Raw genomic sequence first — 144,179 nt, 5'->3', positions numbered from 1 at the left:
TTTTTAAAAGACCGCATTTTCACGGTATGTGTGGATTCTGCCTTGTCAGTCATCTTTATCCAGGAAAGTGGTGTGATTCAGGGTTCCGTCCTGAGCGTCGTCGTCTTTGCTGTCGGCATGCCTCCTGCCAGACACCTCCAGCTCTCTTTTTGTTGACGATTTTGCAATTCTCCATGGACCTGTCTCCTTGAGTGGCATCTTCAGCGATGTCTTGATCTTCTTTACTAATGGAGCATCGACAATGGCTTTCGCTTTTACACTGACAAAACCATTTGTATGAATTTCTGTCGGCACAATTGGTCACTTCCATCGTCTTTACATCATGAAGTTGTTACTCTTCCATTCATTGAACTATAAAATTCCTTGGACTCATGCTTCTTGATCCTCCCATGATTCTTACCTGCCAGTCGGCTGCTCGCAGTCCCTCAATGGCAATGTGTCCTCAGTGGTACTTCCTGGGGAGCAGATCAAATCACCCTCATCCATTTCCACCAGTGCCTTGTCCGTGTGTTACGTTTATGCATCTGCATGACCCTCTCCCCTACACCGTCTCAACACTATCCACCATCATGGCGTGCATTTGGTCACTGGCGCCATTTACACTAGCCCGGTTGAGAGTTTATGCAGAAGCTGCCAAACTTCTGCAGTCATCCTGCCGTGACTGTCTCCTCAGCAGATACGCATGCCATTTGTCTGTCGTGCCTGGTCACCCATCCTATGCCTGCTTCTTTGATAACTCCTTTGATCACCAGTATAGGGCATATCCCTTGTCTCTGTTACCTCCTGGATTTCACTTTCGGCTCTTGCTCCAACAGCTTAACTTCACGCTGCCTGCCACTTTCCCGATGGGCGCCAACTTGGCTTCATGCGGCAGTCCATGTTCACCTTGGCCTTCATTCGCTTCCTAAGAACACAACCCCAGGTTGCTCTATTGCCATAAGTTTCACTTCCCATTAGTACCTTTGTGCACACTGATTGCTCTTGGACTGACCGTGGTGTCAGGTGTGCCTTCATCATTGGCACCGACGTTTTTCGGTATCGGCTTCTGGAACACTGCTCAGTATTTACAGGAGAGCTCTTCGCCCTGCATCAGCCACAAAGCACATCTAGTGACACACACTTTTCAATTGTGTCATCTGCTCCTACTCTCTCAGTGCCCTTCAGAGCCTCTGTGTGCTGTGCACCGTCCATCCCTTACTGCAATGGGTCTAGGAAAGCTGTCACTTGCTCACTCTTGATCGAGCCACTGTGTTGTTTATGTGGGTTCCTGGTCAAGTCGGCCTGACAGGAATCTAGGCCGCTGACGCTGCTGCCTACGCTGCAGTCCTTGTACTCGGGTCTCTAGTTCTTCCACTTCCTCCGATGATCTCTGTGTTGCTGCTTGTCATCAAGTGGTGTCACTTTGGCATCACCACTGGTCTTCCTTCTCTGTGGAATTAAACGACTCACAGCAGCTTGGACGACCTCCTCTCGCCTTGAGGACATCATGTTAGCTACTTTGTATTTTGAACACCGTCGTTTTAGCCATCGCCATTTGCTAAGTGGTTCTTCCCCACCACTTTGTGCTCATTGCCCTCAGCCTTTGACGGTTCGCCGTTTCCTGATGGAATGGCCTTTTCTTTTAACAACTTACATTCTCATTTATATTTGCTGTCTGAGTTATCGGCCGTTTTAGCGAATGACTTGCGGGCTGTCGACCGCATCTTACTTTTAACCCGTCAGCAATATGGGGAAGGACATTTAATATTTAATTCAAGACCTCCGTTTCTCTATGGCCTATTTATGGAACTTTCTAAAACCCATGTTTTTAGCTGTCTTTCCTTCCGTCGATTGGGCTTCATGTTTAGTCGTTTTTAACTCCTTGTTTTGTCTTCGTGTCCTACAGTTCTAACATGGCGCGTATGACCATAGCTATTTTCCGCCCTAAAACAAAAACAAAAAAACATACATAAAGGACTCAGGATATTTTATTGAGAAGATGAAGAAACTAAAACTTGCACCAAACGACATCGTGGTCAGCTTTGATGTTGCTCTTTGTTTACAAAAGTGCCATTGAGTGACTCTCTGGAGCGCACAAGTTCCACCGAAAGACGTCACGAAGCTCTTTCATGCATCTCTCACCGTGAGCTATTTCACATGGGATGCTACTTCTATGAACACTTGGGAAGCGTCGCCATGGGTAGTCTTCTTAGTCCAGTGCTGGCCAACTTCTTCATCGAACATTTCGGAGCACAGGCACTGGACTTGGCACCTTGTAAACATAAGGTGTGGTACAGATACGTGTGTGGAGCCATGGTGAGGCACAGTTCGGTGATTTCATAAGACACTTGAACAGCCTCCATGCCAGTAGAAAAGGACAAACAGCTACCATATCTAGATGTGCTGGCCACAAGAAAAGGTAAAAACCCGTGACCTACAGATCGATGCCTGCACAAACTGTCGAATCGTCACTCGAGCCAGAAATGATTAATAAGCTCGTAACGTGAGCCAGACGAACATGTGAGGTGCAGCACCTCAGACGCGAAATGCAACACCTCGCAAGTGTTCTGAGGAGCAATGGGTACTCTACATGTTATATTAGAAGCATAACAGAGTCAAACAATCGGCAAAGTGACGCATCGGGAAAACATAGTCGCTTATGGCCTTTCTGCCACACATTTCCAGAGTGATGGATAGAATCGGCCGTATGTTCCACAAACAAGGCGTAAAGACTATTTACAAACAGACAAAGAAGATCAAAGAATGTCTCAGACTGGCAAAGGAGAAAAGAAACCCACTTGCAATGTCGAGAGTATACCGCATACCATGCACATGCGGAAAAGTTTATGTTGGAATGACTGGACGATCAATCAACAGCAGGAACACAGAACATAAACGGCGTTGCAGGTTGGATCAGGCGGAGAAGTCGGCCATGGCAGAGCACACGCTGTTGGAGGCCGACCACATAATAAAATTCGCCAACTTTGAAGTTACGGTTGTAAAGGCGAGCTATCATACCCGCTTGTTTGGAGAAGCTGTAGAAATACACAAACACAAGAACAGCTTCAACAAGAAAGAAGAAAGCCTGAAGGTAAATGGATCCTCGATTCCTGTGCTGCAGCGAATAACTGTTGCAGGTAGTAACAGGAAAACCTCACTGGAAATGGTCGCAGATGAGCCCTTGGACGTTGGCGCACCAGGTACATATAGTCTGTCACAGCAAGTTGGGATCCACTTCATCACCAGCAGTGGAGGTTGAAGCTTTAACAATGCCAGCCACTAGTGCTGGCGAAACATCAGAAAAGTCTTAAGTCAAACGTTGGCCAAAGAACGAAAGACGGAAGCCAACAGGAAATTTGTCAACAAGTCGCCACAAAAGCCATAACAACTTTAACTATCATATTAACTTTTTCATTTGCTCTCATTTTTCTTCATATCATTTGCCCTCCACTTGAAAGCCATCTTTATATGACTAAAATTACCTTTAATTTTCCTCCATGCTATTGCATTCATTATTTCTATTTCTCATTTCGCTTGAATTACTTTTTACTTACAATCCCATCTCTTGTTTAAATATTCACAAGTGGTATTTTGTCCATAGTGCAGTGGGAATTTGTATTTTAAATTTTGGTAATTGTTAATTTTGGAAATGTTTATAAGATGGTGATCATAAAAAATTGTTTGTTGTACAACAAAAGATACATTTTTGACACCAGTGCACAGACAATACAAATAGATGATTTTGTTTTTGTTTTTAACAGATATATTGGCAATTTCAAATGTTAAAAGATTATAATAGATAAATAAATATAGTTAAATTATTATTCACAAAAATTCCAAGTGGAAACATAATGATATAGAGAAAAAATGAGCAAAAATTAAGATGTTCATGTGATGAATAAAATGATGTGACAAGGGAACAAAAATAAATAATACATTTAAGGTATTTAACAGAATAAAAACAATGATCAAAATTATTTAAAATGATTAGAAACGTTTAAAAATAAGAACTGCTAAGCACCAAACGAAGTTTGAACTCACAACCTGCTGTATGTGTGGCCATCACTCTGCCCATTATGCTTGAGAGCCTGTCTATACATTTGCTTTTTTAAAGCTCATGAACAGCATCCAAAATTGAGAAACTTTTTTCCATCCGTTACTTGTGAATGAGGGCCTACCAGGTTGAGTGGCTGCAGGACATGATATCTGGATTCTTAACCTACATCACTGCACAATGCATTTCAAAAAGTCGATCCCACAGCTAGGGACCTCTCCTTGTCAGTTAATACTCTGTGTTAGGCATCATATGTCAAATATTGCTTTTCATACATAAGAACATATGCTGGGGTGTCTGCAGTAATTTTATCATTAAAAGTTATGCACTGTTGCATCATCATCTTCCTACTTGTAACAATATTTTTTCTATGAGTTGTATTAATGGTATAAATCAGATAATTTGCAATGAAATTATATGGATTTACACATACATCACCCTTCAGCAGTGTGACACATTTAAAATCAAGAAATTCGTCATAAGCTGTGAGAAAATTATTTGGTGGATTGCTATTCCACATCTCCTGTGAGTAAACTTCATATGTTCCATTTTCAAATAGATATTCTGTAGTTTAACATGACTATACAACAGTCTAATGTTATAGTCGCAACACTCACTGCTGTGAAAGTTGTTACTGTTTGACAGCTGGAGCGACACTAGCGCTCCAGAAGTTTGTGTAATATCAGAAGACATTGATATTTCTAAAAATGGTTCTAAAAATAGGGATAAAATTCATGAATCCAGTGGCAAGTTACTATACATCCATGTTGAAACACTTGTGATGTTGGATAGAACTGCAGCTTACCATGCATAGATTCACACATGAGAAAAACAGAAATGTACCTCTACATGCAGAAGGGATCAACGCCCCATTCCATAGTCCTGCTGTGTTTTAGCCATTGTTGACTGTTGTCGTATCATCTTTATATTATTCTAAGTGGGAAAAGCAACTGACAAATAGTGGGAGAAATATACTGTGAGTGTAAGCCCCAAGTCCTCAAGGCCAATAACACTGTCAGAAATGCTATCATATGTTAAATTTGCCATTAGAGATTTTTCATCCAATGACATTTGCACTAGTTTATGAGTATGGGAGAAATACTGTACCTTCTGCTTCAAAAGGTGGAACATATTGTCACTTATTCCACATTTTATTTGTATGTCTTCCACATACCTCTGTAATGTAAATGCTGATGGAAACATAAAACATTCTGACAAAACCTGTATTTCTGAGTGCTGTAACAGAGCAAACAGCTTATTGTTGTTTTTTCATCTTGCAGATGGCATGCTAATCTGGTTTAACAATCCAAGGGCATCATTTTTTAAATATTGGGATCCTATAGCCTTCAAAATTCGTTTGTCCCTATTTCACTTGATCCTTCTGATACAATTTCTGTTGCTGTCTGCACTTAAAATGATAGGCACATTCCTTGTCCCGTAACAGTTTAGCACAAAGTCTAGCGATCTGCACATTCTGATACTCCATATGCTTTTTGTAAACGTGAATAACTGCACTTAATTTTACCACTTCATTGTCGAAGCAGGTCTGTGTTGACGATTCAGATGAATCTGGCACTGATGTATGGAGAGTTGAACTGGCTGTTTCTGCGCTATAGAAGTGTTTTACAGCTTTAGACTGATTGCTGAACCTTTGTGGCTGCCTGCTCTTCATTGTCAGCTGAGGTGGCATATTTGGAATGTCAAACAATGTGATTAACTGCATTCTACACGCGTTTATTATTGTCTGCATTCGTGAACTGATTTTGTTCAGCGTGTAGTGGACAAAACGTTACATTGTTATAAAGCTAAATAGAATCTTTTTTCATATGATCTTCTCGTCTGCTATTCACTACAGTTTAGTAACATGATTGGATATACCTCTATGGGTCCATGGGAAACCTAAAGAAGAGACAGATGTGGTATCTTTTTCTTCTTGTTGCTGCAATTTATTGCACTACACTAAGTTCCCATTTATAAAAACCATTGTACAAACTAAAATAACTAACCACTATTCACTTCCGCTTTCACAGTTTAACTTACTGGCCACTTGGCGAGCTGCTGGCGCAGTAGGCAACAAAATCGAAGCGAAGTCTCTTGATTGTTATGTTAGACTGTGATTATACAGTGATGAATCAAGCAGTTGGTTATTTTTATAGTTAGTTTGAAACACAGCAAAAACAAAATATGGGATTTCAGATTCCGTTGAGTTATAGTAATATATAATATCAAGCTCAAAATTTTTCTTCCCACTTATCTCTCCACTCCTACAGTTTGCTGTTCATAGAAAGACAGGTTTCGTTTAGGGTTCCTCAATATATTTTCTCATTGCTCAAGCTCATAATTTGGCTAACAAACTTCCATAGATCCTACTTTTGTGAGAGTATCTTTATTTTCAAACCCAGAATAATTTTGATCGGACCATCTAAGAAAAGCATCTCCAGTTCTAGAACTCCAAGGAAAAATTAGGGTAAGATTATCTCCCCACATAATTTCTTTATAATCCTTACAAAATCTGTGAGATATTTCCGGTCGTTAAAGCACTTTCTTTTCTTCCTATGTACTTCACCACCGTTGATTATATGCCCTTCCACACTTATTGTTTCAGCAAGGGATGAAGTAAAAGGCAATGAAAGTTATGAGAAAATAAACAGATGTTGTATTTTGATAGAATATTGTTTCCTTTCTTTATGGTTATACAATCAGATAGCTTTGCCACATAATTATGGATTAATTTTTTATTGGATTTATGTTATATGTTGGGTAATCTATCTGATGCATCATCTCTTACTATCCTAAAGCTCATGTACAACTGAGCATGATTAGGATGAAGGCTTCCATCTCCTATTTATGTTGATTTCATTTTCCTTGGTAGGAACATTTAGGTTATATTTACTTCTCTAATTTTTGGGGAATGAGTAAAAGTGACAGCACTTTATCTTGTTCACTTAATAAGGATAAAATTTATATAGCATTAACTAAAGCAGACTTTAGTTTGTGAGTAAGCCATTTCTTAAACAACTACACATGGGTAGCATTGAAGTCAGTTAAATTATCATTTTCGTCAGTTATAGCTATTTCTAAATCCAGAATAGCACGAAAAATTGAAATACGAACCGGATAAAGTGGTCATAAATTATTAGTGAACCAAATTCAGCTTTAGGCATGAATGAAGCAATAATATTACTTTCTTTATGAGAATGGTCTCTATGCTTTACAAACATTTCATCACCCAAATTAAGATTTATATTGATTAATTGGATTGGAAAATTTTTTTGAATATCATTAGTAACAGTTTTTTATTAACTGCAATATTTTGATTACTAAACCCAAGCACACTTCCAATACTATCCTTTTTATCCATACATAATTCGCATTTGTGCTCAATAACTCTATTTAAAATTTCATCTGTTTTAAATGTGTATATATGAATAAATTTTTCCAGTCTCTTCAATCTATGTTGACCAACAGTAATTTATGTTTCTCCATAATGATGCAGTTAATTGTTGTTTGACATACGATTTAAAGTTAGAAATGTTATATAAAAACCAATCAATGCTGCATTACCATAGCTGTCTTGTATAGCTACAGTCATGCTTTTCATGAGAACAGATAAATTGCCACTAGATTGAAATAAGTAACTTGTTTACTATGAATGAAAATATTATTAACTAAATGAAAACTGATTGGGAAGAAAAAATATGAATTTTAGGGAAGAAATAAAAAAGTAAACACAGTAAACTTTTACCAAATTGCATTTGATGTGCAGTAACAGGACCAAATGATTCAGAAAAGCAACATTAATGATTGATAGTTATATTTTAGCGCAAGAGTGGTTGAACTGGAATGAAAGAAATCTTTTACACATTTACTCCAAAAGTTTAGATCAACTAAAATATCAAGAAGTTATAAAAATGTGCAAAAAAGTGGAAGATAAGCAAAATGAGAAAATTACTATCTTTATTGAAAATAATGATGAAATAATACAATTGGACCAATGTCAAGATAATTCCCTTCTGAAATTCGACGACGTCATTAGTGAAAATCAGAATGCCGTTAGAGAACATTTTACCAGAGATAGATATAAAGGAATAGATTGTTTTTATTTAGCCCTAACGTATTCAAAGATATTTAAATATTTTTAGACAATGTGATACAAATTTAGTTCATATTTATTCTGAGTTTTCTGGTAGTGATTTAAAGTTCGATAATTTTAAAGAAATGTGTAGTAGTCGTTGGAATGAGGATCAGTTTGGATTTTTCATGACAGACATGACTAGTTAGCCTAAAGATTGAAAATACAGAGTTAGAGTAAAAGATTTCTTAACAATCTAAACACTGCATTGGGGGACTGTCATCCTCTACTAAATTATAAAATACATTACAAATGTTTTTATCTTTAGCAAATGTTGGTGAGATATTGCCCAGAAGCGATTGAAAGAACTAAACAAAACAGAAGAATTATTGATGAATTGAAAGAAGGATTCAAGCCTAGGAAAAAACAAAAAATATGAAAAAGGTCAACCTGTTACAGAAGTAACAGAAAAAATAAAATAACATATCAAAGGTGATAATATTCTGAAAGCTTTTGAAGAAAACAGAGACATTGAAAAACAAATGATTCCATGTGCTCACCATGATACCACTCCTCTTTCAGAACAAGTTGGAGACATACCACAAATTAAACAATATGAAAGTCTATAGTTTGATTACTCATTAACTACATTAACTGAATCATAAATACAGGCTGCACTGAATAAATCTGAAGAAAAGAGAATAGAGTGAAGCGAATCACAGTGATGTTAAAGAAATAAATACAAGTGAAAGAATATTACAGTATATAACCATATCAAAGATAAAGTTTTTGGATTAAAGACTGTTGGTGCATTTAAATTTGTTGGTTCTTTGCCAGTTCCATTCAGAGAAGATAAATTAACTATTGGCTAAAAATAATATTAAGGTATAGAAGGAACAATGGAATGTAGAATTTTTTTAAATCATGAAAAAAGGAAATAATATTCTATCTGAATACAACATATGTTCATTTGCTCATAACTTTTGTTACCTTCAACTCAAATCTTACCAGAAAAAAGATTACTATGGATGTTGTAGGCCAAAAATTTGATGTGTTGATTTATCAAGTTATGCAGATATGTTGTACCATTCAAAATCATTATACTCTGGTAATAGTTCAACAAAAGATTCAAATAGGGGTAATAAATATGAAAGTCTGGAAATAGAAATTATTCTTAAGACAATTACAATCAATTTGACATTCTTCAGACGAAACAGATACAAAAAAGCCTCCAATATACTTGGATAAATGATGTTCAAAAATTAATCGATATATTAGCAGTAATTCACAGTGAAGAATTAGTTGGAAGTAAACATTAATTATCATATGGAAAGAGTAGGAATAACATAAATGTTAATGAACAAATTCAGTGATTTCAGTATTGATAATTTAGAATGAATAACATATGTGATTTCATTTTGCATAACTTGCCACACACATTTTGGAAAAATGTAAAATATGGAAGACGATTAGTTAGCACACTGATTAATGAAATACCTTTTGAATTTCATCTACCCACTATTGATATTTTGGTCATGGAATCAAAGTAGATGAGAAATTTGCTAGAGGACATCAAGGAATAAATTCATTACATGATGCATGTAAATGTCGTGATATTGCCTATAGAGATCATAAAAATCTGGAAAAAAGATGGCAAGCAGAAAAACAGCTTCAGTTGTCTGTGAAAGAAACAATGCATGCTTCTGATGCTTCATTACGAAAAAGAAATCACTGCTGCTGTGGTTAGAGCAATAATGTATGGAAAAAGAACTTGAGGTAAGGGTTAAGATGTTAAAAATGTATGGGTGTGTGAAAATTTCAATAGTACTATTTTAACATCTATTAAAATATCTATCATCATAAAATTTTTAGTTTATACAAATGAATAACTTCAGCATTGATTAAAAATTGCTAGCTAGTGGCAAAACTAAACCAATAGCAAATGCCCGCCAGCGTGGTTAAGCGTTTCTCAGCACTACAGTCTGGGGCCGCACGACTGCTATGGTCGCTGGTTCGAATCCTGCCTCGGGCATGGATGTGTGTGATGTCCTTTGGTTAGTTCGGTTTAAGTAGCTCTAAGTTCTTGGGGACTGATGACCTGAGCTGTTAAGTCCCGTAGTGCTCAGAACCATTTGAACCAAAAGCAAATAAAATTAAATTCAGTAATGAACAGTCACATAGTAGTGATAAAATTTAAACTGATACTCGAAAGAGAAAGAATTGAGAAAGCTGGTGGCAATTTAATCATAACATTAGGTATACCTGTAAAGAAAAAAAATTATTGAATATCTAACGTAAAAAGAGTAGATTTCTTCCATTACTTTTGGTGGCATTACTCTATTTAACTATGATTAGTTCACTAGCTGATGAAGTGGCTGCTGTTGCAAATACAGTCATAAACAAAGAAAAGGTGATGCAGAAATGGATAAACGAAAAACACATAATCAAGCATGGAGAAGAAAGGAACTGGATGTAGTGGAGTAAAAAATCCAAAAAAGATTCTGGAGCAAAAGAAAATCCAAAAAATACAAATTTATATCTAATTTTTATATAGAAAAACTTGTAAAACAACTAAAAATCAAGCATTTTTGAGATGCCTTCATTACTGATCAACCAAAAACTGCAGAACGTGTAATAATAAATTTAGATACATCTGATCACAATGACACTCACTGGATATGCTATTACAAAATTGGCAATAAGAAAGTAGTGTTCGAATCATATTGTGGCAATACACCAAAACAACTAGTTAAATATTAAGGTGAAATATAATGTACTATGATATTGGAAGAAGATAAATTTATGATGAAGATATATGTGGCCATTTGTATTCATGTCAAAACTATTGTCAGGTAATTATCAGTTTAATGATGTTCTGAGTTTAATAAATGGACATTTTGGTAATACGATAAATAAGATAAATGAACAGTGCACTGTAGAGTTAGAAGAAGTCAAAAATTAAATCGAAGATTTATAATAAAAAAATTGATCCAAAAACAAAAAATTTATATAAACAATTTCCTAAAGTGTTAGGTAACGTCCTTAAAGTAACTAAAGAGTATACTGACTTCAAAGGTAGAAGATTAAGACCATGTAAGTGGTTATGAATCAGTCACCAAATAATATTTAGAAAAAGTGCTTATGGACAATTGTGTTACCAAATATGAATACACAAGCATATAATTACGTCACTAAAAAACACCTTAAATCAGATGTGTAAATATAACTATAGAACTGCAACAAATCTCGATGAAAAGATGAAAAGCAAGCATCAGCTCTTAGATTTGCTTTAGATAGATGCAGTAGACTAGAAAATATGGTACAGGATAGACTATTAATTGAATTTTCCTTGAAGACTGGAGATAAACAAAAAATTCACAGTTTCAAATACGATTTTAGGTTTAAAGTAATTATTATTGTAGTTGGTAAAAATATAAACAAAGATTTGGCATTTGATGATTTTGATATAATAGTAAATATATCTGATAAGCTGTATGAACTAAATAATAATAATCTGTCAATAGTGGTACATAAAACAAATTTTCTAACTGTAACATCAAAATATACAGTTAAAATAATTATATTTGGTGAAATAAATTAGGTTAATTAAATTTTTATTCTGTGTAAATGGATAACCGCGTTTGGTGTTCGAAGTGGAGGAAATTTACTAACACTCATCATTCTCAAAAAGTAAGAAGCAAAAACGGAAGACAGGGAATTGAAGGTGTTTTCACAGTATGTAAAACTGAAAAGAGAAAAATATAAAAAAAATTGTGTGTGTGTTGGTTTACTGTCTAACATTTGTGAAAAAAATTATTAATGAGTTACATAATGAGAAAAAATTTTAAAAGATGAAGTGTTGTCTCACTTGCTGTAGATGATTTGGCAAGCTGGTCAACTGAAATGGATTCAGGGAACTTGAAAGATTTTTCAAAAATAAATAATGGATATAAATAGTTATTAACTGTTATTGATGCTTAGATTCAAACATTCAAGTTAAAGGTAAAACTAAAAACGAAGTAAATGATAAGGCAGCTACTACTTTATCTATCGATAAACCAAAATCTAAAACAGGATATAAAGTTAGAATCACCAAAGCAAAAGAATTTTCAAAAAGGATTCACAGTCAATTGGTAAACAGAAATTTTCGAAATTGAAAGTGTTATGGTTTCTAATCCAGACGTATACAAATTAAGAGCTTTAGATGGAGAGAAAGTGAAAGGAAACTTTTGTGTGGAAGAACTGCAAAATACCAATTATCCTGATGTATATATGGCTGAGAAGCTTTAGAGACAAAAAGGAGATAAAATGTATTTCAAACAGTTAGATTTTGATAACTCACATAACAGTTTGGTAAATTAAGGTATCGTTGTATTATAAGAAGTCAAATTGTTTTATAAAATTTTATATGTAAATGGAATTTGTTTCTGAAAACTATAAAGTTCTTTGGAATTAACTATAATATTAATTTTTCTAACTGTGCTGTTAAAGAAGGTAGAGCCTTGTCATATTATAATAAAAGCTAATAATAATGACATAAAGTTAAAATTATTTCTTAATTTTATGTTTGAGTTGACTGAGTCAGATGGATTTAACACAGCTAGTTTATTAGCTATGTATGAAGATTGTTATGAATGTTATATAAAATTTTACTGAAAAATAATCTAGTTTTTATAGTCACTCAATATTACCAAGATTGATTATATCGCAAATAAATAGTTCTCGTTTGTAGCTATTCAAAATACTGAAATAATTACGTCTGCAGACTATTTTCAAATTTTTTATCGTTCTCTTGAATAAATTTATTGTATTGGGATTGTAATTTAATCTCAAGATTTCTTCATAATTTGAATATCTATCTTGAATAATGAGCAAATGTTATTACAAATTTATTTGTTACATTCTAATGTTATCAGGAGAAAGAAAACTGGCGTTCTACAGATCGGAGCATGGAATGTCAGCTCCATTAATAGGGGCAGTTAGGTAAGAAAATTTAATAAGGGAAATGGATAGGTTAAAGATAGATATAATGGCAATTAGTGAAGGTCGGTGGCAGGAGGAACAAGACTACTGGTCAGGTGAATACAGGGTTATAAATAAAAAATCAAATAGGGGTAATTCTGGAGTAGGTTTAACAATGAATAAAAAAAATTGGAGTGCAGGTAAGCTACTACAAACAGCATAGTGAATGCCTTATTGAGGCCAAGATAGACAGGAAGCCCATGCCTATGACAGTAGTGCAAGTTTATATGTCAATTAGCTCCGCAGATGACGAAGAGTTTGATGCAATGTATGATAAGATAAAAGAAATTATTCAGATAGTGAAGGGAGACGAAAATTTAATAGTCATAGGTGAGTGGAATTCGATAGTAGGAAAAGGAAGAGAAGGAAACGTAGTAGGTGAATATGGAATGGGGGTAAGAAATGAAAGAGGAATCTGCCTGGTAGAATTGTGCACAGAGTATAACTTAATCATAGCTAACACTTAGTTCAGGAACTATGAAATAAGGTTGTATACATGGAAGTGGCGTTGAGATACTGGAAGGTTTCAGATTATTTAATGGTAAGACAGAGATTTAGGAACCAGGTTTTAAATTGTAAGACATTTCCAGGGGCAGATGTGGACTCTGAAAACAGCCTATTGGTTATGAACTCTAGATTAAAACTGACGAAATTGGAAAAAGGCAGGAATTTAACGAGACATGACTTGGATAAACTTACAGAACGAGAGGTTTTAGAGAATTTCAGGGAGAGCATTAGAAAGAGATTGACAGGAACTAGGGAAAGAAACACAGTTGATGAAAAATGGGTAGCTTTGAGGGATGAAATAGTGAGGGCAGCGGAGGATCAAGTAGGTAAAAAGATGAAGGCTAGTAGAAATCCTTGGGTAACAGAAGATATAGAAGTTCATATACAGAAGATGAATTGATGTAAAGAGAAAATATAAAAATGCAGTAAATGAAGCAGACAAAAAGGAATACAAATGTCTCAAAAATGAGATCGACAGGAAGTGCAAAACGGCAAAGCAGAGATGGCTAGAGGACAAATATCTCACTAGGGGTAAATTAGATACTACCTACAGGAAAATTAAAGAGACCTTTGGAGAAAAGAGAACCACTTTTATGAATATCAAGAGCTCAGATGGAAACCCAGTTCTAAGCAAAGAAGGGAAGGCAGAAAGGTGGAAGGAGTATATAGAGGGTTTATACAAGGGCGATGTACTTGAGGACAATATTATGGAAATGGAAGAGGATGTAGATGAAGATGAAATGGGAGATAAGATACTGCGTGAAGATTTTGACAGAGCATTGAAAGACCTGAGTCGAAACAAGGCCCCGGGAGTAGACAACATTCCATTAGAATGACTGATGGCCTTGGGAGAGCCAGCCCTGACAGAACTCTACCATTTGGTGAGCAAGATGTATGAGACAGGCGAAGTACCCTCAGACTTCAAGAAGATTTTAATAATTCCAATCCCAAAGAAAGCAGGTATTGACAGACATGAAAATTACCGAACTATCAGTTTAATAAGTCACGGCTGCAAAATAGTAAGGCGAATTATTTATAGATGAATGTAAGAACTGGTAGAAGCTGACCTCACGGAAGACCAGTTTGGATCCCATAGAAATGTCGGAACATGTGGGGCAATACCGACCCTACGACTTATCTTAGAAGAAAGATTAAGAAAAGGCAAACCTACGTTTCTAGCATTTGTAGACTTAGAGAAAGCTTTTGACAATGTTGACTGGAATACTCTCTTTCAAATTCTAAAGGTGGCAGGGGTAAAATACAGGGAGCAAAAGGCTATTTACAACTTGTACAGAAAGCAGATGGCAGTTATAAGAATCGAGGGGCATGAAAGGGAAGCAGTGGTCGGGAAGCGACTGAGACAGGGTTGTAGCCTATCCCCAAAGTTATTCAATCTGTATATTGGGCAAGCAGTAAAGGATACAAAAGAAAAATTCGAAATAAGAATAAAAATCCATGGAGAAGAAATAACAACTTTGAGGTTTACCAATGACATTATAATTCTGTCATAGACATCAAAGGCCATGGAAGAATAGTTGAACGGAATGGACTTCATCGTGAAAGGAGGATATAAGATAAACATCAACAAAAGCAAATCGAGGATAATGGAACGTAGTCGCATTAAATCAGGTGAGGAAACAAAAGGAAATGAGACACTTGAAGTAGTAGATGAGTTTTGCTATTTGGGGAGCAAAATAACTGATGATGGTCGAAATCGAGACGATATAAAATGTAAACTGGTAATGGTAAGGAAAGCGTCTCTGAAGAAGAGAAATTTGTTAACATCGAGTATAGATTTAAATGTTATGAATTCGTTTCTGAAAGTATTTGTATGGAGCGTTGCCATGTATGGAAGTGAAACGTGGACGATAAATTGTTTAGACACGAAGAGAATAGATGGTTTCGAAATGTGTTGCTGACAGAAGAATGCTGAAGATTAGATGGATAGATCACATAACTAATGAGAAGGTATTGAATAGAATTAGGGAGAAGAGGAGTTTGTGGCACAACTTGACTAGAAGAAGGGATCGGTCAGTAGAACATGTTCTGAGGCATCAAGGGATCACCAATTTGGTATTGAAGGGCAGCATAGAGGATAAAAATCGTAGAGTGAGACTAAGAGATGAATGAACTAAGCATATTCAGAAGCGTGTAGGTTGCAGTAGGTACTGGGAGATGAAGCAGCTTGCACAGGATACAGTAGCATAGAGAGCTGCACAAACCACCCACTGGACTGAAGGCCACAACAACAACAACAACTCTAATGATATGATAATCATACTTATAGTTATCATCAAATAATTTTAAAAGAACAAGCATGTCTCAAATAAATATCTTCATTTGGTGTAGAGACATTAGTCTGCATTTCTCTAATTATTTTACCTTCCTCATTAAGTTACTCTACATATACTTCCTCTCGTCTTTTCAAGTCTTTTTTATCAATTTGCCATTCTTCTATTTGTTCTTGTCGGTTTTCAATTCCTATTTATACTTTATATACACCACATTCTTCAAATGGATGGCAAAATTTCTCCCATAACCCATTTTATGATTTGTTTGTTTGTGTTTTGATAGTTAAAATTAATGAATACGAACCAGGCCTATTAATAAACATGGTGTTTCTAGAATGAAATTTTGAGTCTTCAGCGGAGTGTCTGCTGATATGAAACTTCCTGGCAGATTAAAACTGTGTGCCAGACCGAGACTCGAACTCGGGAAGTTTGGAAGGTAGGAGACGAGGTACTGGCGGAATTAAAGCTGTGAGGACGCAGTGTGAGTCGTGCTTGGGTGGCTCACCCGGTAGAGCACTTGCCCACGAAAGGCAAAGGTCCCGAGTCCGAGTCTTGGTCTGGCACACACTTTTAATCTGCCGGGAAGTTTCAACATGGTGTTTATTTCATTTCCTCTTAATGAGAACTACTAATCCCCCTTGATATTTTCTAATATATTAGTGTCATATGCATCTAAGTTTTTACTAATTTCCTTTTTAGTACCTTTATGCTCCAGTCTCTCTCCAACATCTTTAGCTGTAAACCAAGGATTACTCTCTTTATCAATGATTACAAGACTTCTTTACTATTATGAACAATCTTGTTGTTTTTTGAAGAAATTAAAAAACATTTATCATAGGTGCTACAGCATTACATGTTCTTGAAACAGGCTCCATTTATAAAAAATAAAATGTAATAGGAAAAATATTTTGTATTTTTAAATTTTATTATCGAATTTTTATATGTAATTTTAACTTTAATATATTCTAGGTTTCTTAATAACTGTAATGTGTGTCTGCATGTTTAAAGTTGGTAATGATTCATTATTTCTTTTATTTTCATAACTTCATCTATTAAATTTTAAAACTTTTTTATTTTTGTGAAAATAAGGGAATATAGACCTAGTTCTCTGATAAATAAAGTTTTTGATCAATATTTGGGTAGTCGCATCTTCCTATTACTGAAAAATTCATGTATTGCGATTAATAAAATGAAGGGTCTAATATCACAGACCTTGAAAGTATTAGAAAAAATATATGTTTCATTCATTATAGTATTGCAGTCTGGAAAACTGAAAAAAACTGTGTCACTTATGAAATTCTTGATGAAATGAAATGTCATGTGACGAGGGCCTCCCATCGGGTAGACTGTTCGCCTGGTGCAAGTCTTTCGATGTAACACCACTTCGGCGACTTGCACGTCGATGGGGATGAAATGATGATGATTAGGACAACACAACACCCAGTCCCTGAGCGGAGAAAATCTCCGACCCAGCCGGGAATCGAACCCGGGCCCTCTGGATTGACAGTCTGTCGCGCTGACCACTCAGCTACCAGGGGCAGACAAATTCTTGATATGAAATCTTTAGCTCTTGCAAATATTCAGTTATATTTTTTAATAATGTGTCTACAAACTCGACATTAAGAGGTAGATTTTGAGACATAAAATTATTATTAAATCAGAAAAAATCTAAGAAATTAAATAGCCTTTCAAAATTAGTGGAGACAGGGCAGTTGAAAGTAAAGAAAACTGATTTTTTACTGATATGAATGTTTCCCTCTTCTATTTCAATGATAGGAATCTCATTTTGTTTGAGAAATTCGAGGTAGTAGCCCTTAGATCTCCTTAAAATATTCATATCCAATTTTTTTTGTATCTGGAATGTCATGTAAAAAATATAAACATCATTCATGACAAGCACATTCCTTCTCTCAACCAATGGAGACCAAGTATCTTTGAACCAACGCCCAGATTTAGTTCATGTTTGTTATGATTAATAAATTCAAAAACATTCACTAAAGATGGTTTCTGAAGTACAAAGACTCTAGTGACAGCTGAGACAGATTCGCTCGAGATTGACGCCATTTTTAGATATATAATTGTTAAAAATAATTGTTTATGGTTATGAACATCTTTATTATTGTAGACACCCTGGAAATCTTTGTATTTGGTAATCTAAGCAATCCGTTTACCTTGAATTTTCATACTTACAGGGCCAAAACTTTTGGACTAGGAAATCATAAAATTTCAGGCAGTGTGCTCACACCACCTGGAATATCATGAAAAATATAAAATATCATTCGTGATCAATGCATGTTTTAAAAATTTAATGATGTGTTTTTCCATCCACTATATTTCCATAAAAGTAATAGTATTTTCACAGGAATAATTTGACTCATCTGCAATATTATCATAATTTTCAGGTGGGAAATTGTTCCTATCTGGAACATCAGAAGTTATCAATATAGTCGTTCAAAAATTGTTATATATTTGGAGAATGCACAAGCCTTAAAAGCTACAGCAATAAAATTAGGATTTTGAGGTAGTACCAATATGGGAAGACTGCATCTTATTGATTTTATCAACAATGGTTACACAACATCAACAGTGAACCAAACATTTCTGCTTTATAAGAGCTGAAAGATAATGCAAAGGAACTTGGAATTAGAGGATATTCCAGGCTAAGAAATTAATAACATCTTTACATTATTAACAATGAAATCAACTGATGCAGCAATGATGACATCATCAACAACAATAACAACAATATGGTGAATAAATTAAATGATAAATAACAACTTAATTCAAGTGAGTCATCTTATGTGTGAAAATTTAAATTTTAGACATTTATATCTAATGTACTTTACAAATGAAGCATATGGGTATGAAGTTGTTGATTACCTTAAAAGAAAAAATTCCATTTGTTCAGGTTGTCTGGAAACATTTAATATCAGGACGTTATATATCACCTGAAAACATTGTGAGAGAATTTCAAGATAATTTAGATTTTTAATATATATTTAGAATTCGTGAAAAATGTGAAAACTTTATAAGATCATTTCAACATTAGTTTGAATGGATGTATATTTCAATGTTTTAAAAAATCTGAAGCTTTTATTGGAGAGTTTCAGGATAAACTGAAGTGACATATATCAAGATGAGGATTTTACGAGATAATTTCAAGACAATATAAATTTGGTTGTTATATCACATAACCAAAAATTATCTGGAGACTTTATGAGAGAATTTCACAACAAAATAGATTGGATTGATATAACAAATAATCAAAAATTATCTGAAGATTTCATGAGGGAATTTCAAGACAAGTATGACTGAGATATTCTAGAATATGAACAAGAATTGTCTGAAGATCTTGTGAGAGAATTGAGGATGAATTAAATTGGGATGCTATATCACATACACAACTATGATCTGAAGATTTTATTGTTGAATTAAAGGTAAAGGTAATGGGAAAATGTTTTAAGTATCAGTATCTGTCATCATCTTTCTATTAGATATAATAACACTTAATGAAATTATAGCACAGCCTGAAGTAGATTGCTCTTAATGTTTAATTGGTCAAAGTCATCAATTTGTGAAATCAAAAGGTAATCATGTTTCATAAACAGTGTATTGATACATTGTTAACAGATCATTCTTCTCGTATACTGTGTAGAAATGTTATTAAAAGACATATTTAAAATTTGTAAGATAGAATACTTGTTCTTTGGATTCAAATCTAATATTAACTCAGTCTCATCAAGAATCATTGTGAATTATTTTTTGTTGTGTATAGTCCTCAAAAATATTGTAAAAATTATGTTAGAAGACAATATGTAAATTTTCTGTCATTCTCTGGTATAAGTTTACTGAATTGGGATTGTAACCAAATCTTAACAGTTCTTCAAAATCTTGGTGTATACTTTGAATATAACTTATTTCTTTTTTGTAGGCTTCTTCTTTGTGCTCTAATAACATAAAATTTTAATCATACCCTGCACAGGATAATCTTGAAAGAAGAAAAGATTGTCATAAACTTTCATTAACTGTTTGAGGTAGAATATGTAGTTACAGCATCTTTTTCTCTATTTCTTTCTTGTATTATTCCTAAAGCATTCTCAAATACTACATTTAAATTCTGTATGTGATCTTCTCCAATTTTATTTATATTTTCGAAGTGGGTTATCTGACCTTGGTACATTTCTTTTGCTTCATTTTTAATCTTGTACTCTCTATATTTTCGAGAATGGTAAAACTTCTTCATAAATCCAATATTGGAAATTTTCTGTAACAATCATATTCAAACTCAAAACTAAAGAATAAATACCAGGTTCAATGATAAATTTGGTCGATTTTTGTACGTATTTAGGTAGCAGTGGTTTACTGCTACTTAAACGTTCATACCTTATACAGTGTTTTTCTTTAACATGGACTGTTGTAGCATCATGGGGGCGTTCATATCCTAAAATATCAGCAACCTGATTTGTATAAAACCACAGCTTATTCTGTTGATCAATAATAAAATATGCTTGCTTCGTATTGTATGTAATATTATGGTTGATAAAGTTGAGGTAGCTCTATGCTGCACCAGGTCTGTGATCGACTTAATTTAATAGAAAATCATTTTACTAGAATTTATTTAGATTCACCAATAAAAATAATTAACTTTTCATGTTTTTCAATACAAGACTGGTGGTGTTTAAATTTTCAAATATGATCCAGATTTATTGGTAATATATACTCGATTTTCCATTAGCTTTTAACCCCAGTGTTTTGCTGGAGTTAAAATGTTTTTCAGATTTTCCTGAATCATCTGCATCTGCGTGTTTAGATTCTCCCTACTTTTAATAGCTTTGCTAATGTAGTGAGTCATCTTACCATATTTTAATTTACATAAATAAAGATACTTCTAGTATTATTGTTTGCAAAAATATTAGTTGCAGCGCCAGAGATGGCTACAGCAATCGCTGACTTAGTCCTGAGGTCCGATGATAAGAGTAAAACAATAATTTGAATAATTTTGGTTACTTGGATATACAAGACAATGAAAATACTCGACTGAGTGAAGTACTTAGACAAGCATTAATGTTATTTCTGTTAACACATAATATCGAGTAACATCGTGAGCTAAGTGAAAAGTCTTTAAATTTTATAAATAGGTCTAGATGTGTTGTAAAAGATATAAATACTTGTTTTAGAACTAGTATTTATATATGGATAAAAAGTATAATGTTGAACTATAAAGGAGGAAAAAAATTACAAATAACAGAGACAGCAATTCGTTTGAGGTAAAAATATGTCGATATTCAGTTTTGTCATGACAGCGTCAGTCCTGATATTTTGATTACATGTAAAGGACAAACACATAATCATGAAATATATGCTCATCAATGACCAAACAAACTACGTACAAAATATAATGTGGTAGGTCATGCATTTTTTACATTTATGAATAATGATGCAGTAGAGGTACATTTGAGTAACGATAAAAACATGTGGTAATTGGAAACTGATGGTAATACGCCAAAATTCTAGTTTAGTCTATTTGAAGTTTCAGTTCAAGGAAATATGCATTAGGTTTACAACATTCAGATGTTTATGAACCAAATGAACCAATCAAGTGCTCTTGGTATAATGGTTGAAATTTAGACTTATCTCAAGATCACATCAATACCATTCTGAGTTTGTATGGTAAGAAAATAATGGTACAAACAACACAGTTTGTGACCATTATTTTATAGACTTTAACAAAACTCGGTATGGATAGATGAGAAATAATGGTACAAACAACATAGTTTGTGAGTGGTATTTTATATACCTTTAACAAAACTGGGTATGCAAAAATGAGAAATCTCAGCCAATAACTAATTGGTTAACGTCTTACCATAAGATTTATAAAACATAGATGGAATATATCAAAGACATACTGGTGAAGTCGTCTTTTTGCAGCAACTTGATATGTATGGTAAATTTACAAATGTTGTCATTAATACTAGGACATCCAAAGCCACTACCTCTTACAAGATTAGGTTAACATACAGCATTAAATGCACATATTCAGCATTAAATGAACATATTCAGGGAGAACATTCTTACTCTTTAGCGATTTTTTTCTATGCAGGATTGCATTAATTTAATTTTAAATATAAAATATGTGGAATTACTAGCAGAAAATATTGAGCATTACCTGCTGGAATAAATTGTACATTTAGGTACAGTAATGAATTTTTTTCAAGGATCTACATCTACATCTACATTCATACTCCGCAAGCCACCTGAGGTGTGTGGCGGAGGGTATTGAGTACCTCTATCGGTTCTCCCTTCTATTCCAGTCTCATATTGTTCATGGAAAGAAAGATCGTCGGTATGCCTCTGTGTGGGCTCTAATCTCTCTGATATTATCCTCATGGTCTATTTGCGAGATATACATAGCAGGGAGCAATATACTGCCTGGCTCATCAGTGAAGGTATGCTCTCGAAACTTCAACAAAAGCCTGTACCGAGCTACTGAGCATCTCTCCTGCAAAGTCTTCCACTGGAGTTTATCTATCATCTCTGTAACACTTTTGCGATTACTAAATGATACTGTAACAAAGCACGCTGCTCTCTGTTGGATCTTCTCTATCTCTTCTATCAACCCTCTCTGGTACGAATCCCACACTGGTGAGCAATATTCAAGCAGTGGCCGAACATGTGTATTGTTACCTACTTCTTTTGTTTTCGGATTGCATTTCCTTGGGATTCTTCCAATGAATCTCAGTCTGGCACCTGCTTTACCGACGATCAACTTTATATGATCATTCCATTTTAAATCACTCCTAATGCCTAATCCCAGATAATTTATGGAATTAACTGCTTTCAGTTGCTGAGCTGTTGTATTGTACCTAAATGATAAAGTATCATTCTTTCTATGAATTTGCAGCACATTATACTCGTCTACATTGAGATTCAATTGCTGTTCCCTGCACCATGCGTCAATTTGTTGCAGATCCTCCTGCATTTCAATACAATTTTCCATTGCTACAACCTCTCGATATACTACAGCATCATCCGCAAAAAGCCTCAGTGAACTTCCGATGTTATCCACAAGGTCATTTATGTGTATTGTGAATAGCAACGGTCCTACGACACTCCCCTGCAGCACACCTGAAATCACTCTTACTTCGGAAGACTTCTCTCCACTGAGAATGACATGCTGCATTCTGTTATCTAGGAACTCTTCAATCCAATCACACAATTGGTCTGATAGTCCACATGCTCTTACTTTGTTCATTAAACGACTGTATGGAACTGTATCGAACACCTTGAGGAAGTCAAGAAACACGGCATCTACCTGGGAACCTGTGTCAATGACCCTCTGAGTTTCGTGGACGAATAGCGTGAGCTCGGTTTCACATGATCATCTGTTTCGAAACCCATGCTGATTACTACAAAATAGATTTCTAGTCTCCAGAAAAGTCATTATACTCTAACATAATACGTGTTCCAAAATTCTACAACTGATCGATGTTAGAGATATAGGTCTATAATTCTGCACATCTCTTCGACGCCCATTCTTAAAGCATTCGCTGCTATTGTATGTTATTTTCTCCTTTTGTGTGAATTATCTCAATATCATATTCTTGCAGCATGCCAAAGCTTGCAGCTCAGTAAGAAGCTGAGAGCTTGATTATCAGAATATACTTTCGTGTAGTTCCGTGCATAGTAGTAGTGAATTTTCTTGAAAGCCCAAACTTCTGTGAGGGTTTCCAAATTGGAGGTTGACTAGTCTCTCCTGTAGTCAGACACAATTTTACAGAAAAATCCTATGGTGCAAACCACAGGTTTGCTGTCAGTGCTTGATACTTGGAATAGAGAGGCTCCTAAGCAAACACAAGACACATCTGTCAAATATGACATTACGGACCTGCGTTATTCCCAATTATGAAGCAATGCTGCTTCAGACATGCATGCATATCCAAAGGAATAGACGCTGTGAGAATTACATTTGTTATGAAATACATGAAATGTATTCACAGTTGTGAGTATTAACAACCATCAGCTGTATAGTTGAATGACGACAACGAAAACTCGTGCTGGACAGGGACTCGAACCTGGGTAAATACGATATTGTAGTACCTACATCATTGCCAGTTACAATGAAAATTTGTCAACACAGGGCGATGACTCTCAAGTAAAATATCTCCCCTGTACAGGAGTATACATAATGGATATATGAGTACAGATTGTAGACATATGGTTGACAACATATGGAAGTTTGGGTCTGGCCATGAGTTATGCTTGGATGGGTAAATGGTAAGGTGACTGCTCGCAATAAGTGGGAAATCCAGGTTCGAGTCCCAGTTTGGCACAAATTTTCATTATCGCATTCCATTACACAGTTAGTGGTTGTCGATATTCTCAATGCATTTCATATACATCTGTTAGATGATGGAACTCAACCGATGGATCATGCTGATGTAATACACCAGATATTAGAATAATGTGGCATCTTGTCAAACACTAGTTGGCAATCCTTCGATTAGTACCACTGTACATTTTCCTAGAGAGATTTAAAAGAGGGTAACAAGTTTGCAGTTGATTTGGGACAACCCTTCTGCAGAATGATACTAGTCCAAGAATAGTTTTTAAGTGTTTTTTAGCTCATAGAATTGGAAAATTTTCTGTTTCGCTTACGTTTTCACTTTCTGTAAGATTATCATGTTGTGAAATCAAATGTCCTAAGAATTTTATCTGATTGTGCCCATACTTCAGTTTTTTTAAGTTGGGAGTAATGCCGTCCTCCAAAAATCTACATAATACTCTCTTTATCACACCAATATGATCTTACCATGTTTATGTCGTAGTTATCCACAATGAGTCTTAACCTGTAAAGTCACTCAGGTCCTAGCACGGAATCAAAAGCTACAATAAACATACTTGAAGTATCATCCAAGCAGAAAGGAAACACCTTAAACTGATAAATCCCAACTTTGTAAACAAAATCTGTATACTTTGTAGACCCTGAGCTACAGGATCTAACAGTAAGAGCCATAGAAATCGGTAATAGTTAAAAACTTAAACCCATGTAATCTTTAAGTTTGTTCCTATATGTTCTCTGGCATAGTTCAGACAAGTAATGATTTTGTTTATGGCTATGACATCTAGCACAAGTCTTGCTTTGCCTCCTGGTTTATCCACAGCAAGTAATGCACAAGAGAGCTGGTATTTTCACTGTTGGTTGTTTTTAACCCATGACTGCATTTTGCATAGTGAAGATGTTAACAAGTCCCTGGACTCAGATAACACCATTTATTTAAAAAAAAATCTTTGCAGGGAGGTCGATCTCTGCATCCCTTTAATCTAGGGAATCCATGCCTAGAGTGTAGTCCAGTAGTAAGCCATCTACTACTAGGAATGTGCATTCTATAGCTACGTTTCCTAGGTCTATAAGTGGGTGGGCCTGTACCTTTACATTTCTATATCTGGTGCCTATAGTTCCCATTACCTGACAGTTGGTAACAGGTACAATGTCTGCTTTTGTATCCTCACCTATCCTCTTATATAAATCAGTAGAAATAACATTTATAGCAGCACCTGTATCAAGAATGATTTTCAGTAGCCTCATGGCTTGTGTAGTAGACATTTGTTAATGTCATAGCTAATCCCAAAAGTCAGTCTCATCACTATATAGTAAAAGGTATATTGTTATGCTACTGCTCCTGTCCTCCTCCTTGACTTCTATGTAAGGGTACACTGAGGTCAGGTTTAGTTTTCCAGTTTTGTTGTACATGGGTGATTACATTCATCCTCCACATTTACATTAAATTTGACTTCACCAGTTGCGATCTATCTGCTCACTTGGTTTATAAGAACGCCATTGGTGGTCTAGTTATTTCGGAAGCCAAGGCTATATCTGTTTTCTTGGCACTTTATGACTAGCAGATGAATTGTTATTGTTTTTATGATTGCATTACTCACCTTGCACGTTTTCTGTTGCCTCCAAATGGCATATGCAGCTCTCTTATAATTTCTATTTCTTTTGTTTCTGTATGTCGGCCATTTTCTTCATGATTAATTGATTTCCATAATGATTTGTATTGGCTTCGTCATCCTTGTTTACAAAATCATTAGAACTACTTCCATGAACCCTCCAACTTATTTTGTAAACATTTGTTGGTTTTTCACAGATTTCTACAGCTAACTTAGCCTTTAGAATCTACAATATGCCTCAATAAGACATTGGCTCCTAGTTTACGTATTTCTCACTATATATTCACAAACTTTCTTGCATGGTAAGGAATGGCTCTGCATTAAAAAAAACCCCTTCATAGTTGTTCGTATATTGCTGTGGTACACTACTCAGCAGGAAACGATCTTTCAAAATCATCATACGAATGGCGCATCCCAGCTGCTTCATTTGTGCAGAGGCTGCATCATTCTGGGTGTATCTACTCACAATACAGTTTTTTTCCATCTGATCACAAGTGTGGTAGCACACTGTGGAATTACTTTACGAATGCAACCGAACAGAAGGATCTTTTATGAGTCATAAATACTTGCAATTGTGCAATGCCAACAGCGCTGAGGTAGAATTCAGCGCAACTCCTACGTTATTCATCGATACACTTGGTGCATGATGAATAATGTCAAACTGAGAGTGGTTCTGCCATCCAACAGTGATTCAGGATTTACTGCATATTTCGAACTATGAGTTGATGGATTTCCATTAGCTGTTTGTCTGGTTTCAGGAAACTTTCTTTCGATAGTTAAAATTTTTTCACTGACATGATTTCATTTTTTCACAAGAGCGAAACCTTATTATCAAATTCATTTTCAGTTTATAGTTCTTCCATCTGAACGTGATTCATAGAACTTCCACGCTCAGCGCAAACTCATTACTACACAGTATATTTCGAACTATGAGTTGATGGATTTCCATTAGCTGTTTGTCTGGTTTCAGGAAACTTTCTTTCGATAGTTAAAATTTTTTCACTGACATGATTTCATTTTTTCACAAGAGCGAAACCTTATTATCAAATTCATTTTCAGTTTATAGTTCTTCCATCTGAACGTGATTCATAGAACTTCCACGCTCTGCGCAAACTCATTACTACACAGTATATTGGCTGCATGGAACTTGATATATGCATTTCTTTTTTGTATGTCCGGGCAGCAAATTCATCTGCGAGACTTCTGGTCTACATATTGTCATGTTTAAACCACAATCAAGTTGAAATCTGAAGGTAGGGTCGTCAAGAAATCACAACACTTAGAAATGAAAGTATATTTATTACTGGCACCATCTTACAGCCAGAACAGAACACATCTCCTGGCAGAGAGTGCAGTAATTTATACAAACACTGAATATCCCAGAAAGCTCCTATATATACATCCATTGAATATTCCAGACATACAAATACTGCAAACATAAGGTATTTGAAGAAGCTTCCGACATGGTAACTACGGAAAACAAATAACTGCTGGTGGTTGAGTTTGAACCAGCAACCCTCAGTCGGTACATTAAGCAATGAAGCTAACCACTACATCACACTGATGGCACCATAGCTCAAAACTTTGCTTCCTCTCCTGGCGAAACAGACCCACTGTTCCTGAAGCTCTCACTGTAAAGTCGTATAACACTCTGAATCTATATATTGTCACTGGTCTCTGTCTGGCGGCGTTGGTGGATTCTCTCATTCTGGTTGTTTTGTTACGTTCTCTTAATTATGATGAGCATCAATGACAGCTACTCCCATCGAAGTTTCACGATAGTTGAGTGGGTCTTCAGTTTCCTTGAACATCCTGTTATCGATCCCACGAATGCAGTTGGGTTCAATATGGAGAATATGAATGATGTTTCTGTGTTTTTGTCTTCTTGGTGAAGACTTCATAGACGCCTGACAAATGACGAAGGACACGAAATAGGCCAGAGTAGCGCTTTAATAGCTTTCCCATTAGTCACACATTTTGCAGAGGCATAAAAATCCATACCAAGTCTCCTGGGCTGTAGTTCCGTGGCTGGTGCTTGAATAATAGTACTCTTGGTCTTTCTCCTGGGCGTCCTATGCCGATATGCAAGCCAACAGCCTTGCTTCTTCAGTCCTGATAATGAGGTGTTTATGTAGTCATCCTGAATATTACCCAGCTGAAGCTTCATTTCAGCCTCATAACCATGAAGCAGAAAGAATGGTATGAAGCCTTGAATGCCTTGCTCCTGTGTTGTAAGCAATTGTCATGACTGGAAGTATTTTATCCCATGTTCTCTGTTCAACATAAATGTACATTGAGAGCATATTTGCCAATGTCTTATTAAAGTGTTCTGTGTTGCCATTTGTCCATGGATGGTAGGCACTTGTCATCCTACGAGCGATGTTATGACATGGAATTATCTTTGATACTAGTCTCACCTGAAAGCTTTTGCACTATCAGAGAGTGTCACAAGGGACTCTCCGTGCTTCAATATGATGTCTTATACAAAGAATTTCATAACTTCCAGAGCCTTGGCTGTCAGCACAGACTTGGTGACAGTGTAGGGATGAGGTGGTCAGCGTTGTCTGTTAACTATCACTTCCCATATCTTAATGTCAAGAACCTCCCCAACAGATCGACTCCATTTCGGTGGAATGGCTCGGCTGAAAGTGGGATTGGTAGCAGATACCCAGTGGGTAACTGCCACTGGTGCTTCTTGTGTTGTCATTCCTTACAGTGGCTCACATAGTGTCTAATGGTCGCCCCTGGTAGCTGAGTGGTCAGCGCGACAGACTGTCAATCCTAAGAGTCCAGGTTCGATCCCCAGCTGGGTCGGATATATTCTCCGCTCAGGGACTGGGTGTTGTGTTGTCCTAATCATCATCATTTCATCCCCATCGACGCGCAAGTCGCCGAAGTGGCGTCAAAACGAAAAACTTGCACCAGGCAAGCGGTCTACCCGACGGGAGGCCCTCGTCACACGACATCATCATCATCATCATCATCAGTGTCTAATGGATTGGTGGAGACCTCACAAAAAATACCTGCATCTGATTTGGTCTAGAGTTTTCATGAATCCTAGATGACAGGTACTGGATAGTCATGAAAGTACTTCAGGATCACTGGCCATAGATGAACTGGGATGATGAGCAACTATTTCTACACCATCAGATCATGATTCCTCCTATACAGTGTTCCATTTATTAACTGGAATCCTCATTTGGTCAGTTACTCCTTTTCCGAGGCTTCTATGATTTCTGGCAATGCTAGATCTTCCCTTTTTCAGGAGCAACATCATTTAGCGCACTCTGTAGTGTTCCGCCAAAGGATTTCTTAGAAGGCAGTCAGCATCCTTGTGTTTGTGTCAGTTTTTGTATACCATTGTGACTTTGTGCTCCTGAAGCCTCAGTGCCTCTATCGCCGGTCGATTTGTGGATCATCCAAGCTGGTCTGATAGCATAGACAGTGGTGACCTGCCACACTGGTGAATGGTTTGCTAAATACATACAGTGAGAACCTATTGGTGCCCCAAACAACTGAAAGGAACTTTTTCTCAATTGTGGAATAGTACTTCTCGGGCTTAGAGATTATTTTGGAAGCAAAAGTTATCACCTTTTTAGCACCTTCCTGAATTTGTACTAGTAGCATCAATGTAAAGTTTTGTATTGTTATTCCTGTCATACAATGCTAGAATGTTACAACAGGAGAAGATACTAGCTTCTCCTTAAGGACAAGGAAAAGTCTTTCTTGCTCCTCATTCCAGGTAAATTTGACTTCTCTGTGCAATCGTTCTTGCAAGGCACATGCCTTGGTACAGAAATCCTTTAAGAATCATTGGTAGCATGAGCAAATTCTGAGTAAACGTCTCAAATTAAAAATATGCCGAACAGAAAATCAGTGACTGCACTTATTTGCTGTGGTTCAGGGCAGACTCTTTCATGGCTATTCACAAGGTGCTCCTATATTTCTATTTCTTGGGAAATGAAGCGGCACTTTTTCGAATTCAGGTGGAGACCTGCAGTATGAATGCACTTCTACATGTTTGTCAGCGAGCTTAGACGTTCTTCAAATGGGTCGAAAAAAAAAAAAAAAAAACGAGGAGTCATCCAGATATGTTGTCTACTTAAGGTGTCGAAACTGGTTGTCCATCATACGTTCAAAGAGGTTGGAGTATCACACAGTTCAAATGGCATCACTTTGAACTCATAGAAGCCATCAGTCTTAAGCCTTATCATCCTCGAACTCCCAGTTGCCTTTTTGTTCCTTTCAAGTAGTCCAGGATGTCATCAATGCATGACAATGGATATGTTTCTTCATGATTTTGTTCAACAGTTAATAGTCGCTGCAGAAATGCCATGTGACATCCTTCTTCTTCACAAGGACCACTGGAGAGGATGAGGATTACTCTGTAGGTTGAATAATTTCATCTTGCAGTATCTTCTCCACTTGCTCCTGGATTTTCCGTGGTTCAATTGACGGCACTCTGTGTATAATCCCCATTGTTTATGTGGTATTTTGTCATGAACTGTCTGGTACGTCTTCCTCCACTACAGTTTTCAGAGCATCCAAAAAACTGATGCAGAATGGCTATCACCTGCCGATGTTGTTCCTTAGTCAGGTCAGATCCTATTGGCAGTTCGACAGTAGCTTCCTCCCTTGCATCGTCTTTTGTGATAATGAAGTACATTTCTTTTTGGATGACACTAAGATGCTCTCTCTGGACTGATTCGGTTGTCCCCATGCACATACCTTTAGGGATGAGTTGTTCCTGCTCGTAACAATTGATGAGCCAAAGTTCTCCTTGACCATCTACGTTGTTTGACTTCTGATGTTAAGTAAGGATGTTCAGTTTTGACTAGATACAACATATCTACTCCTTTAAGGTCTCCAGATGGCGTAAGCAAAATGCATCGAAGTAAAAAAAAAAAAAAGAGAAGAGGAATTTAATGACTAAGGCAGGAAGAAATTAACTGACACAAGCACAGTCACAGACCCACTGAAGAATTTCATGTACAAAGTAATGATACAATGATTATGATTGCCGCTGACATAGAGAGCTCTTTTGTTAGCCAGAAGAGCTTTACGTTAACGGTTTATCTGAGTGTGTTAACCACCCCATACGGATGTGCATTGTTTGTGCTCGATATTTCATGTTGTTTTTGTGAGATACACTGAAGTTGCCGTATTAATATTCGGCACGCTGGTGTAAAAGTGGACGCATAATCAGCTGTGTTGCACGTTTATTTATTTATGCTTGAATATATAAGCCTACTCCCAGCACTTACTTTGGCTTCAAGTAAAATACACGTATTACATAAATTAATTTCGAAAACTTAGATAAAAGAATTTAACATAAAATTTAAGCGTGTTTCTCGTGTTGATTTTATCAAAACGCGTTCAGCTGTCGTGATATTTGTGTATTGTTAAATCGTCAATTGTAAATGTAATCTGTGCGTTACATGAACTTGATGTATTGGGTAGTGTTATATCGTCAAATGTAAACTTAACTGTAGTGTTCAGAAATATTGGCCACAAAATCCTTGTTAACAACTAATAATTCACAAATTTCATCATATATTTACGCGAGACAGGTACGTTTTTGAGAAGTTTTGGACGCTTGCAAAGATTTCTGTACTTTAAGAGGGTTTTGTATACCCGTTTGTAATAAATCTGTGTCTGCGATTTGCTTTTACTGTAAGTAAGTATCACATCGTCGCACATTAACTACGTTTTCTTAATAGGTATGTGTTTGTCTGCATTTGTTGTAAGTTAAAGGTACTGTCGATCGTATATCCAGACGAATCTTAAAGGCATTATCCGTTGTCCTACAGAAATTCATGATTAATTATTTCATTGAGCCATTGGTGCTATATTTTGTGTATTTTGATTTAGTTGGTTTAGTTTAGTTATTTGCATGTTCCGTGGATAATATTTGTGAAGTCTATCATATAGAGGGAGTCAGTTTTACATTTGTAATACACTTCCTCAACGGAAAATATGGGAATATGATAAACACTTACATGACTGTTTTAAGTTACTTTTTAGCAGTATTGTGTGGGATTATGTGCACATGATTATGCAGTTCTGGTAATGACAGAGCACTGGCATAAAACTGTGTTTATGATCATTTGCAGAATACATTAGTCATAATTATACTTTATTTAACCACATTTTACATATTACAAATTGGCGGAATAACTTTACCGGTGGAGGTAACGCAATGGTTCAGACACTGAACTTCAGAAGTGATCAAGAGGACGGTGGCTGAAAATCCTATATGGCCATCCTGATTTATGTTTTCCGTGAAGACTATTGGCTTCTTTAAAAGGGCGCGATGGATTTGCTTGTGTTTCATATCTAATGATCTCGCCATCGACGGCACAGTAAATTCCAGTGTTGAGTGCTGTCGACAAGGGATTTCAAATTGATTCCGTATTTCTAGATTTTCAGAAGGCATTTGCCACTGTTTCTCACAAGTGGCTTGTAATCATATTGTGTAGTTATGGAATATCGTCTCAGTTATGCGGCTCGATTCGTGGTTTCCTGTCAGAGAGGTCACCGTTCGTAGTACGAGGTGCATTCAAGTTCTAAGGCCTCCAATTTTTTTTTTTAATGAACTACTCACCCCAAATCGATGAAAGTGGCGTTACTTCTCGACGTAATCGCCCTGCAGACGTACACATTTTTCACAACGCTGACGACACGATTCCATGGCAGTGGCGAAGGCTTCTTTAGGAGTCTGTTTTGACCACTGGAAAATCGCTGAGTCAATAGCAGCACGGCTGGTGAATGTGCGGCCACAGAGAGTGTCTTTCATTGTTGGAAAAAGCCAAAAGTCACTAGGAGCCAGGTCAGGTGAGTATGGAGCATGAGGAATCACTTCAAAGTTGTTATCACGAAGAAACTGTTGCGTAACGTTAGCTCGATGTGCGGGTGCGTTGTCTTGGTGAAACAGCACATGCGCAGCCCTTCCCGGACGTTTTTGTTGCAGTGCAGGAAGGAATTTGTTCTTCAAAACATTTTCGTAGGATGCACCTGTTACCGTAGTGCCCTTTGAAACGCAGTGGGTAAGGATTACGCCATCGCTGTCCCAGAACATGGACATCATAATTTTTTCAGCACTGGCGGTTACCCGAAATTTTTTTGGTGGCGGTGAATCTGTGTGCTTCCATTGAGCTGACTGGCGCTTTGTTTCTAGATTGAAAAATGGCATCCACGTCTCATCCATTGTCACAACCGACGAAAAGAAAGTCCCATTCATGCTGTCGTTGCGCGTCAACATTGCTTGGCAACATTCCAAGCGGGCACCCATGTGGTCGTCCGTCAGCATTCGTGGCACCCACCTGGATGACACTTTTCGCATTTTCAGGTCGTCATGCAGGATTGTGTGCACAGAACCCACAGAAAAGCCAACTCTGGAGGCGATCTGTTCAACAGTCATTTGGCGATCCCCCAAAACAATTCTCTCCACTTTCTCGATCATGTCGTCAGACCGGCTTGTGCGAGACCGAGGTTGTTTCGGTTTGTTGTCACACGATGTTCTGCCTTCATTAAACTGCCGCACCCACGAACGCACTTTCGACACATCCATAACTCCATCACCACATGTCTCCTTCAACTGTTGATGAATTTCAATTGGTTTCATACCACGCAAATTCAGAAAACGAATGATTGCACGCTGCTCAAGTAAGGAAAACGTCGCCATTTTAAGTATTTAAAACAGTTTTCATTCTCGCTGCTGGCGGTAAAATTCCATCTGCTGTACAGTGCCGCCACATCTGGGACGTATTGACAATGAACGCGGCCTCATTCTAAAACAATGCGCATGTTTCTATCTCTTTCCAGTCTGGAGAAAAAAAATCGGAGGCCTTAGAACTTGAACGCACCTCGTAACTGACGGAAAGTCATCGAATACAACAGAAACAGTTTGTGGCGTTCCTCAAGGTAGTACTATAGGTCCTCTGCTGTTACTTATCTGAGCTAATGCTGTCGTTTATCATCTAATAATGTCATCAGAAGATCAAAAGAAATTTACAAAATGGTTTAGAAAAAATATCTCTATGGTGCAAAAATTGGCAGTTGACCCTAAATAACGAGAAATTGGGGTCATCTACATGAATGCTGAAAGAGATCCGCTAAACTTCTCTTACACGATAAAGGAATCAAAACTAAATGCTGTAAATTAAACCAAATACCTAGGAATTACAATTACGTACAACTTAAATTGGAGAGAACACATACAGGGTCTTCACAAAGTCTGGATACATAGGGTATTCTAATAAATTATAAGAAATATTCTACATTCTACAAATATTAATAAATTGATAATAAAAGAATAAATTTTAATAATTCAATAATTTTTGTTCTTCAGGTTGAATGATCACTCTGTCTGAAGAAGAACGTTTGGAGTGGTACTCTTAAGTGGACGAGAAGTGTAGTCATATCACGAAATTGCGAACGAATTTAACCTTTGACACCCACATCATCAATCTGTTTGTTTTAGTTCCATCAGAAAATTAATCGCCAACTTTAAAGAAACGGGCAGAGTATTGGACAAACACCATTCTGGACGACCAAAAACTTCTCACGAAACAAAAGAGGCTGTCTTGGCCAATATATATGCTAGCCCAAAGAAATCGCTTTATTGGACATCCAGGGAGTCGGATGTTCCAAGGTCAACCTTCCACAAAATATCTCTAGATATTGCATCACTTAAATGAAGATGACCTCAATAGATGCACAGATATGTGTGAGTGGTTTGCAGATAAATTGGGTGAAAATATCAATTTTACTAATGACTGTGTGTTTTTCGTTGATGAATCTGTGTTTTATGCCAATGGTGCAGTCAACAGACAAAGTCTTCGATACAGGTCAAAAGGCAATCTCCATTTGATGGGTCCATCCAAACTGCAGGGCTGATGAAAGGTGATGCTGTAATGCGGTCTGTGTAAAGCTCATGTACTACGATCTTTCTCCTTTGATGAACATGCAACGGGTGAGACTCATCCTGAGACTCTCATGCTGACAGACAAATTGATGCCTCAAATTGAGCGTTTGAGTGAGAGACCTCCAAACTGGTTTCAGCAGGATGGGACCTCTGTCCATTTTGCAGCAGCTTTTAGAGATTGGTTGAATGACAATTTTTGTCATTGGATTGGGAGAAGAGGTTATGTGGAGTGGTCCCTTTGTTTGCCGGACCTTTCTCCTCATGATTTCTAGTTCTGGGGTATGCTGAAAGAAAAAGTATGTTCGATGAAGACAACAAATTTAAACCACCTGACAGAACGCCTTATCAGTCAGTGTTCTAAAATCTATGGCAATTCAGACCTATCCCATCGAGTTCACCTTAATCTTACAAAGTACATCAAATTATGTTTTGAAAAGCATGGAGGTCATGTTGAAAATATTATTTATTAATATTAAAGTGACTAAAATGTACTTTATTATTATTTATTAGAATTCCTTGTGTGCCCAGTCTTTAAGGACACCCTGCAGAAAATGTTGTGGGAAAGGTAAACCAAAGACTTCGTTTTATTGGTCAAACACTTAGCAGATGCAACAGATCTACTAAAGAGACTGCCTACACCACACTTGTCTGTCCTCTTTTTGGAGTACTGCTGTGCGGTGTGAGATCCTTACCGATGGGACTGACGGAGTACATAGAGAAAGTACTGTCGAGAAATAGGGGAGAGAGTGTCACGGAATGACACAGGACTGGACATAATTAACACACAGTCATTTCCCGTTGTGGCAGGATCTTCTCATGAAAATTCAATCAGCAACTTTCTCCTCTGAATATGAAAATATTTTGTTGATACCAACTTACACAGGGATGTAGAGGACAAGGACTTCTTTTTAGGAAATATGGTGCGGAATTGTGATTTAGCGTGTTTCAGTGCACAATGCGCCAGCCTCACAGCAGACAAAGGCTGGCCAGCACGTTACGCAGGTGACACAGTTTTGCAACGAGCGTCAATATGTGTGTATTTGTGCGGCAGCCATCAACAGCCAGAACGCAGCATTAGCAGAATTACGTAGGTGCGGGTCGCATGTGGCGCGGTTGCGTTAGTCAACTCATCGAGAACATTCTAATAACCACGGCGCCGCATAAGCGTCAGATTCAGCAGCGGTCTACGCTATTTAAGGGCATCAGAGGTGGGCATCAGCATCGGTTCGACCGATTGGGCGTTCGGTTGCTGTTATGTCGTCGGCATCAGTGAGGCTGTCCATGAGGACTGGCCAGTGGAGGGCGTTGCCCACTGCTGCGCCGACGACTTCTGGCGTCGTCAAGAGCTGCAGCATCTGCAGGAGGCGAGCTAGGCTGGGTCTCATGCTGCTAACATCCTACCGCCTGCACAGCCGCTGACCGAGCATGGCGTCGCGTTCCCTGGGCTGTGCGCATCAGCACGTTTCCACCATGACACGAGTGGTGGGGCTGAGCTACCGGAAAATGTATTGGAAGAACCAACAATAAAGAGGAAGATCGCTAAAAACAGCCACCATCTTCTATCCAGCCACGTCCTACAACTCCGACCATGTCACCCTCTTTGGTCATCCTATTACAAGTGGTGTCAGTTGGGCAACCAGAGCATCACATACTCTTGTTACAATTGGTGACAGAAGTGGTCTTCTCCCTGGATTTGGAGGAAATTGGGGCTGGTAATCGACGAGGATATGTGGCACCTGAAAAGGGCAACAATGGATCAGCAACTCCTGCAAAATGACAAGTAAGTGCCAATTTTCCGTTTGGTGGTTTGTCTGAACCTGTAGCATAGTCCGTCTTCCCTTCCTATTCTTCTTTCTAGGCTTACTGTAGTCTTGATTTGATAGCTGGTAGTGATGGAGCAGTCTGTGTCAGCCGAGGTGGCTATTCAGCAGCTACTTGAGCGAGTGTCAGAATTAGAGATAGAGCTTGCTTGGTCTAAAGAAGCGAGCGAGGAACAGTTTCCTGTTAATGCAGTAATTCTTGACACTAACGCTGTGTTTTTGGTCACCCCTTTCTCAGGAAACGCTGGGAAGGATGTTATGATTTTTTTTGGGAACCTTAGCATGGATGCTAAATTGGGAAATTGGGGTGCAGAAACATTTTTGCATGTGGTTAAGTTGAAAGTAACTGGGGATGCCAGAGCGTACGTTACATGCCATGAAGAATTAAGGGATGCTCAGACATTTGAAGTATTCACAAATGGGTTGCTGGAAAGGTATCGGAGGCAAAAAAAAACGTCTAGATATTATCGGGAACAATTGAATAGAATGTATCAAAGGAATGGGGAATCAGTAGAAACTTTTGTAGATCGAATTCGAAAAATTAATGTTAATACATATGAGATAACAGATTCCTATAGGGTTGATGAAGCCATTCTGCAGGAAGCTGAGCAGAGGGCACTAGACGCATTTTTGTGGGGAATACAATCCGAAACCTCCCACAAGATTAGGATAGAATTCCCTAAGGCTCTCAATGAGGCAGTCGGAATCGCTGTGGCGTTAGAGGAAGCAGTAACAAAGACGCGGGACAGGAAAGCAGTGTTAAATGCAGAAATAAGATGTTTCAAATGTGGTCGGATGGGACACATTAGATGCGAGTGCAAGGGAGTGCGGTGCAGGAAATGCAGACGTTGGGGTCATCGGGAGAGTAATTGCAGTGGGTCCTGGCAGAAACATGATTGGAAACCGCAAGGTGGGCCTCACCCCCCTCAGTTAAACAGGGCAGGGGGTGATGTGTCCACTGTGCAACAGCCCTCGTAAGGATTAATGGTAGTGCAGAATCAGTGGCAGACTTTTTTCTGACCGGCTTGGTGAGGGGCAGACCGTACAAATTTTTATTGGATACCAGGTCTCAGGTATCTGTGGCGAGTAGAAATGCACTCGGTAAAGTAGAATTAAAACCACCACGCTGAGCTTAAGTGGCATGGGTGCGGGACAGGTGAAGTCACTCTGATCAGTAGTGTTAAACTTCGGAGTGGAAGTAAGGAACTTCCAGGTGAAGGTAGAAGTTCTTCCAGTTGTTGACAGCAGCTATGACGTCATACTCGAATTGGATTTCCTGCTTCCGCATCACGCAAAAGTTAACCTGGAACGGCGTACAGTAGAACTGGACAGAATACAATTTCGCCTAGGTTCTGAGGCCGAAAAACTACTATTGTCACAAGGAACCGCCCAGACATTGGGTGGGCCACCTAAACTGCGTACAATGTCCCCTACGCTTAACTCGCGGGATACTATACCGAAGGGTACAGGGAAAATAATCTGGGCAGATTTTGCAGCTAGTGTGCCGGTAAATTCGTTGTGTGTCGTTGAACATTTGTCTGAGAATGAGCTGCTGGATAAAATGAAGTGTTTTCGCGCTGTAGCGTATCCTACGTGCAGTAGATAGAAGGAAAAAAGGTTGTGCCTGTCAGTACTGATAATTTTGGCCTTGAAGAGGTGCAGTTAGCATGGGGTACCGTAATAGCGAATCTGGAGATAATAGGGAAAGATGAACTGGAAAAGGATTTTGCAGTAGAGTACACAAGGCCGGGAGAGTCTGTCAGCTGGTCCGCGCTGAGGGGTAAAGTAGCACATTTAGAAGGGCAAGACAGAGAAGTCATGGAGAACCTTTTGACAGAATATAAAGAGTTCTTTAATTCTCATGGTCCACTGCCTGCCACACCGTTAGTTCAGCATTACATCCCCACTGGGAATGAAGCACCGGTGTATAAACGTCCATATCGTGTTCCAAAATGTTTACAGCTGGTCATGGAAGAATTTATTAAATAGCAGCTTAGAGATGGGATAATAGAAACCAGTAGTAGTCCCTGGTCCGCTCCTGTGGTAATAGTGGGTAAAAAATCACCTGATGGGGGCAAGGCATATCGTTTTTGTTGTGATTATCATATCCTGAATCAAAAAAACTGTATCGGATGCATACCCAATGTCTAATATCACTGAAACTCTGGATAATTTGGGTCAGTGTTGGTACTTCACGACCTTGGATCTTCGAAGCGGGTACCATCAGTTGGAGGTCGCCCTGGAAGACCAACCGAAGACAGCTTCTTCAACACCTACAGGTCATTTTCAGTATCGGCGAATGCCTTTTGGACTCAAAAATGCTTCAGCAACCTTCCAACTGTTGCCTGATAGCGTGTTACGAGGGCTGAAACCTAATCAGTGTATGGTATATTTGGACGACATAATTGTTTTCTCAAGGGACATGCAGGAATATGTGCGCCGTTTGCCCGAGGTTTTCGATCGTCTGAAAGCAGCGCGGTTAACTCTTCATATGCAATAATGTCATTTTTTGTTGCAAGAAGTCCGTTATTTAGCTCATATTATAGGACAGGAGGGTGCCCGCACGAATCCAAAACTTGTAGAGGCGGTAATGAATTTTCTGATACCTACAAAAGTAAAAGATTTGCAGTCGTATTTAGGTCTCGCCAAATTTTTACAGGAGGTATATTCCAAAATTTGCGGAAATTGCAAGACCCCCTCATGCAGTTGTTGAAGAAGGGAGCAAAATTTCACTGGTCAGCAGAATGCGAAGAGGTTTTCAAAAGTTAAAAAAATTGGCAAAATCTAGTCCGGTATTGGCTTTTCCAGATTTTAGTAAACTGTTTATATTATCTTGTGACTCTAGCAATTTTGCTTTGGGTATTGTATTATCTGAAGAAATAGATGAGCAGGAACACCTGATAGCATATGCTTCGAGACAGCTAAACAATGCAGAAAAAAATTACTCAACAACCAAGAAGGAGTTATTGGCATTAATTTTCAGAATAACCTATTTCTGGTGTTATTTGTATGGACGACGTTTCAAGGTGAATACTGACCATGCAGCATTTAAGTTGTTGTTAGGGCTTAAAGACCCAACGAGTAGATTAACTAAGTGGGCTTTGTGCCTTAGTGAGTACATTTTTGACGTGATTCATCGACCGGATAAATCACATGGAAACGCAGATGGTCTGAGTCGTAAAGTATGCGCCATCGAATGCACGGGAATAAATGAGAAGGAATGGGAGGAGGCACAAGCCACCGACACAGATTGTCAACGATTTACCTCGCAGCGACAGTTCATCGTGGAAGATGGGATATTGTACCGTAAAACTAGTAACAGTCCACGCATAGTCGAACCAGAATAATTGCAAAGCGAAATTTTAAGGCTAGCACATGATTCAATGTTTTCTGGTCATTCGAGTCGAAGAGCAACGGAAAGGAGGGTAGCACAGAGTTTTTGGTGGTCAACGTGTAGGCAAGATGTCTATCAGTAAGTAAAGAATTGCATTCCATGTGCTCAATGGGCAGAATTGAGTCATCAGAAAATTGTGTTGCAATGACTACCAGAAGCGGATAGACCTTTTCAGTTACTTGGCTTAGACGTCTTGGGACCATTTGTGCAAACACCAGCGGGTAATCGCTATGTTTTAACAACAACAGATCATTTTTTGTGCTATGTGTCTTTGACAGCTATTCCAGACCAGCGAGCCGCAACAGTGGCTCATCCCATGGTACATCAATGGATATTGAAATTGGGAACACCTGAAACTATAATTACAGATCAAGGGACAAATTTCATGTCCGATTTCATAAAACAGTTATGCAATTATTGCAACAACGAGCGCATTACACCCGCAGGCTAATGGTCGGACCGAGAGAGTTCATCGTACAATAGCTAAGATGTTAAGTTATTATGTAAATTCGCAACACAACAATTGGCATACCCTGTTGGCGATTGTAACCGTGGTGTATAACTCAGAAGTGCATGAAAGTACAGGATTGGCTCCGTATGAAGTACTGTTTGGTCAGAAGATGCCATATAAGTTTTAATTGCTCAAGACCCCATCAGGAACCGATATTTTGGCTGTTAAGGATTTATCCACAAAGTTGAGAACAATCTGGCGGCAGGTGAAAAAAAAAGAACACTAAAGCGTTAGAGAGACAGGACAAAGTTCACAATAGAAGGCGGCTTTACCCAAATATCATGTAGGACAATGGGTGATGATGACTAATCCATATGTGCGAAAAGGCAAAACAAAAAAATTTGTATCCTGGTATCAAGGTCTTTACCAGGTGATCGAGATGACATCGCCGGTGAATGTAAAATTACAGCTTCCAACTAGCCCTCCTATTGTGCATGTGAACCGAATTAGGCCTTTCAAGGGGAATTTTGAGGAACTTCCTTCATTGTCTGCAGTAACTTCTAGTGGAGAGAAAGATGAATCTAAGAAAAAGAATAAGAAAGGAGTAGATCAACAAGAGAACCAAGTTAATTGTGGAAGCGTTCAGACATGCTATTATGCTCTTAGGCCACGTGTAAAAAGGAAGAGCTAATGTGAGTTGTTTTTCTTTGGTTTCTCAGGAGGCGTGACGTTCTGGTAAGACCAGAAGTTCCAGCGTCATGGGTTGTGCTGAAGAGGGAAGAGGGAAGGTGTGCAGTATCTCTCAGCATAGTTATCCTGTTTTGCTGTTGCAACTTAGCTGAAGCCTTGAAGGAACATCCTATATGAAGTGGTGTTTTGTTCTCACGACAAGCAGACCTAATTATGTCCAGACGTCAATGGACCTTAAGGGTGGACTGTAATATTTGGGTGGTTGAAGACGATATCTGTAAATTAGAGGATACATTTAATGAATTTCATTCCATGGTGGCTAATCAGTCAAGGTTTAATGACACACAGGGGGAATATCAGCTACTGCGATCAGCTTTTGCATGCTTATAAACTCAGTTGTGGCAAACTGCATGGTCAATCCCACACGTCGAGGGAAAAGAGGATGGTTAGATGCAGGTGGCCATATCCTAAAAACTGTTTTTGGGACCGCTGACGTGGTAGATATTAAAAGTATTAATGAAACGCTACGGCAGGTACAGGATAATGTGAATAGCAACCAGGGATGCTAGATCTTCACACAACCCAACTAGAGAGTTTGGAGAAAGATGTAGTTAATAATACGCACCATTTGCGAGCTTTGGCCGTGACATTTATGTCCCACATTAAGGCCACAGCTGACACAACCAATCACGACTTGGGTTGGATAACATCGATTCACAGCTGATAATCGCTAAGCTGCTCCGTTTTCTTGCTGCTGGCCGGAGTGGCTGAGCGGTTCTAGGCACTACAGTCTGGAACCGCGCGACCGCGACGGTCGCAGGTTCGAGTCCTGCCTCAGGCATGGACGTGTGTGATGTCCTTAGGTTAGTTAGGTTTAAGTAGTTCTAAGTTCTAGGGGACTGATGACCTCAGAAGTTAAGTCCCATAGTGCTCAGAGCCATTTGAACCATTTTTTCGTTTTCTTGCTGATAGTATTACTGAAGCATGCGTAGAATCCACAGAACTACAGGAGGCCTTGTTGCACGCAATGCGCGAGCACCTAACACCAATACTGTTACCTTCGGAACAACTTCAGGAAGGATTACGGAAAGTTCAATCGGAATTGCCCGCATCCCTGGAGCTACTGATGACATTAACAGACGAACACTTATCTCTGTACTACAAAATGGCCACTGTTACCATTACGTGGATGGGAACCCTACTGAGAATTCATATCATAATGCCATTAACATGTAGGGATTGTAAATTTGGATGTTACGCCTTGCATACGTACCCAGTGAAGTGGGAAATTTTGCAGAAATTCGTACAATTAACCATACGGGAAATACTGTTAGTGGCATGTAACAGACAAGCTCATGCATTCCTCACTGCACAAGACTTGCTGCATTGTCGAACAGCTCCAGTTACCATCTGCCCTGCAAAATTGTTACACACTCTTCCCAAATCTTGTGAGTATTCTCTGGTCTGCTCTCAAGAAATAGTCGCGAAGTGCCCTAAGGAAATTATAGGAAGCACAGTGCAGTTCTTTCAGCAAGTGGGTCCACATTGGGTATTTTCAGTAATGGAAAACATGGTCGTTATTTCCGTTTGTTATGAGCAGGGTAAGCAAGGGAGTACGCAAAGAATAGAACTGCAGGGGCAGGGACTGTTAATTAACAGCACACAGTGTGACATTTCAGGGCCAACTTTCCGTTTACCATCCATGAATACTGGAGCTACAATCATGAACATAACACACACATTGATCTATGTACCTGACAAACCGGTGCAATTCGTCACGAAAGAAAATGTCACTCTTTTGAATAGCGCAGTAGACCCAACTTTGCTCACCTCTTTTGAACGAATGCTAGCAGCTCAGGATGGACGTATAATTATGGAACATCTTTTTCAACAAGTGCATGAGTACGGTAATGAGCATAAGCAACGCTGACTAGTTATTGGATCATCAACCACCGCCACCTGTATTTTTATCTATGTCTTAGGATTAATGTACTATCAGCTCAAGAGGAAGGTAGCCCAAATCCCGCCCCTTCCAACCTTTAACCTAAGGGTCCAGACAAAATCTCTGAACAGTTGTGAGGCACTGCAGCAGAACACTGATTAATGTTTATGAACAAAGATTGGACCGAGGATAGAAGTGAATGAACACAGTGTAAATAGTGAATCAATCGCATTTTGTGGTGTTTGTGAAGTGAACTGTAGTTGTTTTGAGTTATTGGTTGAATTCAGGGCTGATTTCTTTTCGTACGAGGGAGGAATTGTAGAGGACAAGGGGTTATTTTTAGGAAATATAGTGCGAAATTGTGATTTAGTGTGTTTTAGTGCACAATGTGCCAGCCTCATGGCAGACAGCGGACGAAGGTTGGCCGGCACGTTATGCAGGTGACACAGTTTTGCAACAAGCGTCAGTATGTGTGTAAGTCTGCGGCAGCCATCAACAGCCAGAACGCAGCATTAGCAGAATTAGACAGATGCGGACCACGTGTGACATGGTTGCGTTAGCCAACTCATTGAGAACATTCTAACAAACACAGCGCCGTGCAACCGGCGGATTCAGCAGCGGTCTGCAGTATTTAAGGGCATCACAGGTGGGCGTCGGCATTGGGTCGACCGATTGGGCATTCTGTCGCTGTTACGTCGTCGTAATCGGTGACGCTTTCCCCGAGGACCGACCGGCGGAGGGCGTTGCCTGCTGCTGCACCGGCGACTTCCGGCGTCGTCACAAACCACAGCGTCTGCAGCAGGCGAGCTAGGCAGGGCCTCGTGCTGCTAACCTCCTACCACCTTCGCAGCCCCTGACCGAGCATGGCGTCGCATTCCCCGGGAAGCGCACATCAACACATCTCCACCACGACACGAGCAGTGGGGCTGAGCTACTAGAAACTGTATTGGAAGAACCAACAATAAAGAGGAAGATTGCTAAAACAGCCACCTTCTTCTATCCAGCCACGGCCTACAACCCCGAGCACGTCACCTGCTTCGGTCATCCTATTACAAGGAGAAATGATTATCATGATAAAATAAGGGGAATCAGAGCTCACATGGAAAGATATAGGTGTTAGTTAATTCCGTGCGCCGTTCGAGAGTGGAATGATAGAAAATTATTGTGCGGGTGGTTTGATGAACCGCATGTCTGGCACTTAAGTGTGTATTGCATAATATCCATGTAGATGTAGACGTAGGTGTAGAATCAGTTGAAATAAAGTACGTATGATTAAAATTAAAACCGGAGAAGGGAGGGAACCGAGGTTACGACTGTACTAGGCACTACACATTAAAGTTTGAATAGTTTGGCTCGAGCCTCCATGTGCTATGGCACGAAAATATATATATTTCTTACACTCAGCTTAACTGTGCGGCCTAGAGATGTGGCTGGTCTCAATGTTTGGCTACGTTTTTCGTCATAGGGTGCCAGCTCACTCTTGTCGTAAACTCAATTTTTAAGCTGAGATAAAATATAACAAAACAATGCAGGCAGGTATTGGGGTGAAATCTAAAACAGTTAATCACTCAAGTTGATTTGAACAAGTAGTTTACTTTTCTTCAGTATATTCACTAAACACTTAAAATACAATCTGAGGGGCTTCTAAGTAAGGGCAGCCGTTAATAACTAATGCTACAACACTTCACAATTCGTATGTCACGACCATGACACTCGACAGTCTGTTCACAGTACACAAAATACACTGTTGTCTGCTGTCCTAAACTACTATATTGCACCCAACTTGATCGTTTTCGAACGTTGCCACGTACATACTTGTCCCCGATCGTGGCTACCAACCCAATGCTACCCGCAGATAGGCGGCGCGTCCGTCTCTTAGCGTCGCTCAAACCCAACTGTCCAGTCATCAAAGATGACCGTCCCATGCACCCTCGAAACGACTGCCTAACTCAAAACAATTTTTGACAAAAATTACGAATATTCTTAAATTAAACACAAAAACATATATAATACACCACTGGCCATTAAAATTGCTACATCATGAAGATGACGTGCTACAGACGCGAAATTTATCCGACAGGAAGAAGATGCTTTGATATGCAATTGATTAGCTTTCCAGAGCATTCACACAAGGTTGGCGCCGGTGGCGACACCTACAACGTGCTGACATGAGGAAAATTTCCAACCGATTTCTCATACACAAACAGCAGTTGACCGGCGTTGCCTGGTGAAACGTTGTTGTGATGCCTCGTGTAAGGAGGAGAAATGCGTACCATCACGTTTCCGACTTTGATAAAGGTCGGATTGTAGCCTATCGCGATGGCGGTTTATCGTATCGCGACATTGCTGCTCGCGTTGGTCGAGATCCAATGACTGTTAGCAGAATATGGAATCGGTGGGTTCAGGAGGGTAATACGGAACGCCGTGCTGGATCCCAATGGCCTCGTATCACTAGCAGTCGAGATGACAGGCATCTTATCCTCATGGCTGTAACGGATCGTGCAGCCACGTCTCGTTCCCTGAGTCAACATATGGGGACATTTGAAAGACAACAACCATCTGCACGAACAGTTCGACGATGTTTGCAGCAGCATGGACTATCAGCTCAGAGACCATGGCTGCGGTTACACTTGACGGTGCATCGCAGACAGGAGGGCCTGCGATGGTGTACTCATCGACGAACCTGGGTGCACGAATGGCAAAACGTCATTTTTTCGGATGAATCCAGGTTCTGTTTACAGCATCATGATGGTCGCATCCTTGTTTGGCGACATCGCGGTGAACGCACATTGGAAGCGTGTATTCGTCATCGCCATACTGGTGTATCACCCGGCGTGATGGTAAGGGGTGCCATTGGTTATACGTCTCGGTCACCTCTTGTTCGTACTGACGGCACTTTGAACAGTGGACGCTACATTTCAGATGTGTAACGACCCGTGGCTCTACCCTTCATTCGATCCCTGTGAAACCCTACATCTCAGCAGGATAATGCACGACCGCATGTTGCAGGTCCTGTACGGGCCTTTCTGGATAGAGAAAATGTTCGACTGCTGCCCTGGCCAGCACATTCTCCAGATCTCTCACCAATTGAAAACGTCTGGTCAATGGTGACCGAGCAACTGGCTCGTCACAATATGCCAGTCACTACTCTTACTGAACCGTGGTATTGTGTTGAAGCTGCATGGGCAGCTGTACCTGTACACGCAATCCAAGCTCTGTTTGACTCAATGCCCAGGCGTATGAAGGCCGTTATTACGGCCAGAGGTGGTTGTTCTGGGTACGGATATCTCAGGATCTATGCACCGAAATTGCTTGAAAATGTAATCACATGTCAGTTCTAGTATAATATATTTGTCCAATGAATACCCGTTTATCATCTGCATTTATTCTTGGTGTAGTAATTTTAATGGGCAGTAGTGTATATTGAAAAAAATGGAATTTTTCCGGGCAATAACAATTTAAGGTCCAGTTTTCTGTATTTGCCGTCGTTTTTCCACAAATAATGTTCTCGTGGGGCGATATTGCTTTCCCCAGATTTTTGATACTTAACGTAAATAAACAAACAAAAACACATACTTAATTACTCATCTACCTCTTTAAACTTTAGAATGCTGCCGCTAGTAACGTGCGATTAAATTTATTTGTTACCAAAAACATAGTTTCTCTCAGTCGAATCCCATATTCCGACCTGTCATTCAAAAATGGTACAGATTATGCTAAATCGGCTATGATTTCTCGATTCAGCTCTACTAGCTGCATCCGTAGACACTTTGTTCATATTAATTGGCCAAAGCGTTGCCGAGATGTTAGCTTTTGAACTTTCATAAATTTACAATTTTTTAGACAACAATGACTTTTAAAATATCACATATCTTTGTGGCGCTTCTAGATAATTTAGCTGTACGTATTTTTCTGTCCATGAGTGCCAACTCGCACCTCCGTGTCACTTTTAGTTATGTTTTTATCAATTTTTCTGTGGTATATAAATTTTTCCCAAGAGCGCAAACACGGCCACATGCGCCCCTGCCGAGCGTCCACTCGGGTTTTTCCAACGCCGCGTACACGGTAGCCGCTCGCCACGGGCCCGTAGCATCCGCCAGCCACGTTGTCTTCGGCGGAAAACTGCCGCTCTAAGCTGCCGCCACAGCTTGTACTCTCACAAGGTTCACATCGACACATTTATTTCATCAGGAAATGCATAAACAGTGAGCAAAACACTCTACTAAATAAACAAAGTGGTTACAATTTCATAATAAACAGCAAAATAAAAACATGAAAACTTAGTGTCAGTGTGGAACTTTACCGTGCACGTTGGAAATTAGGTAATGCCAAACTTGGAGAAAAGACCAAAATCTTGACACAATGTTGGCGCACGAAATGTGTTACCAATTATTTCTCTCACAATTTGCAACGCACATTAGATATCCCGCTGGGATCTCTACAGCAGTACCAGCAGAAAAAAAATGGTTCAAATGGCTCTGAGCACTATGCGACTTAACTGCGGAGATCATCAGTCGCCTAGAACTTAGAACTAATTAAACCTAACTAACCTAAGGACATCACACACATCCATGCCCGAGGCAGGATTCGAACCTGCGAGCGTAGCAGTCGCTCGGCTCCATACTGTAGCGCCTAGAACCGCACGGCCACTCCGGTCGGCAGTACCAGCAGAGCTTGCAAAAACAAATGAGTTACGAAATGACGTGTAATTCACGATACTGCCGCTAGGAGACTAGTAAGCAGCAATGGCTGACAATGGAAGATTGAAGACACAGCAACGATCGGCAATTGTGTTACTTTTTCATGAAACGAAAAGCCTTGTTATGACTCAGAGGCGCTTTGGACAACAGTTTAACACACGATGGGTCCCTTGCAAGAAGACCATCCACAGGTTGTACGATAAATTTGTACAGGAAGGAACAGTATTGGAAGCGAAGCGACCTCGGCCTAAGCCTGTTTGTTCGCCGGAGAATATTGAAGCGGTACGAGTTGCTGTACAGAGAAGTCCCGGGAAATCGTGTAGAAAGGCAGCAGTGCAACTGGGAATATCCAGACGCTCCGTTCAACGCAGTCTTAAAAGTGACCTCCATATGTACCCATACAAGATGACATGTGCACAGAAGCTCACTGAAGAACAATGGCTCTGAGCACTATGGGACTTAACTGCTGAGGTCATTAGTCCTCTAGAACTACTTAAATCTAACTAACCTAAGGACATCACACACATCCATGCCCAAGGCAGGATTCGAACCTGCGACCGTAGCGGTCGCGCGCTTCCAGACTGTAGCGCCTAGAACCTCTCGGCCATTCCGGCCGGCCTCACTGAAGAACACAAGCAGCAGAGACTACTATTTGCTCAGTGAGCGGAGGATAGAGAAGAAACTCTCAATAACGTTTGGTTTTCAGACTAGGCGCATTTTCATTTAGACGGTGTGGTTAACAAACAAAATGTGCGCTTTTGGGCCATTGAAAACCCACAAGTGCTTCGTGAACGACAACATTATGCTCCGAGGATTACAGCATGGGCAGCAATTTCCAGTCACGGACTTATTGGACCCTTTTTCTTTGAGAAACTGTGAACAGCGAGCGTTATTTGAGCATGGTTCGCAATAGCTTCATTCCACAGCTTCTTGCTAGTTCCTTGCACTTCAACACGCAGTGGTTCATGCAAGATGGAGGAAGGCCACATACTGCAAACACTGTGTTGGAGTTTTTACACGAGCATTTCGACATGCGGATCATTTCACTCAGGTTTCCATGTCGCTTCAATGACTGACAAAATTGGCCCCCCCAATAGTCCAGACCTCAATCCATGTGACTTTTTTATTTGGGAGTACCTAAAGGAAAAATTTTTCCCGAAACATCCACGTGATTTAATGGAGCTCAGAAGACTTATTCCTCAAGCTTGCAGTGAAATTACGGAAGACATGTGCCGTAGGGTAATCACTAACTTCAGTGTTCGTTTTAAGGAGGTTAGGAAACGAAATGGTGGACATATTGAGCATGTGCTGAGTTAGAACAAATCTCTATGGACAGCTCTTCATTGTAGTATATGTTCCTTTCAGATTGTATTGACAATAAAGTTTATATTAAAAAACAAAATGGTAACAGATTTTGTGCGCCACCCTGAGTAACTACAGTAGCACATGAAAGTAGGACACCCAGACTACAATAGCATAGACAGGCAGTGCACGTTATAAACAAATTCATATCAGTGAGGAATATGGATAGAAAATACACAATTGGAAATAAAAGAGGAGCGAGGAGAACGGGTGGGGGAGGGAGGAGAGAGAGAGAGAGAGAGAGAGAGAGAAAGGAAAGGTCAGGGATGAAAATTATTAGAGGACCCGAAGCGCAAAACACAACAAGGATGGAATAGTAAAGAGGATGGAACCATACGGCAACACAAGGGAATGGTGCTTGAGCGGACCTTGGATGACAACCTGTACACGAAAATTTTATTACGTCAGACGTTATATTAAAAAAAAGGGGAGGGGGAGCTGATAGAGGAACAAGGACTAATATATGAAAGTGGATCTAAACAGAAAACACTGCAGCAGGCAGAATACGTGGTGGAGCCTGGAGATGATCTACGCAACACCAGGCCATCAACTAGTTACATTGAAAAACTATTGGCGAGACGACATTACTTGTATATAAATTCCAAGCTCCTCTAGAACGTACAGTTCCCGTCCTTTAGGCTCCATACGTAAAATTTATGTGTTGTCATCAATCGGTGATAACATATGGTCTACGTTTTTAAATTTGATAATTCTTAGACATTTCTAGCAGTTTTTATCAATGACTATAGAACTTCATGTTCAACACAGTCCTAGGTTGTTAAAAGACGGTTCTACCACCTAATTTGTGGTTGGTTTTCCGAGATTTCCCACATTCATCCCGTCGAATCTTGCTCCTGGCTTATGCTTGTTCCAACTAATGCAAAAAATTAGCTTTCAAAACAAATTTTATTAAACTTTTTATGTTGCACATTTTCTAAATTCTGTGTCAACGTAACCCCACCGGAATATAATAATTTTTGGTGAACATTTTCTACCTATACTTCATAAGCCATTAGTTACTTTGTTGTAATCATTTGATGATGTACTTCCTGATTGTTGAATAAAGACTGCAGGCCATTTAGATTTTAAAATATACTACCTTATAAGTAGTACGTTGATAATTATAAGCGTTTGAGATAAACTAGTTTTGTAAACTTTCTATTAAAATTACGCCCTTTGGACAAGACGTGTTTTCAAATTCAAAAATCAATTGGATCAAAAATGGCAGTGTTAGAATTTCGGCGGACGCCGATGGCGTCTGTGAAGGAGAAAGCGCAATGTGTATTGAGGTCTCATGAAACACGATTGCTTATTATAGTTCAACTACAGTTTCGAAGAGACCTGTCGGATGAGAAGAACATTAAAGGACGGTATGAAAAGTGTAGAGAGACTGGCAGTGTTGGTGACAATGTAAGAGGCGGCATACCTGGAGGGATCGACGAAACTGTTGACACCGTGACTTCAGTATTTCAACGCAGTCTGCGGAAGCCGGTGCGTCGTGTTCCAAGAGAAACCGACATAGCTCAGAGCACTGTAGTGAAGATTTTACGCAAATCTGCTTTTCCTTTGAGTGGGTACAGTACCGCCCGACATTGAAAATAGGTACAACATACTTCATTATATTTGTCAGAACACTTTTTTTTGTACAATAACTAAATTTCAATTAATACAGCGAAGCCGGATACCAGTGTGCGAAAGAATGACAATTTATTTATTTAAATTGATCACATGTGCACTCCCACAAAGTAAATCCCTACATCCAGTTTGGTGAGATCTGTGAAATGAATGAATGTATGGTCGTCTGCTAACCACAGATAATGAATGTGAATATATGATCATCTTTGAGACGATCCATTGGCCACCTTTGGTGGGACCAAAGAGATGAAATTTACCTGAGCTTTGAGCGCCTGAAATGTGGCTGACCAATACGGTAGCAAGGTGCTCCCCCACTTCGACAGAGGTGTGAGAGAACCTGGAGAACGGCCATGTTTCAGCTCTCTGCCGCTGGATCTTGTGCTGTTAAGACCTATCTTCGTTGTGCTCCATAATGACAAAAGAGTGGAGACATGGCATGCATGTGGAATATTTAAGAGTAGTTTGAAATAATAATTTCTCTATTTCAGGAACTTTTGTGGGCAGAATTAAATGTTAGGCAGGTAATATTAATGGGATTGTAGTAATCTTCGGAAGTGACCAACGGTCACAATGAAACCTCGTGTAGCAATAAGTTGAAATACTTCCGTGTGCTTAAGTTAAGCTGAATTACTAGTGTGTGTACAATAAGTTGAAATATTTAAGAAATAGTGTGTGTACCATAAGTTGAAATATTTAAGGAATGGCGTGTGCAGGACTTGAAATTAGAGACGAGTACTTCCACGTGGTGAGTACTGTGTGAGTCTCAAACTGTGTATGAGACAAAAGATAAATAGAAGTACTCATCCATGGTATCAGTTGAGGACTCGCGTGTGTGATGAATATGTTCTTAATATTACTTTGCGTGATATGATTCCGTGTGACGCTAGATTCAAACTCTGAGAGAGAAGCAAGGTGAGTCGGCCGTCTATCCAGCAACGCCGCTTGGCTTGCATTGCACAGGAAGACGTGCAAATATCTCCAGAGTTCATAGTTGGAAAGTAGAATTACAAAGTGGGCAGTGTCGTGTGAAACTGGGATAAATACTAATTGAAGTGGGAAAGCTGAAAGTGATAGTGTTGTGACTATTTAGTGTTTTGTATTTCATGTCGTAGTGTGGTGTATGTCATGTAACTTGGGTATGTGTGGTTTGCATGGGAGAGTAGTAAGGTAGTTTCAAAAGATTAGTGGGTTATGCTTGTTCCTTCTGTACTGCTCGGTCTGGAGGATAGTTTCGTGATGATGATTGTGAGAGTCGAAGTGTGAGAAATAATAAAAGATCCACCATCCTATCCAGAAAGTGCACTGTAGCGTTAAATAAATACGAGACCATATTATAGATATTCACCAATGAAAGCCATGCCCACTGGGCGGAATTTCTCATGTGTTATTGTTGTAGGTTATAGAATTTGTGTGTTTAGGTTGGAGAATTTATCGGAATAAATAAGATAGTGAAAAGAAAAAGATTGGTGGACTTTTCCTTCGAATTGTATGTTGTCATAATGTCCCGAATTTATAATGTGTGCGCCATTCATATTCAGTGCGGTGGCCACGTGTTGACAAAAGCCGTTAAATAAAAAAAAGAAAGAAAATGTGGTATTGCCAGAGCGTAGTGTACAGTCAGAGTTCTGTAAATTACTAATAGTCAGATGCGTGTTTCCGTTGCGTACTAATCATATAGGAGGATAACTTGTAACTTGTGAGTACTAGAGTTCATGTTACTCGGTAAATAAGAATGAATCCACTCGCTTGGCAGACCACTCATCTTGCAGGCCTGACTGCTTGATGCCACAGTATGACCAAGGCATGTGGGTGCCTCTCATAATTTCGACCCTGCCAGGATTCCATGCTCTCCTGTCATTCTGATAGTTTCTGCCGTTCCTATCCTCGACTCTGTGTGACCTATGAGTCGTTTCGCCGTTCACAGTGCTGTTCTCATTACCCAGTTCCTGTAACAAGTGTTGAAATGACGTGGAATCGTCTAAGCCTCTGCCTGCTATCACTATATCTCTGCGCAATTTCACTGGCAACTTCGCTATACAGATCCTAATGAGCTCCCCAGGTTCGTATGTCACATCCAAATACCTATTTCGTCTCAGCATTTCTTGATAGCACGCCACTGGATTTCTTATATCACCTTCGTTACAATTTGACATCATCAATATGTTTTGTGTAACCTGGTCCTGCTTACTTTTCGACCAGAATTCGTTTAAATAGCTACTACAGTCTTTAATGACTTCCTGCATTTTCGCTCTAGCCTCGTCCCTCAAATGGTTACACACAAACTTCATTTTGAGGGGCAGTCCCCATGATGAAGGTAATGAATCTTGAAATTGAGACAGCCTTGGACTATACCCAGTTGGGTTTGCCCCTATTTTATCCGACACAACCGTTCTTCTGACTCTGTGAATTCGTCTTCCTCTTTCTGCCTATTTTCGTTTTTTGAATTTATCTCACTCTCCCTCTGCAGTCTACCTGGTGGTGTTTCACCTTCACTTCTGCACGCTAATTGCAACTGTGCAAATTCTTCCCTATGTTTCCTACTTATTTCTAATTGCGCCTCTTTAAGTTGTAATAGTGATTGTATCTCCCCCTGGTTGGCATAAACCTCTCGCTGCGTACTGTCAGAGCCTGTGTCGCCTCTTATACTGAGCTTTTCTACATCTGCACTAATCGTATTCATTCTGACCACTACCTTTTTGATTCGCTCATCCGGCAACACGTCCCTACGTTCAGTAGTATCACTCTTTATTGCAAATACTTGTACCTCCAAATTATTAGCTTTTTCTTTCACGGCGTCACATACTTGCTTCAACGCACCCAGATTCTTCTCCCCCTCATCTAACCGATTATTAACTGCGGGCAGACGCTCATCGATAACTGTGTGTAGCTTGGTCATTGACTCTTTATTTCCCTTATCCACCGCTTCCAATCTTTCCTTTTTATCTACATCCATCGCTTCCCATCTCTCCTTATACGCTTCCCATCTTTCCTTATTATCTTTATCAATCGCTTCCAATCTTTCCTTATTATCCCTATCCATCGTGTCCAATATTTCCTTAAACTCCCTATCTCTCTCCTTATTATCTCTATCCATCCTCTGTAAAAACTGCAGTAGCACATTGTCATTTGCTACTCTCGACGCGCTCACCTCGTTCGCCTGAGAAACGGTAGCTTCGCTAAGGGTAGCTTCACTTTCACTGCATACCTGACCTAGTCCCGGCTCGCCCACGTCGTCGGGAAAAGCCCCCATTTGTGGACAAAGCCCGCCGCATAAAGGATCACCTAGCCGCGGTCTGCTGAACAATTCAGCCCCTTCCGAGTGTTTGTCGTTCTCGCTCATTAACCCATGGTCAACAGCTACTTCCTGCTGCACTGCTACGTTCACCCTAGAATCACTATTCTCCATGGTGACTACACTTTTTGACTGCGACCGAGTTACTACAGACATTATGCAAAAAAAAATTATGCAACGATCTTCCAGCCTTGGACGATATAGCAATCAATTACATAAAAAAAAAGATCCTCCCCAATCCAGAAAGAAATTGCAAACAAAATAAAATTTTACTTCTTAGCACTATCACAATATATTCCATCAAAATAAAAAAAAATCTTAACAGCAAACCCTAACAGCAAAATAATCTGGCAAAATATCCTGGCAGGGTCGAAATTATTAGAGGCACCCACATGCCTTGCTCATATTGTGGCATCAAGCAGTCAGGCCTGCAAGATGAGTGGTCTGCCAAGCGAGTGGATTCATTCTTATTTATCGAGTAACATGAACTCTAGTACTCACGCTTAAGTTACAAGTTATCCTCCTATGTGATTAGTACGTAACGGAAACATGCATCTGACTATTAGTAATTTACAGAACTCTGACTGTACACTACGCACTGGCAATACCACATTGTCTTCCTTTTTTTTTATTTAACGGCTTTTGTCAACACGTGGCCACCGCACTGAATATGAATGGCGCACACATTATAAATTCGGGACATTATGACAACATACAATTCGAAGGAAAAGTCCACCAATCTTTTTCTTTTCATTATCTTATTTATTCAGGTAAATTCTCTAACCTAAACACACAAATTCTATAACCTACAACAATAACACATGAGAAATTCCGCCCAGTGGGCATGGCTTTACATTGGTGAATATCTATAATATGGTCTTGTAATTATTTAACGCTACAGTGCACTTTCTGGATAGGATGGTGGATCTTTTATTATTTCTCACACTTCGACTCTCACAATCATCATCACGAAACTATCCTCCAGACCGAGCAGTACAGAAGGAACAAGCATAACCCACTAATCTTTTGAAACTACTTTGCTACTCTCCCATGCAAACCACACATACCCAAGTTACATGACATACACCACACTACGACATGAAATACAAAACACTAAATAGTCACAACACTATCACTTTCAGCTTTCCCACTTCAATTAGTATTTATCCCAGTTTCACACGACACTGCCCACTTTGAAATTCTACTTTCCTAATATGAACTCTGGAGATATTTGCACGTCTTCCTGTGCAATGCAAGCCAAGTGGCGTTGCTGGATAGACGGCCGACTCACCTTGCTTCTCTCTCAGAGTTTGAATCTAGCGTCACACGGAGTCATATCACGCAAAGTAATATTAAGAACGTATTCATCACACACGCGAGTCCTCAACTGATACCATGGACGAGTGCTTCTCTTTATCTTTTGTCTCATACACAGTTTGAGACTCACACAGTACTCACCACGTGGAAGTACTCGTCTCTAATTTCAAGTCCTGCACACGCCATTCCTTAAATATTTCAACTTATGGTACACACACTATTTCTTAAATATTTCAACTTATTTTACACACGCTAGTAATTCAGCTTAACTTAAGCACATGGAAGTACGAGGGCGGTTCAGAAAGTAACCTCCGATTGGTCACAGTGCGGGTTGTGGGGGGAGTAGCGACGCCATCTGTGCGTTCACGCACTCAACAGGTCAGTCGGCATCAAGCTGTGGTCGAGTGAACGTCGTACCTGCGCTAGTTTCGTTTTTGTGGCAGTTTGAAATGTGTGCTGCAATAGAAAACCCCGCCAAATGTGAAGTGCGTGCTGTCATAAGGTTTTTTACAGCCAAAGGATATTCTGCAGCAGCTATTCATCGTGAGCTTTGTGCCGTGTACGGACCAAGAGTTATGAGTGAAGGAGTTGTCCGTGAATGAGTACGTTTATTTAAAAGTGGACGAGAAAACGTTCATGATGAAGAGAGGAGTGGTAGACCATCATTGGTGACTGACAAACGCGTTCAGACAGTTGATGCAAAAGTTCGTGAAAATCGACGTTTCTCAATGTCGGAGTTGTCTACTGGTTTTCCACAGATTTCTAAGACTCTCTTGTACGAGATAGTGACAGCAAGATTGGGTTACCGTAAGTTCCGTGCACGATGGGTGCCCAAAATTCTTACCGACCACCACAAAACTCAAAGAATGGCCTCTGCATTAGACTTTCTGTCACGTTACGAGGACGAAGGAGAACCATTGTTAAACAGAATCGTGACCGGTGACGAAACCTGGATTAAGTACGTGAACCCTGAGACAAAAGAACAATCAAAGATGTGGGCACATTCAAATTCGCCTACCAAACCAAGAAAAGCCTCGCAAGATTTTTCTGCCAGAAAACAGATGGCAACGGTGTTTTGGGATGCCAAAGGGGTGTTGTTGGTTGAATTCATGGAATGTGGTACGACCATTAATCAAGACGTGTATTGTGAAACAATAAAGAAGTTACGACGGGCTATACAGAACAAACGCCATGGTATGCTGACTTCCGGTATCGTTTTTTTGCACGATAACGCCCGTCCTCACTCTGCTCGCAGAACAACGGCCCTTCTTGAGTCCTTCAAGTGGGATGTTATCGTAGTACAGTGTGGCTCAAGACACAACACAATTATTAGACGTTCTTTTCGCTGAGCATTACGGCAACATTTTACCTGCATATGTGCGAACCTTACGTCACACCGCAGTTACAGGGATTTCAAGCGTTAGTAGTGTTTCAGCAAGGTGATCCACCGCCATGCTGGGCGTTGTTTGTTTGTCAGTTCTTGGATGAAATCTTCCTGGACGCATGGATCTGTAATTTAATGTCAAGCCCCTTCAGATACACCGGTGTGCTCATTCCCTCGAACCGAATGTCGCAGTTTTAGGTTTCCAGCTTCCACCGATAAGTGACAGATAATCATTTCATGCTTTCTCAACAGGTGGTCGCGACGTTATACCGCGTGGCATAGTCCTATAGAGTATTTTGTGTTATCCAGAGTTTTGAATTACACATTTTTAACGTGAACAGAAAATATTTCTGAGACAATCTGTTCATCGTTTAGATGGGTATTTCGAGCCATGGTACAGTGGATACCTTAAGCTTGCCACTTGATGAAAACAAGTGTAAAAACACCTTGGTCACTTCATCAGTTTCTGTATATATACACCGTAAATAGGGATTGGTTCAAAAATTTTACTCTAATTTATGACTGAGAGTTTTAATATTCATAATAGGTAAACTAGTGTTTAAAGTAGTAGAATAAAATATTATCTGGTATCTTCACATTTCATGTGCAATTAGAATAATACATTAAGCATTTAAGGAGCAGTCAAAAAAATCGGGACGAATGGAAAAAAGTGGTTAAACTGTTTATTATTTCAAAAATAATCACCATAACTTAATAAGTTTTCCCCAGTGTGCCTTCATCGTAAAATGCTTCGGTTTGCGGTCCATAATTGCACCCAGGTGTGCACCTCTTCGTCCGAAGCAAACGACGGCCGCGAACGCCTTTCTTCAGAGCTCCAAAAATATAGGAATCACGAGGGAAGGGATCGAGACTGCGTGGGGGATGTGGCAGGGCTTCCCATCGAAACTTCTGCAGCGTAGTCGAGACAGCCTGCAAAAAATGCCCGCCTAAATATTGCCGAAGTTTTTTCAACCACGCTGCAGGAGTTTTGCTGGGAAGACCTGTCTCATACTCCATAGAGTCCCGATCTCTCCCCATTCCATTTCCATATGTTTGGAACCATGAAGGAAGACCTTCATGGCCGTCGATTTGCTTCGGGCGAAGAGGTGGGCGCCTTGGTGCAATCTCGGTTCTTCATCTACATAGATATTCCGCAAGCCACCGTATGGTGCGTGGCGGAGGGTACCCTGTACCGCTACTTGTCATTTCCCCTCCTGTTCCACTCACAAATAGACGGAGGAAAGAAACGACTGTCTTCATGTCTCCGTATGAGTCCTAATTTCTCCTATCTCATCATCGTGGTCCTTACGCTTGATGTATGTTTGCGGCAGTAGAATCGTTCGGCAGTCAACATGAAATGCCGCTTCTCTAAATTTCCTTAACTGTTTCTCGAAAAGAACGACGCCTTCCGTACAGGGATTCCCATTTGAGTTGCCGAAGCATCTCCGTAACACTTATGTGTTGTTCGAACCTACCGATAATGAATCTAGCAGCCCGCCTCTGAGTTGCTTCGATGTCTTCCATCAATCCGACCTGGTATGGATCCCAAACACTCGAGCAGTACTCACGAATAGGTCGCACCAGCGTCCTGTATGTGGTCTCCTTTACAGGTGAACCACTCTTCCCTAAGACCTTTCCAGTAAACCGATCTCGACCATTCGCCTTCCTTATCAGAATTCTCACATGCTCGTTCCACCTCATATCGCTTTTGAACGTTACGCCCAGACATTTAAATGACTTGACTGCGTCAAGCAGAATACTAGTAGTACTGTATCCGAACATTACAGGTTTGTTCTTACATTTTTCCACAGTTAGGGCTAGCTGCCATTCATAACACCAACTAAAAATTTTGTCTAAGTCGTTTTGTATCTTCCTACAGCCATTCAACTTCGAAACCTTGCTGTACACCACGGCATCATCAGCTAACAACCGCAGATTGCTGCCCGCCCTATATATATAGAGAGAACAACAGCGATCCTATCAGACTTGCCTGGGGCACTCCTGACGATACCTTTGTCTCCGATGAACACTCGCCATCGAGGACAAACTGCTGGGTTATATTATTTCCGTAGGCGACGGCCAACATTTTCGATAAAGGCATTGACCGTCTTGTTTCACACAGGTTGGTGATAACTTTTGAAATAATAAACAGTTCAATTGCTTTTTTTCATCTGTATCTTTTTCATTTGACTGTACTTTGTACATACTTCTGATGTGCAGAACTCGAATCCTGCCCTGCTACACACTCAGGCGTTTCAGTTCAGTTTTAGTTTCTAGTAAGGCGGAGCAGGTAATGGATACTGACTTGTAGTCAGTGTACCCGGAACTCTTTGTTATGAAACCTCAAAACTGTATCGCCATTCATCTTGAAACGAATAAGTTTCCCACTAGCTCGGATCTTGGGTATACATTTGCCTGTGCGTGAAAGTGAAGCATGACTGATGTTATTTCCCAGGATGCTGAGTGTTCACAAACACCAAGAGTCACAAAAGGTTTGCGTTATGATTTGCAGCAGTGAACTGCTTTAACCCTTCAGTTCATTAGCTAGAGGGAACACAACGTGTGGAGATACGATACGTGGAAAAGGAGAAGTGGTGTCCTTGCTGAGTGGCCTGCAGGAAACGTGGGCAGGTCGTCTAATTGCTGTTATCGGCTTCGGCCGCCGTCGGCGTGTAACGAACGAGCGCGCGTTCTCATTTGTAGTCTACGGCGCCTGGTCAGTCACACTGCATTCACAATGCGGGCCACTGTGTGCTCGATAGTCCTCACTCTCTCCAGCTTGGGTAAGTTGACTAATGTAGGTGCCTGAAGTGTGGATGGTTAGGAGTTTCAGGTGCAGTGCGAAAACCCTAGGGTCCCGATTCCCGAAGGCAAATCTGATTTCAACATTGTCGATAGAAACCCTGAAGCAGCCAGAAATGCCTCAATGAAGCTTTTGTTTCCTCGGCAGAAATCATTTCGGGCCAGGTCACTTTACATACAGTTTCTACATCAGTATTCACATTTTTCTTCTATGATAATCTTACTATTGTAAGTAAACGCAGCATCCATTGTGGATACACGTGGTAAAATACACACTTGAGCAGTGTAACTTAAATCTGAGTACCAATTCCTCTATGACTTTGTGCACATTTCACGTTACATTTACACTTTTTGACTATCCGGTGCAACGTTTCAGTAAAAGTCAAAGAACTGCCTCTCGGACACTCGTGGTGCATATCCAATAGGACGGATATGCCCACTTCAGTAGAAAACCCCCTGGACAGAAACAGCCGCTGATTAACAGAAAACAACGATGATGGTTTCTTACATGTCATTTTAAAACATATTTGTGCAGTAAAAACAACACATTTACTTTGCAAATACGACAAATTTAGTACCTGATCCAGCTTAAGCAACTGTATATCTGTTGAAAAAATCAGCAACCAGTTGCACAAAAGGAATTTCGTTTCTTTATGGGCATTAAACATCTAGTGCCCTTCTTCCTGAGATTATAATTACTATCGCCTATTAGCCAGCGTAAAAAAAAAATAAACAGTTGCATGCAGCATATTATCGTACTCTTGTGGATCACAGTGTAAAAATTAAGTGGGCAGTTGTGGATAGATACTAGAAAGAGGAATAAAGCGACTATAAATGCACATCATCAGAAGATATAAGTAGGTGGCAGCTCTACAAGCATAGCTCCACGTTACTGCTACACCAAATATCCTCTAGGGTCTGTTTTGCGTATTCTAGTCTTTGCTTGCCCCTGCTGTTATTTGCCGGCCGGAGTGGCCGTGCGGTTCTAGGCGCTACAGTCTGAAACCGAGCGACCGCTACGGACGCAGGTTCGAATCCTGCCTCGGGCATGGATGTGTGTGCTGTCCTTAGGTTAGTTAGGTTTCATTAGTTCTAAGTTATAGGCGACTGATGACCTCAGAAGTTAAGTCGCATAGTGCTCAGAGCCATTTGAATCAACCAGCTGTTATTTCATTATTGTACTTTTTCCAGTGCAAGGTTATTTACGCCTGGATACCGAGCAGATCTCCAACTACCTTATTCCTTCTTCCGCAGATTTAATAACATCATCAGTCATTGCAGTACTTTTTTCATTTATCTATCCACATTCTTCGATAGCACTACATTTCAAAAAAATGGTTCAGATAGCTCTGAGCACTATGGGACTTAACTTCTTAGGTCATCAGTCCCATAGAACTTAGAACTACTTAAACCTAACTAACCTAAGGACATCACACACATCCATGCCCGAGGCAGGATTCGAACCTGCGACCGTAGCGGTCTTGCGGTTCCAGACTGCAGCGCCTTTAACCGCACGGCCACTTCGGCCGGCGATCTCCGTACACTACGCCTTAAATTTTTCTTTCTAAACTTTCATATGTTACTGTCGAACAGTAGCACTGGCATTAGCATTGGCGGCCACATGACGGACCTGGCGGAGGGGAGCGGTAAGAGGGGGAGTTCTGAATTTGTATCAAAACTGGCAATTTTAGAGCCTTGCCCTTCTGGAAGAATTTCTCCATATGCCCATAAACAGTACAAAAATTACAACGTGTTTCAAACACATTCATTTGATTTTACTAGATTAATTTTCTGCATGAATGAAGATGGAAACTTTGGGTGAATATTAACTCATCTCGCTAAATATTTTTATTTTCAAAAGAAGCACCCGAATGCACAAGGGTGTATTTTTCATATACGTAGACATGTGTAAGTTTTAGAGCTGGGTTTAAGATCAAATTTTTCATTTACCTGTGACAAATATCCGTTATGCTCTCAAGCGGGCGCGCAGTAAACGTCCGGACGACAGTCAAACTCGACCCAAGCTTTGGCGAGCGTCCCAGAAGTTACTGCTGTGTGCCATGGCGGTTGATCCAAAGTTGTTGGAAGGAGAGACACGAAGGCGGAGTCTTTGGTTGATTTGGGGGACGGGACCAAAGGTCGAGGTCATCGGTTCCATCAGATTCGGGAAGGATGGAAAAAGAAGGCGGCCGTGCCATTTCAAAGAAACCATCCCAGCAGTTGCCTGAAGCGATTTACGGAAATCATGGAAAAGCTAAATCAGGATGGCCGGACGCGGGTTTGAACCGTCGTCCTCTCGAATGCGAATCCAGAGTACTAACCACTGCGCCATCTCGCTCGGTGCTGAGTCTTTCATAAACCCCACACAAAAATCAAGTGCACGACGCACAATGAAGGAATTATTCGAATGGGACACAAATCGGTAGATGTGATGAACGTGTGCACACAAACGAATGACTACTTCAGAAAAATTGGATGATTTAGTCAAGAGAAAGAGCTTCACAACCAGAAAGTCAATAACGCATTGGTCCACCTCTGGTCCAAATGCAAGCAGCTATTCGGCTCGACACTGATTGGCAAAGTTGTTGGATGTCTTTCTGAAAGATATTGTGCCAAATTCTGTCCAAATGGCGCTTTAAGTAGTCGAATTCCCGAGCTGGTTGGAGGACCCTCCCCGTGATGCTCCCAATGTTTTCAATTAGGGAGAGATCCGGAAACTTTATTGGCCAAGGTATGCTCTGGAAAGCAAGCAGACAAGCAGTAGAAACTCTCGCCGTATGCTGGTGGGCATTATCTTGCTGAAATGTAAGCCCACGATGGCTTGCCATGAAGGGCAACAAAACGGGGCGTAGAATATCGTAGACGTATCACTGTGCCGAAAGAGTACCGCAGATGACAGCCAAAGACATGCTACGAAATGAAATGGCGCTCCAGACCATCATTTCTGGTTGTCAAGCCATATGATGGGCAATAGTCTAGTTGGTGTCTCACCGCTGCCCAGGGCTTCTCCAGGTACGTCTTCAGTAGTTCAAATGGTTCAAATGGCTCTGAGCACTATGGGACTTAACATCTGAGGTCAGCAGTCCCCTAGAACTTAGAACTACTTACACCTAACTAACCTAAGGACATCACACACGTCCATGGCCGAGGCAGGATTCGAACCTGCGACCGCAGCAGTCGCGCTGTTCCGGACTGAAGCGCCTAGAACCGCTCGGCCACCGCGGCCGGCTTCTTCACTAGTAATCTGGGCTCAGTGCGATGCGGGACTCATCGCTGAAGACAATTCTACTTCAGTCAATGAGATTATAGACCGAATCTGACCCACGCCACTGCAAAATGGCTTGTTGGTGTACAGACGTCAATGATAACAGGCGAAAGGGGCAACATCAGCCCAGTCCCCTTTCTGTGATCTGCATATTAATAGTTCTTGTCTTCACCGAAGCACCAGTTGCATGTCAGATCAATAGTAATGATGAATTATGGGTTCTGAGATCCTCTCTGGCGTTTGCTCGGTCCTCAGTTTCTGTCACCTCTCTAGGTCGACCACTTCCTTCTTGATGCTGTGTTCAGCCCTGTGACCATGCCTGCCAACATCGTCGAATAGTGGAACCGCTCCTATTCAAATGTCGAGCGATTCGCCGATTACTCCAACCGGTTGCTTTGCACCCAACAACACGTCCTCTCTCAAACGCTGACATCTGCATATATTCCTCACGCGCCTGTCTGTGAGGCATAGTTACTGATTACACGGAACCAAATTCGCGCAGGCTTTATGCCTAGGTTTGGACGTGTCTCCTGTTTACTATTTTTAGCAGCTGCGCGCTGAAATTTCACATGGCACTACGTAAATGTTCAGTTCCATTTTAAAGCTGTATATTCTGGATGATTTTTTTTTCTAAAGAAACGTGTACACCAACGTTTCTACCGTCTGAAATCGAAATCTTATGTTAAAATAAGACGTCAATAATACGGTTTTGGCAGCGTCAGACGTAATAAATTTCGTGAACCATCCATCGTAATCGCCTAAATATCGTTCTTGTAGAACAAAACAATTCTTAGGATTCGCAGAAAACTTTTACAGACCAATGTAAATCTCGCTGGAGAATTTGAGAATTATTACAAAACAATGATGTAGCTTGGATGTAGCTTAAGCTTTCAGCTTTATCAATGCAAAAATTTTAAGCGTAGTGTACAAGGTTGCACTAAATTCTTTGTCAGCTTTAAATAATATTTACGGTGGTTGTTCCCGATACAACATAACTTGAAATCAACTTTTTTGTTTTTTTCGTTTTTCAGGCTTCATCAGTGTTACCAATGCACAGGTAAGAACAGTAACCATGAAACATTTAAGTACAAATGAATACTACAGTAATTTTCAGCCGAAGCTTCTCACATTAATGTTTAATTTTATAAGATTTGTAGTTTCGTAACGGAGTTGACTTATTTTTGTCGGTCTGAAGGCATTTTCAATCATGTCTCGAGATACTTTGATCTTCTTCTCGATTCTAATGCGACAGATCACTAATAAAGATCTTACCTTTGTGCAAAGGTAGAGAGAGAGAGAGAGAGAGAGAGAGAGAGGGGGGGGGGGAGTAGGAGAAAGAGAGAAGGGAGACAGGAATTAAAAACCGTTAATATTTACTGGTTTCACTGAGGTGGTGTCAGCCATCGGGCAGAAATTTTTGCTATATGGCGGTCAGGATTTAGGAGCCCGTTCACTGTTACAGGGTTAATACAAACCTTTACGCCAAATTTTTCGACCTTTATGCGCCTTCCATATAATACTAAGTGCTCCATTTGCTTGCAGATACTTTTAGCCAGATGGAAGCTAGGCTCATAAATATATCGGAGGGTACTGGTCCACAGCTAAGATGGCTGTTCTTGGTGACATTGCTGTAACTATACCCTTTCCAATCCCCCAACTACCGTAAAACTGACGAAAAAAGTCAAGATGGCGAAAGTATTGAAAACCTTACGAGAGATTCCAATAACCATATTCGGCCATCAGAACTATTAAGAATACCTTCACGTGGTTGACTAGCATTTGACTCTTGGTGACCATCTGTTGTTGCTCTCAATCGTTCTGATGATGGTCAGTGGCGACCGATACCGATAGAAAACACAATAGAAAACACTTTCCATGATTACGTCAAAGAGAATATTAGGTATACAATTTTAAAAAAATGTATCACTACCTGTCGACATAATATCATTTCTCCAAATTCCACGAAAGCCAGTTTTCGAAAGTGAAAATGACAGGCAAATAAAAATATGCGAAATTACTCCATAAAATGGCGGGACTAGCACTTGTCTTGCGAAAAAAAGAGCGGACAGACCTATTGAGTTGATAAGTTTGTGGTCTGTGTCCAGACCAGATGTGATTTAAATTCAAAGAAATAATATCGACGGCATTTGACAAATATTGAGCCGTAGCATCGTACATCGTGCCTATTGAGATCGCACATAAGAACAATGAACAGGCGGTCAGTATGTCACGCGCTGGACAAGTGGCGTCACTTGCCCGTGTGTATTTAGTTTATGTGCGGTCTGGTAGAAGTCATTAGCTGACGGACACTGTTTGAGCTGCTGGAAAAATAATTTCATATATAAACTGAGGAGAGTTACTGCTGCCAGCTGCAGTGGGACATTATGCGGAGTCAGCGGCGACGAGCGTAAATGTGTACCAGACAGGGATTCGAAACCGGGATCTCCTGCATATTAGGCAGGTGCGTTAATCACTGTAAATTGAGGAAAATTGCTGCTGTCACCTGCAGCAGGACATTATGTGGAGTCAGGGGCGACGAGCGTAAATGTGTACCAGACCGGGATTCGAACCCGCGATCTCCTGCTTATTAGGCAGGTGCGTTAACGACTGCGCTATCCTGGACACAGCGTTCTTTCCGACGTATCAAAAAAACAAGTACCGCGAATTCTTATGAAATTCTGTCATTTCATTTTGCACTTTTGTTTGTTTAATTTTCTAATTGTTTATTAATTTATATTATAATTGTGCTTGGATATGAGAGTGAATGAAGATGTGAATGTGAAATAATGTTTTGTGTGAAGGTTTTTTGCTATACATTGAGTAACTGGTCTTGTGAGGAATATTCGAGATGACGTACGAGTTAGTCATCGGTATTGAGGAATTTGTTATAAACTACTTCGTCAATTTATGGTATTGCGGAAATGAGATTATGATTTCGGTTAAGAGGGAGTTAATTTTATATTTGTGGGTTTTCAAAATTTATTTATGTTAATTTAATGTCCTGATTCAGTGATAAATTTTGATTGGTTATGTATATATGCACGGGATTGAGAGGGTTCGATACTGTCTTCCGACTGGCTGTGATATTTCTCTGGAAGTCAGAAATTAGCATATTCGAGTGTACTTTGGGAACCAGAAACTTCTTTTGTGTGGAGAAGTGAGCAGAGTCGGGGCTTGGATCTAATAGTGGTCGGACCTATCGATAGGTGCTCCGATGAAAACTATTAATATTCCGATATTTCGGTACCAAAATGTTTGAGAAGTGCCGTAAAGTTTAGAAGATAGTTCAGTTTAATGCACGGTGTGAAATTCAGAATTTTTGATGACATTCTAAATAGCTAAATTCGAACGTAAATATTTTGTTACGTGAGACTGATTATAACAAAACTCCAGCGAGTTATTCTAAAAGAAACAATCCGTTTGTAAACTTTCTGTGGGGGACAACTAATAATTACAATAAACTGGCTACGGTCATGAATGAAATGTACATATGGACTTTTCAGACTTTGCACAGCTTAGAGTAAAGTAATTGGTGTATGCTAGCTTACCGTATTACAGTGAAATTTTACGCACGTAAATACCTTCATTTAAGTATTATTAACCTTCCACCGAAAACAAAAAATTAGTGCGACTTGCTGTTAAGAGGTGTACAGCTGTTTTTTCTGTAGCTGTTTCCGGCTAAGAACTGCATTTCAGTAACTTTTGGGAAGTGTGCGTGTGAGAAGAGACTCACCACGATGTGGGTGGAAATTTATTTGCAGTACCACCCCACCATCGCAATATATACCAAACAAATTAATAAGCGCTGGTACTGATCCCCCATGGTACAAAAAACAGGTCAGTACACTATTACAGAAGCAACGATAAGAACATGCAAATTTAAAAGATCGCAAAATCCTCAAGATTGGCGAAGTTTTACAAAAGCTCGAAATTTAACACGAACTTCAATGCGAGATGCTTTTAATAGTTTCCAAAACGAAACTCTGTCGCGACATCTGGCAGAAAACCCAAAGAAATTCTGGACATATGTAAAGTACATCAGCGACAAGACGCAGTGAATACCCTCACTGCACGATAACAACGACGATGCTATTGACGACAGCACCAATAAAGCAGAGTTACTAAACAAGATTTTCCGAAAGTCCTTCACAAAAGACGACGAAGTAAATACTGCAGAATCCGAATCAAGGACAGCTTGCAACGTAAGTAACTTAGAAGTAGATATCTTCGATGTAGCGGAAAGGCAAAAGTTCCGATCCAGGTTGTATACCAGAAAGGTTCCTTTCAGAGTATGCTGATACTACAGCTCCGCACTTAGTAATCATATGCAATCGCTCGCTCGTAGAAAGATCTGTACTCAAAGATTGGAAAGTTGCACAGGTCAAACCAATGCCCAAGAAAGGAAATGCGAATGATCCGTGAAAGTACAGACTCATATTAAGGACGTCGATTTGCAGTAGGATTTTGGAACAAATGCTGTGCTCGAACATTATAAATCACGACGAAGAAAACGCCTTATCGACAAACAGCCAATGCTGATTCAGAAAAAGTCGTTCTTGTGAAAGACAATTAGCTCTTTATTCTCACAAAGTAATGAGCGCTATTGAGAGGGGCCATTAAATTGGTTCGATATTTTTAGATTTCAAGAAGGCTTTTGATACCGTTCCTCACAAGCGACTTCTTATCAAATTGAGTGCCTATAGAGTATCGTCTCAGTTGTGTGACTGGATTCATGATTTCCTATCAGAAAGGTCACAGTTCGTAGTAACTGACAGAGAGTCTTCATGTAAAACAGAAGTAATATCTGGCGTTCCCCTAAGAAAGAGTTATAGGCCCCCTGTTTTTCCTGGTGCACATCGACGATTTAGCACACAATTTCAGCAATCCTCTTAGACTGTCTGCAGACGACGCTGTCATTTGCCGTCATGTAAAGTCATCAGATGATCAAAACCAATTGAAAAATAGTTTAGACAAGAAATCTGTATGGTGAAAAAAGTGGCAATTGACTCTAAATCATGAAAAGTGTGAAGTCATCCACATGAGCACTAAAAAGAATTAGCTAAATTTCAGTTACACTATAAATCACACAAATCTAAAGACTGTAAACTGAACTAAATACTTAGGGGTTACAATACGAGTAATATAAATTGAACTATTACGTAGATAATGTTGTGTAGAAAGCTAACCAAAGACTGCGATTTATTGGCAGAGCAGTTAGAAAATGTAACAGGTCAACTAAAGCGACTGCTTACTCTATGCTTATCCACCCTCTTCTGGAGTTTTCCTGTGCGGCGTGGGATCCGCTTTAGATAGGATTGACGGATGACATCGAAAAAGTTCAAAGAAGAGCAGCTTGTTTTGTATTATCGCGAAATTGGGGAGAGAGTGTCATGGATATGATACACGAATTTGGTTGGAAGCCATTAAAACAAAGGCCTTTTTCACTGTGACAGGAATTTCTCATGAAATTTCAATCACCAACTTCCTCCTCAGAGTGTGAAAATATTTTTTTGGCGCCCACCTACATAGGGAGAAAGAGAAATCAGAACTCGTACGGATTATTTAAGTGTTCTTTGTTCCCGCACACTCTTCGAGAGTGGAACGGTAGAGTAGTGGCTTGAAGGTGATTCTGCTAACCCTCTGCCAGGCACTTAACTGTGAACTGCAGAGTAATCATGTAGCTGCAGTGCAGATTGGATCATTTTTCGTGAATTCTGTTATTTTCTAATTTTACTGTATTTCAGATGTTTCTATATCAACAGCTACTCTCTGCAAACCACTAATGTGCACCAAAACGGCAGTTATCACTGTTCCAGTTATCAGGGTTTCTTCAAGTACCATCCACGTATGGAGCACGGAAAGAACATTTGCTTAAACGCCTATGTGCACACTCTATTTCGTCTAATCTTTTCTTCTCTGTGCCTACGGGAAAAATACATAGTAGACTGTGGTACATTGTTAGATACCTCATCTAAAACTGGATCTTGAAACTTCGTAAGCAGGCTTTCACAGGATAGCTTGCGTCTGTCTTACAAGTGCCTGACAGTTCAAGTTTTAAGGCAACTCCAGGACGCCCTCAAGTGGATCTACACTATCGGTATCTCCGTTGGCTCTATTTGACATGGGTCACACACACACTTGAGCAATATTTTAAAATGGGTCAACGTGTATTTTGCAACCAATCTCTTTTGTAGATCGACTGCATTTCCCTCGTATTCTACCAATGTTTTGCAAACAAAAAATTGTGATAGCTAATATAGGAAAGTACTTTTTGCACTTAACGGGTCTTGCAGGTGCAGGTCATTAGTGCTAACTGATGTTTTGTCGGACTTTTTCGTAAGTGTCCTACTAAAGTGCGCGTCATTTATGTTGGCGGCCGAGTTTAGGTTCGTTCTGCGCATCTGACGTCACAAAACTCAGCCAGCCAATGAACAGAGAACGACGTTGCCAGATCTCGACTGCAGTGCAGATCACGGACGAGTGTCTCCAGTTTTAGAAATGTTCAGTCATAAATAAAGTAATAGAACAAAAGCAATGTCTTGATAGCAGACTTTCTTTTATAGAAAGTTTGGAAAATGCATTCTTTATACCAATTGCTTCATATTCTATTAATTAATTAAACCAAACAAGCAATAAGACTCCTAATTCAGGCGATAGCAAGGAAAGGTGTTTGTATCAACCTCACAAACCTCTTTTTCGCAATAAAAAACAGCGGTAATTGTTTATTTCCTATTGTACATCGATGAAGCATGAGTAATTCACAGTCGTACCAATAATGTTTGTCAGTATTTTGCGTGACTTGTTAAAGTTCTCATGGAGTTTCATTGCCAGGTGAGCTGCGTTAGTGTAACGGTTAAGGTGTTGAGCTACTATGTGCACGGTTATGAGTTCAAACCTTGTGTGGTGCATAATATTTTCTTTTTTTAAAAACAATATCGAAGTGTCTTACTTCACGAATTTTATTCGTTTGAATGCAGTTTTTTGAAATTTCTAGTGCATTGTCTCTTCATTAATCCTTTCGCTGCTGCAGACATGTGTTCCCCGCATTCCGCGCTGTGCGCGATTTTGTCATCACTGCACTGCTCGCATGTGCAGACACATGGTGTTCCTACTGCTTTGACACACTTATCATTCGATTTCACAAAAACTATTTGGCCCAAAAATTTAATTTTTACACATCTTATTGACTGATACCTCCCCCTCATAAACGACTAAATTTTGTTTCGATGTTCAACGCTGTTATTGTGCAGCATTAAATGTAGTAAACCATTGCGCGAAATTTTGAAGAGTTTGCAGAGGTAAAAGTCCATAGTGTATACTTTCCGTATGGTCGATTTTAGTTGCCACAATGTTGAGAATGAAATGTGGACAAGATACCTAAATTTCATATAAAATTTACTGTATAACAATATCTCATTTAATTTAAGTACCACATAAGTGTCGTATGTAATATTGAGAAATATTCCGTCTTTCGCGACTGTAATAAAAGTTTTATTTACACCAGGCGCTTTTGGCTTTATTTTAAAGCACTTCAATCAATGAAAGGTATGGCACATACACAATGGTACTAATGTTCTCTGTCTTGTTTTTGTTCCACAGTTGCAGTTTTACCAATGGTATTGAAATATATTCCTCTTCTGCAACTGTAATAAGCGACATATTTAGACAAGACGCGTTTCTCTCTTTTGAAGCATCTTCAGTGGACAGTATTTTGTCTCCTCCATTGCCAAGTCACCTTTCGTAGTTTTGTGCTGCGGTAACACAATATTCAACGATTGTGTCGGCTGATCAGTGCTTTAGCAAATAAATGCTGTTTGTGTGTGCCACACACAAAAATTATATTTGACATAGCTCAGAGCACTTCACTGATAGACGATATATTCAAGTCCTAATGTTTTTTTAAGTCCACAGTTTTGTTTAATATATTTTGTCTACATCCTTTTGATTGATTGAAGTGCTTTAAAATAAAGCTAAACATGCCCAGTGTAAATAAAACTTTTATTACAGTCGCGAAAGATGGAATATTTCTCAATATTACATACGACACCTACGTGGTACTTAAATTAAATGAGATATTGTTATACAGTAAATTTTATATGAAATTTAGGTATCTTGTCCACATTTCATTCTCAACATTGTGGCAACTAAAATCGACCATACGGAAAGTATACTCTATAGACATTTACCTCTGCAAACTCTTTAAAATTTCGTGCAGTGGTTTACTATATTTAATGCTGCATAATAACTGCATTGAACATCGGAACAAAATTAAGTCATTTATGGGGGGAAGGTATCAGTCAAGAAGATGTGTAAAAATCAAATTTTTGGGCCAAATAGTTTTTGTGGAATCGAATGATAAGAGTGTCAAAGCAGTCGGAACACCATTTGTCTGCACAGGCGAGCAGTGCAATGACAAAATCGAGCACAGTGCTGAATGCAGGGAACACGTCTTTGTAGCAGCGAAAGGGTTAATGCGGCCGTGATGGCTTTACTTCATGAACTGCGCGCTCTAAACGTAAGCTTGCGAACTATGCTATACTATGGCGCTGTTTCTCTTGGCGCGTGCGTCGTGTGCAACTGGCAACGCAGCAATCTCCCGCGTCTGGGCGGGCATGCGCGAGCGGCCAAGATAAAAGAATTGAACTATAGTTGTAGCTAGCGGTGCATAACAGGTAGCAGACCGATACTATAAAGCGGCTCCGTGCACTAGCTTCATATGTCATCTGGAGTCTCTGTCTGAAAATTGAAACAATAACCAGATTTAAATTTTAAGAAAATATTGAATCCTGGACAGCTGAGTTTGTTAAAATTATCGAAGAGTGTCTGGACACTTATTTTTTGTGCCAACGGTAGCCTGAAAAGACGACCACTATTTCTCGTGATTGGAAGACAGTTCGTGTGATAGGATTTTATGGTGGCATACCTGTTGCTATCAGTGCGTAGGGAAGCAATTATCTGATTTACATTTAAATTCGAGCAGTGATTTTCTGTTCTTTTAAATCTGCCTCGGGTCGCGCCTGGCGGGATACCTGCGAGACCTATAAGTCAAAGTGCCAGGGCCACTTGCTTGCGTTTGAAGATGAGATAATGATGCGGTCTTCCTTAATAGAAGTAAAATGGGTTTACGTTACGGGCAGCTTTGGCGAGAGGAATGTTACAGGAGAAAGATGATGACCAATGAGAAAGTTTGGGCGTGAATCAAAAGCCAGTCATTTAGCTCCCTTGTCCTGAACATTTTACCCATTTCGGGAGTTGTTTGGAAGTCACAGAATCTTGGGGCAGTCAAGCAACCCCCAGGCATTTGAGACGACCTGTGAGTCCTCAGGAGGGTCAAGTTAGTCACACTCCCTTGCAAAACTCTGCATGTACTTTTCTCTCAAAAATATGATACACATGGTACATGAAGTACTGATGCTGACAACAGACGACTGGCAGATGATCATCACGCTGCCACTGCCTCAGCATGTCATAGGCTCCAAACATGCTTACTGTTGGGGAACGGCACACATGAAGACGTTTGCAAGGCGGCGCGCCTATTGGCTCGGCATCGCGCATGTCGAAGAGAGGACGGATCGCTCCTGCAATGCTTGCGTGTCAACTGTCAGTACCCACGCGACGGTTCAAAAATGGTTTAAATGGCTCTGAGCACTATGGGACTTAACATCTGAGGTCATCAGTCCCCTAGAACTTAGAACTACTTAAACCTAACTAACCTAAGGACATCACACACATCCAAGCCAGAGCCAGGATTCGAACCTGCGACTGTAGCGGTCGCGCGGTTCCAGACCGAAGGGCCTAGAACCGCTCGGCCACTCTGGCCGCCCGCGACGGTTCGATGCCAGACCAGTGTCGCAGCGCCCGTGTGTGCGTATAATTGAGATCTTCGCCAATCCATTCTTCAGAAAGATGTGGCTCATTGTCATTGGCGCCTCCTGGAAATTCCCAAAAGTCATTCGGATACCAAATGCCACAGAAAGGGAAACAATAAACGCATTGCAGAAAATATTTACTATTGCAGGGGCCCCAGAAACAAGCTCTTCAAACAATGGCCCTCAATTCTCATATAGTATTTTTCTTCTCTCGAAATGGCATAACACACCTGACAACAGCTCCATTCCATACAGACTCCAATGATGAAGCAGAGGGCTTCGTCCGCACCTTCAAGTGCAGATGAGAGAACTTATATCAGACGCATCCAAAGCCGAGATCCTGACCCAGTTACTGGCCTCCTGCAGGACAACACCCATTCAGAGTCGCACCGTGGCAAACTGCTGCATGGCCACTGACCCCGGACACGCTGAGACCCCTTGCGGTCTGCGACACAATATCGCCAGCTGAAGCGTCGCGCTCGCTGCTCTCTGGTCACAGAGATAGGACAAGGCAATTTCGGGAAAGTACGTGGACGGCTACTAGGTGTCATGAGAACAGCCGGAGGACGACAGATGATTGTAGAAGCCAATGGCACGAGGCTGGTATGACTGCAAAAACCAGCTGCAACTACACCTAGCAGCTTCCACCGTGATATAACCGCCACCAACTCTGGAGCGTGTTTGGTACTGCTTTCGACACCAGGCAGAGGCAATCAACCATAGGTCCAGCGACGTCTAAGGGAGTCACTCGTTGGGTGGGACCACTTTCCTACTCTAGCAGTGAGGGCCAGGAAACCGAAACAGAAACCATCATGACGATGCCGCTTACCCCCCCCCCCTTCCCTCCCTCCCCCACCCTAGAAAGCACAATGCAACCACAGACACCAGATCACACACGCTGGTGCGTCGATCCCTCTACCGAGAGGATTGACAGTGACACTTTCGACACTAAACGCCTTAAAATGTGGAGAACGATTCTGTATTTTTACCCCAGACTGTCAGATCGATAGTCCGCGATATACAATGCCAAAGATTGCAGAAGCGACCAATAAGAGGCACACTGGAGCAGTCACGTGGACCTAGGCTTTTATGTCATACAGGAAACAAAACCGGTCGCCTCGCCACAACGAACTCACTTCATACCGTGTTGTACTCCAGTATCTACCTCGCTGACACTATGCATACGTGACTGAGCTGCTTATTGGATCCCTCTTTGGACTGCGAATACACACATGAACGATGGATTTGCGTGACCACAGATTATAAAGATTCTACTCTTGTTTTGAATCTACAGCTTCTCGTCGGCCCAGCGTAAACTTTTTTGAGAACTGTCAATTGATAACTGTGTACCCATAGTTACCGTGTAACAAAGAGTGTCTGTTGCATTTTAGCAGGTGTAACAAAATCTGTTGATGGAGTGATGAACCAGGATGAAAATTTAAACTTCTCGACATAATTCCTAAATTCGCTCAATGTTCCCGGTATGCCCTCGTAGGAAAGCTTCTAAACAACATCTCAGAAGCAGAGAAATTGACCGGAAGTGAAATACGCAAGTCAATATTAAGACCAACAATTCCACTCCTTTCAGCTAACTTATCAATTTCAGATGATATTAGCGTACAGTATGTCTATCAATAACACTCAAGAACAAGCATTCCAGTGGTGTGGAGTTGGTTTGAAAGAGTCATGTTCCTTGCAGGACAACTACATGTTCAGCGTCTGCGTTTTGGACAGCCAAAAAACTTAGTGATCTTTGTACCCGAAAGCAAAATAGCAATTCTAGTTTGTAGCTATACATTTTGAAATAGTTAGATGGTATACAAATGAAATAACTGATTGCACTTTATTACCCACTTCAGAATGCAAACGATTCCTATACAGCTAGTTACATATAAAACATACATTCATTTGTCAATAAAGGTATGTATTAAAGTAATTTTGTAACATGAAAAGATCATGTTGGCCTAAACACAATATTTTTGCAACTGAAACAGACTCTAACACTAAAAAAGACACACACCGAAAGAATTATCCGAATGGGACACAAATCGGCAGATATGATTTAAGTGTACAGACAAACAAGTGATTGAAGCAACAAATAGAACACATCAGTAGCATGTTGGTCCACATCTAGCCCTCACGCAATCAGTTATTAGGCTTGGCATTGATTGACACAGTTGTTGGATATGATCCGGAGCGATATCGTGTCAAATTCTGTCCAAATGGTTGGTTAGATCATCAAAATCCCGAACTGGTTGCAAGACCCTGCCCACAATGCACCGAACGTCCTCAATTGGGGAGAGATCCGGCAACCATTCTGGGCGCTGTTGGGTTTGGCAATCACGAAGACAAGCAGTAGAAACTCTCGGCCGTGTTAGAACGGGCATTATTTTGCTGAAATGTTAGCCCAGTATGGCTTGCCATGAAGGGCAACAACGCAGGGCGTTGAATGTCGTCGACGTACCCCTGTGATGTATTTTGACGGCATCCTACACCCTATGTTACTGAAACTTCCTGGCAGATTAAAATTGTGCCGGACCGAGACTCGATCTCGGGACCTTTGCCTTTCGTGGGCAAGTGCCCTACCATCTGAGCTACCCAAGCACGATTCACGCCCCGTCCTCACAGCTTCACTTCTGCCAGTACCTCGTCTCCTACCTTCCAAACTTTACAGAAGCTCTCCTGCGAACCTTGTAGAACTAGCACTCCTGAAAGAAAGGATATTGCGTAGACATGACTTAGCCACAGCCTGGGGGATGTTTCCAGAATGAGATCTTCATTCTGCAGCGGAGTGTGCGCTGATGTGAAACTTCCCGGCAGATTAAAACTGTGTGCCGGACCGAGACTCGAACTCGGGACCTTTGCCTTTCGCGGGCAAGTGCTTTACCATCTGAGCTACCCAAGCACGACTCACGCCCCGTCCTCACAGCTTCACTTCTGCCAGTACCTCGTCTCCTATCTTCCAAACTTTACAGAAGCTCTCCTGCGAACCTTGTAGAACTAGCACTCCTGAAAGAAAGGATATTGCGTAGACATGACTTAGCCACAGCCTGGGGGATGTTTCCGGAATGAGATCTTCATTCTGCAACGGAGTGTGCGCTGATGTGAAACTTCCTGGCAGATTAAAACTGTGTGCCGGACCGAGGCTCGAAGGCAAAGGTCCCGAGTTCGAGTCTCGGTCCGGCACACAGTTTTAATCTGCCAGGAAGTTTCACATCAGCACACACTCCGCTGCAGAGTGAAGATCTCATTCTGGAAACATCCCCCAGGCTGTGGCTAAGTCATGTCTACGCAATATCCTTTCTTTCAGGAGTGCTAGTTCTACAAGGTTTGCAGGAGAGCTTCGGTAAAGTTTGGAAGATAGGAGACGAGGTACTGGCAGAAGTGAAGCTGTGAGGAAGGGGCGTGAGTCGTGCTTGGGTAGCTCAGATGGTAAAGCACTTGCCCGCGAAAGGCAAAGGTCCCGAGATCGAGTCTCGGTCCGGCACACAGTTTTAATCTGCCGGGAAGTTTCACATCAGCTCACACTCCGCTGCAGAATGAAGATCTCATTCTGGAAACATCCCCCAGGCTGTGGCTAAGTCATGTCTACGCAATATCCTTTCTTCCAGGAGTGCTAGTTCTACAAGGTTCACAGGAGAGCTTCTGTAAAGTTTGGAAGGTAGGAGACGAGGTACTGGCAGAAGTGAAGCTGTGAGGACGGGGCGTGAGTCGTGCTTGGGTAGCTCAGATGGTAAAGCACTTGCCCGCGAAAGGCAAAGGTCCAGAGTTCGAGTCTCGGTCCGGCACACAGTTTTAATCTGCCGGGAAGTTTCACATCAGCGCACACTCCGCTGCAGAATGAAGATCTCATTCTGGAAACATCCCCCAGGCTGTGGCTAAGTCATGTCTACGCAATATCCTTTCTTTCAGGAGTGCTAGTTCTACAAGGTTTGCAGGAGAGCTTCGGTAAAGTTTGGAAGATAGGAGACGAGGTACTGGCAGAAGTGAAGCTGTGAGGACGGGGCGTGAGTCGTGCTTGGGTAGCTCAGATGGTAAAGCACTTGCCCGCGAAAGGCAAAGGTCCCGAGATCGAGTCTCGGTCCGGCACACAGTTTTAATCTGCCAGGAAGTTTCACATCAGCGCACACTCCGTTGCAGAATGAAGATCTCATTCTGGAAACATCCCCCAGGCTGTGGCTAAGTCATGTCTACGCAATATCCTTTCTTTCAGGAGTGCTAGTTCTACAAGGTTTGCAGGAGAGCTTCGGTAAAGTTTGGAAGATAGGAGACGAGGTACTGGCAGAAGTGAAGCTGTGAGGAAGGGGCGTGAGTCGTGCTTGGGTAGCTCAGATGGTAAAGCACTTGCCCGCGAAAGGCAAAGGTCCCGAGATCGAGTCTCGGTCCGGCACACAGTTTTAATCTGCCGGGAAGTTTCACATCAGCGCACACTCCGCTGCAGAATGAAGATCTCATTCTGGAAACATCCCCCAGGCTGTGGCTAAGTCATGTCTACGCAATATCCTTTCTTCCAGGAGTGCTAGTTCTACAAGGTTCACAGGAGAGCTTCTGTAAAGTTTGGAAGGTAGGAGACGAGGTACTGGCAGAAGTGAAGCTGTGAGGACGGGGCGTGAGTCGTGCTTGGGTAGCTCAGATGGTAAAGCACTTGCCCGTGAAAGGCAAAGGTCCAGAGTTCGAGTCTCGGTCCGGCACACAGTTTTAATCTGCCGGGAAGTTTCACATCAGCGCACACTCCGCTGCAGAATGAAGATCTCATTCTGGAAACATCCCCCAGGCTGTGGCTAAGTCATGTCTACGCAATATCCTTTCTTCCAGGAGTGCTAGTTCTACAAGGTTCGCAGGAGAGCTTCTGTAAAGTTTGGAAGGTAGGAGACGAGGTACTGGCAGAAGTGAAGCTGTGAGGACGGGGCGTGAGTCGTGCTTGGGTAGCTCAGATGGTAAAGCACTTGCCCGCGAAAGGCAAAGGTCCCGAGTTCGAGTCTCGGTCCGGCACACAGTTTTAATCTGCCGGGAAGTTTCACATCAGCGCATACTCCGCTGCAGAGTGAAAATCTCATTCCCCATGCTATTGCCCTTCAGGGCAAGCCATTCTGGGCTTACATTTCAGCAAGATAATGCCCTTCCACATACGGTGTGATTTTCTGCTCCTTGTCTTCATGGTTGCCATATCTTACCTCGGCAGCAAGGTCGCCAGGTCTCTCCCCAACTGCGAACGTTTGGAGCATAATGGTCAGAACCCTTCAATCAATTCGTGATTTTGACGATCTAATGCAACACTTGGACAGAAGTTGGCACGATATCCCTCAGAACGACATTCAACAATTGTGGAAACTGTTTGCCTAAGGGACAGAGGTGAAACAACGCGTTGTTGACTTGCACAGTTTGTTCAGCTCTTTCTCTTGAATAAACCGTACAATATTTCTGTTTTCAGGCGTTTATTTCAGGGTATTTCACTTGTCTCTGTAGGATGGCCGCTGCTCGGTAACTTGCCGAGACCATCCCAGCTCTACTGCGGGTGGCAGGCTGCTAACTCTGCGGTTGTCTTCTACGGGAGAGAGTCTGGGACAGCTGGTACACGACCCACCAGCCTCCAGCGGTAAGACTGACTTACAACAACAACGAGGTACACTACCTGTAATTGAGGCACGCAGCAGACAGTCCAGAGTCTTACAGATTTCTTTGAATGGCTGCATGCATTGTTTGACTACACTGTTCGTCGTGACTGTTACAGACATAGCTAAATACTGTCGCTTATAGGACAAAGCAAGTGACATCGCAATCGCCAAGTATTAATATACAGAAATTTAATATTAATATAGTGATTACAAACGAGCATGTCTATTTAATGCCTAATGATTAGAGTTGTGAAACTACTGTAGATTATCATAAGTAACTGTACACTATGATAGTTTTCAAAGGAACTTTGGACAATTAACATCGTAGCTGCGTTACCTGTATGTTAAGTGTGTTGCATACCCATAGGGCGTTACCTAATTTCGATTGCTTTGCTTGTGTATGCAATCAGTCTCTTGCTAGGTTCCTCTAGAAACCAGAAGGGAGAACCGTCTAGAAACTGAGTGAGGACATATAAGGGCTGCGTAAGTTATGGAATATTTTTGTTCTACATCGTTATCCTTCTGTCTGTTACTTAAAAATAAATGCTATGTATTGCAAAATTGAAACTGTCGAAGTTTAATTCTGGTCTTATTCGAAAAACGTTGATTTGTAAAATGAAACAGGGGTATGTTGTAGTAGAAATAAAGAAAACAATACAGATTCATCATCAGTGCTATAAAACACAGTTTCCTAAAAAAAAATAATTGAAAGCTCTATACAAAAACATATCAAACATCGTTTCAATACTTCGTTGAGCTTATGTAAAACATCTTTCCGTTATTCATAAACAACTTCCGCACTTACTTGTAATAACAGGACACTTTTTCCTTTAATCGAGATGAAAAACGATCTGTTGAATACAAAATAACAACAAAAATTAAATAGATTTTTTTATGTTTGCACATGTAAACTGTCCTTGCGTCAGAAGTAATTGCTTTGCTTGCATAAAAGCAGAGAAATTACGTGCTCTTCTAATTTTTATTACTTATAAAATGGATTTATATTTCGTAAGGATATAAAATACTCTGTGGACTAACACTGACTGACGTGTGATTCTAATTATGTCCAAAACAAATCAACAGAAAACAAAGAGAGGTCATCGGTTACAAGTTTCTCTCTCACACATTCATGTTTCTATCCTTACCAGTGGCACCAATACCACTGGAAATCCTATCATTAGTGGTGGGATAAACTTCGTCCTGAGCCACTCTGCATTGTTGCAAAATTTATTCAAAATGACAGCTTCTCTTACCTCCTCTCCCTGGGGGTTGATATACAACGTCGTACTGATGTCATTACCACATCCATTCCTCCCCCCCCTCTCCCAGTTCCCTTCCTTTCCCCCCCTTCCATCCCACCCTCCCTCACTTCCTCTCTTCTCCCCCACTTGTGAATTGGTGGGAAAACAGTCTGTGCTGAGCTGTTGGTGTGTAAGGATCTCACCAGTTGTCTGTACGATGTGCTCAGTAGATGAAATGTTGGTTTCAGACAGGGAAGAGTTGAACAGCCATATTGCATATAATCATGCAGCTGAGGACTGTGTCCATAGCGCCCTGCATGAGGCTTGGAAAGCACAGATATTGGGTGAGGGTAAGAACAATGTTTTCCTTCAAATAACGGTGATGCAGTTGGATGGGTTGAAGGTGCATTTCGCAACTCATGCTGACAGATGCATGTGCTGGAGCTGCTGATCTTTCATGATAAGTCCAGTCAGTCTTCCAAAGCGCAAAGAGACAAGCCACTCTTCCACTCTGGCGTAAGCATCTCTGTGTTCACAGTGTGTTCAATTGATGAGATGCTGGTGTCAAACAGGGAGGAATTTAGTAAGTGTACCGCATGTAAACATGCAGCTGAGAACTACATCAATAGCCCTCTACATGATGGTTGGTAACAAAATATAATGGATGAGCGTAAGAAGAATACTTTTCAGCAAATAATGGTGTTGCAGCAGGGTGGCTGAAGATGCATTTCGCAGCTCATACAGATTGCAACCTGCGCTGGAACTGTCTACCTTTTCCGAAATGGCCCATCAATATTTGTAAGAGACAAATGTGTGTTCTTCACCAACAATCCTGGACGAATGAGTTAATTCACAAATCTGCCACTGAGGGAACTTGAAATGGCTTTGGCCCCCCCCCCCCCCCTCCAATATACTACCCTCGAGAATCAATAGAAACACGCATTCCTGCCATCCACCACCTGAAAGCCAATAAGAATGCATGAATGGTACTTCCAGTCACATGAGAGTGATGCAGAGGACAAAAGCTGAACGACGTAGCCCATCAGTCTCAGTCATAACAACGACAACAACAGCAGCAGCAGCAGCTGAGACCATCCAGCGTCTCCCATCAGAATAGGACGAAGCAGAAGAGTAAGTACTCTATAAATGTCTGTGCTACTATTACTGCACATAGTACTTCTTCCTTTTCTCTGTCAAGTTCCATCACTTGGTCTAACTCCATGTCTTTATAGCGGATGCTTATTGCTTCCCTTCTTTGTTCGGCAGCCTCCAATGCGTCCAGACTGGCAGCAGCAGCAGTCACCAAGTTGTTGGGACCTGCAGCAACCTCAGACTTTTCAGTACCTGCAGCACCATGGGATCCTGTAGTGCACCTCACCAGCATTTGGAGCAGGACAAGCTGCTGTTATCTATCCTCAACATCGACTTGTGTAACTAAGACACTCAGCCACCCTCTGACTCCAAGAACAAGTGTACTGAGAGTCTTACTCCACACGGTAGACTCTCAGTACGGTGCAGGTCAGTGCTGGTCTCTGACATATGCACCATCCCAAAACATTCCAGTGTTACTACAAGGACAGAGTGTAATAGTGGTGGATGAGTAGGTGCCAGTTCCTTCCAGTGTTATAATACTACTCACTTCAAGTTATAATTTAACAGCTAGCGCTTCAAAGCGCTCAAATATTGGTATAGAAGCATCAGTGGATAGTGACTGGCATGTCATGTTAGAGATCGAAAATGCACCGAGAACTGACAAAGTGCACTTTACGGAGTTGGAATGAGATGACTTGTGTAATGCAGAACCCTACATCAGTCAACAGATGACCACAGAGTCTGATCCATCCCATTCTCTCCCAGATATTTGGTGTGCTGGTCTGACGCTATCTATATCATCATTGTACGTCGATGGTGCACTCATGCTGAGATGAGGTGGTCGGTCCATTTATTTTCAGCACTCCACCATTATGAACTTATTCGGTCTACAGATGGTGCAAACCATTGTGTTGGAAAGACTTAATAGACGGTTGCCTCATGTTCAAACTGTGTGTAAAGACATTTTGAACTGTCTCCATACGTATAGTGTGCATGTAGACGATTTAGAACACATCATCAACACGGTGCCAAAAGAAGAAACTGAAGGAATACCCATCACTTTGAGGGAAATACAAGCTGAATTCTGTGCATGCAAGAAAGCTTTATTTGCCAAATTCTGTGCAAGCATGAAGATGAAGAAAGAACCAATTGATTTTGTTGAAGTGGTGCACCCTGTAAACGACTACTGAATAAAAATAATAATGATGTTATAGCTATCAGTATTTTCAGTGCAATATCTAGAATACTACAACAGCAGCAAGTTGTGTGAATCACGTCAGTGTCTTAAGTCACTGATAAAGTGAATGATAAACGACACTTTCAGGTGTATGTATAATCTTTAGCTTAGTTGATGACATATATTTTCTAAAAAAGCCTAATGCACGTCAATATCTGATGTAGTCGGTATCATGGCAGGATGGATGAAGCGTCCACGACATAAGGACTTTGTTGTAAGTGACTGGTCCTGTGATGGCGCGGAGGAAGACCAGAAGAAGAAGAAGAGGAAGAGGAAGAATGAGATACATGGCGTAACATACACGACATTCACTTAAAGCAGTGAAATCCTCCAACCACAGAAAGTAAAGCCACGCACTGTCTTCAAGTTCGATCATGTTGCTGTGGAAAACCAGGATCAAAATCTACGATGTTTCAGTTTTTGACATCATATGGATGATGATGTGTCTTATTTGAGTCAGACATATTCCAGAATCCCAAAACTGTTGATGAGGGGTAATGTAAACTTCACTATAGCCTTCACAAGACAATTTGAATTTAAAGCACATTTACTAAGAACATGAAGCGATTGATGTGTCATTCAGTGAATTTGTAAAAATATGTGGAGATTGAAAATGTCGACTAAGCATAAGGTCATTGTGACACAGAAGGCTGTCCGAGAGAAGTTACAGCTGTTAAAGTTAGTACATTTGGATTGAGGGCAAACACTGAGAGAAACCTTTAAACCAGTTACTGAATCTATTGATGAACTCTCTGCGAAATTACACAGTTGCCAACTCCTATCTCAACAATAGATTGATTCATACAATTTACAGATTCTCCCCATCAACTGGAAGAAGACAAAAGATAAGTGGTGAGGGACCTTTGTACAACTGCATCTAAAATGGAACCAGCAGTGACTTCGAATGTGCAAGGACCCGGAAGCGGCGGTGAGCTTCAACCAGTTGGGAACTGTCGAAGGCTAAAGCGACGACGACTACTACGACAACATTCAACTCACTGGAACCTGTCGGCACAGGAAGCGACGGTGGTCTTCAATCAGCCAGGACTCGCAGCAGCCACCAGATTCCCATCATCCTCATACTGTCAACGAAGACAGTATAGGCACCAGGAATAAAACCAATGTACACAACGCACAGTGTCACACTTTACAGCACAACAGCGAGGCACGTGCAAACTACAAGTTTTTTAAAACCGTAGGTCTGAAATCTCGCAATATAACTATCACAGTGCAATACGATGAGTGTTTTATAAGCCAGACCTTATGCCTCAACCACAAGAACTATGAAATTAGGATTGTCATCAAGCACCAAGATGCTGTAATCTTCCCTTGTAGGAGTTTCATATATCTTAATGGATCATTTACAAAAAAGATGGTACCTCCAGTGACATCGAACCTTACGTGTAATGCTTTCGTGTTCCTGTTTCATGAGATATGGTACGATGTTAAAGGGGTCAAGATTGACGACACACACAATACAGGTATAACATCAACTCTTATAATGTATGTCCCTCTTTCTCCCTTGGATTTGAACAGTTTAGAAAATGCTGGATGGTTCATACATGAGACAGTGGGTAGAACAGTGTAGGATTACAAGAAATTTTCTGCACACACACATCTGAAACTGCTTATGGGATAATTTGAGGACATGTGGTGAGTTGTTCTGAATTCTAAACAGGAACTTGTTCTGGTACAGAGTACAACAGGCAACTCATACACTCAAGGCGCCTGAGAGAAGAACGAGATCACCATCAATAAAATAATATGGAAAATGCCAGACGTTACTGTATCTGATGAGCAGCGTTTGAAGCTTTTAAAAGTTTGGAATGCTGGTGTATTTCTACTTTTATCTTCCAGTCATGGCAGATTATTAAGTACCCAGCGCTACCAACTGCAAGCAGACAAACGTAGTCTATTAAAATGGTTCAAATGGCTCTGAGCACTATGGGACTTAACTTCTGAGGTCATCAGTCCCCTAGAACTTAGAACTACTTAAACTTAACTAACCTAAGGACATCACACACATCCATGCCCGAGGCAGGATTCGAACCTGCGACCGTAGCGGTCACGCGGTTCCAGACTGAAGCGCCTAGAACCGCTCGGCGACTAGCAGCCGGCAGTCTATTACAACCTCTGTGCAATTAAAGACCCCCAGATTCATCATGCTTTCGTTTCAGACAACTGGAAGAGAGACTACACCAAATGATTCCATCCAATTTGACAGTTTTAGGTTAACCAACTCTAGATTATACCCATATGACAATTTACACCTGCAATGGGATGAAAAGGTATACAGTCTAGCGTATGGCATGTGTGTGAGTTTCTGTGCTTCTTACTATGAAGAAGAGAAGGGATGTCTACTATGCCCACGGAAATTCAAGGATCTGGAGCCAATAATCGTAATAGACTGCTGAAAACAGAGCGAGATAATTAAATCTGGACCTATAGATGTATGAACTGAATTTGAATCTTCGCACATTTCCCAGAACACATTGCAGCGTATGCTCTAGTTCTACATGACTGTGTGATTAACTATTGCTTGCTCACTGGTGTTGTGCAATGAGTTGTATAAATCAACAAGTGCTGCACTATATCCAGAACATTTCACAATGGTATATCAAGGCGCGAACATCATTACAGACGTTCAGGGTTTCTATGATGATCAGTTTAGGCAGTTCATATTTACAGAAGTTGCATTCATAGCAAACACAGAAATGCCAGTGTGATAGAGGCAGTTTCAGCAAACAATGCATTACAGAGATCATTCAAGAGTGTAAAGTGTGCTAAAACACAGAGGAGTGCAAAGAGGTTAACACGTTTCTACAATGGAATTCGCTGCGATGATCCTGGAATACTGTATAAAGATATGGTGACGTCGCTTCAAATATTCGACCACATGGATACCACCATTTACGTCAAAAGCAAGGAGAAGATCACATGAAAGCTTCGAATCATTTAGTTTGCCACTATTCAAGACCTGGAATTCTATGCGTCCCCTGCTCTCCACCAACTCAAGAACAAGATGGTTGAAAAGATTGTCGTGTCTGATTATGAAAATATAAAATTACTTTTGAGTTGGATGAAAAATAAATGAATTTTTCCCTCAAAATATGTATACATTATTTCTTTCACACTATGGTAGTTCGTATCACATCTGTGGTTCTCCTCAAGCACAGGAAATATAATAATTTTAGGCGTTTGCTATATGCATGTGGACTCAGACTTGGACGCATGCCTCCTGCTCCCATAAGGAAACACGTGCTGCACGACAGGCGTAATCCCATGGAACCATTACATATACTTTGTTATTCTCCATATTAAACTTCAGCTCCTTAACGGCACCCATGTTCAGAACTATCAGCTGTGTCTTGCACGTCTTTTATATACACAATTAGGGTAGGTTTGAATAGTTATGAATCTTTCATTCACTCAGTTCTCGCAGAAACAATTTAGTTCTTGAGGTTACAGCTTGATTCTTGAGATACAATATAGTTCTGGATATACAATTTAGTTCTTCTGATTCAGTTTGGTTCTTGAGATACAATGTAGTTCTGGGGGTACAGTTTAGTTCTTGAGACGCAATTTGGTTCCGATATTCAGTGCATAGATAATTATTACTGTGACTTGCTACCACTTGATTCTAATATGTTCAATGCAGAGGTACTTTCAGCTTACACACTATTACTAATAGCTGTGACTAGAAAAATCAAAACCTTCCACAGTCCACCAAACTGTAGCAGTGGTTGAGAATATTTTTACACTCTTCAGTACCACTGGTTGAGTATGTTTTTAGATGGAGTGGGAGCTATCTACACTAAAACCTAATCGGGCTAGATGACTGGCAGCGGGTGAAACTTAAAAACTGATCTATTTACAAGTGTACACGGTACATAGCGATGGGAGCACACATTTTGTATTCAGTGTATATTTAGGAATGACATTTTGTCGTTGTTGGCATATATGATATATATGCAGACCGATGTCTACATGAGAACACACGGAAATATTTACAAATGACACACTGTGCTGGGGAATATCTGTAGGTGCACATAGAACACAGCTATGTAAGCTCCTATGATGTGCAGGGGATACTTACATAAGTGTACATGATACACAACTAAAAATATTTACACTATGCTAAACAGGTCATCCATACAACATTTAAACACACACACACACACACACACACACACACACACACACACACACACACACACACACACACACTCAAGTCTCATCAAATGAATAGTGTGAGTAAGGCCTAGTTTCAATACTGTTCTCACAAATGACCTGTTTATCGTCATTAGGCAACAGACCGACTTTAAATTGCAGTACAGTGTGCGCCTTGTGTCCACTCGATCGAATACTAATTTGCCGCGCCATATGCTGCAGCAGAGCACTGCAAACATCATTTTACAGGCACTGGAAATAGTCAAATAATCTTCCATCAAGAGGGCTCTCGATGCCACACACCCATTTAGCCGACCTCTCGATGGCTTCTTCCAACGTGCAATATGCTTACACTTTTGCTCGAAGACCTACAAACTCCATAATAGGTGACCCATTCACATCGTCTTTCGTAAGTCCGATAACCTTCTTGTTCTGTGGAACAGTACCGTAAGGATTATCAACCTCGTACCCAGCAGTGTCCAGGGGCAGATGTGGACTCTGACCACAATCTATTGGTTATGATCTGTAGATTAAAACTGAAGAAACTGCAAAAAGGTGGGAATTTAAGGAGATGGGACCTGGATAAACTAAAAGAACCAGAGGTTGTACAGAGATTCAGGGAGAGCATAAGGGAGCAATTGACAGGAATGGGGGAAATAAATACAGTAGAAGAAGAATGGGTAGCTTTGAGGGATGAAGTAGTGAAGGCAGCAGAGGATCAAGTAGGTAAAAAGACGAGGGCTAGTAGAAATCCTTGGGTAACAGAAGAAATATTGAATTTAATTGATGAAAGGAGAAAATATAAAAATGCAGTAAGTGAAACAGGCAAAAAGGAATACAAACGTCTCAAAAATGAGATCGACAGGAAGTGCAAAATGGCTAAGCAGGGATGGCTAGAGGACAAATGTAAGGATGTACAGGCCTATCTCACTAGGGGTAAGATAGATACCGCCTACAGGAAAATTAAAGAGACCTTTGGAGATAAGAGAACGACTTGTATGAATATCAAGAGCTCAGATGGAAACCCAGTTCTAAGCAAAGAAGGGAAAGCAGAAAGGTGGAAGGAGTATATAGAGGGTCTATACAAGGGCGATGTACTTGAGGACAATATTATGGAAATGGAAGAGGATGTAGATGAAGATGAAATGGGAGATATGATACTGCGTGAAGAGTTTGACAGAGCCGGAAAGACCTGAGTCGAAACAAGGCCCCCGGAGTAGACAATATTCCATTGGAACTACTGACGGCCGTGGGAGAGCCAGTACTGACAAAACTCTACCATCTGGTGAGCAAGATGTATGAAACAGGCGAAATACCCTCAGACTTCAAGAAGAATATAATAATTCCAATCCCAAAGAAAGCAGGTGTTGACAGATGTGAAAACTACCGAACTATCAGTTTAATAAGTCACAGCTGCGAAATACTAACACGAATTCTTTACTGACGAATGGAAAAACTAGTAGAAGCCAACCTCGGGGAAGATCAGTTTGGATTCCGTAGAAACACTGGAACACGTGAGGCAATACTGACCTTACGACTTATCTTAGAAGAAAGATTAAGGAAAGACAAACCTACGTTTCTAGCATTTGTAGACTTAGAGAAAGCTTTTGACAATGTTGACTGGAATACTCTTTCAAATTCTGAAGATGGCAGGGGTAAAATACAGGGAGCGAAATGCTATTTACAATTTGTACAGAAACCAGATGGCAGTTATAAGAGTCGAGGGACATGAAAGGGAAGCAGTGGTTGGGAAGGGAGTAAGACAGGGTTGTAGCCTCTCCCCGATGTTGTTCAATCTGTATATTGAGCAAGCAGTAAAGGAAACAAAAGAAAAATTCGGAGTAGGTATTAAAATTCATGGAGAAGAAATAAAAACTTTGAGGTTCGCCGATGACATTGTAATTCTGTCAGAGACAGCAAAGGACTTGGAAGAGCAGTTGAATGGAATGGACAGTGTCTTGAAAGGAGGATATAAGATGAACATCAACAAAAGCAAAACAAGGATAATGGAATGTAGTAGAATTAAGTCGGGTGATGCTGAGGGAATTAGATTAGGAAATGAGACACTTAAAGTAGCAAAGGAGTTTTGCTATTTGGGGAGCAAAATAACTGATGATGGTCGAAGTAGAGAGGATATAAAATGTAGGCTGGCAATGGCAAGGAAAGTGTTTCTGAAGAAGAGAAATTTGTTAACATCCAGTATTGATTTAAGTGTCAGGAAGTCATTTCTGAAAGTATTCGTATGGAGTGTAGCCATGTATGGAAGTGAAACATGGACGATAAATAGTTTGGACAAGAAGAGAATAGAAGCTTTCGAAATGTGGTGCTACAGAAGAATGCTGAAGATTAGATGGGTAGATCACATAACTAATGAGGAAGTATTGAATAGGATTGGGGAGAAGAGAAGTTTGTGGCACAACTTGACCAGAAGAAGGGATCGGTTGGTAGGACATGTTCTGAGGCATCAAGGGATCACCAATTTAGTATTGGAGGGCAGCGTGGAGGGTAAAAATCGTAGAGGGAGACCAAGAGATGAATACACTAAGCAGATTCAGAAGGATGTAGGTTGCAGTAGGTACTGGGAGACGAAAAAGCTTGCACAGGATAGAGTAGCATGGAGAGCTGCATCAAACCAGTCTCAGGACTGAAGACCACAACAACAACAACAACCCAGCAGTGTCACATGTTTCATCATAGTACCTCATTACGTTATATGGATTGCGGCCCTTCGCGCTATAAGGTGAAGCTATCTCTATCCATACACAGTAAATTTGGATCTTTGAAAAGAGTTTCACACACCTGTAGTGGAATCGGTACATGTGGAGTTTGGATAGGTCTAGTATGCACATCCCCACACAGATAGGTTCCGTGAAAGTTCGCCTTCTCCACAGCAACAAAGTTCTCTTTGAATATTGTCACCCACTTAAAATTCGGTCTGGAGATGCATTTTCTTACTTCCCAAAGACCATCCCATTCTGTTCTAAACAATATGTCACGATGTTACCTCAAATTCTCCATTGTGTTACCGAAAATTGAGTTATTTATTAATATTTCTCGAAGTTACTTGTCGTGGACGTTCTCTGTTTCGAATTCAAATCAATATCCTGCTTCAATCAGGGGACTACTTGAAGGAGATAGCCCAGATGATTCTAACCAGTTCCATCCCTAAGCTGAGATATTGCTGGAGAATACGACAGCATTGTTTTGGGGTGGGGCCTCCTGGCAGAACTACACTCCTGGAAATGGAAAAAAGAACACATTGACACCGGTGTGTCAGACCCACCATACTTGCTCCGGACACTGCGAGAGGGCTGTACAAGCAATGATCACACGCACGGCACAGCGGACACACCAGGAACCGCGGTGTTGACCGTCGAATGGCGCTAGCTGCGCAGCATTTGTGCACCGCCGCCGTCAGTGTCAGCCAGTTTGCCGTGGCATACGGAGCTCCATCGCAGTCTTTAACACTGGTAGCACGCCGCGACAGCGTGGACGTGAACCGTATGTGCAGTTGACGGACTTTGAGCGAGGGTGTATAGTGGGCATGTGGGAGGCCGGGTGGACGTACCGCCGAATTGCTCAACACGTGGGGCGTGAGGTCTCCACAGTACATCGATGTTGTCGCCAGTGGTCGGCGGAAGGTGCACGTGCCCGTCGACCTGGGACCGGACCGCAGCGACGCACGGATGCACGCCAAGACCGTAGGATCCTACGCAGTGCCGTAGGGGACCGCACCGCCACTTCCCAGCAAATTAGGGGCACTGTTGCTCCTGGGGTATCGGCGAGGACCATTCGCAACCGTCTCCATGAAGCTGGGCTACGGTCCCGCACACCTTTAGGCCGTCTTCCGCTCACGCCCCAACATCGTGCAGCCCGCCTCCAGTGGTGTGGCGACAGGCGTGAATGGAGGGACGAATGGAGACGTGTCGTCTTCAGCGATGAGAGTCACTTCTGCCTTGGTGCCAATGATGGTCGTATGCGTGTTTGGCGCCGTGCAGGTGAGCGCCACAATCAGGACTGCATACGACCGAGGCACACAGGGCCAACACCCGGCATCATGGTGTGGGGAGCGATCTCCTACACTGGCCGTACACCACTGGTGATCGTCGAGGGGACACTGAATAGTGCACGGTACATCCAAACCGTCATCGAACCCATCGTTCTACCATTCCTAGACCGGCAAGGGAACTTGCTGTTCCAACAGGACAATGCACGTCCGCATGTATCCCGTGCCACCCAACGTGCTCTAGAAGGTGTAAGTCAACTACCCTGGCCAGCAAGATCTCCGGATCTGTCCCCCATTGAGCATGTTTGGGACTGGATGAAGCGTCGTCTCACGCGGTCTGCACGTCCAGCACGAACGCTGGTCCAACTAAGGCGCCAGGTGGAAATGGCATGGCAAGCCGTTCCACAGGACTACATCCAGCATCTCTACGATCGTCTCCATGGGAGAATAGCAGCCTGCATTGCTGCGAAAGGTGGATATACACTGTACTAGTGCCGACATTAAGCATGCTCTGTTGCCTGTGTCTATGTGCCTGTGGTTCTATCAGTGTGATCATGTGATGTATCTGACCCCAGGAATGTGTCAATAAAGTTTCCCCTTCCTGGGACAATGAATTCACGGTGTTCTTATTTCAATTTCCAGGAGTGTAGTTGCTCTGGACACAGTGACAAGTCGCTATGTGCATCATTTATACTAATAGGGTAAGTGAGTTTTGCTTCCCTACGCCAGAATCAGTCGCCACACCCCCACCACTGCGGAAATTTTTTCTTAATCCGACGCATTCGTCATTGGACCATCGAAACCCGCCAATTGGCAGCGATTGTTGCACGTTATGCCCATGTAAGTTATTCACATCAACGTACATGATGTAACTCGAATTATCGGATGTGCTGAACATCTCACCCATCCATGTGTCCCTCACACAAAGAAAAGAAGCATGTCAGCCTCAGTCAACAGTTCGATTCTGCGCTTCTCTTACTCAGCATAGCCTTCTAAGATAACCCAGGAGGGGGTGTAAAAAAAGGCACGATCCAGGGTATATGGTCATGCATAGACTCCGGAATTTTGCGAAAACATCTACAAGCAAGTGCACATCTGTCCCCATATACAGCTGTGCATACTCCCCAAAAGTGGAGATGTTGAACTCTCACCAGACATTCACAGCATGCCCATGCTCTGCATTCCTTATGGCATTGTTTGTAAGGTTGCTGCAGAATGCATTTATGCCAGGTAATCTAGTTTCATTGAGTTTTGCATAAATCTCGACACTCTTCTGGGAAAACACACTTCCTAGTCAAAAATTGTTCAAATGGCTCTGAGCACTATGGGACATAACATCTGAAGTCATCAGTCCCCTAGAACTTAGAACTAACCTAAGGACATCACACACATCCATGCCCGAGGCAGGATTCGAACCTGCGACCGTAGCGGATCCAGACTGAAGCACCTAGATGTTAATTCCCATAGTGCTCAGAGCCATTTGAACCATTTTTTGTCATGCCCCTCGATTCTTACAATTGCCGTCTCGTTTCTGTACACGTTGTAAATAGTCCTTTTCTCTCTGTAGACTAGGAAGTGTGACCGACCGGTGTGGCCGTGCGGTTCTAGGCGCTTCAGTCTTGAACCCCGTGACCGCTACGGTCGCAGGTTCGAATCCTGCCTCGGGCATGGGTGTGTGTGATGTCCTTAGGTTAGTTAGGTTTAAGTAGTTCTAAGTTCTAGGGGACTGATGACCTCCGACGTTAAGTCCCATAGTGCTCAGAGCCATTTCAACCATTTTTGAACACTTCCTAGTCACAAGCAGATACTTTTCCCCGTCAGGAACTATGGCACAAGTGATTTGCAAGTCCTTCTGAGCTACAGTTTAAACAAGTTTCTGGAGTGGTGCCTGAATAAAGCGTAGCGAGTCAAGGAACTGGAGAGTGAGTCTTGGCGTCATTCGTTTGGAGCATGAAATATACTTCTCAACATTCTCACGCAGGACATAAACCTGATCTTTCTGCGCACCGAAATTAGCCAACAAGAGCGTCATATGCGCTTAAATTCTGAAAGGAAACGGGTATGTTCGTTGTAATTGGTACTTCAAGTTGCATGTATTGTGAGCTGCATCATAGATCTTCCCTGTAAGATGGCAGTGATCCCTACGAGGGGTTTCCACCTTTCTATGTAACATAACGCACAAATACAGACACCAAAAAAATTTTTGCCTAACCTCGGTTCCGTGAGTTCCGGAACCTGTACAGAAAAGTAGAATAGAGATCAACATAAACGTCATTTCCACCCTTTTTATTGCTCATGAAAATCACACATTGCATATTATACCACCACACAGCGAGACCTTCAGATGTCATGGTCCAGACTGCAGTACACACCGATACCTCCAATACCCAGTAGCACGTCCTCTTCCACTGATGCATGCCTGTATTCGTCGTGGCATACCATCCACAAGATCATCAAGGCACTGTTAGTCCAGACTGTTCCACTCCTCAACGGCGATTCGGCTTAGATCCCTCAGAGTGATTGGTTGGTCACGTCGTCCATAAACAGCTCTTTTAAATGTATCTCAGGCATCTTCGATAGGTTTCATGTCTGGAGAACATGCTGGCCACTCTAGCCGAGCGATGTCGTTAACCTGAAGGAAGTCATTCACAAGATGTGCATGATGTGGGTGCGAATTGTCGTGCATGAAGGGGAGTGCCTCGCCAATATGCTGCCGATATGGTTGCACTATCAGTCAGAGGATGGCATTCACGTATCATACAGTTGTTGCGGCGCCTTCCACGACCACCAGCGCTGTACTCGGCCCCACATAATGCCACCCCAAAACAGCTGGGACCCTCCACCTGGCTACACTCGCTGGACAGTGTGTCTAAGCCGTTCAGCCTGACCGGGTTGCCTCCAAACACGTCTCCCATGATTGTCTGGTTGAAGGCATATGCGACACTCATCGGTGAAGAGAACGTGATGCCAATGGTGAGCGGTCCATTCGGCATGTTGTTAGGCCCATCTGTGCCGCGCTGCATGGTGTCGTGGTTACAAAGATTGACGTCGCCATGGACGACGGGATGAAGTTGCGCATCATACAGCCCATTGCGCACAGTTTTCGTCGTAACACGACGTCCTGTGGCTGCACGGAAAGCATTATTCAACATGGTGGCGTTGCTGTCAGGGTTCGTCCGAGCCATAATCCGTAGGTAGTGGTTATCCACTGTAATAGCAGCCCTTGGGCAGCGTGAGCGAGGCATGTTATCGACAATTGTTCTCTGTCTGTATCTCCTCCATGTCCGAACAACACCGCTTTGGTTCATTCCGACACGCCTGGAAATTCCCTTGTTGAGAGCCCTCCCTGGCACAAAGAAACAATGCGGACGCGATTGAACCGCGGTACTCACCGTTTAGGCATGCTTGAACTACAGACAACATGAGCCATGTACCTCCTTCGTGGTGGAATAACTGGAACTGATCGGCTGTCGGAACCTCTCCATGTAATAGGCCCTGCTCATGCATGGTTGTTTACATCTTTGGAGGGCTTTAGTGACATCTCTGGACAGTCAAAGGGACTGTGTCTGTGATGCAGCATGCACAGTCAACGTCTGCCTTCAGGAGTTCTGGGAACCGGGGTGATGCAAAACTTTTTTTGATGTGTGTGTAACAGTCAACCGCTTCCTCATAAAATTTCATTCTCCATCGACGTGGTCATGGGAATGTTGGTGCTTAAAGCTTATCAATATCCTACGAAAGTTGCTCGTGCTCAGTAAGTAACCATACCGCAGTATTATCCACGACATAAGATTTGTAGCCGCGCGGGATTAGCCGAGCGGTCTTGGGCGCTGCAGTCATGATTTGTAGTGGTTAAGACTCGAATCGCAGGACGGTACAAACTGGTACGCTGCCACATACGGTACATATTTTACTGTGAAATTACTATGTGAGACTGTGGGGTCACTTTCTCACAGGAGCGAGGTTGGCGTTTTTAAATCAGTGTAAACTACTAAGCGGCATCGCTCCTGGTGGAATGCCTTCTTAAACTTAAAGAATTTGTTTTCCTTGGTAGGCATTATAGCACGTATCGATTTCCTGATAGAGCAATCAGCTTAATGTTTGCTAAAAGGTCACTCGTGGAAAAATAATTCAGACATCTTAAGCAAATATGTTTCATATGATGATCTTCAATTGGGGGGATAGAGGGTGGACACATACTTGATCCAGCTGTAATGATAATCCTTTCTCCTTATGCTCCTCATATGTGAACAGCAAGTTCACATGCATCTTATGGTGATTAGCAAATTTCGAGAAATGAACGGGTCTGACGACTCTGTTCTATACTTATCACCTGAGTTACAAGCGCCCAGCCCATAAGCATGAACTGACATATTGGTATTCTGTGCCTCAATTTTAGGAATGTCCTGGAGTGTAAAGGGGAACTCGATACCATCAAAATTATAAAGTCCACGAACGTCAGTACCTCTAGTGTATCGAGTTGGGTACTTCGGATGATCCTTATGATTGTAATTTCTCTTGCAAGCCAGCAGCGACCATGCAAAACAATAGCTGTCTTCTTTATTTTGGGCATTAATACGAGCCATTTTAGGTGAAATATCCTAAGGAAGCTCGATGTAGCTGTGCCCGCCATTGACTGTATCATGGACATGACAGTGGTTGTCTAGATATAGTACGCAGCTGAGTGCTTTAACTGAACCTCTAACTTCCATTTCGGAAAACAGGGCCCATATAGCACTCAAGGCGAATTTACGGAGCCACTCAGCGATTGAGGTGATCCAGGACATCACTTTAATCTCCCTCCAAACGTAGACAAGACTTGTCTCTTCAGAACCGTCCTTTTTTTTTTTTTTGAGGGGCTGTGTTATTTCACAGCGCAGTAATGCAGCACTCTTCATTGACCGATATCGTGGATCCTTAATGATTTTGGTGACTTTCCTTTCTGTAGTGAGAATGCTTGCTTCAAGGAAGCTGCTCGGATCATGGTACCCTCTCACAGCATTCTCTGTAGGGGTAACTGAGATCTGCTCCTGAAAAGCATCCTCAATCACTGAGTAGTTTAATTGCTGGTATCCGTCACTAACAGGATGGGACAGAAAGCTACTGCCAGACTCAGTTGCCTGTGGTGTCAGAGGTCTAGCAACCAGAGGGGTGGAGACCCACAGACGCCAGAGTGGTACGGCAGAGAGTGGGAGAGAGGAATGTTCCCCGTTAAGATATTTGTCAACTGCCTCGTCAGTTTCGTTGAGGTCGTCTATTGTAACAAGAAGTATAAACTCACTTCTTCTTCTTCCTTTGACGTGGGTATATACCACAAGATTTGAAAATGAAAAAAAATTATGTACCTACAAGGTTGATGTGCTGGTGGAGGCACGGCAGGAGGAGACTGCTCCTGAGGCTCTGTACAGGCAACTTCTCTTTCATCCTCCAGCTCGCGACTTAGTTCTCTTGCATTTCATGAATGTACGCTGAAACAAAGAGAAAAAAAGACTGGAATACAGCTGGAAGGTGCAAAAATAACAAGAACTACTTGTCTAAAATATAGTGACACACACACACACACACACACACACACTCACACACAGAACAATTAGAATAACACCTTTTTCTACGCATCATAGTAAATAAAAGTCTGCAGTGAAAAGTTCCAGTAGTGGAAGCACCAAAAATCATCCTTGGCTAGTCTTCAGACTTTATGACAAAAACCCTAAGAGAACTATTATAATCCAACGGGAAAAGTACTGAGTGACAAGTTTCAGCAGTGTGAAGTGCCATCACACACTTGCTGAGAAAATAAACCTAACAGAAATACAAATGACTGCCGTTTCTAACTTGTTCCTAAATATAAACACACACACACACACACGAAGATGAAAGCATGTTTTGTAACTACACAGTACTTCCTCTTCCTCAACTCGGAGGCGTTTGCTGCTAGCACTGCTGGTGTCTGATGATGATGATGATGATGGGAAGCTTTTGATCTTGGCGGCGAAAACTCAAAACAGCGCAGCTGTAGACAGAGCCAAAATGAGGGCGACTGAACCACGATGAGAGTATATATAACCTCTGTCCCCCTCCACCCATCCGCCCACCATTTCCCTCAGGAAACCAGTAGGAAGGCAGCAACCCAGCCTGCTCATGAATACTGATCTGAGAACACTGGTCTGCGAGCACGGCCTTTGTCCTGCTAGCACTGGGTTTTGCTCTTCCAAAATTGAACGTGAGATTAAATATAGGTAATTCTGCTCTCTGTTTGACGACAATCTTACGTTCAGCTTCTTATGTATAGGTGCATGTAGATAAATGTAACGGTTGGCAGCAGCCGATAGGAATACAGGAACGGCGATCGACAAGCTGAGACAGGTCAGCAGATGATGAATGCTAGAGATACGTATTGTATGTCTTTATCCTACAGGCAAGCTGCCACTTAACTGCCCAACATGCCGCTTTCCTCCATCGTCGCCATCCTTGACAAGCAGATATCTAAAGATTTCTGACTGATTTGGAAACCATTTTTAAGCACTGTTTTTCTCTGAGGAAGATCACTGGCAACATCATAATGATGTGCTTCAGACAAATCTGTGACCTCCCACGCAGAGGATACAACTGTATAGTTTTAGACTTCCAGGAAGTAACGATACTTCAGCGATATGAAAACGCGTGTATGCTCCGATTTCTTCTGTCTTCAAGTTTCATGAACAACAAAATCCCTTTCTGAGATTGGATAAGGTGGATTTTTTAAATTAGGGCGTCTATGTCGGTGTGGAAATGCTGTTAGAACTAAATGTCCAAGCCGAGCCTGCTTGTCTCACAGCGTCTGGCCAGTGGCCGACCGGAAGCGGTAGCTTAGCCTCACACGACCGGCGGGTAGAAATAAAGATTTCGGAAGATTTCGGCTACCGCCTAATCGACTCGTGCCTGCAGCCGCGGGGGCAAGTCCTGGCGGCGGCCCTCCTAGCGCCATCTAGATGGCTGACTAGTGCACTAAGCAGTAAGTTAACGTGTGTGTTGCGTGTGTTCTCCAATTTTTAGGTGGAAATATGAGAAGAATCAATTTGGTGAGTGTTTGTGCTGGACGATTATCCCCCCCCCCCCTTTCGCCATGTAAACTGACTGGTTGACCGCTTGGCGTTCACGATGCCAGTCTCTCTGGCCTATGAGCTGGCTGGAGATGCGTCCGCAACTGCTGGCGCGGCTGAAGTATGTGCGGGCCTCTCCCGGGCAGAGCCGGCGCGTTCCCCCAGCAGTTGGGGGACGGTGCGCGCTTCGTGGTCGTGAATGTATGCAGTCTGGTTTTTGTCGCCAGGTATGTTCAGTGTAAGGTGGAAATGTTGTGGTGGAAGAGAGTGCTTGTGTTCTCAAGTGTTGGTGAGTACAAGACTTGAGATATATTTGACGCTACCATCTATTTGTGACAGAAATTTAATTACTTGGTTTGCAAAATGTTTGTATGTGATTATCAAGCGTCGAAAATATATTTTAGTACGAAGAAGAATCATCGTAAGATTGTGGTGTTTTAAGTGATCTATTTGACTCCTGCAAATTGTTAAACAATTAATTTGATATATAGTACAGATGGACTGTTTCTCACCAAGACCAAGCAGTTGCCTCTTCTTCAAAATTTTTCCATGTAAAGGTCGAAGTTTTTTTCGCGATATGCGGCTATGCTCAGGCCATTTACAAAGCGTTTTTCGAAGTGTGGATCAGTTTATAGAATTGTTTTAGTTATCGTTTTAGCATTGTCCTGCCAATTTCGAGAGGTATTGTTGATTAGGGCTGACAACAGTGTGAACAATACACACGCGATCGGAAAAAGTGGATGCAGTGGGCGGCAGAAAGTGTGGGGGCGGCTGTAGGACAGTTTCGAGCACCCTCTGGTGGCGGTATTGAGAACTAAAGCAATCGGTCTTCAAAATTACAGGTGGACATATACATCAGAAATAGCGTGGACAGGGGGAGCAGCTGAGCACAGACTTTTTCCTGCCAATTCACAAGTGGTGGAGGGGGTGGGAAGTGGAGGAGGGGATGGAATTCAGGGGAGGGGAGGGGGGAGGGAAAGTGGGATATGGGGGAGGAGTGGTGATGGAGGGGTGGTGATGTTAGCTGTTCGACATTGCCGCATCTACTCCTCAGGGAGAAGGAGATGGGAGAGAGGCCGCCATGTTGAATAAATTTGGCAACAATCCATAGTGGCTCAGGACGAAGTTGATCCCAATACTACCATTTACCATGTCATGTACGCGGTGTATCCAAATAACCGAAACCGTAGTTTTGGTAGAGCGCAACTATAATAGTGATACATCATTAAGACTTACAGAGAATGTAAAAGAAAGTTCAAAATTTCGATCATTGCACATCTAACTGTTACTCAAGGAACATGTTTGTTGACATAATGAGCAATCAAATTTACAACTATTATTTCTATTCAGATGAAAAGATATTCTACATCCACCTTCAAGATTGGATCACAAACTGTAATGCTCTGGTGAATATTTAATGTGCTAATATGGTGTTTAGAAGAAGTAAGTGAAAACAAATGTGTTAAACCTTACACTGCATCATGATAACTGCTGGGCCTAATATCCACCAGAAGCACATAATTAAAAAAGTACTTCTAATGTTCTGTGAAATACACTCATGGTTCTGGCGGAATGGAACAGAGCTGGGAATTGATACTTCGCTATAATAAGGATCCAGTTGTGTTTTGCGTGCCGTATGACACTTTCCCACACTACTGTCGAACACCATGTCTTAAGAAGATACATTTGTCGTTAAAAGGGTCTTTTAATTGAGTACGAATTTTGATCGCAAACACCCATAGTTCGATGTTCTTCTTTGCGTAGTTTTTACCTCATATAATAGCAGCATGTCAGAAATATTGATCTCTTTAACATGTTTGTCTCCAGTATATTTGGAAGCCAGCAAGCTCATCGTCATGCAGTGTGTAAAAATAAATTCCAATAAAGATTAACGTATTAGATATGGGTTAAAAAGCGAACAACACCTTATTGCAGATAACTGTATACTATTTACTTCTTTTACAGCAGCAAACCGGATGTACCCGACCTTCGGAGGAAACGCAACAGAGTCTCACAGAAACGACTACCCCAGTGAGGCTCCAGAAAGTCGCCTCTTCATTGGACGCAGGAAACACCTACGTGTCTGTGCGAATTACTGCTCCAACCCACGGACATCTGACGAGGTACAGAAAAAAAATAAACAATGACTATCCGAAACATTTGTGAACTGCTGACTTCCAAACCAGCACAAACACTGATGGAAATGTATACAAGAACGAGTCTTGAATACATATGCATGCAGGAACGGTGTCATCACAGTGCGAGATGGGGAAGGCACGCGTTATCAGTTTTCACAGCATAAAAGAGTTGCACATTACGCTGCCAAAAGAAGTCTGAGCACTTTCTACAGCCTTCACCACCGTGATCGACGGGGTCACCAACGTATCTGAGTACACATTTTCATTTACAATGAACATCTACACCTATACTCCACAAGCCATCATTACCATGCGTGTTTGAGGCTACTTCTGACAGCACAAACATTTCCTCCCTCCCCGGTTCCTTTCTAGATGGGTGCGCTGAAAAAAATCTGTAACAGCTCTAATGTCTGTGATTTCTCGTCTTCTCGTTGTGGTCATTTCGCGAGACTACGGTGCTGAAAGGACTATATTGCTCGACTCTTTTCAATAGTGGACGCCTCCGTGATAAACAAAGCATCTCTTGTAGCGTCTACCATTGGGTCACTGGGGTTTGTTGCCGTCTCCGTAACGCTCTCGCACCAAATACACTGAAGCGGCAAAGAAACTGGTACAGGCAAGCGTATTCAAATACAAAGATATATAAACAGGCAGAGTACGGCGCTGCGGTCGGCAACACCTATGTAACAAGTATCTCACGCAGTTGTTAGATCGATTATTGCTGCTACAATGACAGGTTGTCAAAATTTAAGTGAGTTTGAACATGGTGTTACAGTCGGCGCACGAGCGATGGGACACAGCATCTCCGAAGTAGCGATGAAGTGGGGAGTTTCCCGTACGAACATTTCACGAGTGTACCGTGAATATCAGGAATCCAGTAAAGCATCAAATTCCCGATATCGCTGCGGCCGGAAAAGATCCTGCAAGAACGGGACCAACGACGACTGAAGATAATCGTCCAACGCGACAGAAGTGCAACCCTTCCGCAAATTGCTGCAGATTTCAATGCTAGCTCATCAACAATCAGATGACTTGTGTACCCTTGATGATTGCACGACACAAAGCTTTATGCCTCGCCTGGGCCCTTCGACATTGGACTGTTGACTGGGAACCAGTTGTCTCGTCGGATGAGTCTCGTTTCAAATTTTGTCTAGCGGATGACGTGTACAGGACAACCTCGTGAATCCAGGGACTCTGCATGGCAGCAGGGGACTGTTCAAGCTGGTTGAAGTTTCTGTAATGATGTGGGGCGTGCGCAGTTGGAGTGATATGGGACACGACTAGATACGACTCTGACAGGTGACACGTACGTAAGCACCCTGTCTAAAGCAGCCTGACTGATTACCTGAATCCATCTGTGTCCATGGTGCATTCCGGTGGACTTCGGAAATTCCAGCAGGACAATGCGGCACCCCACACGTCCAAAATCGCTACAGAGTGGCTCCAGGAACACTCTCCCGAGTTGAAACACGTCCGCTGCCCAAAACATTCCTCAGAAATGAACATTACTGAGCATATCTGGGATGCCTTGCAATTAGCTGTTCAGAAGAGGTCTCCACTCCCTCATACTCTTACGGATTTATGGACAGTCCTGCAGGATTCATAGTGTCAATTCCCCCTAGCAATACTTCAGACATTAGTCGAGTCCACTCCCCAGAAATGAACATTACTGAGCATATCTGGGATGCCTTGCAATTAGCTGTTCAGAAGAGGTCTTCACCCCCTCATACTCTTACGAATTGATGGACAGCCCTGCAGGATTCATAGTGTCGATTCCCTCTAGCACTACTTCAGACATTAGTCGAGTCCATGCCACGTCGAGTTGTGGCACTTGTGCGTGCTCACAGGAGCCCTGCAGGTGTACCAGTTTCTTTGGCTCTTCAGTGTAAATAATCTCACGGGGAAACGCGTAGCTCATCGTTCGATTTTCCCCATCTCCTTTTCTAATTCAGCTTTTTAAAGACTCCAGACCGATGAATAATACTGAAGAATCGACTGAAAAAGTGTTTTGCTAGTTACTTTTTCCTGAGATGAATCGAGTTTCCTTAAGATTCTTCTCATTAACCTAAGCATGACACTTTCTTTTCCTGCAATCAGGATTACGCATTCATTCCAGTTTAGGTCGCCTCAGATTATTACTGCTAGGAATTTAACGGATGTTACCATTTCCCGTGATTTATTGTCAACAGCACATTCGAGAAGTTATAGACCTTTTTGCCTATTTATGCACAATACATTACGCTTACTCACGTGAATGTTCAGTTGTACCAACCATTGATCTCTCACAAGTCTTCCTGCATTTCGCTACTGTTCTCTGTTGTTGCAACTTTCCGAAGGAGAGCACAATCAGTAGTAGTGAGATGGCAGTGCTAGGACACTTTTGATATCAAATTGATATCCAAATTAATTAAACTGATAAATTGGTAATTAATTACCTCACCCTGCCCAACCATATTCACCCAAACAGCCACCCCCAGATGATTTCATGTGTTTTCCTCAGCCTGATATGGGTCCCCATCCATTCCCCCTCCTCATCCTCACCCCTCCCCCACCAACTCTATTGATGGGAATTTAGAATTTTGGTGGGAATTCTGAAGTTTGGCGGGAATTTCGAATTTTGGAGGAACTTAAAAATGATGGGAAGTTATTTCTCCTGCAGCTTTGCTGATGACCTACCCCAACTCCTCATCCGGGAACTGGTGGGAAATTAGAAATGGTGGGGCCGTTTCCAGGACCTGGTTCTTCTGGACCAAAAGCCCAAGTGCAGCCCCCAGCACATGGAAACTATCCAGCCGCAGGAGAGTAAGGTTAGGTTACTGTACTTTGTTTTGGCTGGGAAACTGGAATAAAGATTGGTCCTAATTATGTAATTTATCATAAGAACCAGGCCTAATTACACAACTCTATGCATAGCGTCACTCAAGGAATGCCTAAAATCAGAATACAATTAAAAAATTGACGCTGCCATACCACTGGTGTTATATTGCTGGGGAAAAAATTTCACAGTACCACTCAAAACTAGTGGCAGATGTACTCAAACTCAATCCTTCACGTACAAGCTGGCAGGAAAAAGGCTGAAGTGGAAGGTACTACTTTGTTTTATTGGATAGGAAATATTTTCATTTGACAAGATGCTGGTGTTGGACAGAGAGTAGTTTAATAAGTGTGTTACCTGTAAGCACACAGCTTAAGTCTGCGTCTATCGCTGTTTGACGTCGTAGTTTGCTACAGACAGCTCACCCTGCATTGCTTGACAATCACCCTGCAATCCAAGTAATCAAGACCTATACAGGCTACCACAACTGATAGAAAATGCTTCACTGTTCTAATTACACATCGAAATTGTCATGAAAAGAAAATCAGCACTCGTAATCAATGGGTCATAATGCAACGCACGTACTTGGAATTGATAAAAATGATTGTAATTACATAACTACAGCAAGAAACGACCTCATAAGAGTGTAAAGGGGTAATAGTTGCAGCTGTGTCCTCCTTGACGGGCTGTCACGAACTAACCAACTTGGAGGCAGTCTTAACCCCCTGCCCTACTACCCCTCGTCTCTCTCTCTAGGGATAGAGGCCTGTTCCATCTTATCGCTGATGGTCCACCAGAGATTCTTCTGTGCTTACATCCCCTACAGAATCCTTTTGTGAAGAGTTTTTCCCTATTTGCTGGGTTGTAGCACTGTCGAAAATAACATATAATGGTTGAAGTCGAGATTTCGAGATTGGTAGTATGCACTCATAGACTCTGTATGTATGTGTGTAGAGCTGCCATTGGCGGACGGTTGCGGTTTGAATGCATAACTTTCTAACTGTTCATCTATAAATTACATTGCCAGAGGTGCGCACTCTTTAGGTACGGAGAAGGGAAACTCTTGCGTACCAGGATGTGTGCAGTTGGCACACTGTCAACTAACGAATAACTTATTACTAGCATAAAAAATACCTGAAATCTACAGTCTGTAGATGTCTTGACATGCTTGTGGTGACATAGCAGAGTTGAAAGGTGTAAACAAAAGTACCGAAGCTCATATGCTAAGCAATAAGGACATATACTTATGGGAAGCCGGCCGCGGTGGCCGAGCGGTTCTAGGCACTTCAGTCCGGAACCGCACTGCTGCTACGGTCGCACATTCGAGTCCTGCCTCGGGCATGGATGTGTGTGATGTCCTTAGGTTAGTTAGGTTTAAGTAGTTCTAAGTTCTAGGGGACTGATGACCTCAGATGTTAAGTCCCATAGTGCTTAGAGCCATTTGAACCATTTGAACTTATGGGAAAAAATGTCAGTGCAGTAGCAGAAATCAACTCAGTACACATGTGAACTCCCTGGCGCAGATCGCTACACACTAGAGTGGAAGTCATATGAGCAGAACTGTGAAAGACTTTGAGTTTCCATCAAATCAACGCTACATGAATCTACAAACAAGCTCTCTGATGTGTCGTAGAGTATACGGATTTATTTCTGGACTACGAGTTTCCCATCTGTACCACTTGTTGAGTTTCACGCAGGTATGAGTCGCGAGTTACTATACTTTTCATGATCTTTCTATCCACAATGCGTGCATGTAGATCATCGGGAAGAGCGGAATTCATAGTATTTTTTGGTAGGCTGGTGTATAGGACACCCAAATATACTCACATAAAATCAAACAACGCACGGGTAGGCCAACAATATGACCACATACATTCGGAAAACTAACAAAAAAATATCAAAAAATGACATAAAATCGATAAAAATCGACGAAAACCTGGTGTAATTGTGACAAATCGATGGGAAATACGTAAAATTGAGGTAAATACGACGAAATATGTGAATTTGCGAAAACAACTTGCAAAATTACGTAAATTGACCGAGAACACATAAAACTGAGAATAAGTACGATAAAATTCGGGGAATTGAGGTGGATTGGGGTTACCTGAGAAAAGCTTAAAAATTATGCTCTGGCTGCATTCAGTTTTAATCCTCCCCCTGCCTCTGTCAACTACGTTGGTTTTCGTAATGCATACTTCAACAGAGACGACATAAGTGTTACACAGAGGCGCTATATTAGAGCAAGTGAAACATTTCTAGCCCAGTCCAAAGCTGTGTTCTCACACAGGGGGCTGTACTCGAGAATCTTGGTGTTAGGACAAAATTGTTATATTATTCTACACATGAGCAAAACTATCTAACATCAGACCAGAACTTCTTGTGTAAGAGGAATGCTACCAGAGCCGTGGTGACGCTGCTGTAAACAGTAATAAGACCGTTATATCTCCTTTGTCTACTGATCATGGTGCTTATTCCCTAATGAGAAGTTGCTGCTTCTTCGTGTGCATTTTCGTGAATCAGGGCGTGGGTGGTGCCTCAATGTGTCAGCTCTAGAGAATTTTCATGTCGATTTTTCCTCGCTCCATTTCCTAGTGAGACATGCACGCGTCGGTCAAAAGCGATACTACTGCTAACAATAAGCACAACTGTTGCGGAAAGTGTGATTGAGGGTACATACATTTCAGATTTAAAAGCAGTATAAAATCCATTACTTTCCTAAGAGACATTATAGCCATCTCCTGACTTCATTCTAGTTGGTTTATAAGCAGCTTGTGCGGTGGATACACACTAATGATACCTTACTAGGACACCAGAATAGTGTAGAAAAAACTAGTTTCATCATTTTGAAGTTTGTCAGCATAGTGACTAGGGTAGGAAACTTGCAGGATGGTTGTATGTCTGATGCTGGTCAAATATATTCTGCATTTGCATTCCACACGACTAATTCTTAGGAAACCATGTGGCTTTAACAATATAGCATATTTAGGCGCAGAACTGTGTAACCATAGGAGTGTGTGTTTATGTTCTACAATCAGTTTTTTCGCTCTGGTACCTTCCTGGTACTGACTCCAGACTGTGCAATAATACTTCAGAATTGATAGCACAATTGATTTACGTGAAATGTTTCAAACTCCATCTGTCTGGAGCTCAATAACGTATAAACCACACATTTCTTCTTAACCATCTGTTATATCACTGCAACGCTCTCATATCTACTATAACCTACAGTGATAAGAGGTGCTACCCAGCTCGGCATGCGTGTATCTGTAGAGATTTTGTGCATTTCGATGGGTATCATGGGTAAGACTGGCGTGGGACAATCATTGCTGAACAGCAGTTACGGACACAGCTCGCCCTGTTCCTTCACAAGACGTGGAACGTAGTGGGTGTAGGACCCTCGCACTTTTGGTCAGTTGCAGATTACATCGGCAACCGTGTTGCAGGGAGGATTGATCAAGCACAATGTGGGAGGGATCCGACCTTATGATTGCAAGAATACTCTGTAATGCCCATTCACACATGGAAAGATGGCCAGTCTAATCGTAAATTCTGCACTATGGTCGATGTGCTGAAAATATGTAGATAAGCTAATTGCAACAGTATAAGACGCTGTCTGGTATACTTTGGTGTATATGGCTGAATGGACGTACTGCGCAGCCATCTATCTGCATTCGCAATCTAGTATATGGTACTTACAAAGTAGTGGAGGGCTGATTTAGCGATGATACAGAAATTGGGAAGCCTTCTGCTGTGTCATTTTGGCTGCTGTTGAAATTACAAACAACCCGTAGAATTGCTAAAATTGATCATGCTATCAGCTGCAGTGCATATCACAATACATTGTCCCGTATCAAATGTGTCTTTCCCATCCATCCACCAGTATATTGTTGATTACCACATAGTGATTGACTGGTACCACTTGGTTGATATGGAGAGATCCTTGGTGCAACATTGGATATCTGCTACTTATCACTGTGGAGCATGGGATTAAATGTAGAGGTCATCACCTTCAGACAGTTGGTTGGAAGTGTTACTCAATGGTGCAGACTCGTCCTATTTCCATATTCTGCGATGCCCTCCACACGTTTTTTTTTCACCAATAAGATAACGGTACCTCTTTTTATTTCTACTACCTTGCACGTGTTGTGAACAGCACCTTCCAGCGAAGGTCAACATCGGAACAGTAATCATGTAAATGACTGCAAAATGAGGAAGCAATGCCCTTTGAAACGGAACACTCAGACATCCATTACCTGGTCACTGTGAAAGATGAGATTAACTTTTTAGGTCAGCACCTTTGAATAGCTGCTGGAAACACTCTGCAATGCTGCAAACTCATCCAGTTTTCATATGTTGCAATGTCTTCCATATTTTTGTCAATGAGAAATATCATTTCTGAGTTTCATTACTAATGATAGTTTACACCATTCCATGCTCAGCTTTCTCTGAGAGCCAATGGATCGAAAGTGTTACTGTCGATTTAGCACTTGACAAAGTCCTCAAAGTCATGGTAGAAAAACAAAGTGTATGACGGTGTGAAAAGCTGTGATTGTATACTGCTTGGATGTGTTACATCCGAAAAAATATAATAATGTATTAAGCTGCTTATGAAGAAACAATGAAGGAACCTACTCTTATGGTTGATAGTTTGTTGGATATGGTCTTCCTCGACAAAAATTTGCGCAGATCTGTGCAAGCGACTTTGACCATTGGCCACCAGCCCGAATGGAGCGATATGTGTATATGCAATATGCTTGATGTCAACAATCAGATGGCATTTGTTTTTCGATATAGCGGAAAAGACAGGGACATGGCAAAATCTTTTAACAGGTTCTATTATAAGGAGTAATGTAACTGGTTAAAGTCTGGATGCACTACACCTATTTTGTTAGTAAAACTAATAGAAATCAGCTGTATCTATTCTCGTGGAATCATGACTGTTTTTGTTAGTATCGTCACGAGTGCGTGTTTAAAAACTGGTAATACCCCAAATCCTACATTGTTTCATACTTCTAAATATAAAGTAGACACCACTTGATTTATAGCTCATAGTGGAACCTCGAAATGGTAGTGTTTTTGCCAACATGTGAGTAGATTTCGGGAAACAGACTGTGATGATAAATTGCTTATAAAACTAGAATGCAAGAATCTGCTGCTACTGTGAGAAGCTGTCTGCTTGATGAAAGGAATATTACATGCAGATCGGTAGAGGGGAGTTTTAGAGCAAAAATGTGAAACGTAAGCACACAGACAGTATTTGGTTTCGATGTAACTGAAGAGAGACGCGGTAAAGTCATATAGAAGGTTGTATTACAAGATAGGCTCTCACGATTTCTTTCGTAAACGCCAGTATGATATAGCTTCACATTCATTAAACAGGACTTGCCATAGTGCACAAAACAGGAATTCCTCTTGAATTATAGTTTCTTGTTGTCAAATGTAAAATGATCGTGTTTTTTTCCGAGATGTGAGAAAATGGCATGAAAGACTGTATTCTCTAATGTTACTTCATGTGTCTGAAATGTTTGTAATACATACATGCCTGACAGTTTATTTACATATGCTAATTCGAACGCGAGAGATGCTCTCAGGTTGCGTAATTTGTCCACAAAGCTGAAAGAAGTTGCTTATAATAGACGTTTTTTCTCCAGAATTTAAATTCTCCCTTTTTCCTTACGTCGATGATGGTCTCAAAATACTGAGGACATTCTTTGGTGATCGGTAGTTTTCGCAGCAAAATTGTGGAATTTTTTCCCCCGATTTTGTGCAAGGTAGACATATATAGGGGGTGTATATCCCAACCTCTAAAGTTTTGTTATCTGTAATTGGCGGCTGTGCACTTGGTTGGATGTCGCAAAACAACTGGAATTTTGTGGTAAGGTTTTATGGGACCAAACTGCTGAGGCCATCGGCCCCTCAGCCCGCACACTACCTAATCTAACTTCAATATTCTTACGCTATGGACAACACACACACCCATGTCAGAGGGAGGACTCGAATCTTTGCTTATAAAATTAAAAGAAAATGGACTGCAGCTATTTTCATGGAAAGAGGACATTTATTATCGTCATGATTGTTTTTTCCTTTCTAATAGACGCGCGCTTGTAGGAGGTGCGTAGACATTAAATACTACTGATACAGAGAATTATTTTCCCACTCAGAATGCCGTGCACTTGCTGGCGGAACTACTAGGGGTGTGGTTGGCATGCTCAGTAGGTTGCAGCTGACCGTTTACACAAACCACACACAACTGGAGTAGGTTCATTTACTCGCTTTTGTTCTGAGGGATGCTGGCATCACAGTTTATTGTATGTGTAGCTTTGGACGACGTCGATAGCGCTGACCGTCCAGCAACATGCTCATTGGGGATACATTGTACTGAAGACTGTGCAAGAGATCAGTTGGAGTCTACTCCTTGAACTGCGGTCGGCATAGGCTGTGAGCTGCCTATTTTCCGAGCAGTGGATGTTTGAAAAAGCGGTCTGGAGTGTTCTCTAGAAATTCGTTGTTATTCCAGGGTGGGGGGGGGGGGGGGGGTGTCCAGTCTTTCTGAGAAATACAATTAACAGATTGCATGAAGCGTTTTTTTCTTGTCTTTTGTCTGTCTGTGACTGATTTCCGCAGACTGGAGGCAGTACATCAATGCCAGCAGAAGGTTCTCTTGTGGACCGTCAGCGACAAGATAGAACAGACCTCTATCCTTGCCGAAGGTGAGGGGAGAGAGAGAGATGAGTGGTGGTAGGACAGGAGTCTGCAATCTTATGGGGTCTATTTTTGCTTTCATTGTGTTATTACCATGATTTTTTCCCAATCCCCAGTACATGTGTTGCATTATGACCCATTGATTAAGTACTGTTTTTCTTTTCACGACATTTTCGGTGTGTAATTAGAATAGTGAAGCATTTTCCGTCATCTGTGATAGCGTGTATTGGCCTCAATTGCCTTACCGTAGGGTGATTGTCGAGCAGTGCAGGTTGAGGCATCTATAGCGAATTCTGATGTCAAACAGTGATGGATAGAATCCTCAGCTGTATGCTTACAGGTAATACACTTATTAAACTCCTCTGTCCAACACCAGTATCTCTTCAGTTGAAAATATCTCCCACCACACAAAAGAAAAGGTGGTACCTTCCATTCCAGCCTTTTTTGCTGCCAGCTTGTAGGTGAAGGGTAGTGTTTTTGAATACGTTCGCCACTAGTTTCGAGTGGTATTGTGAAATTTTTTCCCAGCAGTATAACACCAGTGGTATGGCGTCGTCAATTTTGGAGCTGTATTGCGATTTTAGGAACTTCTTTTGTGGTGTTATGCATGGAGTTGTGTAATTACGCCCAATCATTATGATCATTTACATAATAATGACCAATCTTTACTTCAGTTTCCCAACCAAAATAAAGTACACTACCCTAACCGTCCTCTCCTACATCTGTCTAGTTTCCATGTGTTGCCGGGTGCACTTCGGCTTTCTGTCCAGAAGGACCAGGGTTTGAGTCCTGGAAAGGGCACCGCCGTTTTTAATTTCCCTTCAGTTACCAGGTTGGAGTTTAGGTGGGACATCAGCACAGCTGTGGGGAAATAAATTCCATAAATTTTTTTTTAAGTTTCGCCAACATTCGAAATTCCCGTCGAATTTCTGAATTCCCACCAAAGTTCGAAATTACTGCCAACAGGGTAGGTGGGGGAGACTGGGGAATGGGAGGGGACGGAGACCCACGTGCAGGCTGAAGAAAACAAGTGACGTCACCTGGGGTGGAGGTGGATGTGGGCATGATAAGAGGGGGATGGGGTAAGGTAATTAATTGATCAATTTAATTAATTTTCATATCAATTTGATACCAAAAGTGTCCTCGAAATGTCATGCTTCTACTACTGCCATCGTTTGTGACCAGTCTCACGAAGCTTCCGTCGTTATCCGGAAATATGCAGGCATTTAAAGTTGTTTTTCGGAATATTTGGCGAAATACACATCGGATTAAAAAAAAGTGGAAATAAACGTTGTTCACCTTGAAGAGGGACATCCATTAACATAACGCTCGGCCCCCTGAACCACCCCCAAGGGCGGAAGAGGGGTGACTTTGAAATCTTAGATACAAAACCCATTTTTTTAGTGCAGATTTGGTTTACCCGTGAAAAAATATATAACTTTTGTATGAATCATGTCTTTCGTTTCGTGATAGATGGCGCTGTAATCTTGTCACATGAATATGGGGTGACAATTGCTGCAAAACGGTAATATCTCAAAATGGTTCAAATGGCTTTAAGAACTATGGGACGTAACATCTGACGTGGTCAGTCGCCTAGACTTAGAAAACTTAAACCTAACGACATCACACACATCCATGCCTGAGGCAGGATTCGAACCTGTAACCGTAGCAGCAGCGCGGTTCTGGACTAAAGCGCCTAGAACCGCTCGGCCACAGCGGCCGGTGGTAATATCTCACAAAAGTACACGTCCGATTTGGAAAATCAAAGTACATTATTTGATATTTGGGAGAATGTTATCATGTGACACCGTCTGCCCTCCCGCTATGCATTTAGCTTTACCCAGGAACAACGAAGTGTACGTATGTACGTAGTAGTAATGTGTTCCCTTCGGGATACTTAATTTAGGTGAGTCCCTTTGCCTCTCACTATCTCGGGGTGCTTGATTAATGTGAGCCCCCTTGCCTCTCACAAGTGTTTCAGTGCAGCAAATGCTCGAATTGTTGTCCGTTGTTGCTAATTTTCCGCCGCATGTCGTGGGGGGTTGTTGGTACATCCATGTAAGCTCTTTCTTTTAGCCATCCTCACGGGAAAAAATCGGCAGAAGTCAAATCGGGTGAACGTGCGGGCCACGTTTGAGAACCTCCTCGTTCAGTCCATCGACACGGATAGTTTCGATTTAAAACTTCTCGAGCTAGTCGTGAATAATGCGCTGGGCAATATTCGTGTTGAAACCGCTAATCCAGAATTGTTTTAAGTGGAACATTGAACGTTAGTAGGGGTAAAACATTATCCACAATCTCGCTGTAAATTTGACTAGTCAGATTACCTTCTATGAAGTATGAACCAATTACCTGCGTACCTAAAATACCGCACCAAACGTTGACACTCTATGGGCGTTGATGTTCAACTTGCCTACCCAATGGGGATTCTCCACTGACCAATAATGCACATTATGGCGATTCACTTGACCATGATTCGTAAAATTGGATTCACCGCAGAGAAGTATCTGTGAAATGAAATTATCATTGACTGGCAGTTGTTCCTGCATCCAGTTGCAGAAATTCAGGATATTGTGAAAATCGTCGCCATGCAGTTCTTATGCAGCGACAGATGAAATGGATGTCATTTGTGTACATGGAGTATGCGTAGAGAAGTTCTTTGCGAAATTCCTGAACCTTGTGCAATTTGCCGAGAACTCATGTGAGTATTTGCAGCAACCGCAGCTAAAACATTCACTGTGTTATTTTCCTTTGTCACATGCCGCGGGCCGGCCGGGTGGCCAAGCGGTTCTAGGCGCTACAGTCTGGAACTGCGCGACCACTACGGTCGCAGGTTCGAATCCTGCCTCGACATGGATGTGTGTGATGTCCTTAGGTTAGTTAGGTTTAAGTAATTCTAAGTTCTAGGGGACTTATGACCTCAGATGTTTGGTCCCATAGTGCTCAGAGACATTTGAACCATTTGGAACAGGCCGCGGGCGGACTCTTTCTCTGGGTTTAACACTTTCCGTTTCAGTAAAGAGGTGGACAATACTGCGAAACGTCGTTGCAGACGGAACATTCCTTTAGGGGAACAGAGTAACATACCTTTGACGAGCTTCGTCAGGATTTCTATGAGCTTCAAAGTACGCGGCACTGATATCGACCCTCTCTGCAACCGTTAACATTGTGGAGCAGTTTTCACGGTATGTGTACAGTCCGAATCATTAAGTAACATGAACAGTCTGACCGCGGACTGAGCACATGATCACGGTTTGTGCTTCATTCGATTGAGGGAGGCGTCCATGATAGCATTATCAAAAATATCAATAAAATACTTCGATTGTCTTAATCGGATGTGTATTTTTTTGCGAAAGTACCGTTTTGCAATAATTGTCAACTTATTTCCACGTTTTCCGATTACAGCGAAACCATCATGAAAGGAAAGAAATGTTTCGTACAAAAGTTACATATTTTTTCAAGGAGAATCCAAATCTGCATAAAAAAGTAGGGGTTCCTATTTAAGATTTCAAAGTCACTCCCCCCTTCCGCCCCTGGGGGTGGTGCAGGGAGTAGAGCGTTATGTTAACGGATGATCCTTTTCGAGATGAACAACGTTTATTACCACCTTTTCTTTAATCCGACATGTATTGCGCAAAATATTCCGAAAAACAATTTTGTATGACTTACCCTGTATATTATAAATATGGCCCAGTAACACACTCTTGTCCGCCCGGTTAACCGAGCGGTCTAAAGCACGGCTTACCGGAGCGGGATAGAGCGCCTGGTCCCCGGCACGAATCCGCCCAGCGGACTTGTGTCGAGGCCGGGAGAGCCAGCCACTCTGTGGATGGTTTTTAGGCGGTTTTCCATCTGCCTCGGCGAATGCGGTCTGGTTCCCCTTATTCCGCCTCAGCTACGCTATGTCGGCCATTGCTGCGCAAACAAGCTCTCCACGTACGCATACACCACCATTACTCTACCACGCAAACATAGGGGTTACACTCGTCTGGTGTGAGACGTTCCCTGGGGGGGGGGGGGGGGGGGGGGCAACCGCACAATAACCCTGGGTTCGGCGTGGGGCGGCGGAGGGATGAAGTGGACAGCGGTTATCGTGGTGTTGTGGACCACTGCGGCTGCGGTGGGGACGGAGCCTCTCCGTCGTTTCTGGGTCCCCGGTTAGCATACAATATGCAACATTCTCTTGGCGGACACGCGTAATTAGATTTACATCTATTGGGGTTCTGTCTGCTGCGAAGTTCTGCATCCAATACTCGATAAGTAACAGTGCGGAAATTTCTTTTTCCACGATAGCGTATCTAAATAGCTACTATTTAGGTTTTCATATGGTGATAGAAAGGTGGAGCCGTGTTATGATTGTAGGCGGTGAAACTGCAGTGATGGAAAAAATCGCAACACCAAAAAAATAGTTATAGTAATGACATTTCAGGAAGACATTTGTCTGGATAACATATTTAAGTGATTAACTTTGCAAGATCGCAGGTTAATGTACGCACGAGATAAGCCATTGTATATGTGAAACGCTGGTACTTTAAGAACCGATGTAACCACCACAATGTTGAATGCAAGGATGCAAGCGTGAACGCATTGTGTTGTACAAATGCCGGATGTCAATTTGCGGGATGGAATTCCATGCCTGTTGCACTTGCTTGGTCGAACAGGTACACTTAATGCCGTTTTTGGATGACGCTGGATTTGTCGTCCGATTATGTCCCATTTGTGCTCGATTGGAGACAAATCTGATGATCGAGCAGGCCAGGGAATGTGTCGACGCTCTATAGAGGATTTTGGGCTACAAAGGCGGTATGTGGACGAGTATTATTATACTGTTGGAATTTTGAAATACCCCCCTCCCACCACACACACCCGCCCCTTGAATTCTGTTCATGAATGGCAGCTCAACAGGTTGACAAGTCTAATCAACAGATTTACTTACAGATTTGCAGTCAGGGTGCGTGAGACAACCTCGAGGTGGTCCTGCTGCCATACGAAATTACAAACCAGACCACAACTCGAGGAGTGGGTCCAATACTTCTAGCGCGCAGAAAGGTTGGTTTCATCCCCTCAGCTGGCCTCCTTCTAACAAACACATGACCATTACTAGTATCAAAGCAACACCAGTTTTCATCAGAACACACTGTAGACCTCCACCAGGCACTACAATGAAGTTTCACTTGACACCACTGAAGTCGCAAATGGTTGTAGTTTGGGGTCTATCGTAGGCACGTTACATTCCGTCTGGTTCGGAGCTGTTTTGGAAGTAATCTATTTGCAACAGTTCGTTGTGCCAATGTGGTGCGAAATGCTGCTCAAATTGCTGCTGCAGATGCAGTACGATGCGCCAGAGCCATACGCCGAACACGATGGTCTTCCCTCTCGGTAGTGACACGTGGCCGTCTGGAGCCCTGTCTTCATGCGACCATACATTCCAGTGACCACCGCTGCCAGCAATCATGTACAGTGGCTACATTTCTGCCAAGCCATTCTGCAATATCGCAAAAGGATCATCCAGGTTCTCGTAGCCCTATTACACGACCTCGTTGTAACTTAGCGTGATGATGACAATGGCGTCTTTGTCGCCTTAAAGACATTCTTGACTGACATAAACTCATCATGTCCAGCTCAAAGGTAACTGATGCTCAAGCCTTTATAGCGTGTATTTAAAGCAAACCTGATTTGCATCCTCATAGTGGAGCTTCTAGGGCCGCTCTTATGCGAATGGCGCGAAATCTGAATAGATATCTTTCAGAGGTAGAAACACGCCTACTAACTTTCTTCCACGTCGCACAATTCCTTTTTGGACTTGCGATTTTTTTTTTCCGTCAGTTAATTTCGGAAGGCCAAATTTAATTTCTCGGGCTTTTCTCTGTCATCTTCCGTTTCGGTGACGATATGGTCACTGAGCGACAGAATATATTATTTCGTTTCGCTTACTAACCTTACTTAAGACAAACACTTATTAGGATTCTTAGCGTTGACAAAATTTTTCTTTAAATTCATTTAACGCTTTTCGTCAGTTTGTCACCTAGCATTTGACTTCGTATATATTCGTGATGATGCTATCTTTGGTTTTGTAGCAAATTTCTAACAGGGCCATTGAACAACGGTTGGCCTTTCTCTTTCCTCACGAGCTTTGTTGACGTACACTAGGCAAAGGTGTATTGTACAATACTTTTGAATTTTCTCTATTTGTGATTTACATTTCCGTTCTCTGAGATGAATATTTGACGCTGACGATGCAAAAATCTCCAGTTAGTTTTCAGTCATTTTTGCAAAGCAAAAATAATCTCCTACTTTCCTCAGTATGACATACAACACCTATAGTCATTGATGTTGTGACATGCTTGTGACCGCTAGTGTCCTGGTCCGAAAATTTCAGTTCTGAAAAAAAATGGCTCTGAGCACTATGGGACTCAACTGCTGAGGTCATAAGTCCCCTAGAACTTAGAACTACTTAAACCTAACTAACCTAAGGACAACACACACATCCATGCCCGAGGCAGGATTCGAACCTGCGACCGTAGCGGTCGCGCGGTTCCAGACTGTAGCGCCAGAACCGCTCGGCCACCAGCGGCCGGCTTTCAGTTCTGATTGTTACTGGGAGATGTAAGTGCTCACGAGACCGCGGGGTAGCCGAGAGGTCTCGGGCGTCTTTCCACCGTTCGCGCGGCTGCCCCCGTCGGAGGTTCGAGTCCTCCCTCGGGCATGGGGGTTTGTGTTGTTCTTAGCGTAAGTTAGTTTAAGTTAGATCTTAATCTAGTGTGTAAGCAAATGTTCAAAATGTTCAAATGTGTATGAAATGTTATGGGACTTAACTGCTAAGGTCATCAGTCCCTAAGCTTACACACTACTTAACCTGAATTATCCTAAGGACAAACACACACACCCATGCCCGAGGGAGGACTCGAACCTTCGCCGGGACCAGCAGTAAGCCTAGGCGCCGATGACCTCAGCAGTTTGGTCCCTTAGGAGCTTACCACTGCCACCACCTCACGAGTCGGTTCCTTAATGATCTGCTAGAAGTAATATTCAGGCAACAATTTCAGAACAATCTGTGACGAATGCCTGTCTCTGGCACCAGTTTAAATCGTATGACTCTACCTATAACCGAAGTCTCTGCATTAGCATAGTAAAGAAAATTACCCACGACATTCCTCGCGTTTTCTCCGAAAATTCCGTGAGACTCCGCCAAAAAGCAGAATGTTCGAATTTAAGTTTTAGAAATTTTCATTCCTAGTAATATTGTTTACAAAGGGAATCTACTACTCATTACACTTAGCGAGACTTGCGTGTGTTAAATGTCAAACTTCCCCGGAGTCTCATTGGGAGAGCGCACGTGACGCTCTTGATGACATTTCGTTCATAGTACGTTCACGTTAAGGTTGGCAACCCTCTGGTACTGTCTGAGAGCGACTGACCATGTTCCGACACCAAGTACAACGCTAACGTAGGAAAGACAGATGCCAGACTGAGAGCTTTGCGGGGTAACCGCTCGGTCTAGGGCGCCTTGTCACGGTCGCCGCGGCTTCACCCGTTGGAGGTTCGAGTCCTCCCTCGTTCATGGGTGTGTGTGTTGTCCTTAGCGTAAGTTAGTCTAAGTTAGATTGAGTAGTGCGTAAGCTTAGGGACCGATGACTTCATCAGTTTGGTCCCATAAGACTTTGCCACAAATTTTCAAATTTTTCCAGACTGAGATTCGTAAAAAGTAATCCACCCACAAAGGAGATAGCGTTCAATACTACCGTTCGGTCGTTACTTGACTATTGCTTCTCACATTGGGATCCTTCCGAAGCATGATTTACAAAAGATATAAAGAAGAATGAAAGATGAGCAACCCTTTTCGTCGCGCCTTCGCGTAACGGTGTTTTTTGCAGTTGAAATTCCGAGAGCGAACATTCCTATAAGAGTTTTTACTACGTAGACTATATCTCGCGAAAATATCTTGAAAGTGAGATCAGAGAGACCCGAGGTCACACCGAGGCTTATCAGAAATCGTTCTTCCAGTGAACTACTCGTGACTGGAGTGAGGCATGGAGTAAATGTGAGTGGTGCAAGAAATACACTCCGCTATACGTAGTAAGCCTGCTTCCAGCTTATAGATGAAGATGTAGTACAAGTAGACAGCAGTGGCCCTGCAGTTCCAGTTTCCACTTCTGCTGACACTACTTAAAATGACCCATTTGTCCTGCATGAAAATGGAAGAAAATTCAAATTTTGTTCAGAAATTTGCAAAATTATGCCCAGTCTAAAAGACTGGAATTTGGAAACAGTTTTATGTGAAAATTACACACGAGTTACGTGGTATTTGTACAAAGTAAAAATAAGGAGGGAATTCAAAATAAATTGTTTATGCTAACTTAAATTGCGGTAGGTTGGCGCTTCAGTCGCACTAAGGTGGTCACAAAGTAGAGGTATAAATCATTTTCCGTCTTCCGTGGGACCCCCCTTGGAGTTGTCAGTTACGTAGAAAATATCATTGCTATGTTTCAACTCGGCTTCATGGCGTTAACACACGTTTCATTGATGTCTTCGAACTTCAGAAAAACAGTAATTTTAGTAGAAGAAAATGGCAGGTTTTCCTTCCTAAAATGGAAACAGTTATTCTTAGAAACTTGATTGACATACATTTGAAATGAAATTTTACCTTTGAATTTTATTCATTTCCCGTTTTTGCTAAAACATATAGATTTCGTAACTTCTAGTAGTATTCATTTCATATCTCAAAACTGCAGCAGAACTATTTTTTTTAATATTTTATGTTTATTGGTTTGTATTATTTTCAATAAAAGACTAAATCTTTGAAATTTGTATTTAACTTTTTTACCTGCGTGTGAATTGCAGGTTTTCAAACAGTGAAGTACGTTTAGTGGATTTTTTCCGTGAGGTTTAAACGAAGATGGCCAGTTTCGGCTTCCGCCATCATCGACGAGTGTGAGTAGGATGCAAAACGTCCGTTAGTGCTTGCACCAAAGAACAACTTCCTCAGATGAATTTTCACATATGTAGAAGGCTGGTGAGGGCGTCACATCCTCTCACTGTCACACAGCCGAGGACGAACCTACGAAAAACAAAGATTTATAAATATATATGGAAACAAGTTCAATTCTCACATAAAGAAAGGGTTATTAGTTCTGCACCACGCAACTCTTTCCGTCGACACCTATGTGTCACCTGAAGAGCAGGACGAACGAGGACGTGGGCATCAGGAATCTCCAGCAAGCAGCCACCACCAACAGATAGCTGCAACGTCCAAACCCGCAATTTTCTGGCTAATGCTCTCACCAACTGAACTGTGCAGGTACCTACGATGTCACTGTTGGAAACCCGAATAGAAGTGACGGGCGCTCTAGCTGCTGACGCGCAGGGTCCATGGATTCATGAGATTATCTCCATACACGTACACGGCCATCCGCTCGATACAATTTGAAACGAGACTCGTCCGACGAGGCAACTTGCTTCAAGTCATCAACATTCCAGCGTCGGCGTTGACGGGCCCAGGCGAGGCACAAAGCTTTGTGTCATGCAGCCATCAAGGCTACACGAATGGGCCCTCGGCTCCGAGAGCCCATATTGATGATCTTTCGATGAATAGTTCGCACGCTGACACTTGTTGATGGCCCAGCATTGAAACCTGCAGCAATTTGCAGAAGGGTTGCACTTCTGTCACGATGAACGAGTCTCTTCAGTCGTCGTTGGTCCCGTTCTTGCAAGATCTTTTTCCGGCCGCAATAATGTCGGAGCTCTGATGTTTTACCGCATTCCTGATATTCACGGTTCACTCGTGAAATGGTCGTGCGAGAAAGTCCGCACTTCATCTCTAACTGTGAGATTCAGTGTCCCATCACTCGTATGCCGACTATAACACCACGTTTAAACTCACTTAAAAGTTGATAACCTGCCATTGTAGCAGCAGTAATCGATCTAACAGCTGCACCGGACACTAGTCTTAGATAGGCGTTGCCGACGGGCAGCGCTATATTCTGCCTGTTTACATATCTCTGTATGAATATGCATGCCTATACCAGTTTCTTTGGCGCTTCAGTATATTATGTAACACAGAGATTTAGGAAACAGTTTTTAAATTGTGAGACATTTCCAGGAGTAGATGTTGACTCTGACCACAAAGTATTGGTTATAAACTGCAGATTAAAACTGAAGAAATTGCAAAAAGGTGCCGGCCAGGGTGGCCGAGCGGTTCTAGGCGCTACAGTCTGGAACCGCAAGACCACTACGGTCGCAGGTTCGAATCCTGCCTCGGGCATGGATGTGTGTGATGCCCTTAGGTTAGTTAGGTTTAAGTAGTTCTAAGTTCTAGGGGACTGATGACCTCAGAAGTTACGTCCCATAGTGCTCAGAGCCATTTGAACCATTTTTTTGCAAAAAGGTAGAAGATTAAGCAGATGGAACCTGCGTAAGTTCGAAGAACGAGAGATTGTTGGGAGTATCAGAAAGAGTATTAGGAACTAATGACTAGAACAGGAGGCATGAATACAGTAGAAGATGAATAGTTAGTTCTGAAAGAAGAAGTAGTGGAGGCAACGGAGGATCAAATAGGTATAAAAAGAAGGCCTAGCAGAAATCCTTGCATGTCGCAGGAGATATGGAATTTAACTGATGAAAGGAGACAATATAAAAATGCAGCAAGTAAAACAGGCAGAAGGGAATGCAAATGTCTAAAAAAATGACACTAACAGGAAGTGCAAAAAGGCTAAAAAGAAATGGCTAGAGGACGAAAGTAAGGATCTAGTAGCATATTTCACTAGAGGAAATATAGATACAACTTACTGGAAAATTAGCGTTTGGAGAAAAGGAAAGCAACTGTATGAATATCAAGTGCTTATATGGAAACCTAGTTCTAAGCAAAGACGGGAAAGCAGAAAGGTGGAAGGAGTATATAGAAGGTCTATACAGGGGCGATGTTCTTGAGGACAATATTATGGAAATGGAAGAGGAGGTAGATGAAGATGAAATGGAGATATGATACTGCGTGAAGAGTTTGACAGAGCACTGAAAAACCTAAGTCGAAACAAGGCCCCGGGAGCAGACAATATTCCATTATAACTACTGATAGCCTTGGGAGAGCCAGCCCTGACGAAACTCTACCATCTGGTGAGCAAGATGTATGAGACAGGCGAAATACCCTCAGACTTCAAGAAGAATATAATAATTCCAATCCCAAAGAAAGCAGGTGTTGACAGATGTGAAAATTAGCGAACTAGCACTTTAATAAGTCACAGTTGCAAAATACTAACAAGAATTCTTTACAGACGAATGGAAAAACTGATAGAAGCCAACCTCGGGTAAGATCAGTTTGGATTCCATAGAAATGTTGGAACATGTGAGGCAATACTAACCCTACGACTTATCTTAGAAAATATATTAAGGAAAGGTAAACCTACGTTTCTAGCATTTGTAGACTTAGAGAAAGCTTTTGACAATGTTGACTGGAATACTCTCTTTCAAATTCTGAAGGTGGCAGGGGTGAAATACAGGGAGTGAAAGGCTATTTACAATTTGTACAGAAACCAGATGGCAGTTATAAGAGTCGAGGTGCATGAAACGGGAGCAGTAGTTGGTAAGGGAGTGAGACAGGGTTGTAGCCCATCCGCGATGTTATTCAATCTGTATATTGAGCAAGCAGTAAAAGAAACAAAAGAAAAATCCGGAGAAGGAATTAAAATCCATGGCGAAGAAATAAAAACTTTGAGGTTCGCTGATGACATTGTAATTCTGTCAGAGGCAGGAAGGGACCTGGATGAGCAGTTGAACCGAATGGACAGCGTCTTGAAAGGAGGATATAAGATGGACATCAACAAAAGCAACACGAGGATAGTGAAATGTAGTCTAAATGAATCGGGTTATGCTGAGGGAATTAGATTAGGGAATGAGACACTCAAAGTAGTAAATGAGTTTTGCTATTTGGGGAGCAAAATAACTGATGAGGATCGAAGTAGAGCGGATATTAAATGTAGACTAGCAATGGCAAGGAAAGTGTTTCTGAAGAAGAGAAATTTGTTAACATCGAGTACAGATTTTAGTGTCAGGAAGTCGTTTCTGGAAGTATTTGTATGGAGTGTAGTCATGTATGGAAGTGAAGCGTAAACGATAATTAGTTTAGACAAGAAGAGAATAGACGCTTTCGAAATGGGGTATTACAGAAGAATGCTGTAGATTAGATGGGTAGATTACGTAATTAATGAGGAGGTATTGAAGAGAATTGGGGAGAAGAGAAATTTGTGGCACAACTTGACTAGAAGAGGGGATCGGTTGGTAGGACATGTTCTGAGGCATCAAGGAATCATCAATTTAGTACTGGAGGGCAGCGTGGAGGGTAAAAATCGTGGAGGGAGACCAAGAGATGAATACACTAAGCAAGTTCAGAAGGATGTGGGTTGCAGTAAGTACTGGGAGATGAAGACGTTTGCACAGGATAGAGTAGCATGGAGAGCTGTATCAAACCAGTCTCAGGACTGAAGATCACAACAACAACAACAACGAATTGTAAAGTCATTGTTGTAAAACACTAAAACGAATTCTTACTGACAAACATAAAAGCTGTTGAAGTCGACCTAAGTGGACATCACTTTGGGTTCCGGGGAAAACTAAGAACACACGAGGTAATACTGCCCTTACAACTTGTCTTAGAATATGGGTAAAGGAAAGGCGTACCTACGTTTATAGAAATTGTAGATCTAAAGAAAGTTCTTGGAAATGTCAATGGAACGCAGTCTTTGAAATTCTGTAGGTAGTAGGGGAAAAATACAGTGAACAACTTGTACAGTACGAGACGGTGTTTATAAGTGTCGAGAGCCATGAAAGGGAAGCAGCGTGTGAGACGGGAGTGAGACAGGGTTATAGCCTAACCCTGATGTTATACAATCTGCACATTGAGCAGACAGTAAAGGAAACAAACAAAAAGCAGGAGTAGGGATTAGAGTTCAGAGCGAGGCCGTAAAAACGTTGAGGTTTGCCTGTTATATTGTAATTCTGTCACCGACATTAAAGGCCTTGGAAGAGCAAATGAACGGAATGGACAGCGTCTTGAGAGGAGGATATAACAACAAAAGCAAAACAAGGAGAATCGAATGTGGTCGAATTAAATCACAAAAATTGGCTCTGAGCACTATGGGATTTAACATCTGTGGTCATCAGTCCGCTAGAACTTAGAACTACTTAAACCTAACTAACCTAGGGACATCACACACATCCATGCCCGAGGCAGGATTCGAACCTGCGACCGTAGCAAATTAAATCACATGATACTGGGTGTATTAAGTTAGGAGATGAGACACTAAAAGTGGTACATGAGTTTTGCTATTTGGGCAACAAAGTAACTGATGATGACCAAAATAGAGAGGATATAAAATTTAGACTGGTAAGGGAAAGAAGAGCGTTTCTGAAGAAGAGAAATTTGCTGTCATCGAATACGGATGTAAGTGTTAGAAAGTGTGGAAGGTATTTGTGTGGAGTGAGGCCATGTATGGAAGTGGAATACGTACGATAAACAGTTTAGACAAGAAGAGAATAGAGGCTTTGTAATCTGGTGCTACAGAATAATGATACAGATGAGATGGGTAGCTACCGAATAGAATTGGAAAGTCAATACATTTGTGGCACAGCTTAACTAAAAGAAGGGACTGGTTGACAGGACACATTTTGAGACATTAAGAATCATCAGTTCAGTACTGGAAGGAAGTATGGGGGGTTAAAATCGTAGAAGGAGACCAAGAGGTGAATGCAGTAAGCATATTCGGAAGGATGTTGGTTGAAGTAGAGAAACATGGAGAACTGCATTGACCAGTCTTCGGACTGACGACGACGACGACACTAACAACAACAACAACAACAACAACAACATCGTGGGTGACGAGAAAGACACGCTTGCAACATTACATGAGCAAATGTTTGTGTCTCTCTGAGTATGTTGGTACGTGTGTTGATGCAGCTTCCTTGTAATTTGGTGTTTAGAAAGAAGTTTTCAAATCGAGGTTGATGGAAAGTCTTGCGTCTCTTTTCGGCTTTGGCAAATGAAAATCTCCTCCCAAGCATGAGAATCTGTGTTTTCCTGTGGTCGAGGAAAAAGGGAGCCCACTCTGTGCCCTACCGAAGAACTACTGCAGAAGTTAATGAAGGCATATACCAAAGCGCTACACACATCTCCCATGTGTGATAACATGGCGCACCTTTCGCAGGTCTCCTTAGGGGAAGCTCACAGACTTGTGCATTTGAAACAAAGTCTGAGATCTGCCATCCACATCCTCAGTTTCAGAATCATCGTCATCAATATCATCATCATGTAACTGATCGGCACTAGTCTGTCCAATCTCAGTGTACGTGCAGCTGTTTACTCAAAGGAATATGTGTCATTGTGATAGGCCATTATTTGAGTGCTCTCTCTCTGGGAGCGACACGGGGAAATTTTAAGGTTCACCTATCCCAATATACACAACATAATTGCTAAACTTGTACTGGAATAGGGATATTGTTGAAAACAGTATAGTTGGTATAAAAAATTGTGATCGAATAGCAAATACGAAACGAAGGTTGCTAATGGTAATCCATATATACACTTATTTCATATTTACTAAGATGGTATCTGTTCTTTCGGACATGTCCGAAAGAACAGATACCATCTTAGTAAATATATAGTTAAGGCTCACCGGCTACATGACCATCTTCTTCTTCTGTGCGAATGCACAAACAGTGCCCGAACTCTTACGGGAATCGGCAACGCGCCGCGAGTAATGAGTATAATGGGCGGGGCACTACGAATGTAGTGCGGGACAATACGTTGAGAATGTGGGTTTCGCGTGCCAGAGTTAAATCCCTGCAGCCGTGCTATCCTCTGTGTCCTCGGTGGCTCAGATGGACAGCCGACACGGTAGCCGAGCGTGTTCGGTCAGAGGGTTTAGCTACCCTCTGTAATAAAAAACTGAGTTAATGGATCAACAACGAACTTAAACGGATGTCTTACGACGTCCGCCCCGAGCAGATGCAACGAAAAAAAGTGAACATGCAAATATAAGTTGCTACCTCATATAAATTTGTCAGTTAAGTGACTGCCTCCACATGTATATATATTAGAGTTCACACGTTATTAGCAGTCAAATAACCATCAGTTGAAATGTTTCAAATACAGCACGTGGACAACACTACACCTTTTTATATGCGTTTAAAATGTAAGAATTATAAAACCGGTTATGCAGCTGTCTAAGTCTGATGCTAGAGATTTATTACATTACTGAGTTTTAACTGCATTCAGGCGGTAATTTATTACCCCACGTGTAACTCTCTTGCTTACAATTCCGTTTCTATCGCAAAGGTACCAATCCGTTTCCGTATATATTTAGTACCGGCTGTGCTTTTGCACTACGCAGGCGCGTGCTAACCAGCGACCATTATTTCCGTAGGTACGTACCAGTCGGGGTCGAAATCTATTACACGAACTTATATATATAATCTGGTTATTTTTATGGAAAAAGAGCGTTTCAGTAAGAGAATCAAGACGGTGCGTCGACACCTTATAAAACAACTGAGCATGACGTTGATAATGGAAATATCAAAGAAAGGAAAATAATTCATGAATTTTATAGGGACTTGCATAGTGCAATGGACAAAGGTCATTGCAAAAATTTTGAAAATGACAGAAAGGTTGACGAATCTGTAGTGCAGGTAAAAGTGGGGTCAAATCAGCCAAAAAGTCAAGGCATTACGGTGCCACAATATGTCCGCACCCTAAGGGGCACAAAAACTACCAAAACATTCTCTAAATGCCAAAAATACATGTGAAAAATTTGTTTCTTTCTGTAACGAAAAGTTGTATGTCTTGATTGCGAAGAATGAAAATAAGGCTTAGTTGATTCTTGCATACACCTTCTGTCATTTTCATTGAAACTCATTGTTTATTTTTTCTTGATAGTGTACTTAATTGACCATTTTTTGATCTCAGCACGTATTTCTCAACGAAGTTGAAGTGAGCTTTCTTTGTTTTCTAACGTAACTCCAAAAAAATTTTTTAAGAGCCTGACGTTAATGTAAGAGCCTTAATTGTTTGTACGATCACGTTTTTCTATCTTCATAATGATTAATTTTTCATAAGTAGAAGCTGTCCTTTTATTCATGATTTAATAGTTCAGAGAAAAATATAAGTAAATAAGATTCATATGGTTTTCGTTTTGGAGTTGGAACCTACCCCATGAAGTACTAAATAACAAGTACAGCTAAAAAGCTTAACTGCGATCTCATCCGCATCCACGTAGAGAGAAAACTTCTACAATCTGTCTTGTGAAGTAACCATAGTTCTTCTGCATACCGCGATTTTCCCCAGAGTCTTCCCTTTTGTGCAGGTGATCTAAACCTTCAGAGCGTAGTTCCTGGAGCATAGCAATTACTTAACGTCACGTTCCGACAGAGCACATATCACACTCTAACAGTAGGTCAGTTTTCAGTTTCACACTTCACATGTTTCAGACGACAACAGGATACACGTTGACCGTAGCATAATTATGTGTAGCAATCAACCAATCACAAGTTTCCGTTCCACCAAAGTATTCCTCCTGTCAATGAATCTACAAGTGTCACTAATAAAATATTCTCGGGTTTCAAGCTGGCTTAGTTGGGTAACTGCTCACGAGCTTTCCGGCAGAGATTTCCTCTGTCATCGTCAAGTGGTTGACAGTCGAGTGAATACCACTGGAGTGCTTACGTGGCTGCGCTGCCACCAGTGACGTCAGTGATGCCAAGTCCCGCACCACACACGGCAATGTTTTGGTGGTGCGCTCGCCGCGCCAGATTCAGCTCGCCAACCAGAGGACCCCAGGCACCACTCAGCTGCAGTCTACCGTCTTTATTGAGGGAGATGTCCGACATTTTGATCTCTATTGCTTAATTTACTACAGTATCTCAAAAGCCGTTGGTCCGCTTAATAATACAAGTATCGTCGAATGCAATTCGGTGTCCCTTTTCCAAGGCATGCTCCACTACAGCCGATTTCTCTGGATAGCGAATGCGGAACCACCTTCCATGTTCTTTGCGGTGCTGTTCAATAGTGCAGACAATCTGACCGACATAAAACTGCCACACCCTCAAGATATATTCCAGATGTTCCGAGGCCTACACTTCTTTCATGGGCTTCATTAGTTTCCGGAACTTTGCTGGGGGCCTGAAGACTGTCGTTTCCATTTTTCTTTAGAAGCAGGCTAATCTTCCCTGTTATTGAGCTACAAAACGGTAAAAACGTAATCTTCTTCGTGTATTATTCGGAAGCCTTCTGTTTTTGCTGCTGAGATGAAACTGCCTGCGTAATTTGTCTGTTGTTGTAACCGTTTTCCTTGAAAACTTTAAGTAAGTGGATTAGTTCCAGCGGCAGCTATTGGCGTCTGAGACAGCTTCAGCTCGATGTACCATGTTCATCAGTACATTTATGTGCTGGGTGGTGGTAGCTGGTGGCGTGTATGTGGGCTCCCGGTGAACACTGTGACCGAGACCCCTACTGGGTTTACGGTGGACAGGAACGTGCAGGGAATACAAAGTTACAACAACAGACTGTTATACAACAACAGACAAACTTCGAAGGCATTTCTATCAAAGCCGCGAAAGCAGAAGGCCTACGAAGAGGACACGTTTTTTGGCTCAAAACAGGAAAGGTGAGCTGGCTCCTGAAGAAACACAAAATCGACACAATCTTCAGGCCCCCAGCAAAGAGCCGGCATCTAATGAGGCCTACCAAAGACGATGTAGGGCTCACAACGTCTGGAATAGATAAAATACCGTGTGGATGTGGCCGTTTTATGCCGATCAGGCTGTATGCGCTATTGAACAACACATAGAACATGAAAGATGTTTCCACCTACGCTGTCCAGAAAAATTGGCTGTAGTGGAGCATACACTGGAAAACGGACACCACATTTCATTCGACGATAATTCTATTAGTAAATGGACCAACGGCTTCTGAGACAGCGTAATAAATTAAGAAATATAGATCAAAATATCGGACACCACCCTCAATAAAGACGGTGGATTGTAAGTCAGTTGGGCCCAGGGTCCTGTGATTGGTGAGTTGAAGCGGGCGCGGCGGTCCCGCTACCAAAACATTGTCGTATATGGTGCGGGACTGGGCATCAGTGACGTCACTGGTGGCGACGTGGCCAAGCACGGCGCGGCATTCACACAGCTGTCAACCACTTGACGATGACAGAGGAGATCTCTGCCGAAAGCTCGTAGGCAGTTACCATTTGACACGGCTTGAAACTTGGGAACATTTTGTTAATGGATATCGCAGAGAGAGCATGCATTCGTAGATACAAGTTTCATCACAATGATAACAAAAATATTATGACCAGCTACTTAATAGCAAGTTGGTCCACATTTGTTCTTGTGGTTGCAGTTGCTGTCTTTCGATCACGGGACCCCGGGTTCGATTCCCAGTCTCGTTGAGGATTGTTGCCGGTCGGAATGGGGTGTGTGTGATGCTCTCAGTAACATTTCAGCATCTTCATCAACGCGCAGTCACGAAGAGGCGTCAAATAAAGAAGCTTGCACCAAGCGGCCGAGCTCCCCAGAAGTAGATTCACGGCTAAATATGCCAGACGAACTTCTCTTTTACCGCATCTCGTGCCGCCAGCGCCACAAGTCGGCGTTGAATCTCGCGGAGGGCATTGGTCTTAATGTTTTGGCTCATCAGTGTGTCTGTTGTGTGTGTATGTGTGTGAGAGAGAGAGACAGAGAGAGAGAGAGAGAGAGAGAGAGAGAGAGAGAGATAGGTAGAGAAAGAGAGACAGAGGGTATGGAAGGGAGAGAGAGGCTGGCAGAGAGAGAGAGACTGAGAGCAGTGGGGGTAGAGAGAGATATTGACAATGGGAGACCAAGACGTTAGGATCACGGATTTACTACAAATTTTGTACACTTTTAGTAGTCGGTTAGGACAACATAACGTGCGAGTAGCAAGGCGTACTACTTTGGCGATTTCGAGAAAATAGCAAGAGAAGTCTTATGCGTCAACGTTGTACCGGTGTGTTGCGACTCTTGAGTGCAAGATGGCGGCGGTCATATGGTTAACCTTGAAGTTGCGTAATCGGTGGATCGCTGGATTGAGTAGCACTTTTTTTATTTTTTTATTCACATTTTTTCATCACTAGTCATATTATTTCACACATATTACATTTCAAAGGTAATATGATGAAAATAAGCGTGTATTTGCAAGAACTTGAATTTCCAGTGATATTTGGTTGTTTGCAAATTTTCTTATTACCAAAACAAATAGGCCTATTATATTTATAACTATCAACAAGTAAACGATCAAACGCATTACGTTTTTCTGAAAATTAAGCCTGGTATGATTAGCGAAGACCGTCTTACCTGTAATCGGGTAAGGTACCGAGAACTGCTTTGCAGCAGAATGCTTGGATCAACGGATACAGGTTTCAGGGACGAGAGACAGACTTGGAGACCCCAAGTCAAACATCGATAAATAAAAGTGTAAATGACATCATACAATATGCCGTAATATGCCATAATATGAGGTAACGTCGCACATGCTTTCAGCATTACAAATTGCAGGATGATATTTTTCGTACAGAAAAGGCATTATTACATCGTATGAATGCAGTTTTAACGCACGCACAAGGAATCTTCGGAGTTTCCAAGGAAAATCAAACCTCATTAACATTTTGAAAAAATTTCTCTTTCTTCCGCCAATTTGGATCCAAATTATGCGTAGTGCAACATTTTATTGGTGCTGAAAATTTGCGATGTACGATTGGATGTACTTTTATTACACCTTCACGAAAAGTAATTTGACGAAATAAATCTCGGGTGAACAGCCTGGTATGAGTGTGCATAGGACACAATATTTCGGCAATCGACCATGTTGCCATCATCAGGTGCGTTCATTGTCAATCAGATATGAAGAAATTTGAAGGTGCTTGAGATAAAGTTTTTGAGTTGCCTATAGAAATAAAAGTCGCACAATATTTGTTATATTAATAATAACATTGAAAATTCAATAAAAGTTCGTGCAAATACACGTGTCTTTTCATCCTATTATAAAAGGTTCAAATGGCTCTGAGCACTATGGGACTTAACTTCTAAGGTCATCAGTCCCCTATGACTTAGAACTACTTAAACCTAACTAACCTAAGGACATTACACACATTCGTGCCCGATGCAGGATTCGAACCTGCGTCCGTAGCGGTCACGCGGTTCCAGACTGTAGCGCCCAGAACCGCACGGCCACCCCGGCCGGCCATCATATTATATTTCAAATGTAGTATGTGCGAAATAATGTGAGTAGTGTCGAAAAAATTGTAACTTAGAGAAAAATATGACCGGGACTCGATCCAGGGATCGACCGATTACGGAATTTGAACGCTAACCACGTGACCGCCGCCAGTTAGTGCTCAGGTTCGCATCGTAGCGGTACATCACTGGCGCGCACAACTTCTCTTGCGATTTTCTCTAAATCGCTTAAGTAGTACGCCTTACTCCTTGCACATTTTTCCTGATGGGCCGTCAGAGGTGTACAAAATTCGAAGTTCATGCGTGATCCGAAAGTCGTAGCCTCCTCTTGTGAGAGAGAATTTCTGTAAGGTGAGATATGTAAATTTTGTTATATTTATTTGAGAAGCAGTTTATGATTCTACTACTTATAGCCTCATAAAAAGAAGCTCCTTCCAAGGAAATGGAATGAAATCTAACGCCACTTTTTTTTTCCAGAGATCGACATCGCAGCATCAAGATGCTTTCAGATTCAATAATCGAAACGAACTGACCTTGACCCCTTCGTCAAGGCCAGGAAATGGGATCTCTAAAAGCGAACCCAAAGTTCTAGGGAAGTCTGACGCTGATTCTACAAAGAAGTTCGGCATTCAAAATGCGAAAAAGTTTATTGTAGCAAAACATGGACATGATAAATCTTCTAGGGTCAGCCACAGGAAGATTTAGTCTTGAACTCTGGGCACTGGATTGCAACCTGTAGTGATGTAGTCTTGAAGTATTCTTCTTCTGTATAAACATACAGCTCACTGTGACGTACTACGTTGCGTGACATATTTACATAATTCAACAAATGAGTAGGTTTTGAGAACGTGCAGGAGACTGTAAACGAAAAATTTAAAAATCTGTTGTTACGTTATATGATTTGTTCCATAGATACATAGGACGAAGAATATGTAATGAAAAAAAGAATATGTAATACATATTTACAAAAAAACTGAGATTGCCAATGTTCCTTCAACAAATCCTGGGGGAAATGGCACTCGTGGCGGTGGAATTGATAAAATATCTGAAATATATTTTCATTTCAAGCGTAATAGCATACTTGTTTCAAACATATAAAAGTAATTAACAATGGAGTGCTTAAGGTAATTCTTAATCTATTATATCCACACATCATTAAACTGAAAAACCTTTTCAGCACTTATTTATAACATTTTTTTCTTTTTCTTTACGTTGGTCGCCTTACTGCACTGAAGATGAGCGGAAGTCGGATTTCACTTAATGACTACGTTATCTGACATTATGAACAGTATTTACACCACCTGGTTCAAATGAAATAACTTAATGTGAAACACGAGATCGCGCAGGGGTCCTGTAACAATGTGACAATGATGTAAACTTGAGGAGAACTATAGCACTGCTGACTAGGTGGCTAGAATATCTGGTCACCTGCTGTTCAGAAATGCTTATTTAATGATACGTTTGGTGCGCAGCCCATCATCAGAACATCAAAAACAAAAGTCTTCATATAAAGTGTAGAGTCCCATGTGTCAGCTATCAGCATCAGTACTCAACTTGAGGAGAATAAGTCTTCATGCTGTGTATGAAAACTTCTGGTTTTGATGTTCTGATTAGTCAGTAGCTTAGAATTTTTGAACAACTAGTGACCAATTAGTCTAGCGAGCTGTTCAGCTGTGGCATAAGGCTCCTCAAGATCAAAAGAAATATTCATCAACAGAGTAGAAGGAGCTGCCCACCAATAAATCCTGTAGGTTCCTCTCATACTACGCTTCAGTTGCAGCTAATCTAATTATTCCTACTGGCACGTTATTGAAATTGTATGTTCCTGAATAAGGGTCACTTTGCTGAACCAGAGTAATTGACTTGAAATATTTATGTAGATCATTCTTGCTTCTAGTACTGATCTCATGAACAGGACTTTTGGTATGAGAAAAAGGTATATCGAATTTCATTAAAGAAAAAAATATATTAGGAAGCAGTAATTAGTTCCCCCAATTCCTTGAACAAGCCTCTGCAGAACGGTCTTGACTTCACACCACAAATAATTCATTTAACATGCTTTTTTGGTCATAAAACTTAAGCTTGGACTGATTAACTACAACAAAAGTGGTCCTGATGACATTATGGAATGTAAGTAAACGAAATACGAGTGTTTGCTCTTTACAGTTTCTGGCAGCTGCATATAAATAAAGATTTACTAAGGTAGTTCGTCAGTTCCGTTGTTTGTTCCTCCAGACTGAATTTGTTATCCATTGTAATCCCAAGAATTTAACACTGCTAACCTCCTGACTGTCACTCCCAAATTCTGAACTACATGCAGTGTTAACTACATGCAGTGTTCCTTTTCAAAGATTAGTGATAATGTCTCTGAAAGTTGAAATGGCAAAGTTCATAGAGCTGGGAGTGGAAAGATGCTGAGAAAAAAATTAAAAGACTTTTAACAATATTTGTTTGCCTTAGCGGCGTTCTAACATTAACAAAATAAACGATGAAAAGCCATCATAAAACATTTAACAGATGCCACAATGAAGGTGATAATTCAGGTCGTTAAATACTTAGACATTTTTAAAGTTAAACGCACACAACTTGCTTTACAATACGGGAATAAGTTTTAACAAAATTTTGAGCAAGAACAACAGACGATATTACTCTCAGTTTAAAGGACCGAAACAAATACTCTATGTGATCAAAAGTAACCGGACACGTGGCTGAAAATGAGTTACAAGTTCGTGGCGCCTTCCATCGGTAATGCTGGAATTCAATATGGTGTTGGCCCACCCTTAGCCTTGATGACAGCTTCCACTCTCGCAGGCAATTGTTCAATCAGCTGCTGGAAGGTTTCTTTGGGAGTGATAGCCCATTCTTCACGGAGTGCTGCACTGAGGAGAGGTATCGATGTCGGTCGGTGAGGCCTGACACGAAGTCGGCATTTCAAAACATCCCAAAGATGTTCTATAGGATTCAGGTCAGTACTGTGATCGGGTAGTCCATTACAGGGATGTTATTGTCGTGTACCCAGTCCGCCACAGTTGGTGCATTATGAACAGGTGTTCGATCCTGTTAAAAGATGCAATAGCCATCCCTGAATTGCTCTTCAACAGTGGGAAGCAAGAAGGTGCTATAAACATCAGTGTACGCCTGTTCTGTGATAGTGCCACGCAAAACAACAAGAGGTGCAAGCCCCCTCCATGAAAAACACGACCATACTATAACACCACCGCCTCCGAATTTTACTGTAGGCACTACACACGCTGGCAGATGACGTTCACCGGGCATTCGCCATACTCACACCCTGCCATCGGATCGTCTTATTGTGTACCGTGATTCGTCACTCCACACAAAGTTTTTACAATGTTCAATCGTCCAATGTTTACGCTCCATACATGCCAGGCGTCGTTTGGCATTTACCGGCGTGATGTGTGGCTCATGAGCAGCCGCTCGACCATGAAATCCAAGTTATCTCACCTCCCGCCTAACTGTCATAGCACTTGCAGTGGATCCGGATGCAGTTTGGAATTCCTGTGTGATGATGGTCTGGATAGATCTCTGCCGATTACACATTACGACCCTCTTCAACTGTCGGCGGTCTCTGTCAGTCAGCAGACGAGATCGACCTGTACACTTTTGTGCTGTACGTGTCCTTGCATGTTTCCAATTCATTATCACATAGGAAGCAGTGGACCTAGGGACGTTTAGGAGTGTGGAAATCTCGCGTACAGACGTATGACACAAGTGACACCCAATCACTTGACCCTGTTCGAAGTGCCGGCCGGAGTGGCCATATGGTTCTAGGCGCTACAGTCTGGAGCCGTGCGACCGCTACGGTCGCAGGTTCGCATCCTGCCTCCGGCATGGATGTGTGTGGTGTCCTCAGGCTAGGTTAGGCTTAATTAGTTCTAAGTTCTAGGCGACTGATGACCTTAGAAGTTAAGTCGCATAGTGCTCAGAGCCATTTGAACCTTGTTCGAAGTCTGTGAGTTCCGCGGAGCGTCCCACTCCGCTCTCTCAAGATGTCTAATGACTACTGAGGTCACTGATATGGAGTACCTGGCAGTAAGGTGGCAGCACAATGCACCTAATATGAAAAACGTATGTGTTTGTGGCTGTACGGATACTTTTGATCACATACTACACATCTGTTCATTAAAGATACGGTAACACATGGCGACTAAGTCGAGGTTAGCCCAGATAGCGTTTAGTCTCTTCATTCAGCTTGGGTCAGGAATTCTAGAAAACACACACACACGCACACACAAGAAAATTTGAAACCACATGGGCCGAAGCTAACACCAACAGAAATAAACTGCAATTCGCAGTACTGTAATCCCGTGAGACGCTTTCAGGTTTTAACTGTGGCTCGATAACGGCGATAGTAATTTGACACATGTGTGTTTAAAAAGTCGGACAAATGCGAGAAGGACTATCACAAAAATCTCAGCTCGATACCTCTACCCATTCCTCAGGAGAAAAAGTCTTAATAAACGGATGGACAGATGGACGATAAAGTCATCCTATAAGAGTTCCATTTTTACCGATTAAGGTACGAAACCCTAAAAAGAACAAATACTTCCAAGTTCTTACATATGGGCCTTTAAAAAGATACACACAATTTAAACAATAATTTCTTGTTAAAAAATAAAAACAGAAATAAAACTTCTAGAACAATCAACAGTGAAATCTAAATTATATTTACCTTTTACAAGTAGGATTAAAAAACTCACCTTGTACTGGTAACCTTGAATGTTGATTCATCTTGGAGAACTAAAATCAAAACTACCGTTATTGCAGTCGTTATTAAAAGGTAGGGATCATTGTAGGGGAGAACTCGAACTCAATATCTACAGGAAGGCATCACTCAAAGAACGATCAGCACTGTAACGAAAGATGCTCACTGTTTTTCTTTCTACTCTAGTTCTTGGCAGCATAGTGAATACTAGCAGTTCAGCATCCACAAACCAAGGCAGCAGAACCAAGAAATGTGCCGGCTCTGAAGGGGCAAATCGTGAGACCACGAAGGCAGAGGAAAGCAGTGGCAATTCAGATATAGTAGGTACCAAAAGCCATCGAAAACCCGACGAACCTAAGTCCTCGGCAAGCAATCCCGGTTACTATCCAAAAAGCATGCAATGATTGAGGGTGGGATTTACTCAGCTCGGAATGTAGCTTCTCGCGGGATGCCCATGGACCTGTCGCCAGGATTAAAAGAGCAGAAAGGTTTGGTGAGCGGTAGATAGCGACTGTGACGTATGTAAGCCTCATAAATTTCACCAACCGCTCTTTCTTAAACTATACTTTTGCTGTTTGTTGCAATTTTGTATCATCTGTAAACAAAGCAAGCTTGGAGTCTGTTAATGTTACTGATGACATGTGATTAACATACACAAGAAAAAGTAAAAGCTCTAAGATGGAACCGCGTGGGACACCACATGTAATTAGTTTCCAGTACCTTAATACATATCTCTTCCCTACTGACAATGTTTCCTATCAGAAAAAAACGATTTTAAACATTTTGCAGTACTTGCAGTTACCATGATACATTCTAATTTATTTTAAAGGAAATTGTAATTTAGATACTCAAATGCCTCTGACAGGTCAAATACCAGTAGCCAGTAGCTTCTTATCTAGAGAATAACATACATTTTCACTCATATTTAAAACGCTTTCTCAGTATATGAACGCTCTCGAAAGCTAAACTGTAAGTTTAAGAATTAGCTTTTCTTAGATGTCGAGAACGCTCACAAAGGTGAAATTAGACAGGACTTTGATAGTATTATTTTATCGTTTGTATTTTTCAGTACTTAAAATTTCTACCCTTTGTCTATAGAGAACACACTGTGTTCACGATGTTTAGACTGTTTCTTTTTCTTGTCATTCATCTATAACATTATTTAAACCGACATTGCTCCGTGAATTCATAACGGAACTATATATTTTTGTCACTTCCGACGTAAAGCAAAAAAAAAAAAAAAATGATGAACGAGCATACGTTAAAGCCACCACTCCCAACTAAAAGGCTGCCGTATTCAGTGAGAGAGTGTATCAGGTCTAATACATCAGGCGTTACCAGTAAGGCGAAAAGAGAGAGTACACTCACAAAGGCGAGCCTAAAAGCTACAGAGAATGTATGACGGCAGTTTGACGTGGCGGCCTCAGTCCAGCTCAACGCTTAGCAAGAGGTCTATAGGAAGGATTGCTGACAAGGTAGTTTGTTGCGGATACGCAGCCGAGTCGGACTGAATGTGCTCAGTAAACGGTGTTGTAACTAAAATCATGATCTGGTAAGCACACATTATTAGAATAGTGTTTATGGACTACGTTATTGACTAACGCCATTATTTGTTTTACCAAACCATAATAGAGAAACATTTTGTGAACACAATGCTGAAAAAATGCAAAACTTAGGGGAAAGTGGTTGTGTAAGCAAAATAAGTTTTAAACCATGGTTCGTCTCCATTCATACATTCATTGTTTTCTGTAGACACAAACCATACGGTCTGAGAGTTAAGAATTACGAGAATTATATAATTAATAATTATAGCTTTCCATAGAGGGTATGTTTGTGTGACTGAATGATTTCAAAGAATTGTTAAAAATCTTCATGTGTAATTTGTAGGTTTGTTTAAATGACAGTGTGGACAACAAAACAGTACTGTGTATAGTTCCAATAAGATTGCCCTCTTTGTCCTTACTAGCATCACACATCTGCAGATCGATGGGATATTGAGACAGGAGGTGTGATTTACAAATAATTGAGTAGTCCAGCAATACTGACAGCTCTTTGTGATGACATTTGTATATTTAGAGCACCGAAATAATCTCATGTGGCTGGTGGTAGATAAGAGCATAATAAGAAACAGAAGATCTAAATCACGCTAGGGTCTCTACAATAATTGTGATAATGTCTATCTAATAATACTACATTAGACATTAGCTACTACACATAGATAGCCTGTAAATATCACCAGTATTTTGTATTAATTTCTGGCCTCTACGTGAACTTATAGCATCCTGTAGAGGAATTTGAATTAATATTCTCTGTGCACTCTGTTTTTGTTTATGTGTCTTCCTCTGATATAATTCATACATCGCGGCTTTGCTACTGGAAATTTGGATTACTATTTTTTGCAACATTCTTTCAGTTTTGTGCTTCCCTCGACGCTAATGTAACTCGTTGACCGGATGTCACTGTGAAGAAAACATAAAAGGACACAATCCACTAATCCTTTACAACTGTTGGCGTAAATGAACGTTTTCCGGAAATAGATTACAACTACAAGTACTGAGAATCCACGATAACAAGAAATAGATGGACAGTAGCTGTTTCGGCTACACGGAGGGAAATATAAACCTCTGAGCATGTAGTAGCCGCGTTATCCTCACTATAAGTACATAGCGAAGGTTTGATAATTGTCGCCATCGAGAACACAAAACAATTAACATCAATTGAAGGCATCTACAAGGGGGGAGGCACTGTCTAATAACGTGACAGAAGAAGAAATTGAAATCGACATGATGCCATAGGGGTTTCGGTGTTTAGTGGTTTGCAAGGTGTAGCATCAAATAATGCGGAACGCATTGGTAATATTCCTTCGGTACTCCTAAAATAATTGGGAGAATGGACAACAAAACATCTGCTCAAGTTGGTGTGTAGAATCTATAAGTCTGGAAACATACCATCACACTCACGGGAAAATGCCACACAAAGAATTCCGAAGATAGCAATACCAGGTAAGTGCGAGAACTATCGCACACTCAGCTTAACATATCGTGCAACCAGGTTGTTGACAAGAATTATGTACAGAAAAATGAAAAAGAAAACTGATGTGTTAGATTAGTACGGAAGATAAAAGTACAAGAACCTAGCAGGAAAAATAAGAATTTAAGACCAAGTACAAAGTACTTGGGTTAGACAGGATACAACAGAAGGATGTGATCTCTCGCCCCGTACTGTTCAATATGCTCATCAAAGAAATGCTGACGGAAGTAAAAGGTGCAGAAGTAGGATTAAAATTCATGGTGAAAGAATACCAGTGATAAGATTTGCTGATGACGTTGCTGTCCCCAGTAAAAGTGAGGAAGAATTGCAGGATTGTTGAATGAATTGTTCTAATGAGGGTACACTATGGGCTGAGAGTAAACCGAAGGAAGACGAAAACCCTGAAGGGGTGGCAGAAATGAGAATTGCGATAAATTTAATATCGTAATTGGTCATCACGAAGCAGACGGAATGAAGGAATTCTTCTACCTTGGAATCAAAATAATACATGACCAACGAAGCAAGGAGGACATGAAAAGCAGACTAGGGCTAGGCGGAAGGGCATTTCTGGCCGATAGAAGTATATTGGTATCAAACATAGGCTTTAATTTGAGGAAGAAATTTCTGAGAATGTATGTTTGGAGCACAGAATTGTTATGGTAATGTATTATTGACTGCAGGGAAACCGAAAAAAAGAGAATCGAAGCATTTCAGGTATGGTGCTATAGAAGGATAATCAAAATAAGGTGAGCTGATAAGATAAGAAATGTGGCGTCCATCGCAGAGCCAGCGAGGGGAAGAACTTGTGGAATATACTGAAAATAAAGATGGATAGGATGATGGGACATCAATAAAGAAATCAATGAATAAACTCCATATTGCATGAGGGAGTTGTAAAGGGTAGAAACTGTAGAGCAGGCAGAGAGTGGACCACATCCACTGAATAACTGAGAACGTGCTACTCGGAGATAAAGAGCTTGGCGCAGCAGAGGAATATGTGGCTTGCAGCATTAAACCCGTCAGAAGACTGATGACCCCAAGAAAACAACTCTTTCCATCCGCAATGAATAATGTGTGAGATTGAATGACGACTTAACCAATCACTCTATCAATAAAGATCATTATCTTGTTTCGAAAGTATATTTTGCTATTAGTTACAATTATTTTCATAGTATCTGTCCTCTTTGCATCCTTATTTGTGGTGGAAACGAACGCAGAAACACAATTCACGTTTTTCTATAGCTAAACCGCAAGTGTATAGGGGAAACTGTGTGGATGATCGACTAATGTGTCGTTCTAACACCAGACACTATGGTGTTGCTGTGTTGTTACTGTGGTACGGTTGGATATATATATGTATATATATAGGGAGTACACAGCATTCTACGAGCAGTGCTGTAGGAATAACGTGAAAATATCGAAAAAAATGGTAGTCTAGTCGGAAGGTCTGACTCAGCATACACAAAAGTCAAAACAGCCTTCGTTGATATTAAGAGCAAATCTAATAACATTAAGAGATTAAGAGTAGAATCGGAATTCCACTGTTAAAGGCAGAGAAAAGAGCGAGAGGTGGAAAGAATAGACTGACGGCCTGTATAAGGGAGGGGACTTATCTGATGACTTGACAGAAGGAAAAACTCGTGTTGGTAAGAAAGACATAGACGATGCAGTGTTAGAGTCAGAATTTGAAGGAACTCTGGAAGACTAGGGATGAAATGAAGCAGAATGGATAGATGTATTGCATCGGGATTTCTAGTCTTTGGGGGTAACGGCACCAAATGGCTATTCAATTTGGTGTGTAGAATGGTGACGTACCATCAGACTTACGGAAAAATATCATCCACACAACTCCGAAGAATCAAGGCGAGACAGGTGCGAAAATTATCGCGCAATCAGCTTAACATCTCATGCATCCGAGCTACTGATAAGAATAATATATAGGAGAACGGAAAAGAAAATGGAAAATCCATTACTTCACGATCAATTTGGCTTTAGGAAAGATAAAGGCGCCAGAGAGACAGTTCTAACGTTGCGCTTGATAATGGAAGGAAAGCCCAAGGAAAATCAAGAAACGCTAACAGGATTTATCGATCTAGAAAAAGCGTTCGACAGTGCGACATGGTGCAAGATATTCGCTGGCCGGCGTGGCCGAGCGGTTCTAGGCGCTACAGTCTGGAGCCGCGCGACCGCTACGGTCGCAGGTTCGAATACTGCCTCGGGCATGGATGTGTGTGATGTCCTTAGGTTAGTTAGGTTTAAGTAGTTCTAAGTTCTAGGGAAGTGATGACCTCAGAAGGTAAGTCCCATAGTGCTCAGAGCCATTTGAACCATTTGCAAGATATTCGAAATTCTGGGAAATACAGGAGTAAAAGGCTGGTGATGCACAACATCTACAAGACCAAGAAGGAAGTGCTCGGATTAAAAAGCATGTAAGACGGTGATGCAGTCTTTCACCCCTATTGTTCAATGTATACATCAAAGAAGCAATGTCGGAAATAAAATGTTCAAGAGTGGGATTAAAATTCAGGTGAAAGGATGTCAATGATAAGGTTTGCTAGTGACATTGCTATCCTTAGCGAAAGTGAAGAAGAATAACAGGATCTCTTGAATGGAATGAACAATCTAATGAGTATAGAATATGGTTGAGAGTAAATCAGGAAAAGACAAAAGGAATGAGAAGTACCAGAAAACAGAATGGCGAGAAACCTAACATCAAAGTTACTGGTCATGAAATAGACGAAGTTAAGGAATTCTGCTACTTTGGACGAAAAATAGCCCTTGACGGAGGATATAAAAAGCAGAGTAACACAGACAAAGAGGGCATTCCTGGCCGAGATAAGTCTACTGGTGTCATTGGCCTTAATTTGAGGAAGACATTTCTGAGAATGTACTTTCGAAGCACAGCGTAGAGAACTTTCGAAATACGTTACCTTGTCAGAATCCGATTTCGGATTTGTACTCCACACATCAAATGCAATCTTGTGGTATACATATCAAAAACACTATGTTCACTCTCTTATTTCGGCAATTTTGTAGTGTGTTTCATTTCTGTATATTTTAGTCCTTATATCCCCATGTCAATTTGGGTCACGTAATGTATTATAAATAAGTTTTGCACACAAACAGAACCGAAAAATCAGTGAAGAATCCCGCTTTTTGTTTATGATGCACTAAATCTTCCGTTTAATTGGCCAACAGTGTCATTTTAAATTGGATGAAATATTATTTGAATGAAAAGACATTTTGTATGGTTTGGTTGGTGCCTTAAGAATGACGTCACACGACACTTTTATAACAGAAAGTGGGCAATGTGGGTAGTTACAGCAGAGAGATGGGAGGCGCATGTGTTGGCTGGTGTGACGCCTAGTATAATAATGGCTCTGAGCACTATGGGACTCAACTGCTGAGGTCATTAGTCCCCTAGAACTTAGAGCTAGTTAAACCTAACTAACCTAAGGACATCACAAACATCCATGCCCGAGGCAGGATTCGAACCTGCGACCTTAGCGGTCTTGCGGTTCCAGACTGCAGCGCCTTTAATCGCACGGCCACTTCGGCCGGCTGTGACGCCTAGACCTGTGCATAGTTTAATATGGCTCTATATACTCGTTTCTGTGTAAGTATGGTGGCAACACTGATGGCGGACATATTGGATGCATCTGATATGTTTTCAATTGTGCCGGATGCTGATAATAAACAATTTTTTTACTTTCTTGTTACTGTTATCTGCTCCATGTGGTTTTTGTTTCTTATTGTTAGCTGTACCATGGAGAAGACGTGCTTTCCTGTACTCTGCGAGGTACACTGTTTTCAGTGGGAGAAATTGACGCTACATTGTTCTTTTACAATTAGACTCATAGTGTAGAAGCTGTCACGAACCCACATAAGTGCAAAATCTGTGCTTCTCACACTTTTATTTACATACAAAAGCCGACTCCCAGTATTTACTTAGTGTAAAAGCTTGAAAATGTATGTCATATAAATGAAGAGTCTAGACAGCCACTCAATTCGTAAACTTCCGCAAGTGTTGAGGGAAAACGCGAAAATCTGTGTGCTCAAAACCAAAACGTGTGGCTAAAATTCAGTGCAGAATACCTCAGGTCTGACGACTAGCATTATCCACACTGAGTGTACTACTACAGCTTCTTTTGCATTCTTTGGGTCAGACTTCCCGTTGTTACCCATCGTTATACTTAAGAAAATTTACATTTCCTATTTAAAGTGTTGGCTAAAACATAATGGGTTTTAGGTTCTGAGATATAGGTAGCCAAGAGCGGAACACAGCGTCCTTATGTCGAGTACGATCCATCCAACGGCTTTGAACTCGTTGATTTAACAATTGTGAACCCTCCATCTACCTGAAAGATTCAATCCGGATCAAGTTTTGGCGTCAGCCTTAGCTGAAATATTTCCAGGTAGACGTTTTTTTGAAACAGTTTAGTGAAGAAAAATGGGCCGTGCAGTGTGTGTGGTGACACTGCAGGGAACATATAAACGTTAGGTGAATGTGCTGCGAATACATAGAAAGAAAGATCCTTTATCATTTAGCTACAGTATAGCAGGTCAGCAACTGGAAGCAATGAATTCCATCAATTATCTGGGAGTAGGCATTAGGAGTGATTTAAAATGGAATGATCATATAAAGTTGATCGTCGGTAAAGCACATGCCAGACTGAGATTCATTTGAAGAATCCTAAGGAAATGCAATCCAAAAACAAAGGAAGTGGGTTACAGTACGCTTGTTCGTCCATTGCTTGAATACTGCTCAGCAGTGTGGGATCCGTACCAGATAGGGTTGATTGAAGAGATAGAGAAGATCCAACGGAGAGCAGCGCGCTTCGTTACAGGATCATTTAGTAATCGCGAAAGCGTTACGGAGATGACAGATAAACTCCAGTGGAAGACTTTGCAGGAGAGACGCTCAGTAGCTCAGCACAGGCTTTTGTTGAAATTTCGAGAACATACCTTCACCGAGGAGTCAAGCAGGTTATTGCTCCCTCCTACGTATATCTCGCGAAGAGACCATGAGGATAAAATCAGAGAGATAAGAGCCCACACAGAGGCATACCGGCAATCTTTCTTTCTACGAACAATACGAGACTGGAATAGAAGGGAGAAGCGATAGAGGTACTCAAAGTACCCTCCACCACACACCGTCAGGTGGCTTGCGGAGTATGGGTGTAGATGTAGATGTAGTGTTGGTACACTGTCTACTGAGTGCTGAAGTTTCAGAAGAGTAGGGAGGCAGCTAATCCGGTGAGCACTTACCTGGTTCATTTTATTAACTATGGCTCGCGGTACCACATGTCGTAACTGAACGATGGCGCTAAGAACAGAACATCACCGCTAGACCTCGTGAGTCGCACTGCCGTACAGGAAGCAGCCAAAATGTTCTACTGCCGCGACAGACAACTCGTCAGCCTCTCTCTGTCGTTCACCTTGTAACTTAACATTTCTTGTTACCTATTATTTAATTATCTTAGTAATGTATGCTGCCGGCCGGAGTGGCCGTGCGGTTCTAGGAGCTACAGTCTGGAACCGCGAGACCGCTGCGGTCGCAGCTTCGAATCCTGCCTCGGGCATGGATGTGTGTGGTGTCCTTAGGTTAGTTAGATTTAAGTAGATCTAAGTTCTAGGGGATTGATTACCTCAGCAGTTAAGTCCCATAGTGCTCAGAGCCATTTGAACCATTTTGCATGTCTGCTGGAATTGTTTTTGTGTTCGTGTTCCAGGTTTTGTGCGCTCTTTATCACCTTAGTAGTTATTCAATGTTCTTTAATTGTGTGCTCTTTTTTATACCAGAATATTAATGTTTTGAAAATTTTCATTGCAGTCTAATTGTGCCTCTTCTTCAATTAGTTTGTGAATCTCATGAAATGTATTCGCGGTTGCGAATATGGACAACTATCACCTGTATAACTGATTGACGACAATGAAAAGTTGTTTTAATGAGATCTTGACCTTTTGCTACTTACAGGCGTTGATAAGTATCAACGGGGACAGTTGAAAAATGTGTGTCGCGACCGGGACTCGAACCCGGGACTGCCTACTTACATGGCCGACGACAAGGACGACAGTGCGACTGCAGGGACTTATCTCTGGCACGATCCCCGTGAGACCCACACTTTCCAACTTCCTGGGTTCGACCCGGTCGGGGCGCACATTTTTCAACTGTCCCCGTCGATATTTATCAACCCCTGTAAGCAGCGAGAGGTCTAGGTTCCATTATAATTTCATTCTTCGAGAGCTGCAAGATCACCAGTGATATCTGTACCGGTACCAGCTTCTTATGAAAATTTGTGGTGGACCAGGAATCGAACCTGGATTTCCCGCTTATTGTGCGTGGTCATCTTAACGTTAAGCTCTACGAGCACGGATTACGGCTTTAATATTTATTAAAATTTTAGGTGAAACTACTTATCTTAGTTAAAATCTTTTTACCTCATATTTTGATTGAGAAGCCAGAATAACTTAGAAATCCTTAAAAAAAGCATCGTAAAAATGATATGAGCACTGCTCATGTTTTGTGCTTGGTGGGATTAGTTCACGTAATTTGTCTTCCACGAAACCTATTACATCACGATCCATAAGACGTGGTTCTGACTTCTAGAAAATATCAGAATTATTGCGCACAATTTCTAAAAGGGAGCCAAAAGTTGAAACGTGAATCACACGATGAGAGCTGACAGAGTAAATGGACTGATATGAAAACAGACAGATAATTTTAAGCAATTAATAATTTTAAGCAGTTCTAAGCTGTATGAAAAATTTTCTGTTACATTAGGTTAAAACCAACTTTTACTGAGTGAAAATTCAGTTTATCATGAACGAAGAGTATTGTAGCTGATGGTATCGATTAAATGTAGACTCATTGCTTGCAATTGATCTTAGATTGACAAAGACAACGGAAATTCCAGTAGAACTAAATCACAACTCGATTAGCTTTATCAGCGAAATTGTATTGTATTGTATTGTATGGAACCGGGGACCTAGAAACGAAGGAGAGGTTTCGTCTCCGCAGTAGCCCGCAGCGGTACACAACCTCTCAACAGGCTACAGAAGTCCACTCACCCCACCGCCGCCCCACACCGAACCTAGGGTTATTATGCGGTTCGGCCCCCAGTGGACCCTCCCGGAACGTCTCACACCAGAGGAGTGTAACTCCAATGTTCGCGTGGTAGAGTAATGATGGTGTACGGGTACGTGGAGACAGTGTTTGCACAGCAATCGCCGACATAATGTATTTGACGCAAATGAAAAACCGCCTTAAAAACCATCCACAGACTGGCCGGCACACCGGACCTCGACACTAATCCGCCGGGCGGATTCGTGTCGGGGATTGTAATATATGTATCCTTTAATTATCAT

General features: G+C 41.5%; 1 protein-coding gene across 2 annotated transcripts; it reads left to right on the top strand.

Annotated features, from left to right (window-relative positions):
• Positions 1-59,447: 59,447 nt before the first annotated feature.
• Positions 59,448-130,128, top strand: LOC124612679. Of its 2 annotated transcripts, none has more exons than XM_047141008.1 (5): positions 59,448-59,572; positions 63,888-63,913; positions 78,192-78,321; positions 99,134-99,288; positions 129,533-130,128. In XM_047141008.1, exons 1-5 carry the CDS (start codon positions 59,527-59,529, stop codon positions 129,758-129,760), a joined length of 585 nt encoding a protein of 194 aa, XP_046996964.1. In that variant the 5' UTR covers positions 59,448-59,526; the 3' UTR covers positions 129,761-130,128. The 2 variants fall into 2 exon arrangements, with proteins under 2 accessions (XP_046996964.1, XP_046996963.1); XM_047141007.1 differs by having other exon boundaries at positions 99,131-99,288.
• Positions 130,129-144,179: the final 14,051 nt, after the last annotated feature.

Source organism: Schistocerca americana, chromosome 4, assembly GCF_021461395.2.
Source record: "Schistocerca americana isolate TAMUIC-IGC-003095 chromosome 4, iqSchAmer2.1, whole genome shotgun sequence".
In the NCBI taxonomy this organism is placed as follows: Eukaryota; Metazoa; Arthropoda; class Insecta; order Orthoptera; family Acrididae; genus Schistocerca; species Schistocerca americana.
Note: the sequence above shows the minus strand (reverse complement) of the source record. Positions and strands in the feature narration are given on the sequence as shown.

Excerpts from the sequence above, each read along its gene's own strand:
- LOC124612679 (XM_047141007.1), top strand. The coding sequence starts at position 59,527 with ATGCGGGCCACTGTGTGCTCGATAGTCCTCACTCTCTCCAGCTTGG. Across the intron at positions 78,322-99,130 it reads CGACCCACCAGCCTCCAGCG|CAGCAAACCGGATGTACCCG; the intron begins GTAAGACTGACT and ends CTTCTTTTACAG. Across the intron at positions 99,289-129,532 it reads ACCCACGGACATCTGACGAG|AGATCGACATCGCAGCATCA; the intron begins GTACAGAAAAAA and ends TTTTTTTTCCAG.